The 144,179-nt window shown below is 36.2% G+C and overlaps 6 protein-coding genes across 9 annotated transcripts; 4 read left to right on the top strand and 2 right to left on the bottom strand.

Moving 5' to 3' along the window:
- Positions 1 to 16,550: 16,550 nt before the first annotated feature.
- Positions 16,551 to 24,578, bottom strand: gmppab (GDP-mannose pyrophosphorylase Ab). The gene is made up of 12 exons (XM_051111492.1): positions 24,299 to 24,578; positions 23,964 to 24,061; positions 23,756 to 23,859; positions 23,034 to 23,226; positions 22,128 to 22,187; positions 21,858 to 21,988; positions 21,611 to 21,745; positions 21,433 to 21,530; positions 21,257 to 21,303; positions 18,257 to 18,349; positions 17,985 to 18,153; positions 16,551 to 17,313 (listed from the first exon to the last, which is right to left on the bottom strand). Exons 1-12 carry the CDS (start codon positions 24,336 to 24,338, stop codon positions 17,213 to 17,215), a joined length of 1,269 nt encoding a protein of 422 aa, XP_050967449.1. The 5' UTR covers positions 24,339 to 24,578; the 3' UTR covers positions 16,551 to 17,212.
- Positions 24,579 to 27,891: 3,313 nt separating this feature from the next.
- On the top strand, positions 27,892 to 46,503 carry mylkb (myosin light chain kinase b). The gene is made up of 17 exons (XM_051112950.1): positions 27,892 to 28,789; positions 30,141 to 30,257; positions 30,430 to 30,495; positions 33,580 to 33,621; positions 33,826 to 33,953; positions 34,595 to 34,751; positions 36,637 to 36,942; positions 38,391 to 38,435; positions 38,539 to 38,629; positions 38,746 to 38,949; positions 39,463 to 39,680; positions 39,760 to 39,883; positions 41,720 to 41,872; positions 42,126 to 42,249; positions 42,374 to 42,464; positions 42,565 to 42,699; positions 45,163 to 46,503. Exons 1-17 carry the CDS (start codon positions 28,129 to 28,131, stop codon positions 45,387 to 45,389), a joined length of 2,889 nt encoding a protein of 962 aa, XP_050968907.1. The 5' UTR covers positions 27,892 to 28,128; the 3' UTR covers positions 45,390 to 46,503.
- A 1,897-nt stretch (positions 46,504 to 48,400) lies between these two features.
- Positions 48,401 to 84,742, top strand: fmnl2b (formin-like 2b). Of its 4 annotated transcripts, XM_051112969.1 has the most exons (28): positions 48,401 to 49,016; positions 51,545 to 51,628; positions 56,587 to 56,667; positions 57,955 to 58,031; positions 58,158 to 58,241; positions 62,678 to 62,827; positions 62,911 to 63,019; positions 63,117 to 63,193; positions 63,756 to 63,849; positions 65,479 to 65,553; positions 65,666 to 65,776; positions 65,874 to 66,023; positions 66,720 to 66,821; positions 70,093 to 70,447; positions 73,699 to 73,905; positions 74,128 to 74,148; positions 74,304 to 74,428; positions 75,293 to 75,495; positions 77,686 to 77,920; positions 78,044 to 78,112; positions 78,206 to 78,286; positions 78,415 to 78,544; positions 78,868 to 79,031; positions 79,158 to 79,259; positions 79,338 to 79,439; positions 81,467 to 81,590; positions 81,835 to 81,950; positions 83,844 to 84,742. In XM_051112969.1, the coding sequence occupies exons 1-27, from the start codon at positions 48,897 to 48,899 to the stop codon at positions 81,924 to 81,926; spliced, it is 3,324 nt and encodes a 1,107-aa protein (XP_050968926.1). In that variant the 5' UTR covers positions 48,401 to 48,896; the 3' UTR covers positions 81,927 to 81,950; positions 83,844 to 84,742. The 4 variants fall into 4 exon arrangements, with proteins under 4 accessions (XP_050968926.1, XP_050968928.1, XP_050968924.1 ...); XM_051112971.1 differs by lacking the exon at positions 74,128 to 74,148; XM_051112967.1 differs by lacking the exon at positions 81,835 to 81,950.
- A 3,293-nt stretch (positions 84,743 to 88,035) lies between these two features.
- On the top strand, positions 88,036 to 102,521 carry arl6ip6 (ADP-ribosylation factor-like 6 interacting protein 6). Its single transcript, XM_051113368.1, has 4 exons — positions 88,036 to 88,624; positions 88,747 to 88,800; positions 88,874 to 89,006; positions 101,193 to 102,521. Exons 1-4 carry the CDS (start codon positions 88,336 to 88,338, stop codon positions 101,284 to 101,286), a joined length of 570 nt encoding a protein of 189 aa, XP_050969325.1. The 5' UTR covers positions 88,036 to 88,335; the 3' UTR covers positions 101,287 to 102,521.
- Positions 102,522 to 106,889: 4,368 nt separating this feature from the next.
- On the bottom strand, positions 106,890 to 108,193 carry rprmb (reprimo, TP53 dependent G2 arrest mediator candidate b). The gene has a single exon (XM_051112934.1). It carries the CDS (start codon positions 107,857 to 107,859, stop codon positions 107,542 to 107,544), a length of 318 nt encoding a protein of 105 aa, XP_050968891.1. The 5' UTR covers positions 107,860 to 108,193; the 3' UTR covers positions 106,890 to 107,541.
- A 10,685-nt stretch (positions 108,194 to 118,878) lies between these two features.
- On the top strand, positions 118,879 to 134,944 carry kcnj3b (potassium inwardly rectifying channel subfamily J member 3b). The gene is made up of 3 exons (XM_051112777.1): positions 118,879 to 120,909; positions 121,415 to 121,631; positions 130,548 to 134,944. Exons 1-3 carry the CDS (start codon positions 120,232 to 120,234, stop codon positions 131,270 to 131,272), a joined length of 1,620 nt encoding a protein of 539 aa, XP_050968734.1. The 5' UTR covers positions 118,879 to 120,231; the 3' UTR covers positions 131,273 to 134,944.
- Positions 134,945 to 144,179: the final 9,235 nt, after the last annotated feature.

Below are 144,179 nucleotides of genomic sequence, written 5' to 3'. Positions count from 1 at the left end.
AACTGTCCACATACTTTGACACAAACCCACAAATATAAAGTATTATTGCCTGATATTGAGATACACTCTTAAAAATAAAAGGTTCCAAAAGAGTGTTTTTGCAGTGATGCCACAGAAGAACCATTTTTGGTTTCCCAAAGAACCTTTCAATGAACAGTTCCTAAAAGAACAATTTTGAAAAAAAAAATCTAAAGAACCTTTTTTTGACTATAAAGAACCTTTTCTGCATTTGAAAGGTTCTATGGTTCTATGGATTCTAAGGTTCTTCATAGAACCATTGATGCCAATAAAGAACCTTTTTAAGAATGTACAGACAACCTCCTTTTCATAGAACAAAGGATTAATGCCATTAAAAATAAATAATATTGAATGCACAGAGTAAGCATGATCACACAATGAATCATACTGAGGTTAAAGGTCAGGTCTCATGAGGAACTAGAAGACAAGCTGAAGGTAGATTGGGAGCATCTGCGTGTGGCCTGGAGTAGAAGCTGCACAAATTATACTAAAGGTCAGAAGGATCCCAGGGTAGATTGTGTCCAGTCAGGGCAAGTAGCAATGGTAGGTCTGGTAAATGAGATACTGTAATAGTCTCTGGAGCTTTGAAAGGGAGGACAATTAGTATAAGATATTGGTTAGGTAATGATGAGGGAAATTCTGTATTCTCCCAGACCAACATGGCAGCATAATCAAGGGATAAATTGCAAAGAAAGACACCATAAGTGGTGTAAGCAAGATACAGTGCCATGAGAACATGACTTGCAAGCAAAACACAGCCAATCAGTGAGAAGATGACAGGACAAACCAGTATGATTCTGATACTGGCCCCATTCCAAGATAAAAACAAGTCTTAAAGTTCTAGCATGGCTAAAATGATCAACTCTAAGCTCTTGGCTCAGTGTGAATATCAGACATTAGACAGTAAATTGTTCCACAAGAAGGCAGCACAATGGCAAAGTGATTTAGTATGTATTGAGGATTTGACCCTTGTAAGAAGGAGAGCATTTACTTTCTCAGTAAGGGGCTGGCAAAGGACGATAGAAAGCAATAGTGTCTGACATAAGAAGCAGAGTTTTTAAATTAATCTGAGATTTAAGACATAGCCAGTGAGACACTACAGTGGGAGAAATCTATTCATGTTCCCTGCGTTCTGGTATAGCACTGATTATAACATGTACACCCAAGGCTCATTGGAAATACCTGCCTTCGGCAACATTTCTGCAAAATGATGTCCAGTAGGTTGCACTGCAAGCGCATTCAGTTGAAACGGATGACTGTAAACGGCAACATCTTATTACGTTGTTTATTGTACATTTCACAGCAGTTCAGAAATGAATCATGGCAGTTCTCACATCTGAAAATAACAAACCCTAAAGCCCTGCCCTAAAGCTAACCGATGCTGATAAAAACGGATTTTCTTAAGAAACCGCGTGTTGTGACTCGTGATTCATATAACACATACTCTTGAGCACTCAGCATTGCATGTAAAGCTGTACCAGGTGGGCTATCAAGCAAGTTTACAACTTCAGAAAAGCCATACAAATGGACCTGGCTATGTGATGCAAGCATCAAAATGTACTAGTTTATAAATTATTTTCTGACGTCATAATATAAGAATTACCATACAAGGAACCATGCAAAAATAAGTCTTTATTAATGAAAATCTGTCAAAATTTTATTGTTCATATCAGCTACAGTGAATTGTATGTATAAGCACGTTTTTGGAGATTGGAGTGCATGATTTTGAAGTGCATGTAGGCGCAATTTTCCAATAAGTCTGATGACTTTGTATGATGCATATGACCATTCATTTTCGATTGATTACCAAATTTTGAAAGAGTTATTTATTCATTTTTTCTGAACATCAGCATTTGTGAGATGTATTCCATCTGAAAAAAGCTGAAAATTTTAGTGTTCAGTGGACCACTTCTGAAAGACACAGAGCTCGTTTTGGAAAGCTGCATTGTTCTGTACTTTCTGTGAACTGACGTCACAGGCAGCAGATGGATAAAAGTTATAACTAACAAAACTGATGTAAAGTTTTATTTTCACATCCATATGTTTTAATCTAAGCTAAAAGCAGGCACTTCCTCCACAAATCTGTCAGCAGACTTGTGTCTGTTAAAAGCATTTGGTTTGTTTAAAAGCTCAGAGCGTACAGAGACAGGTGAGGCATGAAAAAACAGATTGTATGAATTTCAATCTAAGAGGATTAATTAAACACCCCGACCTGTTCTCCCAGATCTTAAGAGAAGACATTTGTTCTTATTCCACCAGCTTTCCACATGCATGCTCATTTTTGAAAAATTTGATTAGGGATGTAAATTTGTTTATTTTACATAATATCCTGCTTGCATCTATCCCATCTTCATCTCTCTCACCAACAAAGGAACATATGACGAGGGCTGCAAACCTCTCAGAACACTGGCTGTGCTCAAAATTTAATTTACCAACAGGTTTTTCAAAGGAAAAAAGCTCTCGCTTAAAAGGTTTTCTGATGGGCAAGATCGCATGATTAGCAGAGAGACCGTCTTTAAATAAGAGTAGATGTTTCAGAATTTCAAAAATTATTCCTCTGCTCCTCAATAATGCTTTAAGTGTACATTAAGAGGATTTTAGTGTGGTGGTGGAAAAGAACTTCAGGGCAGAAGATTATGCTGAAGACGCCAAGTCTGTGGAGTACGTTGTTAAAATGCATTCAGAGTACAGATTCTTGGGGTTTCTCACTAACGCGGATTGCCGTTGAGTCTGACTGCAACAGTCAGATAAGTCTATAACGCAAGATATGTCTAGAGGCTAATTGCTTGATATGTGTGCATGAATACGAAGCATCGCACCAATCTTTCACATTACGCTAATTTACATCCATTGCTCATTCAAATGGAAAAAATGTGATGCTCTCGCTGGGTATATTTAGTACTAATGAGTGTATTATTGATAGGTTAGCTTTTTAAATTGGGAGATTATTTAATATTTCATAAACCAAAGGCATAGGTTTAAAAAAAAGTAGAGCGAATGTCACTAATTTGCAGATCTCTGTTATGCAAGTTATTAGATGAGCCAGTTTAACCTACGGCGGTCCTGCCTGCTGTAGAAATGCAGACAATGCTGTGTAAGTTAGGCCCTTACGCATCACTGCTCACTCACTCTCTCCGTCTCTCTCTTTAAGTGCTGTCACCACTTTAAAAACACATTATTTTCTCGTCAGCAGACAGACGGACACAATTTATATTTCGCCATCTACCTCCAACTGAGCCATTAGGAAGGCCAGTGAGTGGGCGAGGCAGGAACTACAGTTAATGCTCCATTTTAAATCTTTTAAAGCTTGTGTTATGAAACAGTCAAGACAAGCCCTTTGTTCTTACCTCCCGCTAGTTTCCTAAGGGTTGCTGCTGAAGTACTTTATTAGATGCTTTAATTCCTCTAATGAAGAGTTAAACACAAAAGTTATGGCTGAAGATTTGTCTCTAGGGCACGTGTGTACTGTTACATTCATTGACTGCAGAGTTACGATGCATGCATACATGCACATTTAAATGCATGCATGTGTGTGTGTGCAATGCTTAGGGAAATCAGGCAAAGAAGTGCCAAAAGTGTTATAGCATGGCTCATTAGATTCAATTACAGCGGTATTTTAACCAATTAAATCCCACTGACTCATCACAATAGCATAAAAAAATTGTAGGTTAGCGATCAGAGTGTAAGACTACAAAGCAAATGATGCCTGTGACCCAAATCAAAATGCTACTCCAGACAGGGGAATGGGTATGATGTTTCTGCTAATTCTACAATGAACCACTGAATATAGGATTAGAGCTGATGGATAAACAAACCGCCAGTGGGACAATATAAAAGCCTCACTAATGTGTTCACTGTTGCAGAAATGTCCTCAGATAACACAATGTCTTATTAACATAAAACTCCAATTACTGAGGGAATATGTCCAAAACAGTTTCTTATCACATATTTGAAAAACTGACGTTTTTCTTTCTTTAAATACAAATCATAGCAAAGATAATGTATACGGGTTGATGTGACAGGAGTTTTGTTTGTTTATTGTGTAACAAATCACAAAATCCGTCTTACACACTGATCAGCGACAACATTAAAACCACTGGCAGCATAACACTGATTTTATCATTACAATGGCACCTGTCAAAGGTTGGGATATATAATATATTAGGCAGCAAGTGAACAGTCACTTCTTAAATTTAATGTGTTGGAAGTAGGAAAAATGGGCAAGCAAAATGATCTTAGACAAACTGTGACAGCTATTAGTCAGAGCATCTCCAAAACGTCAAGTCTTGCATCATCTGTTTCCGTTATGTTAGAGTTAATATCTACCAAAAGTGGTGCAAGAAAGAACAACTGGTGAACCGACGTCAGGTAATGAGTGCCCAAGGCTCACTAATGCGCAAGGGAAGCGAAGGCTATTCCATCTGGTCTGATCACACAGAAGAGCTGTTGTAGCTTGAATTGCTGAAAAACTTCCATACTGGTCATTATAGAAAGCTGCCAGCATGCATTACGGCTTGCTGAGTATGTGGATGCATAGCAGCAGACCAGTCAGTGTGCCAGTGATGACCCCTGTCCGCTAGTGAAAGTGTGTATGATGAGCATGTAAGCGTCAGAACTCGCAATTGGAGCAATGGAAGAAGTTTGCCTGGTCTAATGAATTTGTCTTGGTGAGTGTGCGTCATTTACCAGGGGATAAGATGGAAGCAAGATGCATTAAAAAGGTAGGCCAGTGGAAGTAGTGTTATGCACTGGACAATGTTTCAGTGGGAAACCTTGGAACATTGTGCTGGCATTCATATGGATGATTCTTTGACACATACCTCCTACCTAAAGATTGTTGCGGAATATGTTAAACCCCTTCATGGCAGTGGCCTCTTTCAGCAGGATAATGCATCCAGCCACACCACAAAAACATGTTCAGGAATGGTTTGAGGAACATGATAAGAAGTTCAGGGTCCTGCCTCCAAATTCCCTAGATTTTAATCCAATAGAGCAGGGGTGGTGAACTCCGGTCCTCAGCTCCAACCCTTATAAAAAAACACACCTGCCTGTAGCTTCCTAGTAACCCTTCAGACCTTGATTAGCTTTTCTGGTGTGTTTGATTAGGGTTAAAGCAAAACTCTGCAGGGCTACAGCTCTCCAGGACCGATGTTCACCACCCCTAAATAGAGCATCTATTGCAGGGGTGGCAAACGTCGGTCCTGGAGAGCCACAGCCCTGCATAATTATGCTTCAGCCCTAATCAAACCCTGAACAAGCTAATCAAGGTCTGAAGGGTTACTAGAAAGCAACAGGCAGGTGAGTTTTAATTAGGGTTGGAGCTGAACTCTGCAGGGCTGCGGCTCTCCAGGACCGGAGTTCGCTACCTCTGATCTATTGGATGTGCTGGACCCAAAAATCCAATCCATGTAGGCCCCACCGCATTACTTGCAGAACTTAAAGGATCTACTGCAATGTCTTGGTGTAAGATACCACAGGACATGTTCAGAGGTCTTATGGAATCCATGCTTTGATATTCCAGAATTGTTTTGGCAGCACAAGGGTTTTCATGTTGTTGCTGATCAGTGTGAATGTTTATATTGCTGCTCAAATTTATTTTAGTACTGTATACAATGTTTCAGCAAGTGCTTAAACTGTTAATGATATTTTTGTATTTTGTTTTAATATACACTATATTGCCAAAATATGCATACTCATACACCACACCCATGTGTGCTTGTGAATTTTTTTTTCATTTCAATACCACAGGCATTAAAAGATCACCTCACTTCCAGAATAAAATTTTCTTGATAATTACTCACCCTCATGTCATCCAAGATGTTCATGTCTTTCTTTCTTCAGTCGCAAAGAAATTAAGTTGAAACATTCCAGGATTTTTTCTCCACATACACTCTTAAAAATAAAGGTTACAAAAGGGTGTTTTTGCAATGATGCCATAGAAGAACCATTTTTGGTTCCCCACAGAACCTTTCCGTGAACAGTTCCCAAAGGAACCATTTTGAAGAACATTTTAAAAATCTAAAGAATCTTTTCTGCATTTGAAAGGCTCCATGGATGTTCAAGTTGATGTCAATTAAAAGTGTAGTGGACTTCTATGTTTGCCAACGGTTTGAACTTTAAATTGCAGTTTCAATGCAGCTTTAAAGGCTCTACATAATCCCAGCCGAGGAATAAGGGTCTTATCTAGTGAAACAATTGGTCATTTTCTTAAAAAAAGAAAATTCAATATATATACTTTTTAACCACAAATGCTCATCTTGCGCTAGCTCTGTGATGCACGTCTTCATGCATTGCGTAATTATGTTGGAAAAGTCACGCGTGGTTAGTTCTTCGTCTGTGTACTTCGGTTCAAAAGTAGGGTAGGGAGAAAATCTCCATCTCATTTTTTTCCTCCAACTTCAAAGTCATCCAACAGGGCTGTTTCACCTTATTTTGTAAAGGTGGCTTGACCTACTTTGCACATTCGCTTTGTAAGCACTAGGTCAGTACTTCCGCCTATGTCATGCATGCTTGAAGTTACTGCAAGACAAGCATTTGTGGTTAAAAAATATATAAATGTGTATTTTTCTTAGAAAACAACAGATCATTTCACTCATTCCTCGGCTGGAATCGTGTACAGCCCTTTGAAGCTGCATTGAAACTGCAGTTTGGAAGTTCAAACCATTGGGAACCATAGAAATCCACTATATGGATCCACTATATATATAAAATCCTGGAAAGTTTTTCTCAAAAAACGTTATTTCTTTGCGACTAAAGAAAGGTAGACATGAACATCTTGGATAACATGGGGGTAAGTAAATTATCAAAATTTTTTATTCTGTAAGTGAAGTAATCCTTTTAATAGTGAGTTGGTTCTCTATTTGGCACAGCTTCCATTCTTCTGGCAAGGCTTTCAAATATATTTTTGCTTTTCTTGCGTCCTTTCAGACTCAAGACCATCAGTGAGGCTTTGTTTACAAAGGAATGAAAGTCATACAGGTTTAGAATAATGTAATTTTTTTTTTTTTTTTTGGTTTTCTATACTTTAAAAGTATTGGGACACCTGACCATTACACCAACAGGGACTTCGCAGCTATAACAGCTTCCATTTCTCTGGAAAGGCTTTCCACAAGATTTTGGATTGTTTCTATGAGAATTATTGCCTATTCATCCAGCAGAGCATTTCTAAGGTCAGACACTGATGTTGGACAAGAAGTCCTGTTCCAGTTCATCCCATAGGTGTTCGATGGAGTTGAGGTCAGAGCTCTTTGTGAGCCTGTCAGGTTCTTCCAAACTCACCCAACTATGTTTTTATGGACCTTGCTTTGTGCACTGGGGCACAGTCATGCAAGAATCAAAAAAGACATTTCCCAAACTGTTCTCACAAAGTTGACAGCATAGCATTGTCCAAAATGTCTTGGTATGCTGATGCATTAAAATTTAATGCCTAAGCCCAATCCCTGAAAAACAGCCCTATGCAATTCAGTTCTTACCCTCACCAAACTTTACAGTTGGCACAATGCAGTCAGGAAGGTAATGTTTTTTGGCATCTGCCAAACCCACACTCAGCCAGACTGCCAAAGAGAGAAGCGTGATTCAAGTCCACCATTCTATCCAATGCTTGCCAATGTACTTGGAAATGTGAGGCTTCCATGCAGCCGTGGAAACCCATTCCATAAAGCTGCTGCCACACATTTTGTGCTGATATCAATGCCAGTTTGAAACTCTTCAGCTGTGGAATCAGCAGAGCGTTGTCAACTTTTACGCACCATGCTCCTCAGCACTCGATGACCCCTCTCTGTGACTTTACGTGTTCTTCTGCTTCACGGCTGAGTTGCTTCTGTTTCTAAACACTTAAACTTTCTAATAATACCACTTACAGTTGACTGTGGAAAGTCTAGAAGGGATGAATTTTCACAAACTGACTTATCGCAAAGGTTGTGTCCTATCACAGTACCACAGATGAATTCACTGAGCTGTTCAGAACAACCCACTTTTTCACAAATGTTTGTACAGTAAATGCATACTTCATGGTACTTGATTTTATACATCTGTAGCAGTGGGTCTGACTGAAACAGCTGAATTCAATAAAAAAAGAGTTGTGTCCCAATAGTTTTGTCCATGTAATGTATATACTACTATCGTCTGTAAGATTTTGTATATAGAAAATGTTTTTGAAAGATGTAATATAAGAGCATAATACTGTTATGCTCACCATGGCTGTATTTTATTTTATTTTTCAAGCAAAACTGCTTTCTCTTTTAATATATTTTTAATATATATAATACTGTATACTTTCGTATATATACTGTTAGATGGCATGGCCACCCAACAACCTCTTACATTCTTTTTCAAGCCTTATTCATTTCACTTACATCCTCTCATGGCGGATTTACTTTCTATTATCAGAACATAAGTAGATGAATAGAACTCGCCATAAGAAGTACAAAGCTGGGAGACTCTAATTAAAATTCAGACTGAGCCATGGAAACTAAAATCCGTACAACTCGGAACTTTGACAGGGACCACTGACGGAACTGGAGGGGTGCGTTTAAGCACTGAAGACTAAAGTTATTTACCCTGAAAAGAAGATAATCACGCCTGACACCTTCAGATCTCTAATCAAAGAGAAAGAGATTGTAAATATCCTGATAAGGAGAGGTTCTCCTCCCGACTTCACACACCCTGAAGCTGTCAGATTAAGTGAGTATGTGGAGAAATGTGCTTAAAGAACGGGAGAAAAGGCTATCTCATCAAAAGAGGACAGTGAACCCAAATGAGGACCACTGTACTAAGCTAAATGCTAATACATTCACAGGATTAGTTTATGTGGGGAAAAAAAAGATGATGAAGAGTGCTGATACACCAAAACTTAACTGGATTGCAGATCATTTTTGGTTCCAAGGGAAGAATGTTAATGTTACATACAGTATTCAAGCTCACAGATACATATTGTGCATTCCAAGCTCACCAAGGTTCAAATCAGTAATTTAAAAGGTTTAAGATCAAGATCTTTTGTATGATGCATAATGACGTTGATTAGTTATTCCTTTTGTTAACATCTGCCTGATATGATACAACTGAGTTCAGAAGTTTACTTCTCCCTTTTCAGAATCATTAAAAATTTTAATTATTTTACCAAAATAAGAGGGATCATACAAAATGCATGTTACTGTTTATTTAGAGCTGACCTAAATAAAATATTTCACATAAAAGATGTTTACATATAGACCACAAGATGAATGTATAAAAATTACCCTGTTCAAAAGTTTATATCCCCTTAATTCTTAATACTGTGTTGTTACCTGAATGATCCACAGCTGTTTTTTTGTTTAGTGATAGTTGTTTATGAGTCCCTTGTTTGTCCTGAACAGTTAAACTGCCCGCTGTTCTTTAGGAAAAACCTTCAGGTCCCACAAATTCTTTAGTTTTCCAGCATTTCTGTGTATCTGAACCCTTTCCAACAATGACTGTATGATTCTGAGATCTATCTTTTCACACTGAGGACAGCTGAGGGACTCATATGCAACTATTACAGAAGGTTCAAATGCTCAATGATGCTCCAGAAGGGAACGCAATGCATTAAGAGCCGGGGAGTGAAAGGTTTTTGAATTTGAATATTAGGGTAAATTTAACTTATTTTGTCTTCTGGGAAACATGTAACTATCCTCTGTAGCCTCTGAAGGGTACTAAATGAAAAAAATATGATATTTAGGCAAAATAAGAAAAATTGGCATATCTCCATTCTATTCAAAAGTTTTCATCCCCCAGTTCTCAATACATGGTTTTTCCTTCTGGAGCATCAGTGAGCATTTTAACCTTCTGTAATTGTTGCATATGAGTGCCTTAGTTGTCTTCAGTGTGAAAAGATGGATCTCAAAATCATACAGTCATTGTTGAAAAGGGTTTGAATGCACAAAAATGCTGGAAAACCAAAGAATTTGTGGGACCTGAAGGATTTTTATGAAGAAAAGCAGGCAGTTTAACTCTTCAGAATAAACAAGGGACTCACGAACAACTATCACTAATGAAAAAAACATAGCTGTGGATCATTCAGATAACAGCACAGTATTAAGAATCAAGGGGATGTAAACTTTTGAACTGGGTCATTTTTATAAATTCAACTATTTTTTTTTTGTGAAAAATCTTATTCAGGTCAGTACTAAATAAACAATGACATGCATTTTGTATGCTCCCTCTTATTTTGGTAAAACAATTAACATTTTTAATGATTCTGAAAGGGGGGTGTAAACTTTTGACCTCAACTGTATGATATAGAAATTTAGGACATCATATTACATGCCATCACAAAGATTCTTTCAAATGCATGTATCATCTTCAAATATGTTTCAAATATGTGTGTTTTTAATGCATTTTTGTTGGACTTTTTTTAATGTTTCAGCAGTTGTTTTTGTTTTGGTCATGAGCACAGACTGCAAAGTTTTCACCCAGCACTATTTTTCCTCATAAACAAACAGTCAATAATATAAGGTAGAGTAGAAAACAAGACCTCCTCTAAGAGTTATAAACATTTCTTATCTGAAATTCTCTTCAGCTTCAGGCACTTTTTTTCAGTCTCACATTCATGCTTCACACCTTTGAAAATCCATGGTTCCTGTTCCCTTTTTCAGAAGATAAAACCTAATTTCCAGACTTGTTGGTGATGAACATCTACATTTCATTTTATGTAGTTAGCATTCAACACAAGTTTGCTTGACTAGCTGACTAAGTTAACTTGACTGAAAGTTCTGTCATTAATTACTCACCCTCACGTCGTTCCAAACCCGTAAGATCTTTGTTCATCTTCGGAACACAGATGAAAATATTATTGATGAAAGCCGAGAGCTTTCTGACCCTGCAACTGACTCTTATTATTTGTAAGAGCATGTAAGAGATATCTGTAAGCACAGTAAAAAAAAGATCATTCAAGATATGTGGAAATACATTTTGACACAATTTTGTGTTATCTATAATTTCCATTTGCTAGTCAAAATTATATTTTCAGATAATAGAAGTGTTTCTGCTTGTGGTCAAATCATAGATTTGTTTGTTATCGATTAGTTCATTGTATTCAATACCCTCCGCACATGCATGATTCACCCTGGTTCGATTTGGCTGTGTAACATACTCAAGGGTTTAAGTGATTATGCACTTAAAGCCACTCTCTCTTTTGCCCATGTTTTTCTCTCAACAAACATGGTACCACCACTAGGCTATTATTTTTTTTATAATCTGACATGAAAAGGCTTTGAAAAAGAACACAGAACTCTATTTCCAAACTGGAATTATGTCCTGCGTCTGAGGAGAGTGAGAGTAAAGATAAAGCTGCAAGAATCCACTCACAAAGGAGCCATTAAACCTCTTCTGACCCGATCCACTCTGTGAATAATCAACATGTTTACGGAGGAAGGAGGAGGCTGTCACCTTTCTGAATTACATATTATCTGTATAGCAAAAAAGCATTATTTCAAATTTATAAGGTACTCTGTGGTTTATTCTAAAAGAAGAAAAACGCAGAATCCAATCTTCTGTCAGAGCTAATGCAAGCCTACGTACAAGGCATTGGTCTTCTGTTGTATTAGGTTATTTCCATGTATGCCGACTGTAAGGGCAAGTTAGACATATTCTGGTGCAGAATTTAAAAAAAAAAAAAAAAAAAAAAAAAAGATCTACCTAAAGAACTTCATATCATGTCCCATTTCCATTAATCTTATTGGCAGCTGCTCGGCTGATGGAAAATCTGCACAAGGGCGATGTGTTTTTTAAGCTGCATGGGACATAAAATTAAAACTAGGGGCTTAAAAACTAGTTACTTTGTAGCTCTATATCTAATTTGGTTGAGCTATTTGTTCACAAAGCAAGATTCATCAAGTAGGTTGTGATTCCTGGTTGCATAATATGATCTTCGCCTTTTTTCATCCAATAATCTCCAAATTTGTATGTAAATAAGAAATATTCCAGAACTGCTTCTAAAATTAGTCAAGGGAAATAACTGTATTACAACAAACTTAAGGAATGTACAATTACTTACTTTAAGTGTCTTTGTGTTACACTGGCATGGAAGTGACAAGAGGTGACAAGGTAAAGGGCACACTGCAATTAAGATAGCTTCATGCTAATTAAACTAATAAATAATTTATGCACATAATTTGCTCTCCTTAAAAGTACACAAGTGTACATTTTAACATCATGTACAGTGGGTACGGAAAGTATTCAGACCCCCTTAAATTTTTCACTCTTTGTTATATTGCAGCCATTTGCTAAAATCATTTAAGTTCATTTTTTTTTTCCTCATTAATGTACACACAGCACCCCATATTGACAGAAAAACACAGAATTGTTGACATTTTTGCAGATTTATTAAAAAAGAAAAACTGAAATATCACATGGTCCTAAGTATTCAGACCCTTTGCTCAGTATTTAGTAGAAGCACCCTTTTGATCTAATACAGCCATGAGTCTTTTTGGGAAAGATGCAACAAGTTTTTCACACCTGGATTTGGGGATCCTCTGCCATTCCTCCTTGCAGATCCTCTCCAGTTCTGTCAGGTTGGATGATAAACGTTGGTGCACAGCCATTTTTAGGTCTCTCCAGAGATGCTCAACTGGGTTTAAGTCAGGGCTCTGGCTGGGCCATTCAAGAACATTCACAGAGTTGTTGTGAAGCCACTCCTTCATTAATTTAGCTGTGTGCTTAGGGTCATTGTCTTGTTGGAAGGTAAACCTTCAGCCCAGTCTGAGGTCCTGAGCACTCTGGAGAAGGTTTTCGTCCAGGATATCCCTGTACTTGGCCACATTCATCTTTCCCTCGATTGCAACCAGTCGTCCTGTCCCTGCAGCTGAAAAACACCCCCACAGCATGATGCTGCCACCACCATGCAGAGAATCTTATTTCTCACCATCTTGGAGTCCAATGCGGGCTTTCATGTGTCTTGCACTGAGGAGAGGCTTCCGTCAGGCCACTCTGCCATAAAGCCCCGACTGGTGGAGGGCTGCAGTGATGGTTGACTTTCTACAACTTTCTCCCATCTCCCGACTGCATCTCTGGAGCTCAGCCACAGTGATCTTTGGGTTCTTCTTTACCTCTCTCACCAAGGCTCTTCTCCCCCAATAGCTCAGTTTGGCCGGACGGCCAGCTCTAGGAAGGGTTCTGGTCGTCCCAAACGTCTACCATTTAAGGATTATGGAGGCCACTGTGCTCTTAGGAACCTTAAGTGCAGCAGAAATTTTTTTGTAACCTTGGCCAGATCTGTGCCTTGCCACAATTCTGTCTCTGAGCTCTTCAGGCAGTTCCTTTGACCTCATGATTCTCATTTGCTCTGACATGCACTGTGAGCTGCAAGGTCTTATATAGACAGGTGTGTGGCTTTCCTAATCAAGTCCAGTCAGTATAATCAAACACAGCTGGACTCAAATGAAGGTGTAGAACCATCTCAAGGATGATCAGAAGAAATGGACAGCACCTGAGTTAAATATATGAGTGTCACAGCAAAGGGTCTGAATACTTAGGACCATGTGATATTTCAGTTTTTCTTTTTTAATAAATCTGCAAAAATGTCAACAATTCTGTGTTTTTCTGTCAATATGGGGTGCTGTGTGTACATTAATGAGGAAAAAAAATGAACTTAAATGATTTTAGCAAATGGCTGCAATATAACAAAGAGTGAAAAATTTAAGGGGGTCTGAATACTTTCCGTACCCACTGTCACGAATCTGGTCGGTGTCCCGCTGTCCGCTCACCACCAGATGTCACTCTCACCTTACCTACACACTCTGACTGTTGCACCACACTCCGGACTACATCTCCTGTCAGGCCTCACGCTGATTGCGTCAACTCAGGTGACCAATCAGCGGCTCTATAAAAGCCCCGGTCTTTCCCTATGCAAGTCACGGATTGTTGTATTGTTGTATTTCTATCGTTAGCGTTTCCTAGTTTCCTTGTTCCCAGTGTTTAGTTCCCTCGCCTGGCCCACCCCGTTTTCGACCGTACGCCGCCTGCCTTTTCGGACTCTCGCTCTTGTTTATTGGATTATTCTCTACGATTGCCTGTTATATTCCTGTCTGCTCCTGTTTTTGACCCTGCCTGTACGACCATGTCTTTGTCACGTCCTATAAATAAAAGTTCGCGTATGGATCCGCTCGCCTCTCGCCTCTCACTCGATGTTACACCCACAGTATGTCTAAAAGATTAAAGACGTTGTCATATTTAGTAATACATACAGTAAATGATACACTGAAAACTTTTTTAATATATTTTTTATGTGTTCTTTATGTGTACAATTTTTTGTATTCAGTTTATAGGTGACATCGTCAATAACTGTCCTTCTACTGAATAATTAAAAATTGTTTTTAAAAAAGAATTGTGACCTTTCATCTCATAATTCTGAATTTTTTTTCTCGCAAATTTTTAAATTTACATCTTGCAATTCTGACTTTTTTAGAATTGTGTGATACTTGCAATTCAACATTGTGAGATATAAGCTCACATTTGCGAGTAAAACAGTTAGAATTGTAAGATATAAATGCGCAATTTTGAGAAATTAAGTTAGAATTGTGAGATATGAATAGGCAATTCTGACATGTAAACTCACAATTTCAAGTTATAGAGATATGAGATATAAAGTCAGAATTGCAGGATATAAACTCACAGTTCTGACTTTTTTCCTCAGAAATGCACAATAAAACTCCCAATTACGACTTAAAGTTGGAATTGCAAGATATAAAGACAAAGATTTTTTCAGAATTGTAAAATATTAAGTCAGCAATAAAACTCGCACTTGCGTCTTATAAAGTCGAAATTGCAAGATATAAAGATTTTTTCAGAATAGCACTTTGTAAACTCATAATTGCAAGTTATAAAGTCAGGATTGCGAGATATAAAGTCAGAATTGCAGGATGTAAACTCGGAATTGTGAGGAAAAAAGTGTAGAATTGTGAGATATAAACTTGCAATTGTGACTTTTTTCCAAAAAATGGTGTGATAAAAAAAAATAGCAATTGCGACTTATAAAGTCTGAGTTACAAGATCTAAAATTTTTTTCAGAATTGTGCGATATAAAGTCAGGATTGCGAGATACAAAGTCCGAATTGCAGGATGTAAACTCGGAATTGTAAGAAAAAAAATTTGAATTGCAAGAAATAAACTCACAATTCTGACTTTTTTTGCTCAGAATTGTGTGATAAAACTCACTATTGTGAGTTATAAAGTCAGAATTGCAGGATATATACTCACAATAGCAACCCCAAAAAAAATTCTCAGAATTGCTTGTTTGTATCTTGCAATTATGACTTTTTTTTTCTTGCAATTCTGTTTATATTTTGCAATTCTGACTTTGTAACTCACAATTGCGAGTTTATATCATGCAATTCTGCGGGGGAAAAAAGTCAGAATTACGAGTTTGTATCACGCAATTCTTAAAAAATCTTTCGCAACTACGAGAAAACAAGTCAGAATTGTGAGACAAAAAGTCAGAATTGCCTTTTTTATTTATTATGGCGGGAATGGGCTTTCATAGTAACAGGCTTCCTAGGGCTTGATATGCATAATACGGGGCTTTTAGTAGTTTTTGCGGAGAACCTTTCCATGTGAACGAGCATCATTTTGACAACATTATAGTCTGTATATAAAACTTTTCAAAAACACAAAGAAAAAACTTTTCCATTTTTAGCAGGTCTTTGTCATGTAATTGCACACCCAGGCCAGAAATTAACTTAACACAATTACACAATATTCTGATCAAAGATACTTGCCTTTGGTTTTCAGCTTCTAGCTGGGCCTTCTGATAGATTCTATTCCGCTGCCGTGTACAATATTGTGTTGCGAAGTAAGTTGGCCAACCGCAGAGTGCATTAATGCTCAACCATTTTTTCAGTGTTTTTGTTCTTCATTTTTCCTATCAAGATTTTGCTAGAAACTTCGTTAAATAATTATAAGACCAAAACCTTCCAGCTTTGCGGTGAACCACAACATTACAAACTTTTATATAAAGCAAACAGCAATTTTTCCGTTGTATTTTTCTGCAGGATCATGGGTAGTGTAGTTCTTCACTAAGAATTGCACTGTTAAACTTTATTTATTTATTTTTTGACAATATGATGCAAACCGGTGCAGGCTTATTAGAACTATATATCTTTGATAAACAACTTAACAGCTCCTGGTAGATCTGTCTTTAAAGGCTTATAAGTTACAGTTAGAACTCATTTAAATTAATAGATTTTTAATTATGGTGTTACCAACAATTGTTTCCCCCCAGAAAATCAGGTCTCCTTATGCAATAACTTTGAGAATGTTGTCTCTCCAGAAACATTTTTTTAAGGCAAAATGTGCATTTACCAATTTTATGTTGAACTTATTTTTTTCTTTAACAATATTTGTTTGCCATTGCTTTCCCACTGTGATACTCTGCAGACGCACGCTAACTCAATTAAGATGACATTATTATAATTGGTAACACAAATATTGTATGATAACATTGTAGTAATACTTTATTAATATAATACTTATATAGAATATATCCTGTCAAGTTATTTTTGCTTCTTCAAAGTTGCCATTTTGCCAGAGAGATTCATCCAAGAAATGTAAAGTGATAAGATCTTTTCTAAATCAAATAAAATATAAAAGCAATTCAGTTTGTGCTCAAAGGGGACTCATCAATTTGTCATAATAAAACTCCACATGTTGTAAAATCTGGTGATTTTAATACATGATTGCAACAGAAAAGAGGAATAATGAAAAACCCCTAACCTTTTTTGTTAAAAAACTAAACCTTATCACCATCCTTTTCCACTCCTGCCAAAAATATGTCTTCAAATCTGTCAGTTTCTAAAAAAAAATACTTGTTTGCTTACTCCTTAATTTAATGAAAAGGCAATACAGGTATGTGTGATTTGTAATTAAGAAATATAAGTAAAATAACACTAAAATCTAGTGTTGTGTTACTGTGTGTATGTAAGGCATACATAGGATGAGCCATTAAATACAAAATTCCCATCCCTAAAATAATCAGGAAAATACCTCAATGAACCATATTATTACTGCAATACATTTTAACCACACAAGTGGATTCCTTTTCTCAGAACTGTAACTATCAAATACATACACAATGATAAACATTAAATAATAATAAACAATACTATGTGCAATCTTTAGGCTATTTACTTTCTATATGACCTATTTTACAGTGTTTATTCAGAAATGCATTAAAGGAAAGTGTCTTCTATAGGATAATCTGGTTTTGGAAGCTCCTGTTGAGATCTTTATGAGGCAAGACGATAGAGTTTCGAATGATGACCTCTGATGGAATATTCACATTGCAGCCTAGAAGAAAAATATAGAGTATAGATGGTCAGACAAACTTCCTGTTGTAGAAAAACTGTGCCTACATGCATGCAATATTAACTTCTTAAACAACAGCTCCACCTTCTGGAGTAAACAAACCAGTGCATCCTATTTTCTTTTTCAAGAAATTAGTACTCAAAAAGGATGTATTAATCTGATCAAAAGTGACAGTGAAGACATTTGTATTGTTAGAGATTTTAAATACTGTATTTTTGTCAATTCACCAAACAATTTTGAAAAAATATACCACTGTTTACACAAAAAATAAAAAGCAGCATAACAGTTTTCAACATTGATAATATAAAAAAATTCCTTGAGCACTAAATGAGCATATTAGAATAATTTCTGAATGATCACGACACTGAAGACTGAAGTAATGGCTGCTGAAAATTCAGCTTTGCCATCAAATGAATAACTTTAATTTTAAATACATATTAAAACAAAAAAAACTGTTATTTTAAATTGTAATAATATTTCCCAATATTACTGTTTTTTCTGTATTTTTATCAAATAAATGCAATGTTGTTGTGCATTCTTTCAAAAACATTACAAATCTTTTAAATAGTTATATTATATTATATTATATTATATTATATTATATAAGTTATCTATGTTGCCACTAGATTGCAATAGAGGCAAGATCTTCCTACCAAGGATGGTGATGGATGGGGTAAGACCTCCATCTCTGAACAGAGTCTCGCTGTCAATCTTGGCATACGGGTCGTTGGGATTGGGGTCACTTGGAGTTCCTTCCACTCTTGCCCATTTCCCCACTGTACTGTCCCACCCAACAATACTGTTCAACACACAACAGTGATCCTGAAACAGAGACCCATATATTTAATAATGATCAGTTTCACTTTTCTTTCTAAAAGCAGTTTGCAGTTGTTGCAAATGTGAACAAAATAGTGACCCACTTCACCTGTAACACAGCTCCATGTAAAACAATGGACTCCCTCACTCTTACGCCTCCTCCAATGGTCACCCCTTTGCCAATGGAAACATTAGGACCCAACTAAACAGAAAGAAAGAAAATGAGTACAATACAGAAACATATACTTATATAAAGTGCTGCTTAAAAGTTTGTGAACCTTTTAGAAATGTCTATATTTCTGCCAGTGTTCATTTTGTCAATGAAGACGACAACAAAAAATATTCGATAACTAACATTTTTTCTGTGACGAAGACAAGATGTTGATGAGCTAAAACTAATATCCGATGATAAAAAGTATGACAGAATTTATGCCGCCTCTTCGATAACAAGACGAGACGGGACGAGAATGTTATTTGAGGACTAAAGGACATTGAAAATACATCCTATAGGCTTACCGTCCTCTTTCAAAATGTGCGTCTCTGTCATTAGATTGCAACTGGATAAGGGGCGTTTGCATGTCTAGTCTCAGTATGGCAGCCGCAATGGAAAGAAAAGCAAACTTGCGATCTGAAACAATGGCTGCAGCACCTGAAGGGCTAGGGATAGAGTCAACAGATGTCCCGTTTTCCCCGGTAGTCACAATCTGTTGTCGATTAACTTGTCGATTAACTTGTCGATTAAAGTTAGTGAAGGCAGGATCGCGGAAACGCGCTGATAGACAAACACCAGAAGTGCTCTCTCTTGCGCAGGCTCCACTTCTTCTGTTCTCTGATAGCGCGCTATCAGTCCTCAGTGCTCAGATGCACACACAGTAGTTCAAATGTCTATTATGTTGAGTATCTCATGTAAATTGTGTAAGTTATGATTTAAGTGAACATAAACAGGTGGGTAAAAACTGAATGTCCCAATATTACATGCGTGCCTTCCGTCTTAAATGGACAGCATTCCTAATTAAATACCTATCTGTGATTAATGTTAACCAACAAAAAATGTTAAATAAATGTATAGCCTACATGTTAATTAAACTTACTGTATCTGAAAAATTAGTTTAATTTGTATCTCTAGCATATTTGTCTTATTGTGCCTCTTTTTCAAAAAACATAAATTCTATATATATATATATAAATTAACAACTATAATTATAATAATTATATAATAAAGTACAAGTATAATAATAAGTACTCCTTTTTCCATACTGTTAAAGGGATAGTTCACCCAAAAATGAAAATTGTCATAATTTATTCAAGTTTTCCCAAATTCAATCCTTGATTCAAATTTATCATAAGCTTTGAGTGTTGTTTAAAGAATTCATGATTATTTTTGTTTGAAGACTAAAATAGCTACCACAATAAATGCTGGAAACTTCAGTTTGACTAAAAGTAATGATTAAAAGTTGACAAAAATGCAATGACTTTTCGTCGACTAAAACTATGAAAGACTCAAATGACTAAAATGTGACTAAGACTATTAAGCATTTTAGTCTCAAGATAAAGACTAAGACTAAGACTAAATCAAAAATGCCTGTCAAAATTAACATTGATTTCTGCATAAATATAGCGCAAAACATCATCAGATTTTCAAGTCCCTAAAGTTGACAAAGAGAATCCAATCAAACAAACAAGACAAAAATATATACTTTGTCATTTAGTTATTAAGAAAAAAGATCCAGTGTTAAATATTTGCGAAAAAATGTGAATCTGTGCTTTCAGTATCTGTTGTGACCCCTTTTTGAAGCAATAACTGCAAGTATCGGTTTTTGTAACTACTGATCAGTGCTGCACTACAACTTGTAGGAATTTTAGCCCATTCCTTAGTAAGAAACTCTTGAACCCTGTGATGTTGATGTTTCCTCCTAAGAACTGCTTGCTTCAGGTCCTTCCACAACATTTAATTAGATTAAGGTCCAGACATCGACTCTGCCATTCAAAAACATTACCTTTGTTCTTGTTTAACCATTTTTTGGTAGAATGATTTTTGCGCTTGGGGTCGTTGTCCTGCTGCATGACCCACTTTCTCTTTAGATTTTAGTTCATGGACAGATGTCCTGACATTTTCCTTTAGAATTTGCTGGTGTAATTCAGAATTTATTGTTCCATTAATGATGGCAAGTTGTCCTGGCCCAAATGCAGCAAAACAGGCCCAAACCATGATACCACCACCATGTTTCACAGATGGGATAAGGTTCTTCTTATGCTTTTTGTTTAAACCAAATATTATATTTTGGTCTCATCTATCCACAAAACATTTCTCCAATAGCCTTCTGACTTGTCCACATGATCTTTATCAAACTGCAGACAGGCAGCGGTGTTTTTCAGAGAGTTGCGGTTTTCTCCTTGCAACCGTGCCATGGTTGTTCATTGTTCTCCTGATGATGAACTCATGAACTTCAACATTAACCAATGTGAGAAAAGTCTTTAGTTGCCTAGAAATTATCCTGGGGTTCTTTGCAACCTGAGAAACTATTATAAATCTTGCTTTGGAGTGATCTTTGTTGGTCGACCACTTCTGGAGAGGGTAACTGTGGTCTAAAATTTCCTCCATTTGTTCACAATCTGTCTGACTGTGGATTTGTCCAAACTCTTTAGAGGTTTTGTAACCTTTTCCAACCTGATGAGCAACACCAACTCTTTTTCTGAGGTCCTCAGAGATCTCCTTTGTTTGTGCCATGATTCACTTTCACAAACATGATCAGACTTTAATAGATCCATGTTCTTTAAAGAAATCAGGGCATAAACTGACACCTAATTGTCATTCTATTGACTAAAAACACGTCTGAACAGAAAGACCCTAATTTCACCTTCAAATTACCTGCTAATCCTAGAGATTCACATACTTTTGCAACTCAAAAATATTTAAGAATTAATTAATTTAATAATTAATAAATGACAAAGTATATATTTTCATCTTCTTTGTTTAATTGGGTTCTCTTTGTCAATTTTCAAATTTGTGTGATAATCCGATGAACTTTTTGGTCATATTTATGCAGAAATATAGAAAATTCTAAAGGGTTCACAAACTTTCAAGCAGTACTGTAAATACAGTACTTACCACAGCAGAGGGATCAATGTTTGAGGTAGGGTGGATATAAACATCCCCTGAAGGTGGAAAACAAATTTTCAGTGATCTTTTAGCTTTATGTAATTATATAATACAGCTATTGAGTTATATATTTACATAGGTAAAGTGTAAAATCACATCTTAAAAGAGCTAAACATGCACCATACCAATAATTTTGGGGGTTCCATCTTGGTTTGTAGCCAGTCGCTCAGGATGTGTCTTATGATACTGCTTGAGGTACAAACGACTCGCATATATTGCTGACCTGTATTACATTATATAACATCATGTGTAAGAAACAGTGGCAGAAAGGGGAGATAAAAATTGAGAGAAAGGCAGATTTACCCTGCAGACTTTATCTGACTCCAGAAATGCTGTGTTTTGTAGACAAAGAGTTTTTTCTGTCCCGCTAGGGTTGTAAAGATGTCCTGTTCTAGCCGAATCACCTCTGGCATCTGCTTGCCATTAGTGAGCTCTTCCCTGTGGAAAGACGTAACTCATTTCAGTACAAACAGGTCAGACTGACCTATTATTATACACGTAAATCTGTCCGGTGAAGTGGTTTAGAGGCTGAATTATCAGTGACACTCACTGGATCCTCTCTTGCTGGTTCCTCTGGAAAATGTTCCCAATATGACCAAAAATATCTGGTGTGAACAAATAGATGCCACAGCTGATAATGTCACTTACAAAAGTACTGGGTTTCTCCACAAAATGGAGCACCTGAAAGAGAATTAGTGATATTCTGTGAATAAGTAAGCAAAAGTTTGTAATGGCTTTTATGAATTACAGAATGTTTGTCCTTCAGATCATATAAATTAGTGAACAAGGAAGCAATCTCGTACATCTTCATTTATAGTACCTCATTTGTCTCATGGTTTTCCACAATGCAGCCGTAGTTCAGAGACTGTGTTCTATTGGCCTGCAATGACAGAAAAAACAGAAAGAATTCTGAAACAATTTACCACTGTTTCCACAAAAATAATAATCAGCACAACTGTTTTTAGCATTGACTTAAAAAAAAAAGTTTCTTAAGGCCCCAAATCAGTATATTAGAATGATTTTTGAAGGATTGTGTGACACTGAAGGCTGAAGTAATGGATGCTGAAAATTCAATTTCATTTTAAAATATTTAAAAAAGAATGTTATTTTTAAAATTTTAACAATCCATAATACAACTTTTACAGTATTTTGATTCAAAAAAACCTTTTGCAAAGACATTAAAAAACAATTTAAACTTTTGAACAGTACTTTATATTATATGTGACTCTGTCCAAGTCATAAACTGCACAGGTATATTTGTAGCAATAGCCAACAATATGGGTCAAAATTATCATTAGGATAATAAGAAAAGATCATGTTTCATTAAGATATTTTGTAAATTTCCTACCGTAAACATATCAAAGCTTAATTTTTGATTAGTAATAATGCATTGCTAGGAAACTTAATTTGGACAACTTTAAAGGCAATTTTCTCAGTATTTTGCACCCTTAGATTCCAGATTTTCAAATAGTTGTATCCCGGCCAAATATTGTCCTATCCTAACAAACCATACATCAGTTTCAAAAGCTTATGTACTCAGCTTGTATAAATCTAAATTTTAAAAAATTGACCTTTATGGCTGGTTGGTGGTCCAGGATCACATTTATTATATTATATTATATTATATTATATTATATTATATTATATTATAGTAGTAAGATATTGGATTAAATTCCCAAGATAAGATCATATTATCCGCTTTCTCATGTACTAAACTTAAACCTACTGTAGTTCCCAGTAAGACTCCGCAATGATTCTCGCCATGTTGACGGTGGAACCGGAGCATTTCCTGCAAGGGGAACTCGGAGCATACATCAGCATTCATTAGGAAAAATGCAGCCGGACCCCCAGACAGGATCTGGTCACGAAAGTGATAGATCCCACCACCTGTACCCAGGGCAGCAAACTCCTGCAGGTACCTTCAAATTCAAAAAGAAAGAAAAAAGTGTGTTTAAGTCTACGTGTCTGACTAGTTTTTAAATTACAGCACTATCAGATCTATGAGACAACATATATAATAAATAGGGCTGGGAAACGATTAATCGCGATTAATCGCATACAAAATAAAAGTTCGAGTTTGTCTAATAATGTGTGTGTACTGTGTGTAATTATTACGTGTATATATAAATACACATAAATTAATGTATATATTTAAGAGAAATATGTTATTTATGTACAAAATATTTTTATTTATATATAATATGAATTATATATAAATTATAATAAATGCATATACTTGTAAATATTTCTTAAATATATACATGAATGTGTTTGTATTTATATACACTTAATAATTACACACAGTACACACACATATATTAGGCAAACTCAAACTTTTATTTTGCATGCGATTAATCACGATTAATCGTTTCACAGCCCTAAATGAGACAAAAACAGTTTCAATTTATCCTTATTTAAAAATATCTACTGATCTGAACTCGTTTCTACCTTATTTGGATTTTAAACTCCTGCTGGGCAGAAGAAATGAAGCGGTTTAGCTCATCATTGGGTTGAAAAAACCCTGTGAGTATTATCTCCTTCATATCAGGAACCTGTAAGAGAATAAAACATGGTTTCAAAACATATATTGATGACTGTGAATGATGTCCTATTTTAATGCTTCACATATGATCTAAACATAATCAAAGTGTCTTACTTGAGCACAGGCTTCTATGTGATGCTGCAGCATGGGAACCCCTGCCACGGGGAACAGTGGTTTGGGCACCTCGAATGACAGGGGGCGGAACCTGGTACCTAAAGGGCACATTAATGAAATGCGTTTTCTATAAAGTTTTAATATTCATATTTCACCGTATTCGCCTCTTATATATTAAGGACAGATTAATTTTGTACAACTAATCTGAGTCTATCGGACGCTGTCACGTAGCTACGTCCTTTGCGCCACGTCATCGTATGTGATAATGTTGTTAGGGTGTCATTCATCTTTCATTCATGACATTCGCACAGTTAAAACAATAAGACATGTCTCACCTTTTTGAGGACCCCCAATTAGGATAACCGCTTTTAACATCTTTCAGTTATGAGGCAGAAACTCTTCAAGATGACTGAATACTGATTTATACGCTGATAATATCACGTCCAGTTATAAATTTACTTCATGTAAATCTGTTTATTAAAAATGAATGGTTGCAAGTTTTGTTTACGTAATAAAAAAGCTGCTTCTGAGGCAAGTTTTTTCTAGAAACGCGAAACTGAGTCCGAAACTGAACTTAACCGACCAGTTTCATTAAATCCGTTCAGTACAGTAATGCGGAAGTGTGTGTACAGTAACCACGCCCACTGTGACGTATCTGCTACACTTACCAGATGCAAGGTCAACTTCTGTACAGAATGGTCCAGTTGTTCATATTTAGGTCAGACGAGCATTAAATAAGACTTAATAAAAACTACAATTCCGTCCTCGTGATTCTCTTATATTATAAACAGATTATAGATGGATAACAGACAACATTTTTTTAACGTTTCACATAAGGACAGTTGGGTCTAAATTATCTACCACAAGATGGCAGACCTAGTCTTTTTTCCACATTCTAGTCTTATTTACAACTATCATAGACTGCTTGGGTCAGTAACATATTAACGATGTTTGAGATCATAAAAAATAATGAATATAAAAAAGAAACTGTAGTTTAAAACATATTTACGAAGTTGTTTGTTATATATATTTTTAAAATGTTGTTTTATAACCTACATTTATGTGCATTTCACCAACATTTAACATTTATAACAATTTTCTAATGACTCTAAAATGTAAAATGCTTGACTATCACAAACTAAGTATTAAAATACTTTCCTTGGCTCTTGAATAGCCTACTAGTGAGTGCATAACTTTATCATTTTATTAAAAAAATTATATATATATAATTAAAAACAATGTTTGAAGTGTGAATTACAAATTAAATGTATTTTTAAATAACTTTGTCAGTATACCAAAGCCATATTAATAGAGGTTTATATATTAATAGCAACTAAGTTTAGCTGTAACAAGTGCCATGAATCATGAACTGATGATATAACTAACATGCACAAACAGCTTTCCAGTCTGAAACATTATATATTACCCGAAAGCATTCTCTAAAAAAAAGAACCATTGAACAGTATGCAGAAGCCCTGAATCATAACTGGTATGAGAAGTGCTGATTGATCTGGAGGTTCAAGTCTTTATGGACATATAAGGTTCTGATCTCAGAAGAAGAAAGACCACACAGGCTGTTCTGTAAACAGTGTCCCCTTGCTTGTCTACCCCTGATGGGAGCCTTTCCATTCTCAGAAACAAAGCATATAGTAGTGTTCCTTTCACACCACTCTGGGCATGGTCGTTAAGGGATGCCCTCGCTATTCTGTCACACCCACTGTCGTTTCACTATTTCAGAATGTGCTATGGTATCGTCATAATTCAAATGCAAGGAGGAGATGAGAGTCTCTTACTGGTCTAAGAAATGTATCACTTATGTACTCCCATTTTGACTTGTTTATTGCTATACTGCATGTAGTCCCAGGCGTCACTGAGACTAGCTATGTTGTTAACCCTTGAGAGAAAAGCAGTTTCTATAGTATGTTACAGTATGTCCACTCTTAAGGCTTTATTACTTTAACTGAGATTCTGGTTTTGATCATAGAATTTGGCAAATTTCTACATTTTTAAATCAATATGAAGGGTAAATTCAGATCAAATGTTTATTTGTGCATCAAATATAAAGTATATTTTGCAAGCAATAAGAATTGTTTTGGCCTAAGATTACTGTAAATACATACTTGTATTCTTATATAAACTCCTGTTATCATATCTAAAATGTAAAGCGTATCCACCCAGCTCTTAATTCTAAAACATTCCTGCTATTTTTTTCTCTGGTCAGTTATTTTCCTCCAATTATTCCTCAGACGCAATAACTGCCTGGAACATCTAAAACAGTTCAAAAAAGAATTTTCTCAGAGTTGTTTATTCCCTTCAGGCATCTTCTTTAGCCTGTTAGGTCTTTTTATCTTGATAAAAAAATTGAATGAAGTCATGTATCATTAATTTGGATATTCTTTAAGGAAAGAGCAATGGCTTTTTGCATGCTTTTGAATAAATAATTACCGTTGGACTGTTTCTGTTTTTGTATGTTTAGCAAAACTAATTACAATAAACGCTGCCTGTAGAACGTCACAGTTTACCAGTTTGTGGTCTGTGCAAATAAATACTGGCAAGGTATGTGTGAAATGTTGACTATTAACTTACGTAAAGTTTAATAAAAGCGATGTTATTTTGCACAACTAATGCCTTCTTTAAAAAGCAATTGTATACTGTAATTGTCTTCTCCATGGCATACACTTAATTAAAAATGTTCAAAAATGTAATGAAATAAAATAAGTGAGCTTAGATTCCAAGACAAGAGAGATTTTTATAGCAGAGTAAAGCTGTGGAAATGCATGAGGATAGTGTGTAAATGGGTGGAAGTTAAAAGAGATTCTCACTTTTTCTGTTTGTTCCTAATAAGTCTGGTTAATGTTCCTGCACCAAAGCCGAAGATAAACTCCCAGAAAGAAGCAGCGAGGGTCTTTTCATGACGTAGGCTTTAACCATTGTTTTATTGCTAACAGTAGAATATGGAATTTTGCTGACCAGAGTTTAAACCCCACACAATAGTAATGTGTTTTTTCTAAACAAAATGAGACTTTGTTTTTAAATGTAATATTTAAAAGTATTTCTAATCATCACAGATGATCAGATGCAGACCTGTCCCTTATGACCTGTCATGACATCCCATCTCATCATTATGGTTATCTTTAGGACCTCTATGACTGCAAAATATAAGGGAGATTAATTTAAAGATGTGAGTTTGACTGTTTAATACCAGCAGCAATGGAAAATTCACTCACCAATTCACCTTGTGGTGAAGCAAAACAGCACAGGAAGCTATTTTATCTAGGAGACATTCCCATGATGAGTCCATCTTCCACACACACGCACGAGTAGAAGAGTAACAGAGAGGTTCATAGCCATATAAGGCTGCCCATGTAACATTTTAATATAAACTGTTGCAGACATGCAACTCAACTCTGATTGGTGAAATGCGTCTTCAGAATGGCCCAATGAGGGCCCCCCATTTATAGAGAGGTCAAAAAGTTAGGAGCATCCAAAGAAACACCCACAGAATAATCAGAACACTTCTTTTCTGGTTTCTGTCCAAGCACCAAGGGAACAGGGAAATTATTTTCCTTTTCTCATTGTTAAAAATGTCTTGCTTTTCAATGAAAGTAATTGAAAATCAGGCAGGATTTTATTTTGCATTTGTGTCCGTAACATACAAATAACAAATCTGATTCTGATGCTATCTTGCCATCTGTTTACCTCCCAGCGCTGTTCCGCTGTGTTGATGCCCATGCACTGGAAGTGTTTTCCTAATAAGGCAATGGTGCTCCCCCCTTTGATGCCACACAGATATGAAATGTGTTCCTGTCTCCAATTAACCTATTATAGAATGGACTCTAAGCTTTTAAACAATCCAGTTCCACTCCCCACCCTCCTCTCTATTCCCATTTCTCCCCTCCCTTTTTCATTCTGGTCCAGAGGGGTTGTCCCAAGAGTGGGGAGAACAGAGAGTTGCACAGTGACTGGAAGCCGCAGACAGAGCAGGACCTCCACAAAGTCACTGGATCAGTGGGATCGTGAAGGAACGTTCATACAGCTGGACATCCGTATCCTTTTACAGCTTGAGGAACCGCAAGAACCTCCTTCCATAGAAGCTGAGCGGGACTGACAAAAGGAAATTTTCTATATTTGGTTTTAATTTGTAGAGGTTAGCAAAGAAAGCCAGATGACAGACTTTAGGGCAGCTTTAAAGTCCCGTTCGGGGCCTAAGCCAGGGTCTGAGATCAAGACAAGCACCCCAGCAAAGGTTGATTTTAGATCGTTGCTCAACAAGAAAGATGGTTCACCTAAAGCACCTGCTGCTGCCACACCACCTCCAAGCAGTGCACCTTCAGACTTCAGGTCTCTCCTGAACAAGAAGCAAGCACCCGAACCAGAGAAGACGAATGAACAGAAAACAGAACAGAATTCATCAAAAGTAGCACCCAAGACACCCCTTAAGGAAAAGCAAAGCGGCGTCAATGGCGTAAATGGTGGTGCAATTGATAAAAAGGTTAACGTAAAGGAAAACGCAACACCAGAGAAAAAACCCAGCAGCCCTGATGCAGGAACAACTGAAAAAAAGGAGAAAGCCACCCCAGAGAAGAAGACCAATGATGGAAAGGTATCAGAGACAAATGACAAAAAGGCCAAAGTTGTGAACGGAGGAGAGAAGGATGCAGGAAAGCTGCCCGTTTTCAAACAGCCCCTCAGTGACATCACTGTGGTGGATGGAGAGAGGCTGAGGTTAGAGTGTCAGGTGGCCTCTGACCCCAAAGCTGTCATCACCTGGATTCTTGATGGGAAAATTGTGAAGGCATCCAAGTTCATTGTCTTATCACAGGAAGGTATGAAAGTAGATACGTTGATCACAATTTCACAATTACAATGCGAAACACTATTGATCTTTTGATTAACAGACATTTAAATCTGACAGACAATTCGAATGAAATGTGATAACCTTGGATCTGCAGAGTTATTTAATGACGAGGACAGGTTTAAAACCTCTCTTCCTAAACTCCCTACTACTTTAGTGTTCTGAGCTATGTTGTAAATCACATGCTGAGAGGAATGATCTTAAAGCTGAGGCTGATTTATTGCCAACTGCAGCGCTCAGTGAGTGTTATCTTTGTTCTTTGTGCTCATTCACGTTAGGTTATTTGATCTGAGGGTTTAGAGTCTCTCTAACCCTTTCCACTGACATGAGAGAGAATGATGATCTGGGTTGCATTTGGAAAGTTCTGAAATAGCAGTAGAGGATTCCCTCCCAGTCTAAATCAAACAGGGATGTGATGGGTGTCCCCTACATTATCCAGTGCTTTAGGCTCTTGTTTGTTCTGGTGGATTTTATGTTTAGAAAGCAGGGGACGGATTCATCAAAATCTTTTTAAGTTTGTAAGAAATTCGTAATATCTGAGTTTCCAACTAGTTTTTTAAAAACATCTTATTTTTTTGTAACACTTTAGATTAGGGAGCACATATTCACTATTAAGAGTTCTCCCTCAGTAAACTCCTAGTTTGCTGTTTAATGGTAGTAAGTGAGGTAGTTGTTGTAGTAGTTAGATACTTGGTAGGGTTAGGCATCTAAAAAAAAATAGGGGCATGCAGAATAAGGCATTATATATATATGTGCTTTATAAGTATTAATAAACAGCCAATATGGAAGCAATATGCATGCTTATAAGCAACTAGTTAATAGTGAATAGTGTTCCTTATAATCTAAAGTGTTACCATTTTTTTCTTAAGAAGAAAATGACAAGCCTAATATTTGAAACAATCCAATAAATTCATTAAACATCACCTTTTAAGACTATTTGAAAGTTATGCTAACTTTAAGAGAATATTTACAAATCCTTTTTATCTCTAGAACAATCTAAAACTAAATAATTAGTGGTAGTCGAATCATTTGCTTAAAATTGCTTGTATATTTATGAAACTTTGGATCATATATTCCTCTTTAAATTTCAGCTTTTGAATTTATGCTTGGACATCAAGTATCCATTTTATAAGAGTAAAGCTACAATAGCTTTTTATGGTTTCATAATAGCTGGCATAAGAGATTTAGTCTTTGCAATGCATAAGCCCAGCATTTAGTTTTCAGTAACTACTAAGATTGACTACAAAACTTATTCTAAAACAATTCTGCTATGTAACGGATGATACACACTTATCATTCAGTGCCTTCTTGTTTCACATCAGGTGAAAAGTGTTCACTTACAGTCGACAAGGCTCTACCAGAGGATGAAGGACGTTACACATGTAGGGCGGAGAATGCACATGGTAAAACAGAATGTTCCTGTATGGTCACTGTGGATGGTAAGTGTCCTGTCTCCTAGGCCTCTTCTTATCCATATCATTGGAAACATAATATTTAGTGAGGGTGCAGAACCAATAACAATACTAACAGTGGAAAATTCCTCCCAGAGCTCATGTTTAAAACAAAAAGGGGAAAAATATTGTTATAATTATTTTTATTGCATTCCTCTAGATCCTTCAGACCCATCAGCAGATAAGAAGAACAGGAAGAGTTCTTCTACAACTCCCACTACAGAAAGTGAGTAAGAACACATGTTGTATGATATTTACTTGAGCTTTTAGTTTATTTTTAAGGATAAAAAATTGTTAATCTGTTACTCAACCTCATGTAATTTCCAAAATGTGTTCATCAACGTGTCTTCCATTTGTGGAACATAAAAAGAGACGCTTTGAAGAATATTCATGCTGCTCTCTTCCATATAATTAAAGTGTATGGAGACCAAGCTCCACAAATTATACATAGAAGTAGTTCACAAAATTCATGGGGCCAGATTTACTAAACAGGGCAAATTAGCATTAGAGCGCAATTCCATAAAAGCACCAATGGGACGGGGAAATCCTGTGTGTGATTTATTGACAATGCACACATTAAAGAACATAGATGGAGCCCGATCATTTTCACAATGACCAGCGCAATCTACCAAGAGCAGCGCAAATTAACGCCCGCTTTAAGACATGCTTTTTTGGCACATTTCATTTTAATACTCTCCTCCCATAAATTTTGCGTCTGACAGGGAAACTCCTACAAACGCATATTCAATAAGGTCAGGCACAAAAATAACTGTGTCCACGCCTTTACAGAGGTAATTTTTCATTGCGCGTCTTTAGTAAATCCTGACAGTATTATTTTAACGTCAAAATACGGTTTGCGCTGCCGCAAGCTGTTAGTAAATCTGTCCCATGGACTATATTCCAAGTCTTCATGATCAGCATAGACATTAAGAGTATGAAAAGAGTATGTTGAACATAAAAGAAGATATTTTAAAGAATGCTAGTAATCAAATAGTTGATGGTCCCCATTTACTTCCATAGTATTGCTTCCTTACTATGGAAGCCAATGGGGACCAACAACTGTTTGGTTCTTTAAAATCCTTCAAAATATCTTCTTTTGTGTTCAACACGAAAAACTTATACAGGTTTGGAATGACATGAGGGTGAATAAAATATGAATTAAAATTTTTGGGTGAACTATTCCTTTAAAGGAAAGTCAAGTAAAGTCAGGTCATATAGTCGCATTTATCAAATTAGAGTGATAATACACTTCAAATTTTGTGATGATACAACCAGTTGAGATATTCAGTTTAGTATATATTGGCCTATACTTATATGTATGTGGATAAATGTGAATATACATGCAGACAAATTTGGACATATACTTCCAACTTTATATAAAGAGCTGGTTGATAAAATAGAATAAATAAACATTTATTTATATATAGGAATCCATTGTTCATATTCAAAATTTTGTCTACAGCTAACATTTACAACAAATATTCAGTCTTGGCATGTTGTAAATAGGCCATGTGTTTGCTTTACCCCTCTTTGAAGCAGTGAATATTTTAGCAACTTCAATAATACACAATTAATGTCCATTTTCTCCTTGTTTTTGTCCTTAATCATCTGGGACAGCTGGCAAAAACATTTAGTCCTTAATTCTGCTGCTTAACATTTAATCCTAATTTCCTTTCAAAAATATTTGTTATGTGAGACCTGACAGATAGGAACAATGGTCATCACGCGCACTCTATATAGAGGATTTCCATCCCACGGTATCTGATGGCAGATTGTATCTATAGTGCTCAAATGGTTTGCCTCTTTGTTTTTGTTCCAGCTTTTAACACAATGGTCACACTAGATCCAACATTTTAATCCGTGTGATCACGATAGAGTAGAAAATAAACTCAGCCGATAGTGTTTTGGAAGAATAGACAACCAGTTGTACTGCTGCATTTGTTCTTCTAGTATTTCATAAGCATAGCAGCCTCTAGGACAGCTAAGTGGCTCACTTTTACATTGCAGTTATGTTCTTAACAAACACTGTCAAAGTGATTTACAATTTACTGCACGAAAAGCACGTTCCTGGCAAATACCAAAAGAGAGAACATTGTATTCCCACAGTGCTTGTGGAAAATGTTCAGGTGTGTCCAAGCACAGGAGAGAAAATGAAAGATAGTAAAGAAGCAATTGAAGACGAAGAGAAGGCCTAAAATGGTAGACTTCTGTGAGCTGAAACACATAAAGATCTGTCTGTCCTCTCTGTTTTCCTCACCCCTGTTCTCCCCCCTTTCTCAGTCTCTCTGTTTGGACTATGCTGGAGTATTAGTAGGGTTTACATGTTGCATTGTTTCTTGACGGCGATCAAACCTTAAATAAATAGTGGGGAGAGAGAGACACTGCTTCCTGGATGTTGGAGACCCTATATTTAGCATGCCCATATAAGGGGAATTCCAGCAAGACACATTGTCCACACAGACACTCGCTCCCTGGATGCTGATCAGGAGCGGCAGTTTCCTAAGAACTTCTGTCAGTTCTCAGATGTGGCCATCAATTAAAACTGACTAGTCCTTTCCTATGACATTGTGCAAAATGAATCTTAATGATGTCAGCAGAGCTGATTAGTGAATTGTTTAACAATGTGGAATAGAGAGTATATTATTTATCAATTTAAAATGGGAGGAATAAAAAATGTACACTACCAGGTAAAGGTTTTCAGACAGTAAGATTTCTAATGTTTTTTTTTTTTTTTTTTTAATTATAGGAATTAATACTTTGGCAGTGATGCTAAAGACATTTATAATGTACAAAAGATTTTTCAGATAAATGCTGTTCTTCTGAACTTTCTATTCATACAAAAACTTAATGTTTTCAACATAATAATAATAATAATAATAATAATATATGTTTTTGAGCGGCAAATCAGAATATTAGAATGATTTCTGAAGGATCGTGTGACTAGTAATGATGTTAAAAAATCAGCTTTGAAATCACAGAAATAAATTACATTTTAAAATATGTTAAAATATAAATTTAAAATATGTTCAAAGTAGTTATTTTACATAGTAAAAATATTTAAAATTTTACTGTTTTTGCTGTACTTTGGATCAAATAAATGCAGGCTTGGTGAGCAGAAGAGACTTCTGTAGAAAACATTAAAAATCTTACTGTTTAAAAACTTTTGACTGTAAATGACATAATTTTCATCTTTTGCTAAACGGTCTCTTTTAATGAAATGTTTATTTTAATAAATACACAAATGTGTCTCTCTAAAGATACAGTAGATGCTATATATTTTACATCAATACATTTTCTATATCTTCTGCAGATGAAGCCAGAATAAAGAAGAAACCAGCTCCTGCAAAACAGAGTAAGATTACCCTCCCATCTTTTACATAACCATACAAGGTCTAAGGAATATTTGACCTGGAGGCCATGTGCAGAGACATGTTTTTGTGTGATAAGCTATCTTGCACAATTCTGATGGTACACAGCCAGAAAGAGAAAATATGGAATAATTATTTTCCATGAGAGTGTTGAATATGAACCCATGTTTGTTTGTGATGCCATGCAGGTTCTCCGCCTCAGTTTCTGCAGTTCCCTGGAGATCAGAAGATCAGGGCAGGAGAGAAAGTGGAGCTGTTGGGGAACTTTGGAGGGGCGGCACCAATAACTTGCTCCTGGCTCAAATTTAAAAAGCCGGTAGGATAAGAACAGAGAGTTTGTAAAATCGTAAAAAGAGGCCATTGGTTTCCAAACCTTTTGAAATAAAGGCAGTTATTTACAGTGTGAGCACAGAGCTTCCACAGAGCACAAATACTTATTATAATACTTAATATAATTAATATAAATACTTGTATAAAACATATGCAAACTGAACATCTGCTACTGTTAATGTAGATTGACAATTATTTAATAAAGAAGTTTGCATTATACCCCACTTGTTAACTTTAACTCACTTCCGATGGAGACTTGCCCCTCTCACGCTGTGAGCAGACTCGCATTGTTTGTGTCATTAGCATGTGATTGATTTATGTGATTCATCAAGTTCAGAGACCACTGATTGATGCATTGCTGATTAATTGGAGCATCCATAGTACAAAACACTTCAACTGATACGTTAATGTTTAAAATGAAGCAGAGATTATGCGGAACTTAGTTTGGGAACCAATGTTGGATTATATGTGATTATATATGGTGAAACAAGAGTGTGAAGGTGATGTGGCTGTTGCCATCTGTGGTTTTTACATGTTGCTTCCTAGAAATTAGGAAGACAAAAAAAAAAAATTTACTGGATAATTCTATATTATATACTTAGATACACTGTATACTCTTCTGTTTAGATCCAGCCAGGAAATGGGGGCATTTCCATTGAGACCACAGAGAACAGCAGTAAGCTGACAATCGCAGCAAGTGACCAGGATCACTGTGGTTGCTACACTCTCGAACTGCAGAATAAATTTGGTACCAAGCAGGCCTCACTCAACCTCACCATTGTAGGTATGGGAATAAGCAAAGAGAGGAAGTGACAAACAGTGAGAAGCAGAGAGGAGAAAGATGGGCTTATGAGAGATTTTTTTTATGAGATTATTTTTTTGTTGTTGTTGCTTTTTTTTTTTTTTTTTAATTTTGGGTTTGGTCACTTATTTCTACACAGTCCCACTAAAAATGATGTTAGGCTGTCTCCAATTAAAGGGATAGTTCACCCAACAGTGCAAACTCTGTCCCTCATGTAGTTCCAAACCTGAATGCGCTTCTTTTTCTACCGAACACAAAAGAGAAGAAAGCTGGTAGCCAAACAATTTCAATTCCCATTGAATTCTATTGTATTTTTGTCCATATGTAAATGGAAACTGTATGGTTACCAAAATATCTTCTTTTACATTCCACAGAAGAAGAAAAAAATCATACAACGTTGTAAATTATAACAAAACCTGGGTGGACTATCCCTTAAATGTCAGCAGTAAGAAAAAATGTCAGCCCTTGTGAAAAAAACAGCATATGCTGGTAGGTATTTTTTGATGCTAGGATGCTAGTTAGGTATGTTTTGATGCTGGTTTATGCTGGTCCTTAGCTGGTCATGTTGCTGGGCAAGGACCAGCATAAACCAGCAATGGACCAGCTTAAACCAGCATCAAGACATACCTAACCAGCATTCCAGCATCAAAAAATATGCTACAAGCTAAGGACCAGCTTAAACCAGCATAAACCAGCTAAGAACCAGCTTAAACCAGCTTTAAAACATACCTAACCAGCATCCCAGCATTAAAATATACGTACCAGCATATGCTGGTTTTTATATCAGGGAGGGGTCACCAGACTGGAAGTTTTAAGTATACCTAACAAGACTTTGATTGGCTAGTTCAGGTGTATTTGATTAGGGATGGAGCTAATAAAACGGAGACTAGCGGTAGGTGCTGTGCAGGTAAACCTCACTCCCCTGATCTCAAGAGGTGCTGATGCTAGAGGCTGCAGTCTTTAGCTTCCTTGTTAGTGGAGACCCGCTTGTAGCGGTGTGTGAGTAGGACCCAGGGAGAGGGGTTGCACTAAACTCCGCAGGACACCAGCCATCCAGGACCAAGTTTGGTGACCACTGAGATATGTGTTTATTAGCATTTTAGCATTTTGATAAAACATTTTAAAGGTGACCCATTTTTGCAATGTGCAGTATAAGTCTCAGGTGTCACCAGAATGTGTCTGTGAAGTTTCTGTGAAATACTGCACAGATCATTTATTCCATCATTTTGAAAAAGCCTATTTTGAGTGGAAGCAGAAACACAGTTTTCGTGCATGTCTTTTTAAATACAAATGAGCTCCCCGTCCCCTTTTCCAGCTGGTAAATCAGATACTCTGCCAAAACTTTTTTTAAGACTTATACTATTTTCTAACTAAACTAAGTTCTCTTTCATGTTTTATTGCACTTGAACTGTCAAGTACAAACAGGTTTATGTTAAAACACACAGGAGTTACAAAAATGTCTGTGAAGGTAAACAGCTGGGAAAGAAATCGCTTGTTTATATTAGATCTATGTGGCAGCAGAGTAAGTTAATATACACAGTAAATAAATCAATAAATCCACTGCTCTCTTGTCTCCTCTGTGGCTGGGACTATGCTATGGGGGAGCAAAATCTGAGCTGCTCGTTTTTTTACATGCTTGCAGAGAAAGGCTTACCAAAACAAAGTTACTGGGTTGTACTTTTTCACCTATTCTGTGTTGATAGATGCACCAGGAGCATGTTTATAGCACTTAAACAAGAGAAAAGTCAGCTTTTCATGATATGTCCTCTCTAACAAAAAGCATTTTTACTAGTAGTCTACCTATTTTTCGATGCATCGCTTTCTATAAAACTACTGCTGACCTGTCCAATGTAAATCTGTGTCCCAGATAAGCCAGATCCCCCAGCTGGCATCCCTGCTGCTTCTGACATCCGCAAGTCTTCACTCACCCTCTCCTGGTATGGCCCCACTTACGATGGAGGCAGCATCGTCCAGTCCTACAACCTGGAGATCTGGAACTCAGTCGACGACACATGGGCTGACCTCACCTCCTGTAACAGCACCTCATACCACGTTCAGAACCTTCTCACCGACCGTCAGTATAAGTTCCGCGTTCGAGCTGTTAATGTGTATGGAGTTGGAGAGCCCAGTGCAGAATCTGAGCCCATTCAAGTGGGAGTGGAGGAGGTAACAGGTAAGAAAGAACATCGATTTAATACTGAGATACATTCAAAGCAAATTACAAATTAGGAGCAATCAAAACCAACAACAGAGCAATAATATGTATCTAATATGTATAGTAATATGCAGTACACATAGCAAGTTTTTTTTATATAGTAAATGAAAAGAAAACAAGTAGATAGAATACAAAAAGAATAGAGAAGGCTAGTGTTAAAGGGTCGTTTTTATAATAAATAAAAAGAAAACAAGTAGACAGAATAGAAAAAGAACAGAAAACTGGTGTTAGATGGTCAGTTTTTGTTATTATTTTTTTTAAGTAAAAAGAAACAAGTAGTTAGAATAGAAATAAAATAGAGTGGAAGTGTTAGTGGGTCAAGTTTTTAAAATAAAAAGAAAACAAGTAGATTAAATAGAAATAGAACAGAGAGTGATATGAGAGTGATATTCTGATTCTGTTGATTGAGAAAGTCAGAGGGGTCCAAAAGTCTGAAGCCACTTGTGAAAATGCCTATATTGCATTATTTTATGAAAAAAATACAAACATTTTCATGACAAACTATGTTATCATCATTAGAGTTTTAATGAAAAGTTAAAAAAGTACACAGAATTTTCAGAATATCTCCTGACTTTCTGGCAACTTCCCTCAAACTGGTATAAACTCTACAAGTTTTAGAATATGATATGCAAAAATTAATATTATCGATATTATACAATATTTTATTGAATGTAATGTATCAAATATATTCATTTTCAATCAAATTTCTTAGATTATTTTAGATATATGTTACATCAACATTATTATCTATATTATATGATCAATAATATACAAAATAAGGTATCAAATGCATTGTATTGTATATTATATCAATATTATATGAAATGTAATGTATGAAATATATAAATGCATTTTATACCTCACATTTCACATATTATGAGATCATTATAATATATACAGGGAATTATAGATAAGTACATACACACACATACAAAATTGAAATTAAAATTAAAATCAAATTAAATATATATACACATATATATAGTTTTTTCAGTCAAGATTTTTAATGTTTTTTAAAGAAGTAATGATGCTGAAAATGTATCTTTGATCACAAGAATAAATTACATTTTAAAATATATTTAAATAGAAAGCAGTTTTTTAAATACTTAAAATATTTTTCAACTTAAACTTTTGCTGTATTTTGTATCAGATAAACGCAGGCTTTAAAAAACATCAAAACTCTTACTGTTAAAAAACTTACTGTTAGTTGCCAGTTTTTGTTCAGGTTTATTTAAATGTGTGTGTGTATATATATATATATATATATATATTTATATATATATATATATATATATATATATATTTACTGTGGCCTCAGACTACTGAACTCCAAAAAGTATAAATGTAATGAGCTGATGCACTACTTAAAATCTAAGCCTTTTAAAAACATACATATTTTTCTCCAGTGAAAAAGGAAGAGGAGGAAGTTGGAGCCGCTGTGTCCGATGATGGTATGAAGTTCAAAGCAATTAGCCCACTATTCCATCCCTCCTGAGAGTTTGCTAGCATGACTCCCACAGTGTCAATCTGATACATATCCTCTTCATTTCACAGATGAGGAGAAGGAGCCAGAATATAGAGATGTGGTCGTTAAGAAAGACTGTAGCGTTAAGGATTACTATGATATAGAGGACCGCTTAGGAACGTAAGAGATGCATGCGTTATATCCATCATCAACATGATCAATATAACGTACCATTTTGGATTAACTGCACCAGATGTTTCTTCCAATTCTGATTGTCTTTCTCCTATCTCAACAAGGGGGAAATTTGGTCAGGTCTTCAAACTCGTAGAAAAGTCCACCAAGAAGGTATGGGCAGGGAAGTTCATCAAGGCATTCTCACAGAAGGAAAAAGACAACGTGAGGCAGGAGATTGGCATTATGAATAGCCTCCACCACCCCAAACTGGTCCAGTGTGTGGATGCCTTTGAGGGAAAATCGGACATGGTCATGGTAATGGAAATGTGAGTCTCTGTCTTCTGTCCTCCAAGCAGAAGACTAACATGATGTAGATGCTAGAAAGAAAAGTTCGAGTTTGTGAGCGATGATCACATTAGGTCACTTTGGTGAACCAATCTTGTGTTCCCTGAACAGCCTGTTGTGTTTGTTAGTTTTTTTTTTTAACAGCTTTAAATCATTCCACCAGTTTAGCTTTTTATGGTTAGAGTGGAATGTAAAATCAAGCACCCTATGATGGGAGAAGTGCGTGTCACATGTCCTTATATAGTGAGATGGAGAAACAGGGAGGTGGGGAGAAGAAAGCATGGATGCTGTCTGCTTCAGCTTGGCAGCCATGATGGAAAATAGCCCAGAATTAAATCTCCCCTGACTGTAAGAGAATTGTTTAGCACTCCAGGCACAGACACTGTTCATATGCTTGTAAACCATAACAGCATAAACAGCTCTAATGCATTGAGATTGCAGTCTGACAGTGATTGGTTAGCGTCGCTTAACGATAACGTCACTGTGGTCCCCAGGATTTCTGGCGGTGAGCTGTTTGAGCGAATCGTCGATGAGGATTTCGAGCTGACTGAGCGAGAGGTGATTAAGTACATGCTGCAGATCATCGATGGAGTGCAGTTTATCCACAAGCAGGGAATTGTCCACTTGGATCTCAAACCTGAGAACATCATGTGCATCAACAAGACGGGAAGCAAGATCAAGCTCATTGACTTCGGACTTGCTCGAAGGCTAGGTAAACAAGTGTAAACAACTGAAAATACAAACTGAGTCTGTTTTCTTGCCTCTGAGTTCTAATTTTTCAAGTTTTTTAGAGGATTCTGGCTCTCTGAAGGTTCTGTTTGGAACTCCTGAGTTTGTAGCTCCTGAGGTGATCAACTACGAGGCCATCAGCTACCCAACAGACATGTGGAGTATTGGCGTCATCTGTTACATTCTGTGAGTGATAAATCAGCATCTCAGCTACGTCAGTATCACTCCTCCAACAGTCGCTAACATCCGTGGCACGTAAAGACAAAGTAATCAATGCTGAGGAGTGAAAACATTTCCTTTTAAGGCCATATTTGTTTTCAGACAACTCGCTTTCCAAGCTTGCTTTTTCAATTTATCATATAAACACATTTTTGATTCCTTGGAGGTAGAGTATAAATATTTAACTGACCTGTGTCAGTTACTTTTATCTATAGGTTAAAAGAGGCTAATAGGCCCCTGTGGTAAAAAGACGATTTTGATTTGATCTTTTTTGCAAAACAGCAGTTAAAAAAAATACTTACCTAAACATCTTTTTGTTGCATTGCAGTCCAAAACTGTACTGATCAAACTTGATTTATCCCTAAACTAGATATTTAGCAGTTATTTTTTACAAAATACACACTTAATTGAATATGTTACACCATAATCAATAAATATGAGTATATACAGAATATATACACTACCATTCCAAAGTTTGGTATTATTAATATTTTTAAAGAAGTCTTTAAATATATATATATATATTTGATCAAAAGTACAGTTAAAAATGTAATACTGTGAAACATTACTGACATCTCCACTTATTCTTCAACGCGGAAGTAAGGTTATGGACAAGACTTACGGTTCATTAACCGCTATAGGGAAATAGCGAGAAGAATAACAATGTGCAGTAAATGGTAAAACTGTTTGCACTACAAACCCGTGTGTTCATAATTAAGATAATACATTATATGCTAACACACCAATTTGCAATTTCAGGCAGAAAAATTTGCTGTTTTTTACAGCTAAAAATAGCTGGACACAGATAAGCCAGACCCATAAAATTTACAAATGGCCGATATATCAGCAAATAGCTGATTTCTATTTTTTAAATGTAATTTATTCCTGTGAAAAAAATGAATTTGCAGCAGCTCCAGTCTTAAGTATTAGATGATCCTTCAGAAACCATTCTAATATGCTGATTTGGTGCTTAAGTAATATTCCATTTATTTAATTATTTATTTATGCATTGCTACATAATTATTTGTGGAAACTGATATTTTTTAAATGATTCTTTGACAAATATATATATATATATATAAAACAGCATTCATTTGAAATAGATTTAAAAATCTTGGTCAATTTAGTGCATCCTTGCTGAATTATTATTTTTTAAATAAATTAATATTCATATTAATTTATTTAAAAAATCTTATTGACCCCAAATTTTTGTATGACAGTCTATTTTTTAATCTCATATGTGACCCTGGACCACAAAACCAGTCTTAAATAGCATGGGTATGTTTGTAACGATCGCCAAAAATACATTGTATGGGTCAGAGTTATCTATTTTTTCTTTTATGCCAAAAATCATTAGGATATTAAGTAAGAGTTGTTCCATAAAGATCTTTTGTAAATTTCCTACTGTAAATATATCAAAACTTAATTTTTGATTAGTAATATGCTTTGCTCAGAACTTCATTTGGACAAATTTAAAGGTGATTTTCTCAATATTTTGATTTTTTTGCACCCTCAGATACCAGATTTTTAAAAAGCTGTATCTCAGCCAACTATTGTCTTATCCTAACAAACTATACATCAATGGAAATATTATTTATTTAACTTTCAGATTATGTATTAATCTCAATTTCAGGAAATTAACCCTTATGACTGGTTTTGTGGTCTAGAGTCACATATGTCTTAGGACCAGAAACTGAAATATATATATATATATCTGCTTTAACCAATGTTTGAATTTTGGTTGAATGTGCAGTAACAAAATCAAAATTATTGGCTAATACCCTTCCTTTTGTTTATCCTCAGTGTCAGTGGTCTTTCTCCATTCATGGGAGATAATGACAATGAAACCCTTTCCAATGTCACCTCAGCCACCTGGGATTTTGAGGATGAGGCGTTTGATGAGATTTCAGATCAGGCCAAAGACTTCATCAGCAGTCTCCTAAAAAAGGACATGAAGTAAGATGAAAGCATATCAGAAACTTTAGCATTTTTATGGAAATACCAACATTGTTCCAAGTACTCCAATCACATACCTTTGTAGAGCACTCTTTAGATGCACAGGAAGCGCATTTCTTGAACAGCACATCTTGAGTTCTTGGCAATTGTAAAAGGAGGGTGTAATTAGCAAAGTAAATTATCGCTTAGTTCATTCTTAATGTTGAGAAGAGGATTTTAAGCCTGTTTTGACCCTATAAATGCCATGCTGTAGGGCCAGACTGACCTGCGCTCAGTGTTTAGAGCACTCTTGGCTCAAACAGGACACCAAAAATATGGAGGCTAAACAACTGTCCAAAGAGAGGATGAAGAAGTACATCCTGAGACGCCGCTGGCAGGTGAGAGCACTGGCATTTATTTTAATTTATTTGTTAGGCAAAGAATTAATTTATGAGTTGCATGAGAAACTTTCTTGGTGGAAGGGGCAGAGCTTAGTATTCACGTTTGTGAGTATCTATGCAGAAAACAGGGAATGCGGTGCGAGCCATCTCTAGGTTCAGCTCTATGGGAATGTTAGGAGGAGTCGGCCCAAAGAAAAGTTCTCCAACTGATGGTAATAAGACCATTTATTAATACTGATCATGAACATTGCATATTAAATATCATATATATTAAAATACTGATTGCATATAAATGAATGTGTGTGTTTTTAGAAGAGCCTCCTGCACCGTTCCTTGAGAGTATGGAGGATGAAACCCGCACCCCTGTGGCCCCCAGCTTCTCCTCTGTCATACAGGATGTAGAAGTGGTGGAAGGCAGTGCTGCCCGCTTTGACTGCAAGATTGAGGGTAATGACCTTTGACCTTGGAGGCTTTTATACTTATAGGGACAGATTTACTTAACAGGGCAAATTAGCGCGAGAGTGTAATCCCATAAAAGCGCAGATGGGAGTGGAAAGTTCCGCAGATGATCTAATGACAATGTGCAAAATAGGCCTTGGACACACTAGATGATTTTCAAATCTTTGGCCTTATAATACTCTGAATGCACACACCCGATTGTTTGGGGGTGCAAATCGGGCTTAAAGAGGTCATACAATTGATTTTTTAAATTATTTTAATATGTTCCTTGGGGTTTACTTTTCTAAAGTTTTCTAAAGTTTTTTTTCAACTCTCATTCTGACCCTACCTGTTTTAAGGGGCTGGTCCTTAAAAGGGGCTGGTCCTTGAAAGCTTGTCAGAAAGCTGTTATGATTGGCTAAGGTCATTTTATAGGAAAACTATACTATTGTATACTATTGTATAGTATCAATGATAAACATGCTAAAAACAAAGAAGACAGACAAAGATTTATAAAACAATTTACTTACAGTTTGCGATGCAGCTGCAGTCAGATCTAGTATCGCTTCATCTTTCCTTGCGAACTCTGCATGACACTGTACCCCATTTACAAAACAAAATGCTCTGATCAATCCTCACACATGATCTGGGATGCCATTAAAAATAAACGATCCACTTGCTCCTTACGCTGGGATCCTCACACATGGTAGTACTCACACCGCTCAGTACAATGTGACCAAGGCTCACCCTAATCAGTCTGACGGGGGCGCTACAGCGAATAAAAGTACAAAATTGCTCATAACTCCTAAACGTCAGTCGCAGGCTCAAGTGTCTTATGCAGTTGGAACCCTTGGCTCACGCCGGACAAAATGCATGCCTCAGATTTGATCATTTTTTTTAAAATCCTACTTTTGCGAACTAGTTCTAGGTTTTTTGCCCAATCGAACCAAACCAGTGCAGAAAGGTTCTATGGAGAGTGAATATCAATAATTATATTAAAAAAGTTGACTTTCAATTTTCAAATGCCTATAAATCCTGAACGGAATGACATATCTCCTACGCATATGTAAGAGCTGAATCTGAGGTCCAAAGGAAAAAATTGCGGAGCTTGGCCACTTGCTGGCACTATAAGGAAAAAAACATAAAAATGGCTATAACTGCGCAACCTTTTGTCCTATCAACATGAAAATTGGTGTGCGCAGTTTTGGTGCCATAAGTGTCTACAAGGACATTTGCGTATCTCAAAACTCATGGCCGCCACTAGCTGACAAAGTTTGAACAGCTGTTAGACAAGGTTAACAGAGGCCGATCGTAATGAAACTCGGTGGGCCTGTTCCGACTCACGGCTCCGAAGGTATGAGAGAAATTTGAAAGAAATCGGCCACTAGGGGGTATATTACATTTTTCAAGGTAACGATTGTATGATATTCATATCATATGATTGAACTCCTCAATCCAGACAACTTTGACTCTAGAACCACCGCTGTCAGTCAAATTGTGCGTTAAATGATTGAGAAAATGTAAAAAACCTACTTTTGCATACTAGTCTTAGGCTTTCTGGAATCTGGAAAAAAAACACTGCAGTACAATTCTCTAGACTCTCTAGGCCAATAATTATAAAAAAAATGTTGAAATTTACCCTTTGGGAAGCTATAACGGGATTATTTAGAAAAGAGGCCTGTCCAAATTTACCCCGAACCCTATAAAGTCAAAGGAAAACTCAAAACTTCACGAAACCTGCCGAGCACATGCAACAGGTGATTCTAAACAAGTATGCAAAGTTTTAAGGGGATCAGACCACAGCTGCCACTATAACAGTCATAAATGTTAAAAAAAAACTTACCATATTTCTATGGTAAATTACCTGGATTTGCCAAATATGATTTTTTAATCATTGATTTAGGTTGTTACAGGCTTGCTAAATAATATGTATATAATAATATGTCTTTTTCCTAATACGCTTAATCGCTGCTTGCAGCTATATTTTCTATTTGCATTTGAAGCGACGTGACATTTGCATTCAGCTTGTCAGCTTTTAAGCAACGCCAGTGGGTGGGGCCTATGGTGAGAAGATGACTACTCGTTGATGCCTTGCTCTGGAGGCGGTGTTTATGCAAATGCTTGTGCCTGGATGATGTCATCTTGCACCTCCGATCCAAACAAGCCACTTTTGGAGCTTGATTAAATAAATACTTTGTTTATAGTGAGGAGGACGTTTTGAGCTATGAAACGTGCAGGATGTTTTAATGTTACAAAGACCTCTTATATGCCAAAAGATCAAGGCAAATTTGATTTCTCATTTCATGACCTTTTTGACATCGGCCTTAAAATCTTCAAGTGTTAATCATTGGTTAATCATTGGTATACCAAAGGTAAATGACTGTTGTTGTGTGGTCCACTTGCATTTGCATTAAATTTTTAACAGTGTTTTTTGATTTATGACCGATTTATTGTGTTTTTCTGAACACAAAGGCTACCCAGACCCTGACATTGTGTGGTACAAGGACGACCAGCCTATTAAGGAGACACGACACTTCCAGATTGACTATGAAGAGGATGGCCACTGTAGCCTGGTGATCTCAGAGGTTTGTCCTGATGATGATGCCAAGTACACCTGCAAAGCCGTCAACAGCCTGGGAGAAGCCACCTGTACCGCTGAACTGATGGTGGAGTTTATGCAGGAGGAGGAAGGAGGGTGAAGCTGAAGCTGAAGCTGAAGCTGAAGGAGAGGAAGAGGATTAAATAATGTTGGAAACACAAGTGAAGGACGATGTGAGATAGAGGAGGAGAGCGAATAAATACCACAGGAACTATGAATATCTTAAAGATTTTACACAATTTCAATTCTTCTTTTTTACACCATCTGCATATTTCTTCTTACTGCCTAGAATAGTTTGGAAAGAGCACCTGTTTTGGGTAAAACTGCTTGCCAAGATAAAAGACATTCCAGCTTGTGCTGTTCTGTCCAGACAATTATCCCAACTGGTTTACCAAAAGGGACTACAAAACTAAATGTGACAGCCTGTATAGCAACCCACTGATGCAATGAAAAAATCCACCACTTGTTTTATGATACTGATAAGTCAGTATACATTTGTGTGCACATTTGAAATTTTAGCTTTGCACTGCAGTGCAATCTAGTGGTACAAACACGACAGTGCTTCTTCAAATAACACTAGTCCAGTCTAATATAGTGTCAGAATCAATTTAAATACTGTTGGAGACCTTACTGTATGAAGATATTAACTTTTTTTGTTTTATGAACTATTTTTCTGCATTTTTAAAATCTAATGATTATATTATTGTTTTATTTAATAGTTATAAGAATTTTTGTTGCTAAATGATTGAATGTAGTTAATTCAGTCATTTAGAAACTGTAGCTGATAGAAGAAAGTGCCCAGCATTAGACTCCTGAAATATGAAGAACTGTCTGTGCTGTTTGCCCTTTTTGAGTTAATTCACTTGCATGACAAAGCAATGAGGTGAACTTTGTGCAGCAACCTGCAATACAACCCCTCATATGATATTTATAAACCCCGTACAGGCTTCTGCTGCTGTTGAGTGTCTGCACTATTCTCTGAGAATGAATTAGTCATAGAATTAAAACTCAGAGCTGTTTTGTCTTATCTTTTGATTTTTCACTTAACATATAATGCTTTAAATTTCCCATCACATAAGAAGTAGAGTATTAAAACTTATAACAGAAATCAACAAATCTAAGTGACCCTGTATGTTAGTTTGTTTGTTTTTTTTCAGCATAATTGGCAGTGATTTTCTGAACAATGGACATATAAATAAAGTGTTTCCCTTCTGTGCCTTTGTGATATTTATGTTGTTTGTTTGTCAAAATTACAGTTATTTAGATATGCAGATTTTCATCATATTGGCATGCAATACCGCTATTTCCTTGCAAGCAGTTCAAAGCACAGCATGACCCTTGTGAGAAAGAAGTGTGCTTAATTATACTGAATGTGCACTTTAAATCCTGAAAGGATATTAAAAAAAAAATGTACTTGCATATATTTTAGCATTAATCAAATAAAAGGCCACCTAAGCGTGCTTAAAGAAAGTACATTTTCATGACTGTTCATGTAACCCTATGTTTGTGCTATATAGGTACATATCCATTGTATGACATTTACAATTTGGGTTGTCAACAACTTTAGTTGTCTTCGCTACAATTATTGAAATAATTAACCACATGCTTTTGGTCTACACTACCAGTCTAAGGTTTTTGAAAAGGAAGATTTTTAATGTTTTTAAAGCATTCACTTCTGCTCACCAAGCCTGTGTTTATTTGATCCACAATACAGCAAAAGCAGTAACATTGTGAAATATTTTTTCTATTTAAAATATTTAAAACCTATTTATTAACTTTTTTTTTTTTTTTAATTTAGCATGGATGCTTTAAATTGATCAAAAGTGATAATAAAGACATTTATAATGTTACAAAAGATTTCTATTTCAGATAAATTCTATTTTTCTGAACTTTCTATTTATCTAAGAAACTTTAAAAAATCTTTTAACATCATAATAACAACAACAACAACAATAATACATTTTTTTAGCAGCAAATCAGATTATTAGAATGATTTCTGAAGGATCATGTGACTGGAGTAATGATGCTAAAAATTCAGCTTTGAAATCACAGGAATAAATTACATTTTAAAATATATTCAAATAGAAAATTTTTTTAAATAGTAAAAGTGTTTCAAAAATGTGACTATTTTGCTGTACGTTGGATTAAATGAACACAGGCTTGGTGAGCAGAAGAGACTTCTTTAAAAACATCTTAAAATCTTTTGACTGATATGTATCAGTATATATATATATATATATATATATTTTTTTTTTTTTTTTTTTTTTAATTATTGAAGAGAATTCAGGACTTTTTCAGGTCTTTAGTGAAAAATACCTACGACCACAGAAGCAATTTACTAAATTCAACAACAACTAATGTAACATAATAATAATCACACAAGTGATACAATGGAAGGTCATATAAATGACCACATTTAAATAAACATTTAAATTTTTCAATTAAGTACATATTATAAGTTATAGCCAAGAAAAGGCATAATTGCTGTGTTAAACATAACATATTAGGCTACAAGCATAATATTATTTCGGTTACACTTTAGAATAGTGAACACTTATTCACTATTACCTACAAATTTTCCCTCAATAAATTCCTAATTTGCTGCTTATTAATATTAGTTAGTTGTTGAATTTAGGTATTGGGTAGGATTAGGGATGTAGAATAAGGTCATGTAGAATAAAGCATTAATATGTGCTTAATTAGTAGTAATAAATGGCTAATATTCTAGTAATATGCATGCTAATAAGCAACTAGTTAAGAAACCGTAAAATAAAGTGTTACCATTATTTTCTCTGTAATTCTTTTTCATTCCTTTCCGTTAAAAATTCTACTAAGTTCCAGCGTCTGCAAAGCTTTTATGAAGGCAAAATGGTGGCTATTTTGTAGAATCTAAGATAAATGAATAAATAAAAAAGAAAATGAAGAAAATAACGCACAGCGTTATAACATAATAAAACACAGTGATTTCTACTCAAAACCGAACTAAATGTAGCCTACTTTCTAAGTCGGGCTTTTAGAAGGTTACAATAAATCTATAATGTCGCGCAGCTGTTGTGTCCAAACTACAAATACCAGCATGCAACAGAACAAAACATTGCCTCCCCCTCGACTCCTCAGCATGGCTTTTTGGCACTCCCCAGCGGGGGATTGGTGCTGAAAGGCTTCATTGTGTCGGGGATTGAATGGGGGAGTTTGCGTTTTGTCGAAGTCCGTCTGTTATCATCCACACAACGCGGATTAACTGGCCTGCCCGAGTCCGAGCCATGCGCGTTATCATGCCGCAAACCTCCAGCGGTGCATTTATTGTGCATGATACAGATAAATGCGCCCAGCTTCAGACCCGCTGCCGTTGAGTGAACGATGCTCAACAGCTCCGAGAAATGAACGGAGGGCCCGACAGATACGGATTAACAATGTAGGGATGCTATTGTCGAAGTCTCGCATCTAATACAGAGCTCTGCGGGTTTGCATCGATGGAGAGGGTGCTTGGTCACTTATGAAAAGCCTGCACTATCTTTTTTGATTGCCTTTTGCCTCTTGATTACATTTTGGTGCTGAATACGGTTTTTCCAAAGCGTTTACCGTCGCTGGGCATCAGACAAAAAACATGGGGAACGCAGAAAGTATGGATGCTCAGCTCACAGATTTCAGGGCGAGGGGCAGCAAACCCCCTAAACTGCCCATGCCGGACCCGGCCGAACTGGAGGAGAGATTTGCAATCGCACTGGTAATTTTCACTTATGTCTTGAAAAGCCATATCGATGTAATTGTATCATGTGCACAACTAGTATGGAAGCTGGCAGCCCACGCCAGCACACACGCCTCTATTGTGTGCGGTTGGCAGTGTGCATTGCTTTGATGCTGTTTGCGCCTGCATGATAGCTACTAATTGCAGGCGCGCGGCACCTTTATTATGGAATCCTTTGGGTTTTTGATCTGGGTTTTTAGCCTCAAGAGCTGGACGCATGCTTTCTTATTGCGGCGGTTGTGCTTTCATGTATGATATAAGCAGTCTGTCCCTAATCCAGTCATCGCAACGTGCTCTGTAGGCCACTGTTTTCTCTGCATTTGGTTTTAAATAGGATTCTTTATAGGTGTTGGACTTAGCATGACCAGTAACCCGTGTGGTATGAAAAGGACCTGCACTTATTTAGACACAGACAGAGCTACAGTGCCAGTATGGTCTTGATGGGTTGATATTCCAGCCATTGGCACAACCTGTCTGATTGTTGTCTGTGATGGGGTCTGAAATGCCTCAGTTTGTCTTGTCTTAAGGGACATACATGATATCTACCCTGTGATTTAATTCTCGCATCAGAATCCAGCTTGCAGTCTATTAATATTACATTTGGAGTGGTGCAAATTTCCCCCCAGAGATCCTAAATTTCCCCTCGGAGATCAATGAAGTATAACTGTGTAATCTGTCTGTGTGTTGTACCACTGGCTTTGATCACACCTGTTTTCTTATTAATTTTAGCTGGTCATGTTCAAGTCTGTAATCATAGTGCGTTGATTAATGTGACAGATTCAAAACCGCCTTTGGTTTTTGACAGGCTTTACATGTGAAGTTCTCAAGGGTCTTTAATCAATGCACTTAGAATAGGTCATCTGTTACTCATCTCCCTGATTTGATTTTCAGGGTGTCCTCCAAACAGACACACATCATTTGCTTACATTAGAGACCTGCCCTCAGAACAGTAAAGATCTAATCAGTGCAATGAGAATCAAAAGTCTGCAAATCAGCATAACCGCTTCATGCCATGTGTGCGTTGTGCATGTGTGTGGGCATGTCTGTCTGTTTGTGTCTGTGTTTGTGCCGGAGAGAGGAGAAACGGAGCGGGGGGGAGTGAATGCAAATCGGTTAATGCTGCCTCGTTTTCTCAGATTTGCATCACAAATTCTGTCCCAGTAGACTTGGCTTTTGCAGCCCTAGTCTCTTCACCCTCTTCCACATGTTGGGCACTGATGCTGTGTTTTCATTTGATGCTCAGACTGTTTGATTTCCAGTGCTTTTCTCTCATTAATCATTTAATCAACTTGGGCTTGGCTTATTATGCCCAAATAGAAGAACAGAAGGTTTCCAGAAGCTTAAGGAACTAACAGTATGTTTGTTATCTTTGATAGATTCTTTTAAATTAATTTAAATCATTTTTGAATTCATGCAGTTAATTAAATTGATTCTGTCTATCCACTATAATACTTAATATTTATACAGATGAACTAAAATGGACCATGTGTGTAACGCATAGGTAATAACCACAATGTAAAGGATGAAAGGTTCCATACTGGGGTTCTGTCATTACATATGCAAGTCTATATGAAATATTTTCCCAAAAATGGGAATTTTATTCATTTGAACTGATTTGAAGCAATTTGGCATTGCTTTTGATAAAGTACAGAAAAAAAAGTTGATGATAACATCACAATAATCCACAAGTTATCCTTACAGTCTATCAGTTGATGTTCTGGAAAGTGAAAAAGAGAAATATGCACCAAAAACAGTTCTAAACAAAATATTGGTGAATTTTAGTGTGAGAGAACAACAGCATTTTTTTACTGGAGGAAGCATTGTTATGGATTATGGACTGGTATATTTTGAGTGACATTTTACAGGAACACATTAATATTGGTTTTGTTTCATAATGAACACAGTGAAGTTTTTACTTCACAAGATGTTAATTGATGGACTAGAGTCGGAGACTAGATACTTGTGGATCACTGTGATGCGTTTGAACGTTAATTTTGACAGCACCTATTCACTACAGAGGATCTATTGGTGAGCAAGTGATGTAGTGTTATATTTCTGCAAATATCTTCTGATTAAGAAACAAACATCATCTTGGATTTTCAGCAAATTTCCATTTTTTGAGTGAACTATACTTTTAGGGAGGCATTGTCATGAAAGTTTAAATTCATAGTTTTCTAAATGCTGCTGCTGATGTTCTGTATGAAATTGCAGATGTTTATATTCTGCAGATGAGAGTGTGGCTGTTCTTAAGATATTTAGTCTGTTCAGACTGAAACCAGATTTGAACTTTGATCAGAAATGGGACAAAATAGTAAACTGGATATACACTGCTGATGACGTCTGTTTTTCAACAACTTTTGCAAGAAAAATCCCTGGTGTCTCAGGAATTTCAAAGACTAGCTATTTAGCTTTTCATCACCTGTGTTTTTGATGAACATGTTATGTGCAGAATGCCTTCAAACGTATGAGAAAAAAGAATGTTAACACTCTCTCTCTGTGTTTCTCAGAACTCTATGAACCTTCCTCCGGATAAAGTGAGGCTCCTCAGACAGTATGACAATGAAAAAAAATGGGAGCTGATTTGTGATCAGGTGAGAGAGTCTGTTTATATGCATTCTGCATAATAAGTCTCAGATAAGACAGAAAGCAATTTTACAGAACTGTTATATAACCATATCTTAGTCAGAGGTTGTTACAACTGTCTTTAGCTCTATAAATCCTACTGTAGCATACTTGATGAGCAAGTTTCATGGCCTCTAAATTATGAACATGTTCAAAACTTTGCTGGAAAACCTGTTGTACAAAATCTACTACATGCCTTTTGCCATTTGTCTGATTGATAGGTTATTTATTTTTTTTTAGCAAGTAAAAGGCCTTTTAGTAAAATTCAAAAAAAAAAAAAGTCCTCCATCAGGTTGTGTTACTTGTCTTTTGTTGCGAACTGTAATGATTTTTATGAAATTTATATTCTTTGTAATATTTTAAGGTGAACACTTACTAGACTGAAGCAACTTGATTATTAATGCTTTTTAAAACAAAAAATTAATTAAAAGGTAGAAAAATCATATTAATATGTGAGCATTAAATATGATACATCAGGCTATTGAGGAAATTGTACGTTCCTCAGTCATCTTTGTGCTGCATTACAGTAAATGTTTTGCCTCTGAGAATAAAAACTACAAAGCTTCAATCATAAAGTATAATACCATCATACCACTGGGAGATAGAGAGTGTGCATTTTATCTAATTAGTCTGCTATAATGTTATAAAGATCTTATTGATTTACATTACAAGCTATCAGAATTTCATCCTCACCTTTTGGCCATGTAAATATCAACAACTGAACCAAATTTCATATTTTTCCTCAGTTTATGGCTCTAAATAAAACTTTTTTTTTTTGTTATGTTGTCTGTTCCTGTTCTATTTTAATTTAACAATTTGACCATTATTTTCTAAGTCAGGCTTTACAGGGTAATACTTCTTTAAAATGTAAAAAAGACAACCCATGTCCATGACACCCTAAACCCCCTTTGACTTACAAAAAATATAAAATGTCAAAAACAAAATCCAGTTACAATGTGTATACAGTGTTCAACATAGTATTGTAATGTTTGATATTTTTGTGACATTGATATCACAAGAACCTATGAGAGGCCGTTTAAGACCTATGTAACCCTGGATCACAAAACCAGTCATAAGGGTCATTTTTTTCTAAATTGAGATTTATACATCATATGAAAGCTGAATAAATAAGCTTTCCATTGATGTATGGTTTGTTAGGACAGGGCAATATTTGGTCAAAATACAACTATTTAAAAATCAGGAATCTGAGGGTGCAAAAAATCAAAATACTGAGAAAACCGCCTTTAAAGTTCTTCAAATAATGTTCTTAAAAATGTATATGACTAATCAAAAATTAAGTTTTCATACATTTACAGTAGGAATTTTACAAAATATCTTTATGGAACCATAAAAGAAAAATCAATAATTTTGACCCATACAATGTATTTTTGGCTATTGCTACAAATAAACCCCAGCGACTTAAGACTGGTTTTGTGGTCCAGGGTCACATATATTTTAACCTTTATTCGTGCACACACAAAGCATTCACACACAACATCAAACTCTCTCCCATACACTACAAACTCTCTCCCATACACTGCACTATCAAACTGTCTCTCAAACACACATTCACACAGCATAAAGCTTTCAAACTCATGCACTATCAAACTCTTTCTCGCACAGTACGTTTGGAATGTTTGTTTTTCAATTTGAAATGAAATAAGAAACGAGAAAATGGCTCCTTTTCGTTTTTCTGTTTGGTCAGAAAAACTTTTCTGTTCAATTTTTTTTTTTTTTTTTTTTTAGTTCACGGGTGGAAAACGGATAAACGACTTTCTTTTCATCATTAGCTGTTCCTCTGTTCCCTTTCAACAAAACAATAGTCCTTTATTTATTTATTTATTTTCATTTTTTAATTTTTATTGCACATTAATTAGAACAATGAACATACAAGGGCAATAAAATAAATGACATCAAAATAAAATAAACAAAGAAAAAGATAAAATAGGTAAAGCAGAAAGAAAATCACATCATTATTCAAACAAGTTTGAATAAAATAACAATTTTGAGAGGGAGTTTAGTTTTTTTTTAACAGAATGATAGTCCTCTGACTGGGCTTTCTTCTGTACAACCTAACGCGTTTCATGGAAATATTTATTTCAGAAATATTAATCTGCACCCAATCTGTTTTATTTTGCTGTATGGATTTAAATCTAAAAGTGATGAAGCTGCGCTACCCACTAGACAGCGCAAAGAAGCAAAGATTAATGTTCAGTCAAGTCATAACTTTTCTTTTAGACATTATGCTCAGTTTTGTACAAGCGATGGTCAGTGCAGATACTGTAATGCAAATCGGCTGAAGGTACAGAGGATAGAGAATTTAATTTTTACTGTACTGCATTATAGCCACGGGAACGTTTCATTTTGCCAGGATTTAGTGTGCACAACCTAAAGTCTAGACCCTTAAGTAAATTGTTGATAAATAGCTAGATAATAAATAACGCTTAGACTTGTGAAAAGTTGGTGTTTCACTGTGTTCACGTTTTTTTCCCTGGTGGGCCCAAGGAAAAAAAAATATTAGCATTTAAAATAAATAATGTTTAAACAAAAAACTGCCATTTCATGCTGTATTATATATTTACACTAGATTACCAACTAAGTACAGTTTGTAATCTACAATTTAAAAAAAAATTGACTTGACTCTCCAACCAAATGTAATGGAAGAAGCCAATAACATTATGTGCTCAACAGTTAACCTGTAACACTGTCAGCATCAGTGATATTTTGATCTTTAATGTTTAATTTTCATATCTTCCCCCACAGTTTGATCTGTTATTATTAACATTATTTATTATTAACCGAACAAATAAGACATCATGATCTGCATTGTAACACAAATAGCCTAATTGAAAGACCTTTGGATTTTCCCCTTACTTTTAAATGAATAGCCAAAACTTTTTTTGTTTTTCTGAACAAACAAAAATGATTAAATGAGCCATTTTCTTGTTTTTTCTTATTTCATTTTAAATTGAAAAACAAACGATCAAAACATACTGTGCGAGAGAGAGTTTGATCGCGCATGTGTGAGTGAGTTTGGTAGTTTGCGAAAGAGAGTTTGATAGAGAGTTGTGCGTGTGAAAGTTTTGCTAGTGTGTGAGAGACAGTATAGTAGTGTATGGGAGAGAGTTTGATCGTGTGTGTGAATGCTTTGATTGTGTGTGCTCGCGAATAAAGTTCGAAATATGTCTTAAATGGCCTTTCATAAGAACCTCTGTGACAGGAGCTCTTTTAGTCCTACCAGGTGCTCTGTTGTGGTTTCTTTAGTTTTTATTCAGTGGAAAAAAGACAACAGGGACTTGTGCTCTGGTCAAATGATTAAATAACAAATGGAATACACTTAAGACCTCTCATTTCTATCCATGCCTCTACAGGTCTTTTTTTTGCGTGGTCCCATTAAAACTTCATCGGCTTTGTTTTAAAGGATTAGTTCACTTTAAGAATGAAATTCCAGAATTTACTCACCCCCATGTCATCCAAGATATTCATGTCTTTCTTTTTTCAGTCGAAAAGAAATTAAGGTTTTTGAGGAAAACGTTTCAGGTTTTTTCTCTATATAGTGGACTTCAATGGTGATCAGTGGGTTGAAAGTTCAAATTGCAGTTTCATTGCAGCTTCAAAGGGCTCTGCACGATCTCAGCCAAGGAATAAGAGTCTTATCTCATGAAACGTTAGGTAATTTTCTAAGAAAAATACAAATTTATATACTTTTTTAACCACAAATGGTCATTTTGCACTAGGTCAACCTCACGCATTACGTAATCACGCATGTGTGTCTTAGGCGCAAGTACCGACCGAGTGTTTACAAAGCGAACGTTCAAATAAAGTCAGTCGTAAAAGGTAAAACAATGATATTTCAGAGTTGCAGGTTGAAGAACTAACCGCATGTGACTTTTCCAACGTGATTACGTAATGCATGAAGACCCGCATGTGTATTGCAGAGTTAGTGCAAGATGAGCATTTGTGGTTAATAAGTATATAAATTGTTATTTTTTTTAAGAAAATGACTGATCATTTCGCTAGATAAGACCCTTATTTCTCGGGTGGAATTGTGTAGAGCGCTTTAAATCTGCATTGAAACTGCAATTTGAACCTTCAACCCATTGGCTCCCATTGAAGTCCACTATATGGAGAAAAATCCTGGAATGTTTTCCTCAAAAACCTTCATTTCTTTGCATCTAAAGAAGAAAGACATAAACATGAATGACATGGGTGAGTAAATTATAAGGAAATTTTCATTCTAAAAGTGAACTTCTCCTTTAATTCCTGTTAGAGTCCTTTAGTTTAAGAATGATTCCAATAAAGCAGTTTAACTGAGTTATCTTTTATTATCTTTCACAATGACAGAAAGGATATTTAATTATCCATTAAGTTTTTTAAAGTTGGTTAAATGACGCAACCTCTGACCTCTATTCTGTTGTATTTCCTGTAAACCTTTAGAACTTTTTAAATTGATCCGAGTTTAAAATGAGTACAGCTATATAATCGCCCTAATACGTATTCACAGAGGAAAGTTCCATTATCATAACAGCACCACGTAAACACATTCTTTATTAATACATTCTCTCTACATCCACCCTATCATGTCACCATGGCTACACTGACGTAAGAGAAGGAGAACATGGCTGACTGTGGAAATGTTTGTTGAGGTGAAAGAGTGTGAAATGCCTGCTGTCTAAATAATGGATGATCATATCTCAGTGATTGCCATGATGCTTTCAAGGCTGAAATGTGGTTCAGAAGTGATTTGGTAAAAGTGAGACTCTGCGAGGAGTTGAATGATTGGGAATTAGATCAGAGGATAACCGGACAGAAAAGAAGGTTTGCTTAGTTAATGTTTTATGTTGAAGTTGGGGAGGGGATTGAACTTGCTTCAAGAGGAGTGTTAAATATGAATAATAGAAATATAGCATCATTTGCGTGTCTACAGGAACGATTCCAAGTGAAGAATCCTCCCCATACGTACATCCAGAAGCTCAGAAGCTTTCTCGACCCTGCCGTCACCAGGAAGGTGAGTTTCCTGTCTATGCAGATTGTCTCAATGGCTTTTTGTCTTCTATATTAATAGACCACAATGTTTAAAGATTTAGGTTGTACATTCAAACTCTGCAAGGGGTGATCATCATTGTGCCCTTAAGCAAGGCACTTGCAGTAAGTATTTAGTAGATAGTATGTACATGTACAGTTGAGGTCAAAATTCACTCATATGCAGCTATTACGGAAGGTTCAAATGCTCACTGATGGTTCAGAAGGAAGTGCATTAAGAGCCTGGGGGTGAAAACTATTTGAATTTGAAGATCAGGATAAATTTAACTTGTCTCCTGGGAAACATGTATCGTCTGTAGCTTCTGAAGGACAGTACTAAATGAAACAATTATGATATTTAGGCAAAATAAGAAAAATGTACACATCTTTATTCTGTTCAAAAGTTTACACCCCTGGCTCTTAATGCATCGTTTTTCGTTCTGGAGCATCAGTGAGCATTTGAACCTTCTGTAATAGTTGCATATTAGTTCCTCAGTTGTCCTCAGTGTGAAAAGACGAATCTCAAAGTAATACAGTCCTTTTTGGAAAAGGTTCAAATACACAAAAATACTGAAAAACCAATGAATTTGTGGGACCTGAAGGATTTTTCTGAAGAACAGTGGGCACTTTAACTGTTCAGGACCAACAAGGGACTCATGAACAACTATCACAAAAAAAAAGAATAAAAAAACAGCTGTGGATCATTGAAGTAACAACAATTAAGAATCAAGTGTATGTATGAACTTTTGAACAGGGTCATTTTTATAAATGAAACTATTGTTTTCTCTTGTGAAGTAATAAAAGAAACACCAACCTCTGATTTTTAATAGCCTATCCAGAAATCCTTATTGAATGTACAGTATATCCATATAGTCATATAACACTTATATTAAAACAATTAGAATACAATTCCTCGAATGTAGGGGCTTTTAAACTGCAGTTGTAGAGGGCAACAAGAGGATGCTAGGAAGTCTGGTGTGTGTAAATGTGAAATATTAATAATGCTAAATTCATAAATGTAAATAAATAAGGTTTTCTAAAAATTGGATGTTGATAGTTTCCTTCAAGGTTGGAATTGTAATAGCACTCTTGTGATGGGGAAAAAAGATGTGAAAAAATAAAACTTCTAAAAGAAGTTGACAACTTATTAGCAAGTAAATATTTCACACTCACTTATCATCAAAAAGTTGATGATAAAAGATTGGCATTTGCTACTTTCCAACCAAATCAAGTACATACTCAGAAGTGGACATCTCTTCCTCTTTCTTCACAGAAATTTAGAAGGCGAGTTCAAGAGTCAACTCAGGTGCTCAGAGAGCTGGAGATATCTCTTAGGACCAATCACATCGGGTGAGTCACATGTCCAATGAATCAACCTCACAGTAACATGAATGAAGTTCATTATAAAACTGTGAAAGGTTTCTTTTGACGTATTCAGTTGGCGAAAGGCTATTAAATGTTTTGTTCTTCACTCAGGTGGGTGAGAGAGTTTCTCAATGAGGATAACAAAGGGCTTGATGTTCTGGTGGAGTACCTGTCTTTTGCACAGTATGCTGTCACGTAAGTAGCTCTTTTGCTTGTCAATCTTCATTTTTGTCTTTCCTGCTGTCTTTTGCTTTCGCTTACCACCTCAGAACGCTTTGAAATTGGTAGGGGTTGTCACAACATTTGACTGTTGTTGCTAAAATCGTGTCACCCCCATACTGCTAGGTTGTTTTTGACAAATGAAAGAAGGGTGATGAATTAAATAAGTGCCTCGTTTAGCGTTGACAGAAGGTTTGATGAATGGAAATGTGCAGGGTTTATATTTGAGGTCAGCACAAAAGCAATACAATTAATTTGATTACAGAAAACTGAAAACAGTGTTTCAGCATCTTGTGATATGATCACCATTTTAGCTTAAAGGGATAGTTCACTCAAATATAAAAATTGTCATTAATTATGTAGTTCCAGACTTGTAAGACATTTGTTCATCTTCAGAACACAAATTGAAATTCAAGAGCTTTCTGACAAAGTGTAATTACAGCAGTGTAATTACCACATTCAAGGCCCAGAAAGGTAGTAAGGACATTACTAAAATAGTATCTGTAGTTCAACTTTTTAAGCTACAAGAATACTTTTGTACGCACTAAACAAAAATAATGACTTGTTAATGAGTTATGTTTGTTTTCTTTGTGCACAAAAAGTATTTTCGTAGCTTCAGAAAAATACAGTTGAACCACTCATGTCACGTGGACCATTTTAACGATATCCTTACTACCTTTCTGGACCTTGAACGTGGTAGTTGCATTGCTGTCTATGCAGGGCCAGAAAGCTCTCAGATGTCTTCATAAATATCTTAATTTGTGCTCTAATGATAAATGAAGGTTAAATAAAATACTGCAAAAGTTCAAGTGTGGATTGATGCTGAGCCTGGGTATTGGGCATGACAGGGTCTAATGAAACTCGGCATGGGTGTACTAAGGTATAGGCAAAGAAAAGAAATGAGAGTAATGTTTGTGCTTCTAATAAAGAAGGGATCAATAGTTGCCAGCCTACTGAATAAGTGTAGCAGGATTAGAAGCCGACTAAAGGGATTTAACTATATGCCTGGCTAAACAGACGAGTTAAAAGTCCAGACTTAAATAGAGTTTGTCTAAGTTCTGAACGGTGTTAGGGATGTCATTCCAAAGGCTAAGAAAGAGCCATGTAGGGAAATGCTCATCTTCTTTCTTTTTCATCTTGATTTACTTTTTCTTTGGGTTTGGGTTCTTAAAGGCAAAGGTCCCCAACCACTGGGTCGCGACCCACTACCGGGCCATGGAAGAATTTCTACCGGGTCACGAGAACGTTCTGGGGGAAATTTATATAGATATGATGCTCTGTTATTTATTGTGTGTAAATGATTGCTGTAATTATTCTGTACTTTCGTTGTATGCGATTGATATGGAGTAACATTTTGATGATTTCATGTTAAATTAGTAAATAAAATATTGCTCTGATCTGTCATATAATCTAATAGGGCTTAAACGGATCGCAGTTCATCCGTGATAGTACGAACCAGGTCCAGACCCCACCGTTCGGCATGTGATTTGCAGATTAGTTTACATGTTCAAGCTATTTAAAACCAAGAAGAAGAAACGAAACAGAACTCAATTTGTTACTTAACGCTCTGTTCTTGCACACACCCGAAGAGTGCACAAGCCACTGTTGTTTCAGACAGCACGGTATACCGAGTTGATTCCTCTTTCATGTCTCCCCGCATTTAAGATACACGTGCATGGGGGTTTGAGGTTACGTCGCAATATTTCTGTTTTAAACCACAAAGGCAAGTCAATGGATATCACACAAGAAATGTGAAAACTGCGCATTAGTTATGCACCAGCAAAACATCTTAACTATACAGAAAGCGAAAGTAAAAAAACTGACAAAATTTTCTAATGTTGCATTAACGGTGCGTATTCTCTCAGAGATAAGACAAGAGACGAATCTACTTCAACATATGCCGATAGCAGTGTATAACTGCACCCTCTCCCTAAGTGATAACGGCCTCATGTCATTTAACCATGCAAAGCCACATGTCCTATACATCATGTTTATGTTTTTGTCTGCTTGACAGGACCATACAAAGGTGTGTATCTTGTATTAGAGCAGTTAAAATTTGGTGCTTTGAGTACAGTTCTCTCATACTGACCACTGGATGTTCAACAAGGCACCTCATGGCAAAGAAGATTTGAGAATTAGATTTGTTGCTCTCCACAAAGATGGCCTAGGCTATAAGGGGTTCAGTAACAACCTGAAACTGAGTTACAGTACTGTGGCCAGGGTCATGCAGAGGTTTTCCAAGACAGGTTCCATTCGGAATAGGCCTTGCAAGTGTCGATCAAGAAGTTGAGTACTTGTTCTGTGCGTCAGGTGCAGAACCTGGCTTCAAAAATCAGATGCATAAGTGCTGTCAGCATTGCATTAGAAGTTGCAGAAGTAGAAGGTCGGCTTGCTAGTGCTCAGACCGTACGCTGCACACTGCAACAAGTCGGTTTGCATTGGCGTCATCCGAGAAGGAAGCCTCTTCTGAAGCTGGCTTACAAGAAACCCCGCAAACAGTTTGCTGAAGACAAACCTGTCCAAGAGCATGAATTACTGGAAGCATGTCCTATGGTCTGATGATATTAAGATAAACTTGTTTGGCTTAGATGGTTTCCAGCATGTGTGGTGATGCCCTGGTGAGGAGTACCAAGAAAATTGTGTCTCTCCTACAGTCAAGCATGGTGGTGGTAGCATCATGGTCTGGGGCTGCATGAGTGCTGCTGGTACTGGGTAGCTGTGGTTCATTCAGGGAAACATGGATTCCATTATGTACAGTAACTTTTCTGAAGCAACATGATGCCTTCCCTTCAGAACCTGGGCCAAACTGAAGTTTTGCAACATGATAATGACCCCAAACACACAACAAAGATGACAATTGCCTTGCTGAGGAAGGTGCAGGTGAAGGTGATCTGACCTGAACCCTATTAAGCACCTATGGGGCATCCTCAAACGGAAGGTGGAGAAGCACCGTGTGTCTAACATCCAGCAGCTAATTGATGTCATTATAGAGGATTTGAAGGGGATCCCAGCAACAACCTGTGCAGCTCTGGTGAATTCCATGCACAGAATGATTAAGGCAGTGCTAGATAACAGTGGTTTGACACAAAACATTGACACTTTGGACACAGTTTTGACAAGTTCACTTAGGGTGTACTTACTTTTGTTGTCAGCTGTTGACAATAATGGCTGAATGTTGAGTTATTTTTAGGGGACAGTAAATGCACTAGGCGGTTAGCGAATCAGAACTCACTGGGCCAGCTAACCAATCTGATCCCATTGCAAATTTCTGAGGGAAGAACTTGAAGGTAACCGACCATTTTATAGGAGAACAGAAAAGCAGTGTAGAATAAAAATAATGTGTTTTTTTTTTGTTTTTTTAAATTATTATTAATTTATTTTAATGAAGCATGAACACGTTACAGTGCACCCGTTTAAATTAGTCCATGTGACATCAGTGGTTCAACCTTGATTTTATGAAGCTGCGAGAATACTTTTTGTGTGCAAAGAAAACAAAAACAATGACTTTAATATGTTGAATAAAGTTATTTTTGTTTTCTTTGCACACAAAAAGTATTCCCGTAGCTTTTTTTCAGCTGGTATGTCTGAAAAAAAAATAGCCTATAATAAATTAATTCTTTATCAAATCAAATTATCCTTTATAAATTCATTAGACATGCTTTTGATTATTAAAATGTAATGAAACGATTAAAATAGAATCCAGAAAATGAATGGAAAACAGAGATTCACAAACAAAACTGAATTTGAGAAAATAAGGCCTTAAAAACATGTCATTTCTGTTAAACTTTTAATAAATTGCTGGTAAATTCTGCAAGTTTCATGATTTCAATTAATTAGACATGCTTTTTAATTTTTTTTTAATGTAACCTTTAAAATAGTATCAGTTCAGTAGTAGTATTGTGATATTTTAGTCAAGTATGGTATCGAAGTCGAAATTTTGGTATCGTGACAACACTAGACGGAAGCATATACAAGGAAAACAACACTGGGCCTAAAACAGAACCTTGTGGCATACCATATTTTACATTGTTTGGATGGTTGTTCTTTTATGTACACTCACACACACATACAATGGGTATCAATCTGACAGACAGGAGCTAAACCGGAGCTAAACCAGACTGGTCCATAAATGTCAACAGGATTCTTAAACCTGAGTGTTCTATAATATCAAAAGCCAGCCGTATGAGCATTAGCAGTGAAATATAACCAAATTTAGAAGACAAAAGTCATTTGTTGCTTTAACAGGTAACAAATAACACTATTAAGTGTGATTGAGCCCAAAATGTGACTGAAATACACTTTCTCAGCAAGGAGGTGTTGGGAGCACAAGGTGTTTTGTAGTATTTTTAACATAATACACAATCTATACATCATTTATTGTTTATGCTTTAAACACCCTTATTCCCTCCTAGGTTTGATGGAGATGTAACAGAGAGTACCACAGGTGAGACTTCTGTAGAGACCCCTTGGAGCAGGTCAATAGAAGATCTCCATGGCGACAGTAATCTTCCATCACCGGTCAGCGGCAGCAGCATACCACGATCCACACGGCACTCCATAAGGTAGACGCACACAAACAGACACAAGCATGTTTGTTATCAATGCTGAAAATTGAACCGCCCGTAACATTATGATGCTTTCTCAGGTCTAACACTTTGCCCAGTCGCAGAACTCTGAAGAATTCACGTCTTGTGTGTAAAAAAGATGATGTTCATGTCTGCATCATGTGTCTCAGAGCTATTATGAACTATCAGGTAAGCGATTATGAAATGTGATTTTTAAGAACACCTGAATTCAAAAACAAAATTTTAATCTCAATCATTTTCCTTTTTCTATATCACTTGTCTGAAGTATGGCTTCAACATGGTTATGTCCCATCCCCATGCTGTCAATGAAATTGCTCTGAGCCTTAACAACAAAAATCCCAGGTAACTACACACAGTATATACTGGTTTCTCTTAACCAGCATATATGTGAAAACATTAATCATTGCCCTGAAACGTTTCTCCAGTTTCTGTGTTTAAACCTCTCGGATGGTTGATGAGAACTCTCTCTTATCTGTCAAGGCTTTCATCCAAACCCTTAAGCTATTACATTTGATCAAAGACCTTTTTTAGAAGGGCTGTTCTTTGGAAACTTTAGCTATAAATAGATGAATTGTCTGTCAGTTGTGCTGATTAAGGTCAATAGAAGATAACGGTTTGTAACTAAGACTGTTCCCTGAAACCACGATACAGAATCTTTCAAAGCCGTTAAACAAAACTCTTATGAATAGCTGCTTGTATAGGGTGGGATAATTCCTCTGTAATTTGCCAACCGTAAAACCAATAGGACCGTTTGACCTGCCCCTTGGAGATTTCTTGATTGGTTAAGGGTTGTATCTGGAATTCTTAATTTTTCCTTGGAATGTTTTATCGGTGGTTGTAGCACTAAGTATTTTGTGCAGGTTTGGTTTCTTGATATAAGTGTGCTTTTGTTTGCATTGTGCAGGACCAAAGCCCTGGTTTTGGAGCTGTTGGCCGCTGTGTGTTTGGTCAGAGGAGGACACGAGATCATCCTTGCTGCTTTTGACCATTTCAAAGAGGTAAGAGAGGATATTCCGTTTTCCGTCATTTTTGCATTCAGTTTATTTCACTCTGATGTGGGAATACATGATATTGAAAAACGATATTTCATTTTGTACTATATATTGTGATATCAAAATATAAAGAATTTTCACCAAATAACTATTTAAAATGTAGGCAATTGATTTTGTTAGGTAGTCCATCTGCGTAAAAACAAAAAAAACAATTTACTCTGAAAATATTTTTAGAGTATGAAATTCCTTCAGGGCTGCAAGAATTAGGGGGAAAAACAGTTACAAATGTTGATGTTCATAATTGGGTTTATTTATTTATTTATTACAAAAAAAAAATATTCATCCATTTTGAGTCATAGGCCTTATATGACTGTAAAATAATTATTGTCATGATTGTATGATGATTATTGATTGAGGTTATTGTGATCTTATCAGAAAACTATTAAACAAAATTAAGAAATAATGTAATGCTGTTAAATAAATACTGTAAAACAAAAATCAAATAATACAAAATTATTTTATTTTAGTGTAAAATGTCAGTACTTATTTTCATCATAATTTCTTCTTTTTCAAATGGTAAACTGTTAAGCTTTTATTTTAAGGAGTTGCTGGCAAATAAAAATACGTGCTGCCAGTTTCAGAGAGACAAGTTTTTCTAAGATTCTTAAACACTTTATCATGAATTATACTTGAGTAAATGGGAGCTTGAAATATAAATTTAATTTCTATGTATCGTGCAACACTACTGTGTGAATACAATTATTTTTTTTTTTAAATGAAAAATTATATTTTTATGTGTAGTAATACTGATATTGCATGAAATTATTATTACATCTCAAAACTGTCTCAGGCTTAAACAAAATAATGTGTTTAAGTAATATATGTGTGAGTACTGTGTATATTTATGTATACATAAATACTCTCACTTGCATGTAGATATATTTAAATATTTTACACATACACATAAATTATATAAACACAACTTTTATTTTGCATGCAATTTGTTGCGATTAATCGCTTGACAGCCCTAATACTTAATAAAACTAATACTTTTTACATAGTTAATACATTCTGTTTCTTTTCATGTAAACAAAACAAAATATGTTGAATTATTGGGTTCGACCAATTCGATCCCACAGTAAAAATCGCATTGTGGGGGCTAAAATACAAGTTATTTTTGGTGGGGTTCCCCTGGTAAAATTTGCATTCCAGGGGCTAAATATCATGTTATTGGGGTTGCAAAAACCCTGCAGCAACAGTGTTAACATAGCCCGGTTTTACTGGAAAACCATGGACTTGGCAACACTGCATGCATAGTGGAATACGTGTATACATACACTATACAAAGCTAAATTGATGCAGCAGTAGTTACAAATAGATTTACAAACTGCAAAGGACATGCAATAATGTGCAGTAATAATGCAAAAATATTTGCATTTCAAAATAAAAACAAACCGACTATTTGTAAAGGAAAAAAAAGAAAAGAAAAAAAACAAACAAATAATAGATAATTATATGCATTAACAGAAACTTTCACAAAACTACTAAAAACAAAAGCAAAATTACAAATGAACCAAAAAGTGTTGTTTTTCTGTGGATTATTAAAATATAACTTATGTCTTTTATGTTCCTCAGGTCTGCTCAGAATCCCAAAGGTTTGAGAAATTGATGGAACACTTCAAAAATGAAGACAACAATATTGATTTCATGGTGGGTCTATATTACAGAGTCTTTCCTCTTTTCTCCGGAGTGCCTTTTAAACCGACAAGCTCTCACCACTACTGATGCCATATCTCATCATCACTCCCTGTTCGTGACTCAGGTGGCGTGCATGCAGTTCATTAATATTGTGGTGCACTCAGTCGAGGACATGAACTTCAGAGTTCATCTCCAGTATGACTTCACTAAGCTCGCTTTGGATGACTATCTGGAGGTATGAAAATTGCTCAAAGTGCTTAAGTATCTTCTCTTTACACTCACTCAGAAACTCACTGTTGTTTACTGTCACTGGGGTGTATTTTTGTACACAGAGGCTAAAGCACACTGAAAGTGATAAACTCAAAGTGCAGATCCAGGCGTACTTGGATAACTTGTTTGACGTGGGGACACTTCTAGAGGACGCAGAGACTAAAAACGCTGCCCTGGAACGTGTGGAGGAACTTGAGGAGAGTCTCTCACATGTGAGCAAAAACACAGACACAACTTTTACAAGAAAATATCTTTTTAACTAAGTAACGCAATTTACTTTGTTTCCTCATTTATTCACTAACACCACTCCCGTCATTAATTTTCAGCCAGTGGGACCAGAATTGTTTATACCCATTTTTATTAGATTGTATTGGTTTTAACCCTTTGAGAGACCCTTTTGAAGAGATTTTTTAATAGTTAAGCCAAATACAGTTTTACTTGATATAATTTAGCCATTACTTTTTCTCGCCATGAAAATAGCCACAGAAACTGGTATAGCGTTAAACACAAACAAACACCTCTCCTGTCTCCATGTCAAGAGAAATTGGGAGTGAGGTGCACTGGCACTTCGTTAAGGCTGAGGCTTATTTCACTTTAGGTGTAAAAGGGCCTTTACACCTGCCAAAAATAACTTTTGGGTTTTTTGTTATTAAAAATAAATTAGTAAGCCCAGCTCATGTGATAAAAAGTACACAAAAGTAACACATAATGCATTACTTTCTATAAAAAGTAACTAAGGAATGAAATTAGTTACTTTTCTTATAGAGTAACGGAATATTGTAATGCATGACTTTCAAAGGTAACTTTTTTTCAACACTGAATATATATATACATAATTAATAATACAACTGTTATCTGAATTCTGTAGCATCTTTCAATTTCATTCTGACTATTTCTTATCTTGGCAGATGACCGACAAACTCTTAGAAACTGAGAATGAGGCCATGTCTAAAATCGTGGAACTTGAGAAGCAGTTGATGCAGAAGAACAAAGAGTTGGATGCCGTCCGGGTCAGTATCACACCACCTGACATAGAACCCAAAGTGTTTAATAATGTTTTGAATTGCACTACCAAATTTCAGTTTTCATTTAAAGTAATCTCATGTACATTTTTTTTATATTTCTATTTAACTTTCAAGCCAACATGTCTGTTCATAGAATATAAGTATGTTTTGTTAATATTAATTAACAAAAACGTTTGTAATAGTTTTAGTTAAGAACAATACTGGTGAAATTATATTCACTATGTGAATTTTGAGTTTTAAAGGAGTAGTTTGTTTCCAGAACAAACATTTACAGATAATGTACTCACCTCCTTGTCATCCAAGATGTGCATGTCTTTCTTCAGTCATAAAGAAATTATGTTTTTTGAGGAAAACATTTCAGGAATGTTCTCCATATAGTGGACTTCTATGGTGCCCCAGAGTTTGAACTTCCAAAATGTAGTTTAAATGCAGCTTCAAAAGGCTCTAAATGGTCCCAGCCAAGGAAGAAGGGTCTTATCTAGTGAAACGATATACTTTTTAACCTCAAACACTTGTCTAGCTCTGCGTCAGTGTTAATTTTGACAGCAAATTCTGATTTAGTCTTAATCTTAGTCTTTGGAATAATACACCATTTAGTTTTAGTCCTATTTTAGTCATCTGAAATCTTTTAGTCTTAGTCTAGTTTAGTTGACTAAATATCATAAGAGTTTTAGTCTTAGTTTAGTCTTAAGTCTTTTAGTCTTAGTCTAGTTTTAGTAGACCAAATATTAGCATATTTTTCTCCATAATTCACGTAATTGTAAGTATATTACAATATATGGAAGCATATAGAGAATACAGGCACATATCTAATTGTTGTAATAAAAAACATTTATTTTATTAAATGTCAAAAACATTAGCCTTTTTCACAAAAATAACCATAAGACCTGCTCTCCCTGAACAATATACATGCTCCCTGAAAAAGATATGCATTGTCCCTGAATTATATGAAACGCATATGACATCCTAGACCAAGCTCTGACATTTCTGTCTGTCTGTCTGTTCATGAGACATACCGCTGCCCTCGGACCGCGTGCACAAAACGTTAGAGTGTTGCTAACGAGAAAAGTCAACTTAAATTAACCAAAGCTTTGTAACCAAGACTGTGCATCCAAGTATAATGTATAACTAAATATAATGTATAACAAACGTCCTCATAACTTGAAAACCGCGGCTTTTGAAAATGGCTTTGCCAAGATCAACCTGCCCTCAAAAGATTCGCTCTGATTGGATTTCCTCACAAAAGGGTAGTTCTTATTGGATCTCTTCTCCATTCGTCCCGCCCCAGCATTTTCCTCTCGTTTTTATTCGTTGACTAAAGTGTCAGTTAAATTTCGTCATCGTCTTCGTCATCATATCGGACTTTTTATTTCGTTTTTATTTAGTTTTCGTCTGTGAAAAATGTTCGTTGACGAATATTTTTCGTCATAGTCTTCGTCAACGAAATTAACACTGCTCTGCGTGAACTCTTGTGTATTCCGGTTCATGACAGTTGTTTAAGGTTTTATTTATTATTATTATTTTTTTTAAGAAAATAACTGATCCTTTCGCTAGATAAGACCCTTCTTTCCCGGCTGGGATCATTTAGAGCCCCTTGGAGCTGCATTTAAACTGCATTTTGGAAGTTCAAACTTGGGGGCACCATAGAAGTCCATTACATGGAGAGAAATCCTGTTGTCCTCAAAAAACATAATTTCTTCACGACTGAAGAAAGAAAGACATGAACATCTTAGATGACAAGGAGGTGAGTACATTATCTGTAAATTTTTGTGAACTACTCTTTTACATTTGAGGTCTATTGCAACGCAGCAGTTGTCAAATCAGCACAGCAAATCATCCATGCTGTATAGACCAACAATTTTAAAAATTGCTAAAATTTTGATATATTTAGTATCATTAATGAATAATTTGATCAATAAGGGTATATGCTGAATGTCACCTAAGCAAACCATAAAAACAGGTCTCGCATCTGCTTGTCAGAGAACTTGTTAACAGCAGTCTGAAATGATGGTGAAATCGATTTACTAGCTAACTATGTCTTATGTATCAGCTAACCTAACTAGTTATTTTATTCAGTTTTAATATCCAAATGTTAGTAAGAAGAAATGCTTTTAGATATTAGTCTTTATATGTGATGGACATCAGTAGGGCTGCACCGATTCCTCGATTCTGTTTGAGTAAACCTACGCAAACACAAAAATCCATCTTTCTCAATATGCTAAATGTTCATTGCGATTTCAAAATAAAACTTTAAACCCTCACTCTGAGTTTGCACATATTCAAGAAATTACAGTGGCTGTAGTTTTTCTATCATAAAAAATGGCCAAATATTTAAGATTAAGTGGACATTTGGATTTGATCACACAGTAAAGTGTTAAAACAATTGTCAGGCCGTTGGCGCCCTCTGCAGGCATGTGTTAAAATGCGTAAAGTACATTAGCTCTATTGTTTATAATACATTATTTTAACAGTTTTGTTCAATAAAACCATAAGATTACTTGCTTTTGATACTTTATTTGAACTAATTATTATTGTCTCATTGCTATTATATATGTATTTTAAGTCATTTTAAAGGCTATTGTTCACTTAAGTTTGTTTTTATTACTACAAAAAATGTAATTATCCGATTACTCGAATAATCATCAGAATAATCGACAGATTACTCAATTACCAAAATAATCTTTAGTGACAGAACTAGATATCTGTTATGATTATCTTTGGTATCTTGTTTGAAAGCATCTTGAGTAAAATGGTTCTGAATTTAACTAGGGGTCAACCAATTGTCTGCGCAGATATTAAGCATTTTTAAGGTTATCGGTATTAGTCATTCTCAAAACCGATAAAATAATTTAAAAGCATTTAAAATGTTTTTGTCAGAGCCCTTGTTATTCTTAATTTTGACATTAATTTTAATTTTTACACCAGACACAGTATATGTTGGTTCAAAATATCAGTTATCCGTCTACTGATCTGTAATAATCAGTATCGGCGTCGGGCCTGAAAAGCACATGTCGCTCAACCTCTAAATTCAACAAAGCACATAGAAAAAGACCTGAACTAAAAGCAATGCGACCTGTTTTACAGAAGTTTGTTGTACATAAACCCATTGCCAGTCATTTGATTTTAATGTTTAATTGATTGACAAGTTTTTTTTTTCCTTAAAGAACGTTTAGAAAAAATAAAAGCATGCTAACTTGATTTAGTGCATTTATTGTTAAATGCTTAATTACTATTTGTGTGCACACATGCAATCCAGTCTGTGTATCGGGACGCCAGCTCGCAAGTTCACACGCTTCGCCGGATAGTTCGTGAGAAGGATGAGACCATTCAAAGGCAGTCCACTCTGGAGAAGAAAATCCATGAGTTGGAGCGCCGAGGCAGTCTACAGATCCAGGTGAGAGGTGAGGGAGATGGGGAAGGAGATGTGTCTCCGCTGCCGTCACCTCCTCAGCCCATGGCTCTTTCTCCCTGCCCTGATGCCATGGCCCTGGCCGGAGCCTGCGCTAGTGCATCATACAGCTCTGGCAGCACATCTCAGACTGGCACTCTTCGAGCAATGGCCACACCTCCTCCGCCTCCCCCTCCACCACCTCCAATGGCAAGTTCCTCTGGTGAGTAATGATTTCAACAAATCTGATGGTTCAGCGCACAGTTAATGAGGGTATAATGAAATGGTTACTTTCTACAGCTAAAGATGATTAATGTTATGGGCTTTACCCAGTGTGACTGCCATAATTTTATTTAATTGGGGTGGAGTAGCCTAATAATCTTGGGTTCAAACAGTGCCGTTACTTAAATTTACAGAGCCTGAGAACTAAATGTTTATAGGTGGGCCTCCTTCCCACAGGCCCAATGAAAAATCACAGAGGCTCTTAATGGGCCCACTTTGTCACAATTCTTAGACAACGGTACGCTGAAAATACCCGTTGCAAATCCTACAAGGGCTGATCCGTGAACTATGATGATTATCCATTTAACTTCATGTTGCTTTAGGTGGATTGTTCCTGTATTGCTTGTAAAAACAATGGTTGACTAAAAAATTAGTAAACAGAGATTTAGGTGTCAGATAACTGATACGCAGAACCAATATTTAAAGGGTTAGTTCAGTACTGTAATTCTGTCTTTAATCACTCACCCTGTCATTCCAAACCCGTAATTTTAATCAGTAATCAAAAAATCTGATCAAAAATTAGCCTTCCCATTACGAGGTGATATTTGAGGTGATTTACAGGGGAATTTTGTTTTTACATTTTGAAATGGCATTTTTCTAACTTTATTAAAAGTATGTCATCTTTTATGTGAATTTTTTTTAATTATATTTTATAAGCTTTTTAAAATTTCTAATTAAAACAACAGAATTAGAACAAGTTACCAATCAAATGAAATCAGTATTAACAATTAAAGGAGAAGTCCACTTCCAAATCAGTTATTCACATATAATGTACTCACCCCCTTGTCATCCAAGATGTTCATGTCTTTCTTTCGTCAGTATGTTTTTTGAGGAAAATATTTCAGCATTTTTCTCCATATAATGGACTTCTATGGTGCCCCGATTTTGAACTTCCAAAATACAGTTTAAATGCGGCTTCAAACAATCCCAAATGCGGCTCTTATCTAGTGTAATGAACATAAAAATAATAGAGTTTATGTACTTTTTATTGTCAAACACTCGTCTTGTCTGAAACTCTTTTTTTACGGTTCATGACAGTTAGGGTGTGTCGAAAAACTCCCATCTCATGTTCTCCCTCAACTTCAAAATCGTCCTATATCGCTGTTTGACCTTTTTTGTTAAGGGTGTTTGATCATCTTTGCATGTTCACTTTGCAAAGACTGGGTCAGTACTTCTGCAGCGATGTAGGATGATTTTGAAATGATTTTGAAATGATTTTTGAAGTTGAGGGAGAAAATACGAGTTTTTCGACATACCCTAACTGTCTTGAGACAGAATACACAGAGTTCAGGCAGAGCAAGACAAGATGAGCGTTTGACATTAAAAATTATTTGAATTGTATTTGGTTAATGTAAATAACTGATCTTTTCGCTAGATAAGACCCTTTTTCCTCGGCTGGGATTGTTTACAACCGCATTTGGGATCGTTTGAAACCGCATTTAAACTGCATTTTGTAAGTTCAGAATCAGGGCACCACATCAGTTCATAATATATATTTGAACTAATTATTATTGTCTCATTGCTATTATATATGTATTTTAAGTCATTTTAAAGGCTATTGTTCACTTAAGTTTGTTTTTATTACTACAAAAAATGTAATTATCCGATTACTCGAATAATCATCAGAATAATCGACAGATTACTCAATTACCAAAATAATCTTTAGTGACAGAACTAGATATCTGTTATGATTATCTTTGGTATCTTGTTTGAAAGCATCTTGAGTAAAATGGTTCTGAATTTAACTAGGGGTCAACCGATTGTCTGCGCAGATATTAAGCATTTTTAAGGTTATCGGTATCAGTCATTCTCAAAACCGATAAAATAATTTAAAAGCATTTGAAACGTTTTTGTCAGAGCCCTTGTTATTCTTAATTTTTACATTAATTTTGATTTTTACACCAGACACAGTATATGTTGGTTCAAAATATCAGTTATCCGTCTACTGATCTGTAATAATCAGTATCGTCGTCGGGCCTGAAAAGCACATGTCGCTCAACCTCTAAATTCAACAAAGCACATAGAAAAAGACCTGAACTAAAAGCAATGCGACCTGTTTTACAGAAGTTTGTTATACATAAACCCATTGCCAGTCATTTGATTTTAATGTTTAATTGATTGACAAGTTTTTTTTTTTTCTTAAAGAACGTTTAGAAAAAATAAAAGCATGCTAACTTGATTTAGTGCATTTATTGTTAAATGCTTAATTACTATTTGTGTGCACACATGCAATCCAGTCTGTGTCAGTTCATAATATATATTTTGTGTGAATCTTCGTTTTGGAAGTGGACTTCTCCTTTAATTTGTACAACAGAGGTGGCACAGTAGAACACAAAGGTGGCTTGTAGGTGTTTTTTCATATGTTTAATGAGGCTTAGGTTGGCATGCGTGCAATCAAATTCATAAATTCATGTTTTAAATATAAAATGTTGAATATAGAAATATTAAATGATTTAAATAACTGAAAGGATACTTTAAGCATGAAACTAAAACTGCCAGTAGGTGGCGGAAGTCACTGATTTAATTACTGAATCATTAATTCATTTGATTCATTCGAACAGCCCATTCAGGAATAAAGCAAGTGACTGTCTCTATAAATAGGTCATTGAATCTTTGACTCACTAGATTTGTTTAAAAACGCACGTTCATTCATAAACGATGGAAATGCGCAGCGGCTCAGTTGTGAGTTGTTTCAAACTATTTTTGAGGATCAAATGGGGCAAAATCAGGAAATAGTGTTATAGTCAGGCAATATAAGTCACTTAATATAAACTTCTTGTTTATTTAACTGTTGTATTAAATCAATATCTCATTTACAAACTCCCTTAAAAATCATTAAAAGCTGTCACTTATCTTATCATGAGTTCATCATGATCTCACAAAGTTTCATTATAATCAACAAAGCTCTCTACACTGCACAATGAATCACTTATTTACACTCTCTCTACACTTTATGAAAGGATTTGTGTGATGCATTACTCAACGTTGCAAAAACACATCGAAACCTTTGAAGCAAATGCGACTGAAATGATCGCACAGTAGGGTTCTGCAAGTTAAGCTATTTTTGATGAAATCTGAGAGCTTTCTGACCATGCATAGACAGCAACTCCTATCTTCAGCGTTGAACATGCTTGATCGTCTATCTCTTCTAATCAGTTATTCCGCCAACATGTTCGCTCTCTTCTCCTGTAGTTCCTAATGGGCCATCAGCAGCTCTCGCACCTCCACCACCACCGCCGCCTCCTCCACCTCCTCCACCACCTCCTCCTCCTCCCCCACCTCCACCTCCTGGGCATTCTATTGAGATATCTGCTCCTTTACCGCCGCCTCCCCCTCCTTGTGCTCCTCCTCTCCCAGGAAGTGGCACACCAACTGTCATATTCAACTCTGGCTTGACAGGTATGAATGTGTACATGACGGTTTTAGTGTGAATGTCTCATTGAAAATGTATTTTTTTTATTGTCTGTTTTGATTCATATTATTTTTCCCTGAAATAATTTCCTAAGCTTTTGTAGATTTTTGTTCAGCACTTCTTAGAAGCATTTCCTGCTTTCTCTTTCTAGATATTTGTGCTTTATAACTCATTTGTTTTTATCTACTCTTTTTTTCCTGCTCTCAAAGATGGACCAATCAAGCTCTTCTGTAGGTTTCCTGATATTTGTCATAGCCACCGTTTACTGTCATAATCTAGTCATATTGTGTGTTGTGTGTCTTTGCTTAACACATTATCATGTATTCTTGTGATTAGTTGTGAGTTGTTGTTTTGGTAGTCACAGGATTCTTTTCTTTCTTGGCAGCGGTGAAAATTAAAAAGCCAATCAAAACCAAGTTCCGCATGCCAGTGTTCAATTGGGTGGCTCTGAAGCCAAATCAGATCAACGGCACTGTCTTCAATGAAATCGATGACGAGAGGATCCTAGAGGTATTTGTCTGCAGCACCTCACATAGTGTGAAATGTGTGATCTCTATCAGCTCTGCATGTTCTACTTGATTATCACATTCCTGTTTGAGTTACTGCTACATATTAGGACGCTGCCAGATGGTGTTTACTGCTCAGTTTAGTTTCAGCTCATTTTTTTAAGTACATTTGTAACTGCTGATACTAAAATTGCAAGCAACGACACACTGCCAAATGCAAGTGACCTTGGCTGGCTCATTGTACTTTAAAAATGTGTAAAAAAAGTGAAAAAAAAAAAAAAATTATAGGACTTGAAAGACTGGAGTCCTAGTGTGCTTGATTCTTTTTTAAGGGTGCAGCGATAAATGGATGCATCACGATCATGCATCACGCGTATCGATTCTGAGATTTTTTTTTAATGCATTGCGATTTTCTTTGGAATCGATTCTGAGTTTAGCTTTAATCTAGTTTTTATCCGCAGTCAAATGCTCATTAAGAAGAGCGGTAAAGAGCGCTTGTGCTTTCAGCTCAGAATGCTTTAATGATGCAAGATTAATGAAAACACAGTCCACTGTGAACACCCTTGTAATACGCTTCAACTTATAATTAAAATTAAAATTTATGAATGATTATGTTAAGTTCAAGTGTGTATAAGGAATTGGAAGCAAGCCGAGTACATCTGTTTCTAAAACATGCATTGCCATCTGGTGTTAAAAACTAAGCTCAGAGAATTACAATGCATTCAGAAAATCTCAGAATTCATGTAGAATCATTTATCAATTTGCGATGTGATTTATTTTCCTTATTATCGATGTATTTTCCTTAATTCATTTGTGCCATTGGTGTTGTATTTATTCCATGTTGACTTTCATGAGTTTTGGTTTGCAGGATTTGAACGTGGATGAGTTTGAGGAAATGTTCAAGACCAAAGCCCAGGGCCCTGCCGTCGACATGACGATGCAGAAACAGAAGGCTCCTCAGAAGGGCCCCAATAAAGTATCACTACTGGAGGCCAACAGGGCCAAAAACCTCGCCATCACGCTCCGCAAGGCAGGGAAGAGCCCAGAAGAGATCTGCAAAGCAATCCAGACGTAAGTTCTTCTGCCTTTAACCTCAAGGTAAAGATGAACCATTCTCTGTGAAATTATGTTTGCAACTGTGGGATTGCTCCTGTTCATTTGTTTATTACAACATCAGTCTGTTCCGGTTCTGTTCCTTCCACAGTTCAGCTCCTGTATCATTTACATCTGCTGGTTTTGTTTTGTTTTTTTTGGTTAGTTTTGGTTTTGTTTGGTTTGGTTTTTGTTTTGTTTAGTTTTGGTTTAATTTTGTTTGGGTTGGTTAGTTTTGATTTGGTTTGATAGTTTTGGTTTAGTAAGTTTAGGTTCTGTTAGTTTTGGTTGGTTTAATTTTGTTTGGGTTGGTTAGTTTTGGTTTTGGTTGGTTTAGTTTGGTTTAGATTTAGTTTTGATTTGGTTAGGTTAGTTTTGTTTTGGTTAGTCTTTGTTGGTTAGTTTTGGTTTTGTTTGGTTTGGTTAGTTTTGTTTTGGTTTGATAGTTTTGGTTTGTTTTTAGTTTGGCTTTGTTTGGTGTGTATAGTTTTGGTTTTGTTTGGTTTGGTTTTGTTTGATTTGTTTTGGTTTGGTTTTGTTGTTTGGTTCGTTTTGGTTTGGTTTTGTTTGGTTTGGTTAGTTTTGGTTTGGTTTGGGTTAGTTATGGTTCGGTTTTGTTTGGTTAATTTTGTTTTAGTTTTATAGTTTTGGTTTGGTTTTTTGTCTTGATTTGTTTTGGTTAGTTTTCATTTCATTCATTTCATTTCATTTATTTATTCTCTTTTCATGGTAATGCAACACAAAATACCACAACAACCCAGCAACACAACAAAAAATACAATCCATGACAAAAAGAACAGGAGTAGGATGAAGATAAAATCTTATAAACTCCTACCCCATTCTAGTATTATAAAATTTACAAATTAAATTAGATGACCTCACAGACATGAAGAGAAAAGGAAAAATCCTTCCAATATTATTAATTAACTTACACAGCATTAAACAAACAAAAACAACAATTTTACAATGATAATAATTCTGACAACAAAGAAAAAAAAATGAAAAGAAAAGAAAAACAACGACAAAAACATCATTAACCCTCATCTCTATACAACTGAAGTATCTTCTGTTTATAAAGTTTACTACACTTTATTTTCATTCATCCCAACTAATAATTGCTCCAACTTATTATTAAATACAGTAATACTAGACCCTGAGATTCTATATATACATGTGACAAAAATATTCCTCTGTTTCTTCATTTCAATCTCAACAGTTAAACATTCCATTAAATCTACTATTGCAGTGGTCATACACTCAATTATTTTACATTTCAGATCACTACTAACATATAGAGCAACCCCCCCTCCTCTCTTATAAATCTGATTAACATAAAACAATTCATAACCTTCAAAATGAAATTCCACACCTTTCTCATCCGTTAACCAAGTCTCAGACAACGCTATAACAGTAAATTTGTTTTGGTTCGGTTTGATTTGATAGTTTTGGTTTGGCTTTGTTTGGTGTGTATAGTTTTGGTTTTGTTTGGTTTTTCTTTGGTTGGTTTAGTTTGGTTTGGTTTGTTTTGGTTTAATAGTTTTGGTTTGTTTTTGTTTGGTTTAGTTTTGGTTTGGTTTAGCGTTGGTTTGGCTTTGTTTGGTGTGTATAGTTTTGTTTAGTTTTGTTTGGTTTAATAGTTTTGGTTTGGTTTTGTTTGGTTTGGTTAGTTTTGGTTTAATAGTTTTGGTTTGTTTTTGTTTTTGTTTGGTTTAGTTTTGGTTTGGTTTAGCTTTGGTTTGGCTTTGTTTGGTGTTTATAGTTTTGTTTAGTTTTGTTTGGTTTAATAGTTTTGGTTTGGTTTTGTTTGGTTAAGTTTTGGTTTTGTTTGGTTTGGTTTTGTTTGATTTTAGTTTTGGTTTAGTTTGGTTTGGGTTAATTATGGTTTGGTTTTGTTTGGTTTGTTTTGTTTTAGTTTGATAGTTTTGTTTTGTTTTTTTGTTTTTTTGTTTTGATTTGTTTGGTTTGGTTAGATTTGTTTTGTTTTGATAGGTTTGGTTTGGATTTGTTTTGGTTTTGTTTGGTTAGTTTTGGTTCGGTTTTGGTTGGTCTGCTTGGTTTTGTTTCTTTTTTTTGGGTTTTTGTGTTGCTTTAGTTTTTTGTTAAAGTTGTTTTTTGAGGTTTGTATTTTTTTTTTATTAGCACTCTGAACAGTTTCTCTTACCCCCTCAGGTTTGACCTACGTACAGTGCCTGTGGATTTCGCGGAGTGTTTGATGCGATTCATGCCCACTGAAAGCGAGGTTAAGGTGCTCCGCCAGTATGAGCGGGAACGACGGCCAATGGATGGGCTCACTGATGAAGACCGGTTCATGATGCTTTTCAGCAAGATTGAAAGGCTGCCACAGCGGATGACCATCATGGCCTTCATGGGCAACTTTAGCGATAGCCTGCAGATGCTCACACCGGTAAGAAAAAGAGGAACAAAAATGGTGAAATTGAATAACACTGTTTTAATATCAACAAAGATCAATCTGAAATGCGTTTATACATTTTTCTGTTTTCTGTGGCTATTTTTCCTATTTTTCTAGCAACTGCACGCTATCATAGCAGCATCTGTATCCATAAAATCATCACAGAAGTTAAAGAAAATCCTTGAGGTAAGCCAATATAACTTTAATGTCTTAGAGTTTCTTGCTGTTTTACAGTATTACCAGTCTTACAATCTATTTATGTGATATTTCTCATTTTAGATAATTTTGGCCTTGGGGAACTACATGAACAGTAGTAAGAGAGGAGCTGTTTATGGCTTCAAACTTCAGAGCTTGGATTTGGTAACTTATGACATTTTATAACTCCTTGCAAAGCTACAAAACAATCCACTTGTTTTTTTTTTTTTGTTCTGTTTTTTTTTTCTGAAACACTAATTTAATTATAATACTGTAATGTTTCCTGCCTTTAGCTTTTGGAGACCAAATCCACAGACAGGAAGCAGACACTTTTGCACTACATAGCCAATGTGGTGAAGGAGAAATATCCAGTTGTAAGCATTTTTTACAATGAGCTGCACTATATTGAGAAAGCTGCTGCAGGTAAGTCTCCATCAACCCTGGAAATACAACCTTAGAAATAGTAATTTTATTTCTATATGAGAGTGCTGTTAATAACTAAGTCTAAAACTTTTTCTTGATTAAAATAAACTAAAATATAAATATTAGATGAAACGAACTGAAATATGTTTAGGATGAAGTACAAAATTTACTAAAACTGAAATCGAATTAAAACTAGATAGAAATATTCAAAATTGCTCACATTAACAGAATAAAATGCAAAAAATATTGTCTTCTAATATGCTGATCTGATGAGGCTACAGTAAGTTTGGTTTTACCAGTGTATCTCATTATTCCTGTTACAGTCTCACTGGAAAATGTTCTCCTGGATGTGAAGGAGCTGCAGAGAGGTATGGATCTGACCAGAAGAGAGTACAGCATGCATGGCCATAACTCCCTACTCAAAGACTTCATCCATCATAATGAGGCTAGACTAAAGAAGCTCTTGGATGATGCTAGGATTGCACAGGTATAAAAAAGAAGGGAATAGGGTGTTGTGCAGTGGTTAAAAATCTGGGCTTGTAATGATAAAGCTGTAAATTTTAATCCCACAAGTGATGATCCCCATGATCACGTGGCTTGCATTTAATTACAGGATGCCTTTGACGAGGCTGTTAAATTCTTTGGGGAGAGCCCCAAGACCATGCCACCCTCTGTGTTCTTCCCTGTGTTTGTTCGCTTCATCAAGTCATATAGGGTGAGTTTGTATGCTATCAGTGCATCAACTTCCTCCTGATTCACACAAGGCCCAGATCTAATTTGCCGCTGTTTTCAGCATGCGGATGAAGAGAACGAGCAGAGGAAGAGACAAGAGCAGCTAATGATGGAGAAACTGCTGGAACAGGAGGCCATGATGGAGGAACAAGAAAATCAACGGGTATGATGAGATAAGAGTCTTAGTAGAGCACGCTAGGGCTGGGTTGAAAATATCCATTTTTCAATACTTTTTCATTTTTTATCAATTTTGGGGAACCTGTAATGATTAAATCCCAAACATTTATATTTTATTTTATGCTGTCTTCAGTTGATGTGTAAACAAAACTTCACTACACATTATTTTATAGCATGCCTTCAATCCAGTAAATTGCAATAAGCTTTGTTACTATTGATTTAAAACAAAGTGTCAGCTTTCAAATTCTGTCAGTTTAGTACAAAATTCAAACTAAAACTATTAAATGTATCATGCGGATATAAAAATGAACTTTAGAGTGCATTTTGCTTAATATATGTATTACTACTGTTACTACATATTCATTATATTTTACTTAACCCGTTCTATGTTTGACAGCCACCATTTAAATATTTCTATTTTAAATAGTTTTTATAATGTAATTACTATTTAAAGGGGTCATCGGATGCAAAGTTCACTTTTACATGTTGTTTGAACATTAATGTGTGTTGGCAGTGTATGTACAAATCTACCCTATAATGATAAAAATCCATGCAGTGGTTTTTAATTAATCTGTAAAAATAATATCCCCTTTTTCAAATCGAGCCATTCTCAGATGCCTGTCAGTGTGGTGTCACACAGACAGAGGGCGCTCCCACGATAGTTGATTGACATGAGCGTCTTACCTCAGACCCGCCCAAATCAGCTGTAACAGTCCGACCTCCATTGTTTCGATGCCAGAGCAGGGATGTAAATTAGACAAGAATATCTCCGACTGAGCGATTTGAGGTGTTGTGTTGTTGGATGTAATAATGAACGTAATGGTCGTCATTTACTCCCGACATCTGAGCCGCTGAAGATGCAGTGGATTATGTTTGTTTGTGAAGGGAATGCACCCCACAATCTACATAAATGTGTCTATGTTCGCGTAATCATTCGTGATCCAGCTTCACCTACAGCAGAAGTGAGTATAAGGGTTTTTTATATGAATCTCTGCAATCAGCTTTCCTAATAACACGCTAGTTCGCAAGTTTCGCCATTAAACATGCTAAATGCGGCTAAAGTAAACAGGCTTGTCACTCAACAGAGAGAAGAGAGGGGCAGGGCGAGCAGAGCTCATATGCATTTAAAGGAACAGCCCCTTAGAATGGGTTGATTTTTGCAGAGGTAAAAAGGGTGTTGTTTTACACAACCATTGAGAATTTTTAACCAATGTATATTATAGACTTTTCATTAAGACCCTAAAGAATCATATCAACTTGTGGAAAATGGGCATCCGATGACCCCTTTATGTGCAATTTAAATGTTTGTATACAAATCAGTTAATTTTAACCCTTAATGTTTTAGTAATGTACCAACTGACAGAATTTCCTGTATAGTTTAAAGCATTAGTTTAGAGAATTTTGTCCTTAAAGGGATAGTTCACCTAATAATGAAAATTCTGTCATTAATTACTTACCCTCATGTCGTCCAAACAAGACCTTTGTTCATCTTCAGAACACAAATTAAGATATTTTTGATGAAATCCAAGAATTGTCTGAACCTGCATAGACAGCAATGTAATTACCACGTTCAAGGCCCAGAAAGGGAGTAAGGACATTGATAAAATAGTCCATGTGACATCAGTGGTTCAACCTTTATTTTGAAGCTACGAGAATACGTTTTGTGCCCAAAGAACAATATAGCTTCATAAAATAATGGTTGAACCACTGATATCACATAGACTACTTACGGGTGAGTAACTAACCACAAAATTTTCATTTTGGGGTGAACTATCCCTTTAAACTGACATGAACTGTACCTGAATCGTACTTGAATAACGAATTAAATTGAGATCATAATGGAGTCGAATTGTAAGCTTGTGAATCAAAATCAAATCAAATCAAATTTGTGTCAAAACCCAGCCTTGGAGCACACTACAATGTATATTAAAGAAATATTAAGTGTTAAGGTTACAGCAAAACTGTGTGCACTAACTGGATATTCTATCCTTTATTAATTTACACAAACACCAGTCACCATCTCACAAGGGCAAGCGGCAGCAGCAGGAGCTGATCGCGGAGTTAAGGAAGAGGCAAGGCAAAGATAGCCGCCATGTCTACGAAGGCAAAGATGGAGCCCTCGAGGACATCATTACGGGTAAGAACGCTGCTGGTCGTAAGCCCGGACAGATTCATTTGATTGTACGTACGTCAAATGAATCTGTTTTCTTAAGTGTGTACTGGTCTTGATAGTAACAGTAGACGTACAGTAGCAGTAGACGCCATGCTGTTTAGCCTTACTGGAGTTTAGAGGCTTGAAGTTTCTGTCTGATTCTGTGCTTTTTCTAGAGCTTCTAGCTTTTGGTGTTTCTGTGTTGTGATTGGCTATTATTTTGCTGCAGTGCTGAAGACCGTCCCCTTTACCGCACGATCAGCCAAACGTGGCTCGCGGTTCTTCTGTGACCCCGCCCTCTCCGAGGACTTCCATTACTAAACTAAATTCTGTCCCCTCAGAAAGGTGCCTTTAAGTCCGTCTCTTCTTCACTCATCTCCCAGTCATTCCCTCCATCCTTCTCTCTCTGTTTCTTCATTTGTTTATAATTCATCTGGGTAAGGGCATTAAATACAGGATGGAAACGTGAATTCTCTGCATAAAAATGCATGCCTGCTTTCAATAATTTCTCTGTTATGCATTTTGTTTTCTGCACATTATTTAAATCTAGTCGCAGATTTAAAAATCTGTCTTCCATTGAGCAGTTTTAAGCAAAAATTGTCTCTTGGGTAACCACTTTCCAACATACCATGACTTACCAGAAAGATCTGAATTGTAGGGATGCACTGGTATTGCAATCCTGGTTGATATCATAAGCTGATAATATTTATTATATTAAAAAATAGTCTATTCCAGTTGGTCTAATTAGATAAGGAGTAAAACGTCAAAAACTAAAATCAGTCATTTAAAATGATCCATTTATATGATTTTAGGCATCATAGCATTATAATATACTGTGTGAAGAATGAATATTCATTTACATTTTTTCATTTTATAAAGGTTACAAAAGTGTTAAAATATTACTGTTTTGTAGAGATTAGTTTCATAATTGATATTTTTTGATGCTTTATGTCAGTGTAAAAACTACAAAAAAATGAGTGCACTGTTAAACGTTCAATAATAAACTGATACAAATAAGTGGCAGAGACAGATAAATGGCCAATATTAAAATATTCTATTCCATATAAATGTAAAAATAATCAGAAAAACTAAGATACTAATATACGGTATAAGGAATACATATGTTTTTTGTTTTTTAATGATCAATGTGAATTTAGTCATTACAACATTATTATGCACAGAATGTTGTTGTAATTGTATGAATGAATTTTTTTTTTTATTTGCTAAAAATTATATGCCCAGTTAAATGTTCAATATCAGCCTTTAATACCAGTAAATGGTAGAAAGAGATAAATGGCCGATATAAAGTATTCTATTCTATTTTGCCAATTAAATACATTTAAAAACAAGTCATTTCAAATACTTCAAGTAAATTTAATATCACAACATGTTTACAGTTGAGGTCAAAAGTTTATATACACCTTGCAGAATCTGCAAAATGTTAATTATTTTACCAAAATAAGAGGGATCATACAAAATGCATGTTATTTTTTATTTAGTACTGGCCTGAAAAAGAGATTTCACATAAAAGGTGTTTACATATAGTCCACAAGAGAAAAAAATTGCTGAATTTATAAAAATGACCCAGTTAAACAGTTTACATAAACTTGATTCTTAATGCTGTTGCTACCTGAATGATGCACAGCTGTTTGTTTGTTTAGTGATAGTTGTTCATGAGTCCCTTGTTTGTTCTGAACAGTTAAACTGCCTGCTGTTCTTCAGAAAAATCCTTCAGGTCCCACAAATTCTTTGGTTTTTTAGCATTTTTGTGTATTTGAACCCTTTCCAACAATGACTATATGATTTTAAGATGCATCTTTTCACATTGAGGAAAATAAGGGACTCATATGCAACTATTACAGAAGGTTCAAACGCTCACTGATGATTCAGAAGGAAACACAATGCATTAAGAGAAGGGGGTGTAAACTTTTGAACAAAAATGAAGATGTGTACATATTTATTATTTTGCCTAAATATCATATTTTTATTTGGTACTTACATACTTACATGTTTCTCAGAAGACAAAATAAGTCACATGAATTTAAGAAAATCTCTAATATCAAAAAATAACCAACATGGTACTGGAATATTGTGCATCCCTACTAAATTGATCTAAACTAACCAAACATCCACATACCTGCCTGTTTTGTACTCATCTTTGGCCCTGTCTCATCCGTATCCGCAGGCCCAGTCTGTAGTTGTGTTCATTGTGTAACGGTTTACTTGTTTGTTCTTCAGACCTGCGCAGTCAACCCTTCCGACGGGCCGATGCCCTGAGGAGGAGTGGGAGAAGGAACTTGGAGGTACAGCACCTTCAGTTACGCAACATGGAGATCACCACCTGCTAGCCAAGCTTGTTCATCTTTTGAGGACAAAGGGTAGGCTAATGACACTACTGAAAAAATGAACAAAAAATAGCACACTTTAAACAATGGAAGGGTGGATAAATGTGACATTGAACAATTCTGCTTACCTGGGATCTGGAATCTCGATTTAATGGACTGTTTTAAAGAAAGTAAGATGAAGAAAACATGAAGTATAGAGTGTTGGATGAAATATGTTGACCTATACAGTCAGGATGGATTCTACAAATGGACATTGTGAAGGAAGATTGTGGTGTTGTGTATTATGTACAAGACAGAGCAGAAATGCCAAAGGAAGTCCTTGGATTGGCCCACTTTTCATTTTCATTTTTTACCTCTTGTTCTGAAACTCCAAGCTGAGCAGCTTTTTCTGAAGGGAAGATTTACAAGATGCACTTTTATTTTTATTTTTAACTTTGGACTTTGATCATCTTAAAACTGAACTTTTGATTTTAAAAAAATACAACAACACACATGGATGAAGTGCGAGAGGGAGATCGGATCTTAAGCTGGACTTGATACTGTAATGCTATTGAGGATTGCTCCTCTTTGCGGACTGAAACAACCCATGAAATGTTGAGAAAATGTTTACTACCAAGCATTCACAACCAGTGTGACATTGTATGTACAACACATCTCATTTTAATCAGACTTGCTCTCCTACTGGTTTTATCTCATGTGACATTTGTGAGCTGTGGAAAAAAGAGTTTGCTGTTTTTTTAAAAACCAAGACATTTCATTGGACAAAAAAAAAAAAACTTTTTTTTAAATGTACAGATATTTTGCTACAAAATTGAGCCTCTTATTTTTTACATTGTTCATCCATTGTGGTGCTGTACATATTGTTGAAACAAACCAACTTGTCCTGCAATATCACTGGAATGTTATTAACTTTTATGTTGTTTAGTATGACAGTATTATTTAATCTGATGGTGAAGACAGTGAATCAACTTACTCTGTGACCTAAATTGCTCTCTCATCACTATTGTTGCATATGGTAAATGTCTGTGGTTGCACGTAACACTTGAAAGCTTGAACAGACACTAGTGGCACATATAACTTTTTTTCTACTTTGATCTCTTTAACTGGAATCAGTGGTTGTGTGCAAATAAAGCAATGACACCAGCACCATTAAAAACAGTGACTCTTTTATATGCTCGATGCGAGAATTCAGAGATTGTTCGACTGAAAATCTGAAATGACACACACGGATGCGCAGTGATGTGGTGATGGAGCTGATTAAAAATAAATGTGATTTGGGCAGTAGTAACCTAAAGCTGCCACACGGTGGTAGCAACCCCTTGTGTCCAAGGATCTCAACCCCTCTTCTTTTGGCACCAGGTCCACAGAACAGGCATTTGTACTATTAAACATGGTGAGATTACAACTACTAGTTTATTTAAACAAGACCCCATCATTTATATTACAATTAAAATTAATTTTACACTTATGTGGAATAAATTTGGGTTTTCTATTTTAAAAAACAAATCTAAGAAAAATGGTTTTCTATTAACATAAATATTTTTTTCTATTAAAAACATTTTCAAGGGATTTTTTTATTAAAGACATACTACACCCAAAAATGAAAATTTTACTCACCCTCATGTCATTTTTATACCTGTATGAATTTCTTTCTTTTGGTGAACATATAGTTTTGGTTCCCATTGACAATTGCATTTTCTGTCAAAACAATAGAAGTCAATGGGCACCAAAACTTTTGGCTATCAATATTCTATAAAATATCTTCTTTTGTGTTCAGAAAAAGAATGTCATACAGGTTTGGAATGACAAACAAGTCATGAGTAAATGATGATAACTTTTCATTTTTGGGTTAACTATCCTTTTAATAAAATAACCAACACTTTTGCTGTGATCTGCAATACTACGAATGAATTGCAACTAATACACAGAATGACAGCCAATATTTTGTTATGTTTTTAAAGCTGTAAAAGACACAGTGAGGTGAAATTATACAATAATATGCTTCAAACCATTTTAACACTGAAACAGTGACTCATTTTTCATACACTTCCAGTCAAAAGTTTTTGAGCAGTAAGATTTTTAATGTTTTTTAGTCTCTTTTAGGCTCACCAAGACTGCTTTTATTTGCTCCAAAGTACGGCAAAAACTGTAAAATTGAAAATATTTGAAATAATTTAATACATTTTTAAACGTAATCTATTCCTGTGATTTCTAAGCTGAATTTTTATTATTATCATTATGTTGAAAACAGCCAAGTAGAATTTTTCCAAGTTTCTTTGATGAACAGAAAATTCAGAAGAACAGCATTTTTCTGAAATGTTTCTTCATCATCACTTTTGATGAATTTAAAGCATCCTTGATAAATAAAAGTATTAATTTCTATAGCTTCTTTCCTATAATAATAATAATAAATAAATTATACTGACTCTAAGCCTTTGAATGGTATAGTGTATAATGCTGCAAAAGCATTTTATTTCAAATAAATGCTGTTCAAAGAATTCTGAAAAAAATGTACTCAACTGTTTTAAATATAGATAATAATAATAAAATGTTTCTTGAACAGCAAATCAGCACATTAGAATTATTTCTGAAGGATCATGTTACACTGAAGACTGGAGTAATGATGCTGAAATTTTAGCTTCGATCACAGGAATAAATTACATTTTAAAATATATATAAATAGAAAGCAGTTATTTTAAATAGTGCAAAAAAATATTTCACTATATTACTGCTTTTGCTGTATTTTGGATCAAATGAGCATAAGAGACTTAAAAAACATTAAAAATGTTAATGTCCAAAAACTTTTGACTGGTTGTGTATATGTGATAAATAATGCTTTCCTTTCTGTTTTGAAAAATTAATGCATATAAAAAGTATTAAATAATGCAGTAGGTGAATCATCTAATTTTCAGCCACTTCAGTTCAACAGTTCCAGGTCACAGTGGGAAACTATATCCCGTCTGCTGGCTAATGGACATCACACAATATTGGGGACCAGTTCACAATGCAGAACTAAAGAGGAGAAAGATAAAAGCTGACAACTCCTCACGCTGTGGAGAACGTGGGCAGACCTCCCAACTGCCACTGTCAGAAGCTTTAGAAGTACTGAAGAAGTGTTCCATGAAAGAACTGTAAAAAAACAGAAATGAAAGAATACAATAGATAAGTGCTCAGAGACAGTGCTGAAATATGTCTAGATGACAGTTAACTTGCAATATGTGATCCTGGACCACAAAACCAGTCTTAAGTAGTACGGGTATATTTGTAGCAATAGCTAAAAGTGCATTGTATGGGTCAAAATGATTGATTTTTCTTTTATGCCAAAAATCATTAGGATATTAAGTAAAGATCGTGTTCCATTAAGATATTTTGCAAATTTCCTACCATAAATACACCTAAACTTATTTTTGATTAGTAATATGCATTACTAAGAACTTCATTTAATGGCGACTTTCTCAGTATTTTTAATTTTATTTATTTATTTATTTATTTTGCACCCTCAGATTCCAGATTTTCACATAGGCTAGTTGTATCTCTTGTATTTCAGGTGATGTATAAATCTCAGTTTCAAAAAATTGACCCTTATGACTGGTTTTGTGGTCCAGGGTCACATTTGAGTAGTTGTTTTGCACAAGCAAATCAGCTAAAATGTTATGTATTCACGTGAGTAATGTTTCTGTAATTTAAGTTTTCTTCCACATCATCTTGTTCCTTCAGACGTAGTGGGATTAGCGTGTTCAATCTTCGGGCTATTGCATTTTGACATCAATGACAAACTCAATTCAGTTTGGTGTCAGTCTTCATCAAATTAAACTTTTTTTGCCAAATATCACCCGACATTGGAGCCCGAAAACAATAAGGTAAGAGTTTTGTCGTTTGGTACATGTAATTAAATATAGTCAAACAGGCGTATCATTAGCACCTACCAGTCTAAATTAAAATTGTTTTGCGTGACAACGATTTACAATGCGTATGAAGAGTTGTTTTGTTTAATGACGTTTATCGCATCCAATCATATAGTCGTATTGCATGGGCCACCAATTACGATTGGACAACACGATAATGTAGGCGGTGCTTCACAAATAAGGAAGCACAAACCGCGATGTTTTGAAACTGTTCACAGTTTGACAATTTTCAGATGAATACACACTGTGTTCAGCGAAATCCGTATTAAATTAGTTTTATTTCTTGTTTAACTGTATAAGAAGTATCTAACATTCATTGTACAAACCGACTGTAATTAATTATTTGAAAAGCGAGATTAACTAGTGAGCTAACTAACTAGCTAGCCAGTTGTCTGGGAAACGGAAACGCGCAAACTAAAGACGCAGGATGTGACTCATGAGCCAACAATTTCAACTTTAGAAACTTTTATCTTGGTGACCATGCTGCGGTCTGCCAGAGATAAAGACGGCCAGTCTTTAGACATTTATTCTGATGATGAAGACAGTGCTGCATTAGCAGGAGGAAAAAACATGTCGGGTGAAATAAATACAGCTTCACGTGAGAGCAGCGAGATCCGCAGGGCAACGCCTGGGCGGCAACCCGAACGGCGGCAGCGATACTGGAAAGACACACACCTGTGGCCCGCTCGTATAGCCTCTGTGCTATGCAGCGTAGTCATCGTATCATTTATCGCTGTGCTAATCTCTTTCTTGTACATCGTATTAAAAGGTAAAATAAATTCATGTTTGTTTCTTGGAATCTTTCTCCTGAAGTTTCAGAATGTGCAATACCTAATAATATATGCATTATGCATATATGCCTTATTTGTTTAATAAGTCTTTGATTTATAGATCTAAGAGTAGAGAGAATAACCACTGAAGATGGATCAGAAGTGAGACTTCTGGGTAGGTCCAAATTACACCTAGAGTAACATGAGTTTTTTCCATGCATGTTGAAAAACAGTACTTTTTTCTGCAGGTTTTTGGAGTATTTTGGTCCTGTCTTCTGTAGCTGGAGTTCTTTGTTGCAGCTTCTCCTGGACCCTAACCTACTTTGACTCTTTTGAGCCAGGAATGTTTCCCCCAACTCCTCTTTCTTCAGCCAGACTCAAGTGAGACAATTTTTAACTCTTTGCACAATTAAATCACCAAACCATATTCTCTGAAGCACAAAAATGTTACACACTGTCATTTGTCTGCTCATAAGTTTGCATACCCCTTGCAGAAAATGCAAGATGTTAATAATTTTAGCATAATAAGAGGGAATAAAAATTGCATGTTATTTATTTTGTCCCAAATAAACTGTTTAACTGGCACACTGTATTAAGATCCGAAGGGTATGTAACGTTCACTGATGCTCAAGGTGGCAACTGATGCTTTGTGATCCATGAGGTAGAAAATTTTTGAATTAAATGATCGGGTAAATTGTAGTTATTTTGTCTTATTAGAAACTTGTGTCACTTCTGAAGGGTGTTACTAAATGAAAAAAATGCTTTAAATAAAATGTAAAAAAAGAGAAAGTTACAAATCATCATCCTGTTAAAAAAAGTTTACACCCACACCCAATGCTTCATGTTGCCTTCTTGATCATCAGTATATAGAAGGTTAGCACTTGCGTCACGATTTGGTCAATTACCCAAATGCACAGCCATATTGGCGATACTTGGATGTAAACAACAGCGTGGATTACATGTTTAATGTACTACTGTATATGTTGTTCTGCTAATTTATGTTGTCTAAACCACAGAAAAAAAATGTGCGGAAGCTGTTAATCATATAGAGAAGGACTTAGTAAGCAGGAAATGGCGCAATATTTTGACAAACTAAGGTTAATAGGTGATAAAGATATATACAGGCAGTATTAATTAAGATATTAGCCTAATTTTTCACATTGTCAAGATTCTTGCCCGGGAAATCATAGTTCAGGTTGGCCAACCATAAACGCCTTTTGTTCCAATTTTTTGCACTCTTCTCCTTGATTTGTTATAACTTTTGGCAGTCTATCTTACTCCAAATGTTTTTCCTGGTCCGGCCAATTAGTACAACCCAAAACATGAAAATAATTGACCATTTTCAGCAGCAGTAGTCAGCAAAATATGCAAGTTTCGTTCGGTCCAGTGGCGTTGTTTACATTCAGTGCCACAAATTTAGCCAATTGATGACATGTTGTGAAAACACTCTGTGGCTCTCGGTGTGAAAAGATAGATCTCAAAATCATACAGTTACTGTTGGTGAGAGTTAAAATGTGTTGAAGATGCTACCAAAGAAACAAAAGAATGTGCAGGATCTGGATATTTTTTTCTGAAGAGCAGTGGGCAGTTAACTGCTCAAGGTAAACAATGAATATGACAAAACACAAAAACAGTTTTTGATCATCCTGGTAGCAACATACAGTATTAGTGTATGAATATCAACTTTTGAACTGGTTCATTTGTGTGAATTCAGTCATTATTTTGTCTGTGTAAGTGTCTGTTTTGTGAAACTGCATATTGAGGACACTACTAAATAATAAAAGGTAACATGCAATTTTTATGATCCTCCTTATTTTGTTAAAATATTATGCATACATTATATTATGCAAGAGCTATGTAAACATATGAGCAGAACTGTATGAATAGATAATACCATGTTCATAATATTTTTTTTAAAGGTCACGATTAAATTAAATAAATTAGTATTATTGTAAGACAATATGTGCTACATTTTAGGTGCTGTAAGTAGTCACCATCTCTTTTTGTTCTCTATTTTCAAAGCAAATTATTTTCAATTAATATTAGACTTGTTAGACAAGTAGGTTAAAACAGTTTTAAATTAAATATAGCCCTAGTCTACACCACAGGAAACCACTGTAAGTATCATTGTATTGAAAAGACTGGTCAAACAAACAAAAAAAAACTCTGTCTGAAACATGAAAAAGGTTAGGAAGTGACCAGAGGTAGGAATGCATTAAGGCACTTCTGATGTTTGAGTTGTTTCCTGTCTGAGATCAACCATCTGGTTGATTTTTGATGGCACCATATATGTTTCCCATAGTTTGCATCTGATGGACCGATAGTAGTCATTAAATATTTGTTTGGGTATCTGTAAAGCTCACTTGAATTTGTTCTAGATCATTAGATGTGGCCTTATGGTGCTTTGGAAGCTGGTCTGAAACCAGTAGGAGGGCCCTTTATGCAAAAATAATGTTTGTTTAGTCACTATCCCTCTGGGTTGCAAACTTTCAGTTTCAAGAAACACATCATTTCCTTTTTCCAAGTACCTCAAACTGATCTTTTGTAATTGCTGTAGTAGATGTACTAGTATTTGTTGCTGTGCGTAAGTAAACAAAAGAATTCATAAGCCCATAACAAAGAAACATTTTTAGAAATTACGTAAAATTTCACATTCGTCTGCAGTAGAGACTATTCAGAGAATAGTGATTATCCAATCACTTCACTCCACTCTCACTCATTATTATGCTAGTGAGATAATTTACTGCTGCAGCACATTGTGACAGTCATCCAACTGATCCTGTGAGCGCTATACATTTATTTTAATGCTTGATGCCTGATTGTCTCTACAAGTAGCTGTTTTTTCCATAGCCAGTTCTGCTCAGCAGTGTAATACCCTGAGAGAGTACAAGAGTTATAGGAACATGTTATCAAGGCTGTTCCTCTGGTCTGAGGTTATTCACCCATTTTTCCTATTTTGTTTTTAGCTGTCAGTGCCTTAGAAGCTTGTCAGCTGGTAAAATAGAAAATTGTTCCTATCTCTTTGTGCTGGTTCGACTCGCCCGGGCGAGAGCACAGACTCGGAGGAGAACAGAAAAGCAATTTTCCTGTAATTGCTTTTCATCTTCAGACCTGAATACTTGCACCAAGCGGAACATTCAAAAACTGTCCCAGAATTGGTCCTTGGGGATTTCGTGTGGCTCCAAGCCCCATGAAATATGTCTAAATGTCCTTTACCCCAACTGCTAATGCTCTTGCAGAAGAGAGCGAAGAGGGGAATTTGCCTGAACTTTTTAGTATTGCTCTTTCCAAATTCATTGACTTTCATTTAGCTGGCTTTTTTTATTAGTTCACCCAAAAATGAATTCTGTCATCATTCCTGACCCTTGCATCCTTGGAAACACAAATAAAAATATTTTTAATGAAACCAGAGAGATTTCTCTGTCCATTGAAAGTCCACACTACCAAAACTTTGACATTATAAGAGAAGACATGATGGCTTTATATGATGAGTAGATTTAAGTTGGACATGCGGAAAGCTCCTCAAATATGTGACCCTGGACCACAAAACCAGTCATAAAGGTCCATTTTTTAAAATTGAGATTTATACATAATATGAAAGCTGAAAAACAAGCTTTTCATTGATGTATGGTTTGTTAGAATAGGCCAATGTTTGGCTGAGATACAACTATTTGAAAATCTGGAATCTGAGGGTGCAAAAAATAGGGGTGTAAGAAAATATCTATACACGTGTGTATCGTGATATTTTGTTTGGCAATACTGTTTCGATTCTCAAAAACGGAATATCGATAATTAAAATAAATAGTCATACAAGATTCATGACAGTTGCTTCGTTTTGAGCTTATATCCTGAACGCTAGATTGCAGTCTTCTTATCTCTGAATGTAAACAGTGAGAAGAAATACTAGCATACAGGCACACCGCTAATGTTAGCGTTAATGGAGGATGAAAGAGTAGTTCCTGCTCCCGCCTTGGTGTAAAGTGTGGCATCATTCCGGCTTTTGATGTAACGTTCGCTCCAAGACGCAGCAAGCAGCAGAAAAGACGCGCGGCCGCCACCCGCCTTGCAGCGTCCTGTGAGAGGGCCTTCGCGCCTCTGGCTGCCTGCTGCTTTCTCTCGTGGTGGGGCTGTTTTGTGCAGTTGAGGCGGTGCTCACGTCACGATCTCAGCGATTCCACGCAGAGCATAATTACAAACTGAAAAACTTGCAAAATCCAAAACTTGCAAAATTCTCAGAACAAAAAGGTTCTTAGAATGTCCAATATCTGTATTTATTTTATTGTTTTACAGTTCTTTTGTTTTCTTTAGGAATCCTGTAAGCACTTTGTTTTGCATTGATATTAAGCAGATGTAATTCTCAAGTTCAAAATGATCTCACATGGTTACAGTTGTAAACTTAAATTGTTAAAGCAGGGTCTAAAATATATATGGTCTGTTTATAAAAGCTTACATTTTATACATTTAATAACTAAAGAATCTTGCAAGGACTTTATTTTCCCCCCTCTTGTACTACACAAAAAGTGATTCAGTAACATTGAATGGTTTGCATGTGGTGATGTTTTTAATTACAGCTTTCCTAAAATTATGTCCCGTTCATAAAATAAGAAATATCCCAGTATATCGCCTTGTTTACAATATCGCAATGTATCGCAACATATCGTACCGCAACCCCTGTATCGTGATTGCGTATCGTATCGCCAGATTCTTGGCAATACACAGCCCTAGCAAAAAATCACAATATTGAGAAAATCGCCTTTAAAGTTGTCCAAATGAAATTCTTAGCAATGCAAATTACTAATTAAAAAAGTTTTGATATATTTACAATAAGAAATTTACAAAATATCTTTGTGGAACATGATCTTTATTTAATATCCTAATGATTTTTGGCATAAAAGAATCATTTGTTTGATTATTTGAATAGTACTGTTGGCAATTGCTACCCGTGCTACTTGCAACTGGTTTTGTGGTCATGGGAAGCTCAGATGCACTCATCTGTAACATAAGAACCAATGAGGTTTGTACTCGCGTGTCACGCAAGCATGTTTGAGCCTCCACAAGAACCAGTAAGGTTTGTTCTTGCACGTTAAGCAAGTACAGTTTAGATTTCGAAGTATCTCTTCAGAAGACTTATAAACTGCTCGTTTTATGTGGATTCTATTACAAACTCTCTATTAACGTTCTGAAGTGTTTAAGTTTTGGTAAAATGGACTTTCCAGTTGTGTTTTGGAAATTTTAACAATTCAAATTTCTATGAATGGTAAGGGCAAACCTTCGTGACTGTGTCCTCTTTTGCTACATTTGCCTGAGCTGTTAACAGGAAGCGTTAACCACAATGAATCCCACAACCAACTCAGTAAGACCTGCATATCACAAGGTGGTGCTGGTGAAACCCTAGAAACTGTCTCGTCTCCATGGTTAGTAAGTAAACTCACTGACACTGATGAAAAATAATGAACGTAGGTGCAGATATAAAGCATTAGTCACTCTCTCAGTGGTTTACCCCCTGCATAAATGAGGAAGTGTTTTGGAAGGTGTGATAAATTGCTGTTAGCCCATCCGACTGTGAATTCTGTTGTATTTCCAGTGACCTTAGTCCTTCTGACATTTATTTCCAGGAGCTTTGTGTACACAAGGTAGGAGGCACGTGGATGGCGAGGGATGCCGTGACAAGCTGTTGCCATTCGCAGATTTAATACCTCTGTTTAGATTTAATGATCCAGTCAAGCTTTGAAAGACTTCAGAGGACACTCAAATGATAGCGTCCTCTAATGAATATTGAACGGTGGCCTAAAACTGAACTACAAATGATGCAGCCTAACATATTCTGGAGTTTGTAGCAGAGCTCTTTAAAGTTGTTTTTCAACTCTAATTAATTCATGCTGGATTGCACCCCGTGAACTTCTCATTCATATGAGATGGGGGAAAAGACAGGGAGCCCCATTTGAAGCCAGCTGAAACGTGTCTCCTCTGCTGACTTTGAGTTTGCAGATGAGTTTAAGACTGCACTCCAATTTATGAATCTGTAAGCTAGCTTCTGATTGGCTGTTTGAGGGGAACATTATTGATTGTGTCTGGAGGCTTGGCGATAAAACCCAGGGTCAGTTCATCGCCAAGCGAGTTGGTTATCTAATCACACAGCGGTGCTGTGACGATGTCTGTCCTAAACCCAACATACACAGTCGGCTCTGAACGCAAACAGCCTATCGACCAGCTAGCAGCCGGATGGGGTGGTATTGACTGACCCCCATGGAACTGTGACTGGGTCTGCTTGTTCCTTCACGCTTGCATAGCTCCAGTTCACCACTGCAAAACAGCGGTGGTCAACACACACACACTGTCCTGTTGGCATTCTCCGTGCCAGTTTTCACTGTATGTCTGGCAATTAGCCTCTTGCATTATCCTCAGATGACTTGCATGCTAATAGAAGCTTTCCTCTTTTGTTTCCAGATATGCACACGTGTATTAGTATAATGCACCCATCACTTTGTTTCCATAGAAACCCAACCTTTCAATCATTGGGTGCCTATGGTCACAGTCAGTTGTTTGTGGCTCTGTCTCCAGCAGATAAGCTTTACATTATCTGCTTCCGTTGTAGGTGAGGTTCAGGGAGTTCAAGCCACAACAATTGATTCGCTGAATTAACTGGCTAATAGAAATTAGTTTAGTCTCTTTCAGTGCTTTGGGTTTTTAGTCAAGAGGTTCCCTGATTAGATCTCACATCCGTAACTTATCTGAATGGATGGCCTTAATTATAATCGGTTCCCAAACTGTTTTTCCACTTTGATATGTTGGGAAATGCCTCCCTAATGTTCCATGTCAAGGTTGCTGTCTGTTTAAAGTGTCATTAAGATTGTTGTTTCTTTGGGATAGATGAACCTTAGTGTTGCCTGGCTTTAAAAAAGGTTTAACAGATCCTAGCTGATAGAGCCGTATCTAGGCATGTTTTGTTGAGACTTATCATTGAAAATTAGCCCTAATATGTCATTGTCAAGTCCAGCTGACTTAATTTAGAAATCTGCTTGTTAAATTTTAACACCATGCACCATGTGTCCGAATGCTGTGTCAGATCCTAAAAGCAAACAACAAAGAGCGCTTATATGGGCCATTTTATGGAACTGGTCCAAACTGCTGTCCCACAACCAAAAAACACATTTAATAAGCATTTAATTATTCAAATCATAGATGTTTACTAAGATCTCTCTATTATGAAACAATAGTATTTTAAAAATTAATATGCTTTTTTTTTTAGGGTGCTTTCAACTGGGAAGTGGGTGTCCTGAACCCTAACCCCTAAATTTCAACTTATGAAAATAAAAAAAAAAAATTTCTAAAAGTATCTTTTTGACCACTTTAAAATGGTTAAGTTAAATATAAAATAATATAAATATATATATATATATATATATATATATATATATATATATATATATATATATATATATATATATATATATATATACTTTTTTTTTTTTTTTTTTTTTTGGTAAATTATGAAATGTTGTGTAAAACTTTGTCCTGCATTTTCATGTCACTACCGAAACGGTGTATGTTTTAGTCCATTGGCTAAAACAGGTAAATGTCTGTGAAAGTCTGAAAAATCTGTTTAACTTTAAGGAACATCACTACCGAACACCTTTTTTCTGCAATTAAGCACACGTTTTATAAGAGTTGTTCCATAACATTTAGTTATTATGTTTGTACGACTGGGGGTGTTATTCCATAAATTTGTCAGTACCAAAACAGTCATGACCAAAACATGTCATCATAATTTGGGGGAAATAAACAAAATTTTAGTGCAGTTATGCAGTTTTTTTTTTGTTTGTTTGTTTTTTGTTTTTTGTTTTTGTTTTTGTATTTTAGTTTAGTACTGTTTTAGTATGCAAGCTCTAAAATTCTGTAATGTGATGTGGTCGCTACCAAAACATTACTGTCACTACCGAAAATGTGCTGTTCCTACCGAAACATAGGATGTTTTGTTAAAAATAAAGTATAATGAATTATCAATTATCAAGATGTTATGTTAGTTTTTGGCTCAGTGTATATTCAAACTAATGAATCCTTAACTTTGAAATCAGTATGATCAACGTTTTGCCTTTTACAAAGAAAAACTGGATTCAAAATGCAACAAATGTCATAAATAAGACTTGAAATATGGTTAAAAATGTAATTGCTCTTGATTTACCTCAGAATGTTTTTTATCAAATAGCAAAAAAATATATTTACAATGTAGATGTATGCCAAATCTTAATAGGTCAATATAACAATTCTAATTAAATTATATATTACTGTGTTTTGGTAGTGACAGTTCTGAGGACAAATATTCCAAAACTTTCTGAAAATTCAATATGAGAACTGCACAATTACTGGAAATGTATACCTTGGATATTATACAGTTTGCATACATACAAATTATTTTGGAAAAAGACATTTTTTTTCAAGATGTTTCCAACTCTGACTTTGGAATTCTGTAGAATGGCCCTTATACACTGGGCAGTCATGGCCTAATGGTTAGAAAGTCTGACAGACCAAAGGTTGCGGGTTTGAGTCTCAGTACTGTCAGGAGGAGGGAGTGAGTGTGTTGTGTGAGTGTGTGTGTGTGTGTGTGTGTGTGTGTGTGTGTGTGTGTTCACTACTCACTGCTGTCTGTGTGCACTTGGATGGGTTAAATGCAGAGCTCAAATTCCCAGTGCCATACTTGGCCTCAAATCAGTTTCACTCACAGTGTGCTGTAATACTACCAAAAAATCATGATACTAACCTTTCCGTGAATAAAATCTGAGAATTCTTGCCAAGACGGGTATATTGAAAAGAATTTTGTGTGTTTGTGTTCATTCAAGCTCAAAGGGACGCAAGAGTAATCAATTCTGTGTTCTTGCACTGTCTGAAATGCCACTCTGTATGTACGCACTTTGAGTGTACTGAGAAAACAGTGCACAAGTTTGAATTAAATTCTCTTTTGCCTTTTCTTGCACTTCAGTGGTTTATAACGCTTGAATGTTTAAATGTGCAAATGTCAACTTCAATCCATTTTGCCCCTACAAGTGTGTGAACAACATAAATCAAGTAAGGAATTTTGTATCACTGTTCAAGATAGCCCGCTGGGCAGGGCAGTGATACAGTTTTGTAGTCCAGCTGGAAGATACAGTAGTCCCAGGAAAATGTATGCTTTGCATTTTTAATGTTCTTGAATAGATTGACGAAACAAAAAATCAACGATTTGTCACATTGGTGCAGATCTGCGCTCCTTAACCTGCTACTCTAAAAGCATGTTCAAATTAGCCATTAAAGAGGACTCATAGGAGTGGATAACATGGGACATCTGGATGCCTCATAATGGGATTTTTATGGGCCTCTGCACTCACTAGAGTAGAGTAATGGCCAGCTGATATGATCAATGCACTTGTCTACGTTCCAAGCACAGTCCTCAGTTTTGTTTGTTCCGTGTGCTTTTAAACTTCCGGCATTAGAGTCCGACACCTCTAGAGAGTAACAACCTGATTGAGTGGTAACATAAAAAGTGGTAGTACATCATGCAGCTGTACAATTAATCAGATAAATAATTTAGATTATTATTACAGCTGTTACGATTACAAGTGTATTGATTACTTTACCTCATACAGTACTTTGGTTGCATCAGAGGTTTCTGCGTACATAGTGCTTTTTGCAGCAGTTGAGCATTATAACAATTCACAGTTGTGCACAAAAATTGCCTGGTCCAACCCCAAGCTTAATTGCTGCCCCCGCTGGTCTATTCATATTGTGTTTTTGTTTTGTTTTTTTAGTTCCGAACCACGGTACAATTGTGTGATCAGAGTGCCAGCTATTTACTCGCTTCATTTTGTACTTAATATTTTGAACATTTTTTTTTTCATTTCCAAAGTGGCAACACAGAATGGCTTGTGTCTAATTGTCATGACTGTAATACAGAGGTTTAAAAAAAGCACAGTCCATTTTTGCAAGCAAAACAATTAGATATATATGCAGCATGTCAGTCACGCTTATCAGGAAAGCGATTAAGTAAATGCATATATGCACAGTTTGACCAAATAATACATCGTTTATAGCGGTTCACTTCCGTGATTTCATATGATTGCATTCACATCAGAAGCAAAGTGTACCAAAGTTGTACCTCAGATCACCCTTTTTAGGTGGACTTAAATGAATTACTTTAGAACCGAAGTGAAAAGCATTATGTTGGATTCACAACAAACCATTAGCACTCCCATTGTGATCAACTACACACAGGCACAGTGTAAATAAGGTTCTTCACAGTGTAAACTGCTTTGTTAATTATACTGAAGAATTCGTGGGAGTCCAGACCTCAGTATTAGGTCTCAACAAAAAGCTGGAATACACTACACAACTTTTGCCCAGATTTGCAGTCTAGAGGAGTCGACTTTGGTTGCCAGAAGCCAGAGCCAGTCTGCAGAGTTTTGGCAGTTGACAGTTTGTCAGAGAAAAAAAGTGAGGTGTATGATAGGCTTCAGACTATGATTCATTCAGCTGGAGGATATCAGACATGTTTGATATTTTAAGACAATGTTAGAACACACTGTTTTCAAAAATACTTCTAGCAACAAGCCGGTTGTTTTTGAGTTTCTTGTTCAGAATGACTTGAAAGTCTGGTAGTGTGTGATATTCAGTCATTTAATGCATGATGTACCCCAGGGGTGCTCAACCCTGTTCCTGAAGATCTACCTCCTACAGAGTTCAGCTCCAACCCTGATCAAACACACCTGAACCAACTAATTAGGATCTAAAAGACCACTTGATAATTACAGACAGGTGTGTTTGATTAGGGATGGAGCTAAACTCTGCAGGAAGGTAGATCTCCAAGAACATGGTGGGGCACCCCTGATGTACTCTGTAACTATTTACAAATTAGGCAGTTGTATTATGCCTTTTTTTTTTTTTTTTTTTTTTTTTTTTTTTAATATGTTCAGACTTTAAAAGTCTCAAGTATACCTGCCTTAAAGGATCAAAAAGTTTTTTTTTTTTTCAAAAGTTGTTTCTCAATTTCTAAGTATAAATTATTCTGAATTTTTATGTCTTTTTTTTTTTTTTCAGGCTGCTAAGCAGGCCAGTGTGAAATCGAATGTTTAGACCCTTGATTTTCTGATGTAATTCAGTAACACAGCTTTAGTCATCTAGGCTAAATAAGGAATACAGTTGAAGTCAAAAGTTTACATACACCTTGCAGAATCTGCAAAATGTTAATTATTTAACCAAAATAAGAGGAATCATACAAAATGCATGTTATTTTTTTTTTTTTGTTTTTTTTTGTTTTTTTTAGTACTAACCTGAATAAGATTTCACATAAAAGATGTTTACATATAGTCCACAGGAGAATATAATATAAAAATGAATTTATAAAAATGACCCCATTCAAGAGTTTGCATATGCTTGATTCTTAATACTGTGTTGTTACCTGAATGATCCGCAGCTGTGTTTTTTTTTTTTTTTTTTTTTGTTTTGTTTTTTTTTGTTTTTGTTTTTGTTTTTTGTTTTGTTTAGTGATAGTTGTTCATGAGTCCCTTGTTTGTCCTGAACAATTAAACTGCCTGCTATTCTTCAGAAAAATCCTTCAGGTCCCACAAATTCTTTGGTTTTCCAGCATATTTTGTGTATTTGAACCCTTTTCAGCAGTGACTGATTCTGAGATCCATTTTTTTGCATACTGAGGACAACTGAGGGATTCATATGCAACTATTACAGAACGTTCAAATGCTCACGGATGCTTCAGAAGGAAACACAATGCATTGAATTTGAATGTCAGGGTAAATGTAACTTTTGTCTTCTGGGAAACATGTAAGTTTTTTTCTTCTGTAGCTTCTGAAGGGCAGTACTAAATGAAAAATAAATGATTTAGGCAAAATAAGAAAAATGTACACACCTTCATTCTGTTCAAAAGTTTAAATGCCTGGCTGTTAATGCATTTTTCCTTTTGGAGCATCAGTGAGCATTTGAACCTTCTGTAATAGTTGCATATGAGTCTCTCAGTTGTCCTCAGTGTGAAAAGATGGATCTCATATAGTCACTTCTGGAAAGGCTCAAATACACAAAAATAATGAAAAACCAAAGAATTTGTGGGGCCTGAAGGATTTTCCTGAAGAACAGCAGACAGTTTAACTGTTCAGGACAAACAAGGGACTCACAAACAGCTATCACGAAACAAAAAACACAGCTGTGGATCATTTAGGTAACAACACAGTATTGAGTATCAAGCATATGTAAACTTTAGAACGGGGTCATTTTTATAAATTCAACTATTATTCTCTCTTGTGGACTATATGTAAACGTCTTTTATGTGAAATGTCTTATTCATGTCAGTACTACATAAAAAAATAACATGCATTTTGTACGATCTCTTATTTTAGTTAAATAATTAACATTTTGCAGATTCTGCAAGGTGTATGTAAACTTTTGACCTCAACTGTATGTCATGCACTTGTCCAACACAAAATAACAATAACAATATAAAAAAAAAAGACAATAATCAACAATTATATTTGTTGTAATCACACTGTGGACTAATGCCATTTGGATGTTTGTGTTTTTGTTTTACAGAAGAATGACCGGACACTCCTTCCACATGGGCTACAGTATGGCTATACTCAACGGCATAGTGGCTGCGCTCACTCTTATATGGTACCTCACCTAATGCGACTCGACTACCGCCCATCTGTGGACACCTCAACTGTCATTTAACTTGCAATTACCAGGAGGCAATTCCAAGTTTAAATAGTTAACCCCAAAATGAAAATTTGCTCACCCTCAGAGTAGATTTGGAGAAACTTGCTTACCAGTGGATCCTCTGCTGTGAATAAGTGGTGTCATTTTCACTTTTGAGTGAACTGTTGCTGCAATGGCAGGAAGAGCTGTCATTATGTTAATATAACTACAGATAAAACTTTTTAACAAAAAATAAGCACAAAAACAAACAAAAAAGTTACTAGTTACAAATTAATTGCATTACATTTTCTCATACACTGAATAACAAGTTATACAATAAGGACAGTGTTTTATTTTTTAGAGGATTTCTCATATTTACATATATGCTAATTTGACAAATTCAATAGACAATGCACAACGCACAATGACTTTTTCTTAATGGACTACATTTCAGAATATTTAACATTAGTGAAGTCAGGTTCTTTTTGTTACTCAGTTATTATGTCATATAAAAGGCTTTTATTACAGAATCCTGTGCCCAAACAGCTTTTTACCATTATAATAGTAGTGCATTGAATCTGCTTTTTGCCCTTTTGATGTCATTAATTGTCAGTGTGGCAACACATAGATGCTGTTTAAGTCTTTCTCAATAAATTGGATTTGCATTTTAGGACCTCCACTCGCAAAGACTACAGTCCCTTTGCAGTCGTGCTTTATTAAAGCTGGAAGTTGCTGCTCTATTGAGCGTTTTAATGGGGGAAATCATTAATACAATAGCTGTTTTGGGGTTGATGGAGAGTGACCGTGTTAAAGCTTTGTTGAGAGCCTGGGAGAAGGTCAGAGAGTGTAGAAGTGTGGATTTAATTTATGACTTTAATTATTTGATGCAGACTCTGCCAGGCCATGATTACTTTTTTTCTTCTTCATTAGATTAGCAGGCCCTGTAGCGACTCATTTCAGCTAGCGCTAATGCACTGGTCTGTCTCGTATATATGGAGTATTAATGTACTACCGGCCACCTCGTATGTGTGTTCTTTTTGTATCTGTGGCAACGGGCTCCTATAATTTGTTTTCCTTTACAGGACATTTCCATCTCCATTTTTAGTGAACGTTAATTCTGGTTTGTTGAGATTTTGCTATTTGCAAAAGTAGTTTACCCATCTCAAAACCTGTTGCTCTTAGATTTAGATAGTTGAAGGTAAAAGCGAGTTTTTTTTTTTTTTTGATTGCATGCGTGATCACGCTCTCGGTGCTTTTGTGTTCTTTAGCTTTATAAAAAAACATGTTCTTGCATGACTTGGTGACAAAGTGTCTCTCTTAATACCGTTTCTGTTAAGGTGAAGGTCTGTCTGAGGTAAACCTCATCTCACTTGCCTTGAATCGTGCAGTGCAACTGTCATAAACAATATCCTGTCTTGAAACCACCTGATTTGGAGGTTGAGTGGTTTGCTTGCTTGTTTTCTTGCCATTTAAATAATCAGGGATGAAAAACAACACTGGAATATTCATTGCTTACACAGGAGGTGGGATATTGTGTCAAATAACGCTAGCAGAAATGATTTTGTAAAAATGTATTTATGCAAAAAGCAATAAATTTGCAATTTAAATAAACAAAAAAAAATCAGGTTTTGTTTTATTTTTCATTCTTTTATATTTCACTGCTTATGTGCACTTGCTTTTCCTTTTTTGTAAAATGCAAAAAACCCTCCACATAAAATCCTAATGTGCTGCAATTTGCAAAGACATAAAAAGTAATAGAAACGTCTGTTTTGCAGTTTGTGGGTGAGCGCTTCTAAAGATCTCCGTTAAGGCCTACGGGCACTGCAGTTCAGAATACACAGCGCAGACGTGAACGCGAGTGGCAGTCGATATGAAAGCATTTGCTATGATGCCTTTTTACTTGTCACCCCAAGGCTAGTTTTCATGAAAGGGCAGCGAGACATGTAATTATTTCACAGAATAAAAAAATTACACCCACGGCTCACTGTGTGTCTGACAAAATTGACTGTTAATCTGTCTGATATGCACCAAATGAAAAAAAAAAAATGTAAACTGCAGTATACAAACTAATAACAGAGCCACAATTCACGAAGGTGTAATGAAGTTACAGCCCTTGGCTTGAATTAATGGAACTGCAAGCATGCTGTCATAACCATATCTGTCATTGATGATTATTATTGATATGGTTATGTATAATGACAAAAGTCTCTGATGTGAGCATGCAAGTTTTTGTTTACACATTTGAATTTGTATGCAAGGCAGTAGGAAATATTCAGGGTTACAGTATTAAACACTTGAGGAGATAAGATTTTTTTATAATATTTTTTAAAAATAACAGCTTTTTTTCCCTACTGTAAAAAGGACTGAAAGATGTTTTTAATTTTTAAAAATTTAAAAATAAATAAATAAAAATATAGACCAGTAGTGCTGGTGAAGTGTTACAAAGAAACTGCAAGAAAGATATTAAGTGTGAAAGTAGGTCTTTTTTGTAAACCATACTCCAGTAATCTTTTGTTTACAACTTTGAAAAATCATTTTTGTCAGTTTGACTTTCTTTGTATAAGGTGACAAATCCATGGAACAAATTAAACCAGCAGATGCTCTTGGAAGTTTTAGTGTGCAAATCCATCAAGGCAGTTAATGGGCCAGCTCAGTGTTTGGCCTTTTCCCCCTCACTTAGTGCTTTCCATCTGTCTTTCTTTACCCGCTGATCTGGCGATGACATTAGACCTGACTTCTTTGATGCAGTCATCTCAGTCATCTCTTGCTTTGCGTCATGAACTCCAAACCAAACCAAACAGAGAGAGAGGGAGCACAGTTTTTCAATCAACAATAGCCTAGAATCTGCCTTGTTTTGGCTTTGTGTTGGATATGGAGTTGGACAAGCTGAATGAAAACAGAGATAATGTGTGTTGCTTAGATACTGGCTAGAATGAGATAAAAATATCTGATGTTGGCCTTGGTCTGGTTCCACATGAAGAGCTCCATGGAACAGAGGCATTTTAATATCACTGATAAGCTATTATAGTTTTGGGTAATATTTAGAATTTAAACTTTACTTCTTTTATTTGTTTTTATTTTTAAATGTCTTTATAGTTTTTATTCATTTTAGTTGCTACCTGATCTCTTGATGAAAACGTACCTGTGAGAACGTTTTCGCAAGACGCGAAATACGTACCAATAGTTGCAACAGAAATGTCCACTAGAGGTGGTAAAACAGCGAGCACTTATAATCATAACTGTACAAAAATGATTACATGTTTCGCTTTCCGGATATAACAAGCTTGCTCGGCAGCTCAGTTGGCATGGAAATGGACTGACGCTCTTAAAAAATAAAGGTTCTTTATTGGCATCAGTGGTTCTATGAAGAACCTGGAACATCCGTGAAAACTTCCATATGCAGAAAAGGTTCTTTATACTCAAAAAGGGTTCTTTAGATTTTTTCAGCATTTTTCACAATGCTGAAAACGCGAACGGTGGAATCCAGTCATAAAAATGCAATTTACTGAATAACGCGGAATGTCACAGAATATGTCAAAGTTTGAATGAATTAATCAAAAGTAGGTCATTACACTTAAATCAAACCACAATATGGACTAGCATCTGTAAATATTACGCCACAAAAATACAATTTAAATGCGAATCCTGCATGTTCTGTGTCTCTGTTGTAATGAATGGAGCAGACGAGCGGTCCTAAACATGTCATTTTTGTTAAACCTTTATTAAATTGATGTAAAAAATTGTATAAGCTTCATGATTTTAATTAATTAGACATGCTCTTTGATTACTAAAATTTAAATTAACCATTAAAAAGGAGTTGAGAAAATTAAGACGGAAAAAACGGAATTTGGGAAAAAATAAAACAGATTTCATAGGGCCCTAGTATGAATCCTGTGAAAAACATGACTCACGATGAAAGAGCTGAAAGATCCAAAAAACAAGCTTGCAATTTGCGTTTTTGTCACATTTACTTTTGTTCATACTGTCTAGTAGGTTTAGGTGTAGTCAGGGTTGCCAGGTTTTTACAACAAATCTCACCCAAATGCTACTCAAAACTAGCCCAAAAGTAGCATAATGGTGTTTCGAAGGTGGTCTCGCTGTAAAAATCGCATTACAGGGGTAAAAAAACGGGTTTTTTTTGTTTTGTTTTTTGTTTTGTTTTTCAGGGTTCCTCTGGTAAAATTTGCATTCCAGGGAATAAATATCACATTATTGGGTTTGCTTTGAAACATGAACTTGGCAACACTGGGTTTAGTGCAGATGATACGTTATTTTAAAACGTCACGTACAAAACCAACATCACATAAAATGCATCATATGTGCGTTCATCAGTTTTTGTTATTTTTAGTTCATTTGAGTATTTCAAGTTAATCTAAATGGAAAAAAAAATTATATATGTATTTGTAAAAAAAAATCTTGATTTTGCCTATTGTTTTTATTAAAAAGAAAAAAAAAAGTAGATTTTTGATGATGACTGAAAATTCATTCCTAGCATTCTATCCTAGGTTTTTTCACAGTGATATCATAGATGAACCATTTTGGGTTCCTTAGAGATCCTTTTTCCACACTTTTGTGAAACTTATGGCTTGTCATGGAACCATAGATGGCAATAAAAATGTCGTTTTTAATAGTTAAATACTTGGACAGTCTTGAAACTAAAGTGCAGAAACACAGACACAGAGACAAGGTGTTTTGTCAACTCAAGAGCCCCTGGACATTGCAGAGTGCAGTTAATGTGATATGTGAGTTCTGTTAAGTTAAACTCAAGAGCTGACCCATTTCATGACGCTTTTTGCGTTCCGGTGTTTATCATTTGCACAGCTGTTTGGCACACTGATGTGTGTAGCAGAGTGAAAATATGTCTAAGGTATACAAACTCTGAACATACAAGTTTAAGGTAATGGGGTGATACGTACTGGTTAATAGATGTGTGCTGTGGAAGTAAACTGAATGTCATCTTAGTTTAAGTGAAGTAAATTATTTGGTCATGCGGTTGCTGTATGATCGTTCACATGCATTCTTTAGGTTTGTTTTTCTCTCATGTTACTAAACTATTTGAAAGCACATGGGGTCTTGCTATCATGCAAGTTCACTGATGTGTGGTCTGAATTTATAGGGACCAAAAGTCAGAAAACATTACAGCAGCAGGATGAAAAATCTCATTTTAACCTTGAAATTAAAAGCTGTAGGTCTTTGGTGTAAAATTAATATGATTCATTAACTAAGATTACTATTTCTAATTCACTTTTTCACTCATTTTTTTGCTGATAGTATACCTTGTAATGGAAAATTTGTTACAAGAGTAAAAAAAAAAAATTGGAAGCATTTTCAGTAGTGCGCAGACCTTTGGACCCAATTATTCCATACAGGTGGGTTGAACCGCTGATGATCTCAATTTGTTCTTTTGTGCAAACAGTCCTTCCCGAGGTGATTATTTGCCAAAGGCTAGGAAACATAACTATATTAATCCATATTTCCCTTTCCATCTGATAATGACATGCATGCACACACACACTCATATGCAGTGTTATCTGCTTTTTGCGAGAAACAAGACAACAGTATAATAATGATTCAGTTATTTGCACTGGCCTTTTATATAATTAGAAAAAAAAGTTTTGAGGTTGCAGACATCCATTACATTTATCATTTTCGATTTACCTCACTGTAACAAATCCTTGATACATAATTCATCCATTAACATGCAAATTACAATAAGTGCAAACCACAGTTTTTCTGGACAACTTATAAAACTTCCCACATGTAATTTAACAGTAAATTAGTTGGAGAACATACTGTAGCAGAACAAAGACATCAGTCACTGAATGTTGCACAAAATACATAAATATCCAGCTTTAAGAAGTGCTTTAGTTGCACATACAGTATAAAATGATTCCTTCATTAAACTCCAAATGCATTACTCAAAATGTACGCAGTGTTTACCCACATAAATCTCAGTTTGTGCCACAAGCATTAATCTCATGAACATTAATCTTTCGTGGTCCACAGACTTGGGAAAAACAGTCCGTGTCCAATTGTTTCCTCTTCTATATTTTACACAGCAGTCACTTTCACCTTCTCATAAACTGCGCTTTTCCCCAGTGGAAAGGGTAAACAATGAATCATAAATGTAATGTGCCAGTTTCTTCTACCGTCTTAAAACATCTCTTTGTTTCTGGAGGGCAATACGGATAGTTTCAAACATTACCAATGCGCGCTTCCCATCTGACCGTGAAACTTTTACGCATTAGTACGATCCCACGATGACGGCTTCGACATCCTTTGACGGTCTTCTATCCGTGACAAGAAAGTTGATCATGCCCTCGGACTTAATGAGCAAGTTACAGCCTAAAAAGAAGATGCCGAAGACCACGGTGAGCGCCAGCACGCACATCACCGCGATCTGCACCGTGCGCATGATGAACACGCTGCGCTCGTCCAGCGCCGCGGACGCAAACCCGCTGTCCGTCACCACTGAGGACAAATTACAGCAGGACAGAAAGCTCTCGCTGCTTCTGTTGGAAAACAAAGCAATGTCTGTGTCGTTAAAAAGTGTTGAGTTCATTCTGAACTACTCTCCGGGGTCCTCTGGAAGAGAGGAGCAGGTGCGTACAAAACAGCGGCTGAAGTTTCCTTCAGTACTTTAGAGTCACAAGAGCAAAGAAGAGCTTGACGGAATTTATGGGCCGACATGCAGTAAAGAGGATGGTTCTTCTCGGATCTGTTGTTTAGGTAATTAGGGGCTCTGGTCTGCAGGACAGGGGTCTGACTCCTGAGAACTCACTCAATCAAAGCTGAGCTCATCCCCTGCGACTAGAGTTCAGCGTTTACTGAGGTATTCGTTCATATTGCGCCCCCTTTGACATAAACTGAAAACGATAGAAGCCGATATAAACGTAGACTCGTTAAAACACAAATTTAACTGTTACAACCAAATGGCAAGTTACATAACATTTATTAGAATCTAACTAGTAGACGAACTGGAACCTACTAATTTTATAGTAGAATAGAGCAGTTTATTAGAAACTAGTCCTCGTGCCAACAGAGAGGAGTTTGTATTCAGTTAATTATCAGTACTTAAAAAACCTTATGTATTCCAGTTGTAACTAGTACATGACCAGTCATGATGTACTAGTCTTGAATTAAACTAGTAGATGAACTGGTATCTACTTGTTTGCATACTATTATGCTACCTTTTTTTAACAGTCAGTAGTGACTGTTTTATTAGAAACTAGTACTTGTTCCAACAGAGAGGAGTGTACATTCAGTTAATTACTAGTACTTAAAAAAAGTTATGTATTCCAGTTGTAACTAGTACATAACCAGTCATGATGTACTTATTCTTGAATCTAACTAGATGAACTGGTATCTACTTATTTGTATACTATTATGCTACCTTTTTTTAATAGTCAGTAGTGACTGTTTTATTAGAAAGTAGTACTCATTCCAACAGAGAGGAGTGTACATTCAGTTAATTACTAGTACTTAAGTTATGTATTCCAGTTGTAACTAGTACATATTCCAGTTGTAACTGTAACTAGTACATGACCAGTCATGACCAGTCATAGTAGATGAACTGGTATCTACTTATATTCTTGAATCTAACTAGTAGACAGACTGGTATCTACTTATATGTATGCTATTAGAATAAGCTACCTATTTTTCAGTAGTCAGTAGTGACCGTTTTACTAGAAACTAGTACTCGTTCCAACAGAGGGGAGTGTGTATTCAGTTAATTATTAGTACTTAAAAAGCCTAATGTATTCCAGTTGTAACTAGTACATGACCAGTCATGATGGAGTGTGTATTCAGAACTGGTATTATTAGTACTTAAAAAGTCAGTAGTGACTGTTTTATTAGAAATGTATTCCAGTTGTATTACTAGTACATAACCAGTCATGATGTCTTATTCTTGAATCTAACTAGATGAACTGGTATCTATTATTTGTACACTATTCAGTAGTGACTGTTTTATTAGAAACTAGCTACCTATTTTTTTAAAAAAGTCAGTAGTGACTGTTTAATTAGAAACTAGTACTCGTTCCAACAGAAAGGAGTGTATATTCAGTTAATTACTAGTACTTAAAAAAAAGTTATGTATTCCAGTTGTAGCTATACATAACCAGTCATGATGTATTACTTAGTCTTGAATCTAACTAGATGAACTGGTATCTACTTATTTTTATACTTTTATGCTACCTATTTTTTAGTAGTCAGTAGTGACTGTTTTATTAGAAACTATTACTCATTCCAACAGAGAGAAGTGTATATTCAGTTAATTACTAGTACTTAAAAAAAGTAATGTATTCCAGTTGTAACTAGTACGTAACAAGTCATGATATACTACTAATTCTTGAATCTAACTGGTAGACAGACTGGTATCTACTTGTGTGCTATTAGTGACTGTTTTATTAGAAACTAGTACTTGTTCCAACAGAGAGGAGTGTATATTCAGTTAATTACTAGTACTTAAAAAAATTGGTATTCCATTTGTAACTAGTACATAACCAGACATGATGTGCTACTTAGTCTTGAATCTAGTAGACAAACTGTTATCTACTTAATTGTATGCTATTATAGTTTGTAACTAGTACATAACCAGTCATGATGTACTACTTAGTCTTGAATCTAGTAGACAAACTGTTATCTACTTAATTGTATCCTACCATAATTGTATATAAGCTACCTTTTTTAATAGTCAGTTTTGACTGTTTTATTAGAACTATTCATTCTAATCAAGAGTGTTTATTTAGTTAACCAGTCACAATGTTCTACTTTTTCTTGAATTACATGCAACTTTTCAAAAAAAAAAAAAACAAGTATTTATTTATTAGACACAAGTGTGTATTACATTTTGAGTAATATTTCTAATGTTTAACTGATCTATTGAACTATAAAGTAACCAAGTCTGACTAGTCTACATATAACAAGTAAAAAAGCAACTGTTAAGACATGTTTCTAGTTAGAATTAGGATTTAAGTTTTGTAATGCCATCTCTGAAATAGATATAATAGTACTAGTACAGTACTAGTAAAGCTGGAATAGATACTACTAGTTACTAATAAGTGACCCAACTAACAGGGCAAAATTTGGCTAATGATCTAGCAAGGATCTACACTATTTTTTTTTTTTATTTTTTTTTTTTTGTTTTCAAAGTAGCATATAAGTTACATCAAACAAGAAAAAGTATCAAACCGTTATTACCCCCCACAACCTCCCTCCAACCCTCTCCCCACCCACCACACTTCAGGAATTTGGGAAAAAAAAAAAAACTTTAAAATTACTAAAGATGGTTTAAATGTCCAAAATCTCTCTGACTGAACAGATACAGTTCTTCCACATAGATAAAATGCTGGGTTTAGCATGATTGGTCCGTGCTGAAGACAGTACCAAATATAATATCTCAAGTAAAGAATGTAACCAATGCTTAATAGAAAGGTCATGTGAAGGTTTCCATCGCTGAACTAAAAGTTTTTTTTGCAGCAGTCGAGGCAGCTAACCAAAATTTCCAGTCCTTCTCCTTTAGAGGAAACTGAGAGTTGTCATTCAACAATAACAGAACAGGGTCTTTGGGAAAACAAATTCCAGTGATCTTGTACAGAACATCAGGCACCATATCCCAGGTAACCTGGCCCACAAAAATTACAATAAGGGTGTGGTGATAAACCCATAACATGTCTTGTGCGCATGGTTAAATAAGCCCTGTGAATAATTTTAAAGTGGATAAACTGATGATTGGGGTTTGTGGATGCATGAAATGTATTATCCCATACTTTTTTCCCATTCAATTTTACTATTTTTAGGAATCAATTCAGATAACCATGCTCTTGTTTTTGGAAGGATCTACACTATTTATTAATCTTTGTTAATGTTAGTTAATAAAAATACAGCTGTTCATTGTTAGTTCATGTTAGTTCACAGTGCATTAATGTTAACAAACACAACTTGTGATTTTAATAATGCATTAGTAAATGCTGAAATTAATGTAAAATTAATACATTCTGTAGAACCATTGTTGTTAACTAATGCAGTTAACTGATGTTAACTAATGAACCTTATTGTGAAGTGTTACCTATTGATAGAATGTTTGTTAAAAGATATCTGGTATTTAATAATGTTCTCAAAACGTTAGAACAGAAACATTATTTTTACATCATTTCTGGAATGTTTTTTCCTAAAACAGTTCAGTTGGACGTTTGTTTTTTAAATGTTACTATTTAATTCAGAACATTTAAAGGACATGCAAAAGTAAAATTCCCATAATGTTTGCAAAATTATAAAATGGAATGTTCCTTTATTCGTATAACCAAGAAAAAAATGTTTGTAAAACATTTTTTGGAAAAAAAAAAAAAAAAGCATTTTGAACATTCAGCAATAATGTTTTTATAGCTTAATAGGAATGTTAGCAAAACATTCTTAGAACATATTTTTGTTAACTGAACCCAATAAATAGTTGCTAGTAAAACTGGAATAGTTACCAGAATCAGTGGAATAGTGTTGGGATAGTGATCTGCACCATGATCACCTTTTAACTATGTATCAGTACTAGTGAAATAAAAAATAAATAAATAAATTCTAGCCAGTAATGGATTACATACTAATAATTAAAGTAAGCACCAGTGGCATTAAATAGATACTAGAAAGGTTTAAGAATCAAATGTTACAATGGCTCGCAAAAGTTTGGAAAACGAATTGCACATTAATCTTATTGCATTAGTTAGATTAAATAGGCCGTTTTATGTGGCTTTGAAGTATTAGATATTATGTTCATTATTTATAAATGTGTGTTTTGTACTAAAAGCAAATCAGCTGAAACGTGAATTGAGTATCATTTGTGATGAGGTGGTCTGCAGCCACATATGCAGCAGAGGGCAGAGTTGCTCCTAAAATGTGTCTAAATGAATTCTGTGTTCTTTACCGTCATATGGACATATGTAGAAAATAGTGTTTTAATTACAGCCACGTATATTATACAAGATCCCGTGTACAGATTTTAATCAAACAATCAACCTAAACAAACCAATGTGGTCAAAGTTGAAGCACACACTGAGTCACCGTGCTGTGACTCACAGTTGGGTTTAACTTGAAGATGGAAATCCATAATTAATGAAACCATATAAACCCTCAGGAATGAGCGGTGTCCTTGTAAACATATGGAAAGGGAACAGCAGGATTACCATGGAAATATAAAGGCGCAATATTTCCATTAGAAGCCAATGAGAGGTTGTGCAACGTGGCAGTTATAGATAATCTTTTTAATATGCTTCTGTTTACACAGTCTCAGGTGAAAAATCTGCGCGCCCCTATAGCAATTGACTGTGCTTGCACAATATATCATCCATGTGCTCCTTTAACTACCGGTTGGAGTATTTATATTGCTTTTGAAATCACATCTTAGTCATCTTTTATTTTATGCTCTTTCAGGGTTAAATGTGTCTTGAACAAGCACTTAACAGCATCAAAGCTCTTAGATATCAGGCATATAATAAGTCCTAAAAGCCCCTTTTGTGAAGCATTCAGCAGTGGGAGGAAGAATCGATCATGAAGGGTGCTTAGATCCTCTCAAACCTGGCCTTTTAATCAACAGCCCGGTAAACAGGATCTGCGCAATGTAAACACATCCCACAATGCGCCTCCTGGAGCGAGTCCATCGACAAGGGTCTTTAGAGCAGCACTGGGGATTCTCTCTCATGAAGCCTGTTTTACATGTCCTCTCTGTCCCGTATCACCCTCTCTATGTGTATATGAATCATCAGAACTATCCGGTAGAGAGAGAGAGATGTGCTCTCAGGACATAGTGCTATTCCTGTCTGGGTGTTTCTGTGCACATTGAAATGCGCTCTCTTCAAATGCTTTCACTGAACGCTTGCTTTTCTCCCTCAGTGGTGGAGGGCGGTGGAGGCAAAGAGGGAAAAGAGAGAGAGAGAGAGAGAGAGAGAGAGAGGAGGAAGAAGTGTGGGTGGTTATGGGTAGAACAGGCTACAGATGGAAGAGTACAGAAATTTGTCATATGGAGAGATTCAGGAGAGATAGAAACAAGGCAAAAGAGGCGACTGAAATGATTGTGGGGAGAAAATGGAAAAAAATGGGATGTATTTTAATAGAAACTGAACCTTATGATGATGTTGAAGGATCAGGTCGAAGTTAAAATCTGTTAAAATTACCTTTGATGCATGACTCCTCTGGCAATAACATTTATAATTGTGCATAAACGTAATGTAATCTCCTCATTTTATGAATAAAACTGCCTCCATTTTCTTAAAAGCTCATTAGAGAACAATTTTGGGTTCCCCAAAAATCCTTTTAGGTCTTAAAATAATCGTTTTTCTTTGTGTGAGGAACATTTTAATAATCTAAAGAACATTTTTCCACTGTAAATAATCTTTTGTGCAATAGGGATATTAAAGAATCTTTATGGACCATCAATGGCAATAAATAACTTTTTTAAGGCTATGTTTACACTATTGCCTTTTCATTTTAGAACACATAACTTTTGCTACGGTTACGCCTATCGTTTACACTACTCCGGCGTTTTTGACCCTCGAAAACAGAGACTTTCGAAAATGCTGCAGACTCCATTTCAGTTTGAAAACTCCAGGATTGCATTTCAGGCTATGTTTACACTATTGCGTTTTCATTTTAAAACGCATAACTTATGCTATGGTTGCGCCTATCGTTTACACTACTCTGCCGTTTTTGACCCTCAATACGGAGACTTTCGAAAACACTGTAGACCCCATTTTAGTTTTAAAACTCCAGGTTTGCATTTCAGGCTATGTTTACAATATTGCGTTTTCATTTTAAAACACGTAACTTTTGCTACGGTTACGCCTATCGTTTACACTACTCCATTTTTTGACCCTTGAAAACGGAGACTTTTGAAAACGCTGCAGACTCCGTTTTAGTTTGAAAACTGTGGGGTTGCATTTCAGGCTATGTTTACAATTTTGCTTTTTTATTTTAAAACAGACTCCAGCATTTTTTGAAAACTGAGACTTTCGAAAACACTGTAGACCCCGTTTTAGTTTGAAAACTCGGGGGTTGTGTCTCAGGCTACGTTTACACTATTGCATTTTCATTTTAAAACGCATAACTTTTGCTACGGTTACGCCTATTGTTTACACTACTCCAGGGTTTTTGACCCTCGAAAATTGAGACTTTCGAAAACACTGTAGACCCCGTTTTAGTTTGAAAACTGCAGGATTGCATTTCAGGCTATGTTTACAATATTGCCTTTTTATTTTAAAATGCATAACTTTTGCTACGGTTAAGCCTATCGTTTACACTACTCCAGCATTTTCGACCCTTGAAAACGGAGACTTTCGAAAACACTGTAGACCCCATTTTAGTTTGAAAACTCGAGGGTTGCATCTCAGGCTATGTTTATACTATTGCGTTTTCATTTTAAAATGCGTAACTTTTGCCACGGTTAAGCCTATCGTTTACACTACTCCGTTTTTGACCCTCGAAAACGGAGACTTTCGAAAATGCTGCAGACTCCGTTTTAGTTTGAAAACTCAGGGGTTGCGTCTCAGGCTACGTCTACATTATTGCCTTTTCATTTTAAAACGTGTAACTTTTACTACGGATACGGCTATCGTTTACAATACTCCGTTTTTGACCCTTGAAAACGGAGACTTTCGAAAAACGCTGCAGACTCCATTTTACTTTGAAAACTCGGGGGTTGCGTTTCAGGCTATGTTTACAATATTGCCTTTACATTTTAAAACTTGTAACTTTTGCTACGGTTACGCCTATTGTTTACACTACTCCGTACACCTTATCTTTACACTTCTCCAGCATTTTCGACCCTCGAAAACGGAGACTTTCAAAAATGCTGCAGACCCTGTTTTAGTTTGAAAACTCCAGGGTTGTTTCAGTGTAAACGGACCAAAACGGACACTTTTGAAAACGATGGTGTGGCTGCCCACATTCGCTCTGCGTATCCTTGACGACCGTGTAAACGATGCCATTATGGTCATTGTTGTACCCATAGAAATGTATAGGTAGATTCCCCGTTTGACCACTTCAAGCACGTAGACGTGTCTGCCATTTAAATAATAGGGCATCTACGTACACATATCTATGGTTGTAGCTGCATGAATGGTCATGTGGCATGCCTTTTCGGTTGTGTAGTGTAGACAGAGATTGTTTCTAAAACGCAGTAAAAATGGCAGTGTAGACGGCGATCATTTTCATTTTAAAAAGCCATTTTAAAATGAAAACGCACTAGTGTAAACAGGGCCTAAGAGTGTGTGTCTTGCATTTTAACTACATGATTATTAGGCAGGTCGTGTGTGTTTTCTGTATAAACATTTTTTTTGTCAAACAAGTCTGGGATATTTTGTAACATGATGTGTCTTTAGTTATGTAACAGAATGCATTTTGCTTACCAAATAGCAGAGAGCAGTTCTGCTAACACATGATCTAAAAGCAAAAAATGTGTGATATGGTTGGGATTTATTGGCTGGTTGATATTTATCTGTTGGTGGAGTCTTCACATTGCTTCTCTTTCTAAGCTCTGGGGACAGGAATGTTTAATGTCAGGGCTTTTAAAGGCATCACTCTGATGAACTCTGCCATCTAGTGATTATCACATGAGAGGAATAGCAGTTACTGATTGGACCTTCTCTCAACCTGTCATTAGCTTCCCACTGTGCCGATGAATCTATTTAGTAAACAAATAGGCAGACTTTCTTGTTGAGAGTCAGAAAGGGCGTTTTTAGTTACAGCGCCAGTGGTGGTAAAAGTCCTCTTGCATTATTCCAATCGTTATGTGTCATTCTCACCAGTGACATCATTAGAAGCTGTCTGGACACGTTTCATCACATTTCATTATGCTCGGTCGCTCCTCCTCCAGCGGTGTAATTATTTCTTCAGGTCATTAAGGCTTTCTGGAAAAGACGGGGCAAGTGTCTTGAGGAAAACCTCTGCTGGCATGAAGCAGTTGCACTATGCTAACAGTCACGATGTGCTTTTGCAGGACTCAGACAAGTGCATGTTGTGTCTGATGCTTGGTCTAGTAAGCATGCCGTCGGTGTTTCCATGTGTATGGGATTGTCCTTGGCGCAGACACCCTTAAGCCTATTCTACACTAACCCAATACTTCACTACAAACAGAGCATCCTAATGGTGTACTTGGATTTGAATGCTTCCAAAAACAACAACAAAATGGCCTAACCTAGTAGGTTAAAGAACTAAAAATAGCCACATCCTGTATTTGTTTTTCCTTCCAAAAGAGCTCACTGTGCATTTGGGATATGCAACCTACTGTATAATATGAATAGAAAGATCAGAACTGAGGTGGGGAAGTGAAGGAGAGAGATATACAGTGCTTTGCAAAAGTATTTATACCCCTTCATTTTTTTCACGTTTGTTATGTTGCTGCCTTAATCTACACTCCATGCACAACTTCAAAAATTCATTAAAAATAAAAAAAATTAAATACGTACATTGCATAAGTATTCATACCCTTAACTTAGTACTTAGCTGAAGCACCTTCACAGCCTTTTTAGGTTTGATGCAACAAGATTTGCACATCAACATTTGGCAATTATCTGCCATTCTCTGTCTCACCTTTCAAGCTCTGTCAGCTTGGATAGGGTCTGGCTGACATTTTCAGGTTTCTCCAGAAATGTTTTACTGAGTTTAAGCCAAGGCTCTGGCTGTGCCACTCAAGGACATTCACAGAGTTGTCTATAAGCCACTCCTGCTGTGTGCTTAGGGTCATTGTCCTGTTGTAAGGTGAACCTTCTGCCCAGTCTGAGGTTCTGATTGCTCTAGACTGGGTTTTCTTTGAGGCTATCTCAATATTTTGGTGCACTGAGCTTGACGGGTCTCTCAGTCCCTGCCACTGAAAAACAGCCCCACAGCATGAGGCTGCTACCAGTACACTTTACTGATGGGACGGTACTCTTAAGGACCAGTGCCTGGTTTCCTTCAAACATGATTCTTGGAATTGAGGTTCATGTGTCCCTTTCCAAATCATACCCATTCAATTGAATTTGCCACAGGTTAACTTCACTCGAAGTGTAGTAACATCTACAAGCAATATGAAGGCTCCTCAGCTAAATTTCAACCGTCCTAGATATGGGTATGAATACTTATGCAATGGAATCATTTATATTTTTATTTTTTAATACATTTGCAGAGATGTTAAAAACCTGTTTTTTGCTTTTCCATTCCATTAGATTGATGTGGGAAAAAAATTATTTACAGCAGTTTAACATAGGTCAGCAACATAACAAAATGTGAAAAAATGAAGGGGTATGAATACTGTCACAAGGCACTGTACACACTTTATCGACATCTATGGTTCCATGAGGAACCTTTTACATCCATGGAAACTTTCCATTTCCATTCAAAGGTGCCTTAAAGTTCACTGAAAGGTTCTTTAGAAAATCCAAAATGTTTCTTCTACCCTCTTTATCAGCATAAATGGTTTCCTGTAGAAACTTTCAAATCTATAAAACCTTCCCATTATGCAAAATGTTCTTCATAGTGGTGAAAGGTTCCCTAGATTTGTAAAATATTCTTCGCAATATGAAAAAAATTGTGCTTCTAAATACTGTTTACTACAAGGTTCTTTAGAGAACCAAAAATGGTTCTTCTATGGCATCGCTGTGAAAACCTCCTTTTGGAACCTTTATTTAAAAGCATATGGCATTGCTGTGAAAACCTCATTTTTATTTTTAAGCATGTACCTGATGACGTTCTGTCACAGTGTTCCAATGTGGATAGTGCTGACACTTCCAGAGCAGCAGAGTCAGTCCATTAAAGACTGAGAGTCATTTGCATGACTCCAAAATAACACACTAATTTTGTCCTTATCTTCCAGCACCCCGCCTGGCTTAAAATGGGAAGACATGGAAAATCTCAGAGTTGGAAAAGGACACAGATGTCAAATAAGGTTTCAGAAAGAGTGTTTTTCTTTAAGATACTGTCAGAACAATGACATGTTTGGCTGGGTCATAAATAAAGCATGGTCATAACAGTTTGCTTTAGAAGCTTTATCAAATGAAGAATGTGTTTTGTTAAGGAAAGCTTGTTCCTCTGCTCTATCTGACACTGATGTGACACTATATTCATCACCTGTATCTTCTTCATCTATCATTTTGACACATAAAGGGCCAAATATATTAAAGGCTGGACATAAATTATTTTATGATAAATTATTGGTGCGAAATATTAGATGACCTTCAGGATGGTTGACTGTTTACAGAAATTTCTGTCAGAATAAGGTCTATTACTTTAAAGTGTTGTTATTAGAAAACAGATTAAACCATAAAGCTAAATGTGACCCTGGACCATGAAACCAGTCATACGTAGCAACTGGTATATTTGTAGCAATAGCCAACGATACGTTGCATGAGTCAAAATAATCAATTTTTCTTTTATGCCTAAAACTCATTAGGATATTGAGTAAAGCTAATGTTCCATGAAGAATTTTTTTTTTTTTTTATTTCCTACCATAAATATATCAGAAGTTAATTTTTGATTAGTAATATGCATGGCTAAGAACTTCATTTCGTCAACTTTAAAGACGATTTTCTCAATATTTAGATTTTTTTGCACCCTCAGATTCCAGATTTTCAAACAGTTGTATCTCGACCAAATATTGTCCTATACTAACAAACCACACATCAATGGAAAGCTTATTTATTCAGATTTTATCTTATGTATAAATCTCAATTTCGAAAAATTGACCCTTATGACTGGTTTTGTGTTCCAGGGTCATAAATAATCTGTAAACTGCAATTACTATTTCTCAATGAATGTAAACACCTTTACCTGCTCTGACGCCACATTCAGAATGCGCATGTCCAAGTTTTCAAATCCAGGATTAACGTAGTTATTCTTAAATTGTCTTAAAAAATATAATCTGCCATCTTCAGCACGTTAACAAAGAACACTCTTCGAGACGTTCGAGACTATTTTTATGATATGTAAATTTGGCTGCACAAAAGTGCTCAAGCAGCTGCTGTTGCTATGGTTATTTCCTCACGCGAATGCAAATTGTGTTGCCAAACGTGTATTTAGTGACTAATTTGCAATCTAATTTAACATCTGAAAATTTCTACTGATATTTAGTAAGTTTTTATTTTGACTATCATTGTGGGTGCAGTAATTAATAAGCCTTAATTAGGAGGGTCAGACCCCCCCAAACTCTCCATCTAATTCTCATCCTTCATATTGGCTGTAAACGAACACATCTTGCCGAGCTGACGTTGAATGTGCAGCACTGTTCAGAGAAGCATATTACAAGCGCAGCAAAAAAGATGTATCCAACACAAGAACACGTGTTCATCCCTCCCCCACCTCCCATCTCCACCACCCTCTCAGAGAAGTTTCTCTTATTTGTCGGGGCTGGAGATGGAGTTGGAGAGCAGGAGGCGCGCAGTGCGCAGGAACCGAGAACAGTGAGAAGACGAACAGGATCAGATAACAAAGCGTGCCAGCTGCGAGGAACAGCAAAGGCGGTGAGTTAAAACTTGGACAGGATCCTTAGGGCGTCTACCAACTACCATCTTATCAAATTGGTGCGATACACCTGGGGAAACAGGAGGAGTGGATGAAGGTAGATGAGGAGGAGGGTACCAACGCACAAGTGCTAGACTGCGCCAAGCCAATCTGAGATTACAAATTACTCGCATCCATATTTCTCCACATTTCACAGCCTTGGCTGAGTGAGTCCTTTTTTTAGTTATGCGGATTTGGAAGAGACAAGGAGATCTGCATCGCTCCATCCCATGACCAACGCGCGGCTATTGACAAACTCCTGCGGTAAGCCCTAAAAATAACTTTTTTGAAATCATCCGCCCAGAAATGCGGGAGACTGGTGTACCTGAAGTGTGAAGAAAACCGAAAACATTCTGTCAGGAACAAGCACGCAAAGCGTTCTCGTAGCCTATATCTGGGACAACTTTAACCGGCAAGGATGTCAGCGTTGCGGAAAAAATTTGGGGATGATTATCAAGTGGTGACCACTTCGTCCAGCGGCGGCGGGTTCAACCAGGCGGCCCCCGAGAAGAAAAAGAAACGTCAGCGCTTTGTGGACAAGAACGGCCGCTGTAACGTCCAGCACGGGAACCTGGGAGGAGAAACCAGCCGGTACCTGTCGGACCTGTTCACCACGCTCGTAGACCTCAAATGGCGCTGGAATCTATTCATCTTCATCCTCACCTACACGGTGGCGTGGCTCTTCATGGCTTCTATGTGGTGGGTCATCGCCTTTATACGTGGAGACCTGAACCAGGCCCACGACGACAAGTACACACCGTGCGTGGCCAATGTGTACAACTTTCCCTCCGCTTTTCTCTTCTTCATCGAGACTGAGGCCACTATCGGATACGGTTACCGCTACATTACGGACAAGTGTCCGGAAGGCATCATTCTCTTCCTCTTCCAGTCCATCCTAGGCTCTATAGTGGACGCTTTTCTCATCGGCTGCATGTTCATCAAGATGTCCCAGCCGAAGAAACGCGCGGAGACGCTGATGTTCAGCGAGCATGCGGCTATTTCCATGCGTGACGGCAAACTGACCCTGATGTTCCGAGTGGGCAACCTGCGGAACAGCCATATGGTCTCCGCGCAAATACGCTGCAAACTACTCAAAGTGAGTTGGAAAGAAACTGAAACGTATAATACATTATATGCGGGTTACACATCAATGAATTTCAATCCCTGCTCGAAAAAAAAACAATAGAAACCATCACAGAATTTGTAATCGTTTTACTGGTTATAATGGGAATAGTATTGGTTTTAATGGAAACCTCACCTCACCACTACGTCTTAATGGAATATATCCCAAAACACACTACAGGAAACCACTTTGAATTATTTTAATGGTTAAAAGTTGATGGTTTTCTGTTGATTTCTATTGTTGTTGTTTTTTTTCATTCTTTAAGGTTCATTTTTTTACCTAATACTAGCATTACCTCAAACCCTAGATAAATGTGAAAGACCTGTAATTTGATTTGTTCATCCACAGTGGACAAAGTATTGATCTCCTCAGTGCAACTTGGATGCAAAAGTCCTCTTTGGATCACTGTAGATGGATTAAACTCCATCATCTCCCTGTTTTCTCCTAAGTGGTTCTCTTTGTCTACCTTTCCCCGCAGTCCCGCCAGACTCCCGAGGGCGAGTTTTTACCTCTGGATCAACTTGAGCTGGACGTTGGTTTTAGTACCGGAGCCGACCAGCTTTTCTTAGTGTCCCCTCTGACGATCTGCCATGTCATCGACTCCAAGAGCCCATTCTACGACCTCTCGCTCAGGTCCATGCAAACAGAGCAATTTGAGATTGTGGTTATCTTAGAAGGGATCGTGGAGACCACCGGTGAGTTTTAATAATGCACACAAAGGAGCAAATATGCTCAGATGTCAAAAAACTGACAGACACCCGTGTCTTAATTTTTACAGCAATGTTTTTGAGAACCAGAAAAAAATATTACACAACTGTTTCTTTTGATTGAGTCATACACATTATTTACAAAGCAGTGCTATGCAGCCAAGTTTCGAAATTCCTATATTCTCAGTGTTTTTCTTATGCGTGTAGCAGGGTGAATGTGTTTGGGTGATGTGGTTCAGTGTGTGTGTGTGTGAGTCAGTCTGCAGAAGCAAGTTTGCTGGTGCAAATCGGCTTTTTATGATATAAAAGAATGAATGTTGGTGTCTACTGCAGCAAAGATGGAAAAAGAGAGAGAGAGAGACGTGTTATGTAAGAGATGATATACAAAGTTAGTCTTTCATTTTGCTCTCTGCCTCATGGTTCCGTAGTCTGGCATGCTTAGAGATTAAGCCACCTGTCAATCAAATCTCAGCTCACCTTTACTTTGTCACCCTGCAGCGGCAAACACATCGATCCATACATACACAAGATAGCGCACACTTACAGTAAGAAACAGCATTCGGAAAGCGACAGCGGAAAATCTCTGCAGGATACATGTTGTGTGTACATATCCAATTAGATTCAGAATTGCATGCTTCCATGGTTTGATTTAATTAACATAATCAAGGAAATCATATATGCTGTCCGGTCTTCCTTATTGATGGAAAATCTGAATATTCCGCCTACAGAAAGTGAAGGGATTTGTGGGTAAAAAAAGAAAAGAAAAGAAAAAAAAGCAGAATTATGTACAGTTAGTCAGCACTCTGTTCTCCCCATTGTGAATCAGTTTCCATAGCAACTAAATCGGCCCCTTCTTAAGCGGCCTCCATACAGTAAAGTCTCACCGGCTGTTTGAAGTATGGAGACGAAACTTGTGTTTATCAGCCCCACAAATCAAATACTAATTACTACTTATCAAATAATTCATTAGACATTTTTAATTATGTCCTGTAATTATGGCTAGGTTTATGACATGTGCATGTGGGAATAGAAGCACAAATACGTCCTGCATGTGTGTATGTGTGTGGGTGTTCTTGTGTCCTTCACTTCTAATCTTCAGGATTAAAGTCTTTGTTTGGACACGTCTATTTATATGAAAGCTCATATTTCACGTAGCGGATTTCGGGGCTAGTTGTCACAAGGACTACATCTCAGTAAGCTAATTGTTTTTGTATGCTGGTTTCAAAACACTAGTTCTTAAAGGAATATTTTATCCAAAAATGAAAACCTTTAGGCAATCCAAGATGTAGATGAATTTGCTTCTTCATCAGAAAAATTCAGCATCACTTGCTCACCAATGGATCCTCTGCAGTGAATGGGTGCCGTCAGAATGAGAATCAAAAGCTTAAAAGATAAAAGCTGTTAAAATGCAAGTCCTCTATGCATAATATTGTTTTCTCCATTGAAATCATCTTGTCTGAATCTGGAGAGAAATATGCACAGATTAAGCACTGTTTATAAGTGGAAACAGTCCCAAACATGTTGGTGGATTTTATGTTTGGACTCTGATTCTGACAGCACCCATTCACTACAGAGGATTTATTGGTGAACAAGGGTTGGTACAGTAATTGTACCGTAATTGAACTTTTCCTTAAATTTGGAGTAATTTTTTGTGATTTCTGTCTTTCAAATTAAATTGACAGTATTTCACACAATATAAAACTACAGTGGCATAAATTAAAGGAGAAGATCACTTCCAGAACAAAAATTTACAGATAATGTAATCACCCCTTTGTCATCCAAGATGTTAATTTCTTTCTTTCTTCAGTCGTGAAGAAATTGTTTTTTGAGGAAAACATTTCAGGCTTTTTCTCCATGTTCTGGACTTCAATGGTGCGCCCAATTTTGAACGTCCAAAATGCAGTTTAAATGCAGCTTCAAATGGCTCTAAACAATCCCAGCCGAGGAAGAAGGGTCTTATCTAGCCAAACAATTGGTTATTTTCTAAAAGAAATTACAATTTATATACTTTTTAACCTCAAACGCTTGTCTTGTCTCGTCTGCCTGAACTATGTTTTTTCCGGTTCAAGACAGGGTCGTGAATGTCGAAAAACTCCATCTCATTTTCTCCTCCAACTTCAAAATCGTCCTGTATCGCTGTTTTACCTTTTTTTGTAAAGTGTGTTTGATCTTCTTTGCATGTTCACTTTGTAAAAACTGGGACGTTACTTCTGCAGCGATGTAGGATGATTTCGTTTCGCTAGATAATACCCTTCTTCCTCGGCTGGGATCATTTAGAGCCCTTTGAAGCTGTGTTTAAACTGCATTTTGGATGTTCAAAATCGGGGACACCACTAAGGTCCAGCATATGTAGAAAAATCCTGAAATGTTTTCCTCAAAAACATAATTTCTTCATGACTGAAGAAAGAAAGACATGAACATCTTGGATGACAAAGGGGTGAGTACATTATCTGTACATTACTGTTATGGAAGTGAACTTCTCCTTTAACGTAAAAGGTCAATTATACAAGACGTAAACTTAAAGTTTAATACTTTTTTTATAAGCATCAGGTTAGCTGTTTATCACATTTTTGTTGAGGCAAGTTGTCAATTATGCTGTATGTTTAAATATTTTCCAATTACAATTTAGCTGGCAAAAAAAATGGCTTGATAGTTTTAATGGTGTTACCCTTTATGTTTTTAACATTTCACGAATTGTTGTACTTTCTAAATTTAGCTGAAAGCAATTAAATAGCCAGTAATAAGCTTTTAAATGGCAGGGGACCCACTGTGATAACAGCCCACACTGTCAAGAAAATGTGCACAAATTGTACCTTAAAGGGATAGTTCACGCAAAAATTAAAATTCTGTAATTAGAAGAAACTGTAGAATAAAGTTGTTATTTTTGTTTTTCTTTGCACACAACATTTTCTCATAGCTTCATTAAATTAAGGTTGAACCACTGATGTCACATGGACTTTTAAACAATGTCCTTACTACCATTCTGGGCCTTAAACATGGTAGTTGCATTGCTGTCTATGCAGGATCACAAAGCTCTCGGATTTCATCAGAAATACCTTAATTTGTGTTTTGAAGATGAACGGTTTTTCAGGGTTTGGAATGACATGAGGGTGAGTAATTAATGACAGAATTTAAATTTTTGGGTAAACTTTCCCTTTAAGAGATACAAAAGCTTGTCACTGATGCAGTACCTTTAAAAGGACAACTTTATATCTACATAATAATAGGCAATAATATATGATTACATTACTACAATGAACCTTTTAGGGATGACAAGGTACAAAGATATGCCTTTGAGAGTACTCCCTCAGCGACAAGCTGTTATAGACCTGAAGGGACAATTTTAACACATTTTTGTACTTCTCCACTGCTATTATAGTATGTTGTCACTAAAGGTGTGTTCGGCGAACTGTATCTTTCTTCTTGGACAATGACGGGGGAAATTGCTTTTTTTGTAGTTGAAAATGTAAGGTGTGTTCCTATACAGAAATGGACTCTGGAGTAACAAGTGTGACAACTAATCCCAGCCTCCTCTATATGAATCTCACAATGTGGCAGGAGGAAGATTTAGACATTAATACATTAATTTCTTTCAAGCAGAGAGGCAGCAACTTCAAGGCCAAGGAGTCTCAGAGGAACAGCCCCGAGCCATCCATTGCCCTCAGAGATAAACATGACAGCTGTGCCAGCATTCACATCTGTCAAATTATTTACAGCTTTTCACATTACACTGCAAAAATGTGTCCCTTAAATATAGTAAAAATATTCCTGATACTAAGCAAAAACAAAATGTTAAGGTGGAAAAAATAGTTGAAACTAATATAAATCTAGCTACTAGAAATATTAATGGATTATGAATATTAAGACATTTAAGTGAAGACTGCATTAAAATTAGAGTGTTTGTCTTTTTGTGATCTTCAAAAGATGTAAATTCTTTAAGATATTTAACCTTAAATAACTAAACAAAAACATGCACTTTTGTCTCAACCTTGACATTTTTGTTCCTTTAATTAAAGACCAGTTAAACCTAACCAATCTAACCAATTAAAACTATATTTACTAATTCAACCTAAAATGCATTTATGAAATATATTTTATCTGTAGATTTGTTTCCAATGAATGAAACGTTTGACCTGCAGAAATGCTGGTAAAGACATGGTGAATTTAGACTATAATGTAAAATTAAAGCATTGTTTGATATGAGACCACAACACAAGACTGCATTTCAGAGGAGTGTATGCAATTTATTATTATTATTTTTTTTTTTACAAATTTCCTGAAACAAGAATGTTGCCTTATCTATAACTGTCACTTTTAGGAAAAACACTAATGTAAAACTTGAAAACAATTTAAATATCACTCATTAGTAGATCAGGGTTATTTATCTGGAAATATATTCAAAATACAATCCCTGGAGTCTGAATACCTTATGCAAATTTAAATTCTCAAATAAATGCATCTTTGTTTAAGGATATGTAAATATTCTGATGAATAAAAAAGACAAATAATAGATTATTTTGCAGTGTGGAGAGCTTCCAATCATTTCTCCCTGTCATGCAAATGACATCTTAAAATGTTCTTTCTACGTTTTTCAATTTCAAACTACATTGCTTTTCCTCAAACTAGTTTCCCAACATATCTACACACAAAAAAATAATATAAAAAATAATAAATAATGAGATTCAAGATTGATTTGATGTGTTTTGACAAAAGAGCATGAAACAAATTTGCCTGACGCTAAGACTGTGGTGTCAGACAATTTTGATTAAATGCAGTCTGTACACTTCTCTGAAAGCCTCTGTGACAGAACAGTTTGAACATTTAAATATGATGTAAATAAGATAAAACATCTCAAATATGTGCCTTTTGAATTATTTATTAAATGATTGTAGCATCTGTGACTGCTTTTTGTTACATTTTAGATCCCTAACAAGGCGGTTATTGTTACTAAATTGTCAAAAGGTCAAAATAATGACACCTGCCTACTGTTAAGTGGCCAAATTAGGGTTATTATATTTAAAACTAAAACCTGTTTTGTTCCTTCAAATAAAAGCAACATTAACTGAAATTAAATAAAAAAAAAAACTGTTTTATTTCAGCAAGTTGGCCAAGAAACTCATTTTCATTCAGTTTAAAGGTATAGTTCACCCAAAAATGAAAGTACATTATGATTTACTCACCCTCAAGCCATGCTAATTGTATATGACTTTCTTCTTTCATATGTATACAATCAGAGTTATATTAATAATTGTCCTGGCTCTTCCAAGCTTTACAATGGCAGTGAGTGGGTGTTTCTATTTAAAAGCCCAAAAGAAGTGCAATAAAGCACATCCATCCATAATAAAAAAAGTGGCTCACACGGCTCCAAGGGGTGAATAAAGGCCTCCTTTGGCGAATTGATGCGTTTTTGTAAGAAAAATATCCATATTGTAATAATCACTTTAATCTAGCTTGTGCTAACTGTCATACATGCAAGCCTTTCTGAGCAATGTTGTAGGGTGTATGCGTAGCGCATGCACCACTCATCTCGCGAAAACCAATGTTTGTTTACAGAAGCAAAGGAAGCAATGGGATGCGAAGGGGTCATGGGATGCAAAACTCACTTTTACATGTAGTTTGAACATGTAGTTGACACAGCCGTCTTACTGACCCGCCCTGAATGAGAAGAGAATTTTTATTTTTGAAGGAAATGTGCCCGGCACTCTACATGAATGCGTCTATGTTCGTGTGAATCATTTGTGATCTAGCTTCACTTACAGCAGAAGTGAGTGTAAGTTTTTTTTTATGTATTTTTGCAAATTGCCTTTCTTAATAATGTGCTAGTTAGCAAGTTTTGCGGCTAAATGCAGCTAAAGTAAACAGAATGGCTCATCAGCCCTCAGACGAGAGGGGCGGGGTAGCAAAGCTCATTAGAATTTAAAGGCAAATGCAACAAAATGGCTCGTTCTGAAAAGGGCTGATTTTTAAAAGAAAAAGGGTGTTTGTTTACACTACCACTCAGAAAATTTATGAATTTTATAATGTTAAGACCCTAACGAATCAGATTAACTTCGGCGATGACTCCTTTAAATATGGATATTTTTCTTACAAAAATGCATCAATTTGCTACAGGCGGCCTTTATTCACCCCCCAGAGCCATGTGAGGTACTTATTATTATAGATGGATGTGCTTTATTGGACTTCTTTTGGACTGTTGAACAGAAACAACTGCCCACTGCCTTTATAAAGCTTGAAAGAGCCAGGATCATTTTTAAAATAACTCCAACTGGATTTGTGTAAAAGCAGGAAGTCATATACACCTAGATTGCTTTGAGGGTGAGTAAATCGTGGGCTAATTTTCATTTTTGGGTGAACTAACCTTTCAAAAATATCCTGGCTCTTCCAAACTTCACAATGGCAGTGAATGGGTGTTAATATTTTGATGTTAAATAAAGTGCATCCATTCATCATAAAAAGTACTCCACATGATTCCAGGGGTTAATAAAGGCCTTCTGAAGTGAATAGATGTGTTTGTTTAAGAAAAATATCTTTATTTAAAACTTTATAAACCGTATCTCTAACTGTCGTACACGCGTTCATGAGACAGTGATGTAAGACGTAAGTGTAGCGTAAGCTCCGGTAATGCTAGCTAAGTACTTCTAATTCGTGACCGGTGTTTTGCTTTGCTCTCTCCACTGCATTTCCACTGCATTTCATTCACGTTCATTGTTTCACTTCAGAAGGCCTTTAATAACCCCCCCTGAGCTGTGTGGAGCCTTTAATACAGGTTATAAAGTTTTTTATGATATGATGGATGGATGCACTTTGGACTTCAAAATCTCAACACCCATTCACTGCCATTATAAAGCTTGAAAGATCCAGGACATTTTTTAATATAACTCTGATTGTATTCATCTGAAAGAAGAAAGTCATATACACCTTGGATGGCTTAAGGGTAAGTAAATCATGGGGTAATTTAAATTTTTGGGTGAACTATCACTTTAACTTTATATGCTAAAATAACTTACTATAACTATACAGACAGTCTATATAGTCTGTATAGACATAATAGTGTCTCAAACGCTGAGACAGATTCAGTTGTCTTTCTGAGTAGCACTGAATATAACCATTAATGCTTGGAAGAAAAATGTATTGGCATTATCCATTGACTTTTTATTTTTAGTGCTTGGCCTGTGGTTTGAGAGTTCCAGTTTTATTTCTTATGCTTTCAGCAGTGCGAGTAAACAGGGCAGCTCGGCGCAACCGTCCCAAGGGGCCTCAGCAAATCAAAAGGGAGGCACTGCTTCATCCCCTCAGGACCACACACTGTGTGTCAGCGAGATACAGGAGAGAATTGGGCCCAGCTGCATGGTCAATTACCGTTCAGAGCAGCCAGATAGTAGAGTTTACTGTTATCTCACACCACAGAGAGAGAGACAACAAGAGAGAACGGGAGAGTGTGAGATAGGGAGTCGTGATGATAATGATGGTTAGTGCTATAGGTGTGTTAGGAAGAGACACTAAAATGGACAGGAGGGAATGTGGAGCGAGTAGGGGAAAATGACGGAGAGGGAGCGAGCGAAAGAGAGAAAGACAGAGATGACAGAAACAGGTCAGGCAGAGCACCTCTGTGGCAATGGAACCGAACACTTGATGACGGTCACCATAGAAACAGATTATCCCTCTTGGAAATATAAATTGTTCTCATAACTGTCAGATGTTGGAGTGTAGCGGTACCTTTTTTTTTCTGGTGAAAGCTAATGTGCGCGAACGTTCCTCCCAAACGCAGAAATGAAATTTGTCGTAATGGAAGAATATGGAATGATTATGTAAGCCGAAATCGCGGCGAGCCAGACCGGATTTCAACTCCGGCAGAGACCTTACCTTCCCCTCTCCCAGCAAACAGCAGAAAGCCTGTTAAATATTTCATAAGATGAATAATATTATGTTATACTGCTAAGCCCAGGATTTGTCAGCTCGGAAAGCAGGGATTTTTTTTACTGTAGTAAGGGAGGATAACAGCGCCTGTGTTTGTGTGTATGAGAGTGTGTAGGTGTGCGATGGTCGTAGGTGGCAACGTGAGAAAAAAAAGAATATCTTTATTTTCGAAAATGTATAATGTATGTTTTGTCTTGCTTGAGGTTTATATTTAGGTCTGAGGTTTATTATAATGTGCACCCAGCAACGTCTCTTTTTTAGACCGCGTCTGCTTCCTTCTGTCAGGAGAACGGCACAGCGGTCCCAACGCTTTCTAAGCACCTTCATCCAGCTGCTCAAATCCCTGTACAGAACAAAGTCCTCAACAGTATCTCTCCTGCAAATATCTCAAATCTTCCTCTGGCCCCTACTGCACTGAGGCACAGAGGTAGACAAAGAACCACACTCCTACATGGAGACATGGAGATTCGGATGCTGTTTTTTTAGAGGACCGTTTTCTTGTGTCATCAAGAGTACTTGCTTGCTTTTCAGTCGGCAGTTTTCTTATCTTAGATTCCTTGCTATTGACTGATGTAGAACACTGTGTATCAAATCCATGGCTTGTTAGGGGGTTCATAAAATGAGCTCTTTATAGTGAAGGCTTTGCACGCTTTAATTAAGGAGGGATGTTCGCTGGTGTGGGTGATACACAGATCTAATGAATTTCCCACAGATAAAGCTCTTGTTTTCATGCAACCAAATGGACCGTGAACAGACGTTCCCGTGGGTGTTGCTCAACAGTAAATGCGCTCGTGTGTGTGTGTGTGTGTGTGTGTACGCGCACGCTGTCAGTAATGCATCTATTTGTTTTAGTCACCCAAGCATTGTTGCACAGTACACTCCGCTGAAACATATTTGTTGTTGCACAAAGCTTGACGTAGATTCTTATTAATAAGCTGCACCATCACCTCCGTTAATTAAATTCATTTGTTTCTTGTATTATCCTAGGTATGACATGCCAGGCTCGTACTTCGTACACCGAGGACGAGGTTCTGTGGGGTCACCGATTCTTCCCGGTTATTTCTCTGGAGGAGGGTTTCTTTAAGGTCGACTACTCGCAGTTTCATGGCACCTTTGAGGTTCCCACACCTCCGCACAGTGTTAAAGAACAAGAGGAGAGTTTGCTCCTGTCCTCGCCTCTGACGGCGCCCTCTCTGTGCCACAGCGCAGGTGGGGTGACGGAGGGCAGCGGCACTCTTGAAGGTCTGGAGCTTCAGAGCGATGCTGAAACTGGCTCCATTAATATAGCAACTCCCATGCCAACTACTAAACTGCCTGCCAAACTTCAGAAGCTTACGGGACGGGAGGCCCCCATCCGGGACGGAATGCCTCGGAAGCTTCTGCGTATGAGTTCAGAGATCACCTACAACCTGGGGGACCTGCCCGTCAAGCTCCAGCGAATCAGCTCAGCTCCGGGCGTGGCAGAAGAGAGGCTTCAGCCAATCAGCTCTGTGCTGAGCTCTAATGAGGACAGACTGGCTCCCAAGCTGGGCTTGGTGGGCGGGGCTGAACCCATCAGCCAATCAGTGACAGACCTGCCGCCGAAACTCCAAAGGTTGGCTGGAGGGGTCGGGGTGGGAGGAGTCGGAATCGGAGGACGCATGGATGGCCACCTGCCTCCCAAACTGAGAAAAATGAATTCGGAGAGGTTCACGGGCTTGAGTTTAAAATGAACTGACTTCTATATGTATACACACACTTTTTGCCCATTTACCTTCTCTGAAATCGAAATTGAGTAAAAGGGACAATCTATACTTATAGCAATTTATTATATATGGATAAAATATTAGATTAATGCTAATCCTCTGCACAATCTGGCATGTTTTTACCACAAACAGCATGAAAGGAGAACTCATTTTTTTAAAAAATGCAGATAATATAACAATATTCAACACTATTTAACAACTATTCAATATATCTTTTATATTAGCCTAATAGCCAAACTTGTTTTGAGGGCTTGCCTATATTATGTAAATCATCTTAAAATAGAATATCAATATAATTATCAGAATGCAATGATAACCCATGGTAACTAATGGTTCCAAAGAAGCCAATGGCTATAACCTGAGTTAGCCATTTGTTTGTTTAATCGGCGGATTGGTTATTGTGGTTCACAATAACACACTGAGAGATTAGTTACTGTGGTCTTTAGACTTCATGGGCGCTGTGCATTTATGGAAATGTAACAAATTTTCGGATGAACCGACTCAGGTTTTGTTCGTTTTTTAATCTATTGCATGATCTACTGTATCATTTCATAATCAAGCCAGATTATTTCACATCAAAGAATAAGCCTTAAATATAAGGAGCCAAATGTAAAATACCAGTATTAGTTTCTTAAAGCTTTTATGAGCTTTTTGAAGAATAAGTCTTTCTCCTACCTGATCTCATGACAAAAACATACCCGTGGGAACTTTTTGCAAGAAGTGAAATACATACCAATAACTACATATCATTGCAATTTCCAACAGAAATGAACATTAGAGGCGGCAAAACAGCGAGCACTCGTAATCGTGTTTGTACACAGTTATGATTACAGTTCCATATGTTTTGCTTTGCGGACGTAACAAGATTGCTTTGGTAGCTCAGCCGGCATGGACTTAGGATGCGGAATCCTTGGGAATCCTGTGAAAAATATGATTCGCGATGAAAGAGTTGAAAGATCGAAAAAGAAGCTAAACGGCATGCTTGTGATTGCATATTTATGCCACGTTCACTTTTGTTCATACTATCAAATAGGTTTAGGTGTAGTACAGATTAGGGATGCAACAATACAGTTAGTCCACGGTTCAATACGTACCTCGGTTTTTAACCACGGTTTCCGGTTCGGTTCTGTTAGCTTGCCACATCAGTGTGTTTTTTTTTTCATCTAATTAACAACAAAATACTCCTGTAAACCTCTGTACACTGGAAAAAGCGTGGATTATTATATCTCTGCTTAATATTTCTTTTGAGAGAGGTATTATTTTCCCGATTTTTACGCAAAATAGGATGGGTTTCATTCATACTGGATGCCGGAGGGCGCCCTTGTGCAGAAAATCCACATATGCCTCAAAGAAATAACACTGATGACATTCCAGCCAGGAAATCTCTAATATGGATAAAGGCATCGCTATTGCTTTAACTGAATAAAAACAAGATATAACGTTAAATGTTTTGAATGATGAAATGTAAGGACAATAAACACTCGTCTGCAATAATGTATGGTTTATCTGTGTTCTTCAAGCCATCTCGAGTACTTTCATAATGATTATGTATATTTGTAAGCCATTGCTAATCGACATACAGTATAGAATATATTGTCTGCCTCTTTCTATGATAAGAAGCCACATCAGATCACAAAAGTAAGTGATTTTAAACACTCGACGGATGCTGTGAAGTAAAAATAAGTTATAATGTTCTCTTTTGTTGGACAACAAGTTTAGAAAAGCTTATCATACAGCATATTACAAGAGAAATAAAACAAGGAAATTATTTAAATGCAAAACCGAAAATTCACAAGTGCGTATTGAACCGCGGATGTCGTACCGAAAGGTTCGATATTATATTGAGTATTGTGACATCCCTAGTGCAAATGATATGTTATTTTAAAACATCACGTGCCATTAGAGTTATAGCGCTAGTCAATGGTAATTTCAAGTCGTGCGTTCATCTGTTCTAGGGAAAAAAACGAACACTCTTTTGGCACCACTCAGTGGATATTTCACATCGAATATGTAACAAAACGTGCATGGCGGTACGTGTTTTGTGTCTTGCGAAAAAATTTCCCACAGAAACGTTTCCGTCATGAGATCAGGTTGCATTTCTCACAGTATTTCACATTTGGCTCTGACTTTATATATGATGTTTTGTCAATGATTGTTTCCTGCTGTTCTCCGTTTCGAAGTTTAAACTTAGTTGAAATGTTCAAATATTTTCCTGACCTGAATGACTTGAGTATTGCAATGGGTAAGCTGGATAAATGTGGGGGGAAAGCCATCAAAGCCAGAAAAGAGCACAATGGATGTGTATATCTGTTTTAATATTCTTTATAGATAAGACCTTGTCAACATTGTTATGGCTTTGTTTAACTCTTGTGTTTGAAAACCGAAGCAATAAGATTATAAATTGCAGTGGAACATCTGACTGGAACAATCTCGTACCTTATGTTATGTTAACGTTCAATGGTTTTACAGTTTTCAAATTGTGTTTCTCTCAATACATTTTATTCTACTTCTGACGAATATTAGAATGGCAGATGAATTGGTTTCTAATACTGTAATAAATGTGCTGTGATGTGTAACAAGTCTATTATGAAAGGAAGCTACTGAAGGATAAATCTCCACCTGATCCATCATCACAAAATAAGTCCAAAATGAATCAAAGCTGTGGGTGGACTTGCCCATGTTCGACGCATATAAGCTCATTGGTATTGGCAGAGGTCTTCCCCACAAATAAAGCAGTTTGATCTGGTTTGACCCAGCTGTGTGGATGACTGGCAGCTTGCTGCCCGATGCTGCTCTTTGGAGGTGTTAGATTGCTTCAAATGCCCTGAGAATTCTATTCTAGTTCTATGAAAGAACATCCACTTTCTGTGCAGAGAAAGCTAGAAAAAACAAGTCGGCTTGCTTTTAATCATCACTGCTGTTATGTAATAACAAGAAAGTTTACCACATGCTAAATAGCTGTTCAGATAATAACGGAATTTTAAAAAACCCACTTTTTAGGGCTGGGCGCTATATTGACTTTGTATGATATATCGATATTAGTGCTTTCACTGATATAATTGTGATTAATCGCAATCAAAATTAAAAGTTTGCGTTTACATAACGTGTATGTGCTGTGTACAGTATATGTATACATAAATATATACACATGCATGTATATATTTAAGAAATAAATGTAATCTACATTTACATTTCTATATAATATAAATCATTTATATAATGCATACACTGTAAACACAAACTTTTATTTTGGATGCAATTAATTGATTTGACAGCACTAATTGATATATTCCTGATAAGTGCTATGATATGATATCGTAGTTTGATACGAGCACATCTGAAAAATAGCAGAGGACATGGACTGAGCTGCTGTGGGACAAGTGTATAATCCAATTTGTCCTAAACAAGAGACATGCTTTACATTAAGGGCTTTCAAATAACGCCTAAGATATAGTTAACACGTAGGGTACAACGGGGCTAAAGGCACACCCTAAGAAAAAAAATGTGCTTTTTACTGCGCCCAAAGTGTATGATTGCAGAAATATATATATATATATGTTTGTATTGAATTTATTGTATTGAATTGAATATTTATGGATCAACAAATTTTGTGTGAAAATAAATCCTACAAGTGGTTTATTTTGTTTAAAAATCTTATAAATGTATACTGTGGCTTAGGGGTTAAACCAGCATGGGGTAAAAAAATGTTTTTTTAATCATGCCTAAGTTAATACTTGTCCAAAACAATCACTTTAGCAAAGTTTGTACTACTATTGCTTATTTTGATAAATAAAAGAATTCATTTTTGTTTAGTAAATATACTGTCAGTAAAATATGTTAATATAAAACATCTATTTACAAAAACAAAATCATTTTAAAATGTAAAGATTCTGAAAGCATTGAAGCGTAATTTAATATAGATTTACAGTAGTAACAACAAATGATATTTTATTATATAATATGATTAATAGCATGTTTTTAATGTTTTTATATCTAAGATAGACAACCAACATAAAATATGATATTTACCATCTGAATCTGACCATATCATGTCAACAAATGGAAAAGTTAGCCTTCTGTTAATTATCATGTTAATTATTGTGCCTTTTAGCCCCAACAGCAGGGGTGCTTTTTACCCCAAATATCATACTTTTACATATTCTTTTGTTATTTAAAAACTGTTACTTTAATTTTCTTAAACAAAACTTAAAATCATTAAGTAGACCTTTGTCTCAAAATGTATTGAATAATTTTAGCGCTTCTCATCTGCTACTTAAATCGACAACATTTTTAAAAACATCAAATATTAGATCAAGTAAGCACAGAATCGACTTTGCGCTGATGCCTGCGATCGTGTCAAGGATCAGAAAAATATGCATGTGTATTTTGAAAAGTGGATATTTTGGAAAGTGCTACACCATGTTTTTTTGTCATCTAGTGGTTTAGAGGAAAATAATATCAAAGGTGCCTTTAGCCCCGTTGTACCCTATAACGCTAGCTTAAAGCAGCTCGCCCCGTCAGATGCTCTGACCAAAAGGCTGCGTTTGCTGATAACAGCTACCTGCACTGTTTAATGCGTTTGAGATGTGCTGTTTTCCTCAGTGTATAACTTGCATTTAACAGGTGTATTCTCCATCTGTAAATGTTAGAAAGTCAAGGAAATATTTCCATTTTGGAGACAGCTTCTCCGATGCCCGTTCTCACAGTGAACGGGCATCAGCGTGCAAATGTGAATTTGCTTCCTGTCTCATCCACATCAACCTATTTTTAGCTGTACAAAACAGGTTTTTTTGCTGCTTGATAGTGCATACTGGTGTGTCTTACCATGTTTTAATGTGTTATTTTAATTGTGAACACACTGGTTTGTAATGCAAACAGTTTTACTGTACGTTGTTATTTTTCTCGTTATTTTCGACCGTTGTTTCCCCACAGCGGCTAATTAACCGACAAGTAAGTGTAATTTTATGATAGCACTAACTATAAATGAACGGGGGTAATCAAAATAGCCTATCTTAGATGCATCACAGAGACGTCTGCATTTACATCTGGAAGACATATTTTTTTAGAGTGTTTGCTCATGTTCAAGATCTCAAATAGACGTCTATTAGATGTCTTTAAGATGTTTATGATTTAGAATGTATGTAAAACTGACATCTTACAGACGTCTGTCAGATGTTTGTACACAGCAGATGCTTTCCAGATCAAGTGATCTTTAACAGACATCTTGCAGACGTACATGTGCTATCTGGGTTTGTTTTTATTTATTTAAATTTTCAAGTGAATTTAACTTCTGCTATAAAAAGCATTATTTTTGTTCTTATATGCAACATATATGTAATTTTACAGTGCTATAATGTAATGTGATTTTAACCTTTTTTTGCACATGGTTACATTCAGTTTGTTGTCAGACTCCTTTATTTGTACATTGTTTGCTGGACAACATTGGGCAGGATGCAAATTTATTTATTTATTATTTATTTTTAAATCCAAATAGAAAGCATAAAAAAACGAGATTTTTTTTTTGTCATAATGCCCAGCCCTAATTCACATTTAATGGAACAGACAAGTGGCACAAAAAACACAGACGTCTGCCTAGTAAAAGGTCACGTGAGCTTTCCTTTATTTATGATGATCTATTATTTATAACACTTATAATAAAGCTTTTTTCTGTAACAAATGGGCAGGTTTGTCCTTTCCATGCACCCCAGTGACTATGCAAAACAGTGTTCTTTGCACAGTACCGTAAAGCATTTCCAAAGCTATAACTGCAAAAGTCAGCTCGCATCTGATAAAGGCATTTATTTGCTTCGCCTTTTAGAACAAAATGAATTGGGGGTGTGAAGTGTGAAAGAGACAATGCGAAGTCTGCGTGAGAGTTGCGTTAGATATACAAGCTGCAGGGGCTCCACGCAGTTCAACGTTAAATGAATCCCTCGATACGACTTTCCTAAGAAACATTAACACATTACCTCTCCACAGGGGACCAATATCCTGAACTTCTATCAGCAGGAAGCTAATTATAAAAACGCGCGTGTCTGTGCGTGTTTGAAAGGGAGCTGGTGAAATACAGAGAGAATATTATCTTGTCACTAAATGTCAGATTCAGATGAAAAGAAGGGGTTTGTGAAGGTCAACCTGCACTGCTTAAAGAGCATTATTGCTGTGACCTGCTCATCTCTTCAGAGAGCTCTCAGAACCTGCCGTCCCTTTTAATTTATTTTCCCCTGCAGCCCGATGTCAAACGCTCCTTATTTCATCAGTTCCATACTTAGTGATCTAATCCCATCCTATATAAGATTAGCTAAGTTAATGTACTTTCAAATAACCATTAATGAGTTCCTAAATTGTTTCTGCTCTCCGATGGTGAAAATTAAATCATTCTCATTTAAAACTACTTTGATGATGGAGTAGATGGAGGAAGGCTCTTACTCATTAATTATAGATAAACAAAGGCAAATCCTTTGTTAACAACCACCCGATCAAATCTTTGCTGGTTTAAAGGTGCTTAGAATCTCCAGACGTCTGGGTCAACTGTACTTGTTTACTGCTTTGCATAGCAGAAATCTTATCCTTCCCAGTTTAATAGCAATTTAACTGTTTAATTTAATTCACACAGCACAAAAAGGGTCCTGTCCAGGGCCACTTTCCTCATATAACTCTCAAGGTTGGCACGGGATGGCATTTGCCACAGATAAATAATGGCTTAAGGGCTGGATGGACGTGAGGGCAGCATCAAATTGTAAGAACAGGATGCTCTATTCGTGTGGATGTTCCCTGCAGGGACAGGGACAATGTGCTGTCTGTTCCGAGGTGTGTTTCAGAGCAAGTGTGCCATTTACCAGCTTGCTGTATCTGGGTGATGCATTTGACACAGTTTGTGGCACATCATCCATTTAATTTAATACTTGATTGTTCTATAGAAGGAAAGAAAAGGCATGACATACAAACATGCCTGTTTAAAGATAATATTCAGTAAAAGACTAATAAAAAAAAATTACATAGCTAAGAGATGTCGAATTCCAGGTTTTGGAACCAATATTATTCCAAACTAATATTTTTTAATCAAAATTTTGTGTGACAGAGATATCATGTGTCATGATTAGGGAATGTTTTAAGCAATATTAGTCAGTAGTATCAAATGCAGAACATTAAATTGGCATTATTAAATTGAAACTGAACTGAAATTATAGAAAACAAAATTGTTTGTTTGTTCACCCTTAAAAATAAACATTCTTTATTAGCATCTATACAGTTTCATGAACAGTCTTCAAAGGGTTAATTCACCCAAAAATAAAATTTCTGTCATTAATTACTCACCCTCATGTCGTTCCAAATCCATAAGACCAGATCCACCAACAGCAGCACCTGCATCACATGTATGCGTCATGGTACTCTTGTGAATGTGCATTGAAAACTGACAAGAAAGAGAAGAAATTGTTGAATTTTTATTTTTTTTTACGCACAAAAAGTATTCTTGTAGCTTCATAAAATTCAGATTAAACCACTGATGTCATATGGAGTATTTTAACTATGTCCTTACAACCTTTCTGGACCTTCAACATGGCAATTGCATTGCTGTCTATGCAGGGTCAGAAAGCTCTTAATTTGCTCTTAATTTGTGTTTGCGAAAGATAAACTACAATAAAAAAAGGTCTTACAGATTTGGAACGACATTAGGATGAGTAATTAAAAACAGAATTTTCATTTTTGGGTGAATTACTCCTTTAACATCCATGGAACCTTTACATGCCACAAATAGTTCTTTGTAGTAGAAAAAGGTTCTTTAGATTACAAAAGTGTTCTTCACACTAAGAAAAAAATATGATATTGGTTCACCAAAATGGTTCTTTTATGGCATCACTGCAAAACCCCACTTTTGGTACCTTTATTTTGTGATCTCTTCCTTTATTGTTTATTTGTAACAAGTATATATATTTTTTTTTAGAAAAAGTAAAAAAAATAAATAAATAATCATTAAATGAATAGAAAATTATAATAACAAATTTACTAGAATACTAGTGCCAAAATCTGTCATATGTTATGCCATGATAATACCATAAATTAAGACAGGTTATGTTAAGATGCACTACACTGAGTTAAAGGAGAAGCCCACTTCCAGAACAAAAATTCACAGATAATTTACTCACCCCCTTGTCATCCAAGATGTTCATGTCTTTCTGTCTTCAGTCATAAAGAAATTATGATTTTAGAGGAAAACATTTTTCTTTATATAATGGACTTGATTGGTGCCCCGATTTTGAACTTCCAAAATGTAGTTTAAATGCGGCTTCAAAGGGCTCTAAACGATCCCAGCCGAGGAAAAGGGTCTTATCTAGCGAATTATCTGAGGGGATGGTTGTTCACGTACTACTGAATCATGTCGAAAGGTCATGCCGAACGTAGGCGGAACTACAGACCTAGTGTTTACAAAGCGAACGTGCAAAAACTAAGAAAGTGCAAGTAAGTCAAACGCTGTTTACAAACAAAAAGGTACAACGATGTTGGATGACAGACAATTAACTTAGACGTGATTCGTAGTAGTGATGGGAAGTTCGGATCATTTTACCGACTCTGACCTTTGAGTCTCGTTCAGCAAAATGAACGAATCTTTTTTCGAGTCATTTTGTTTATTTTAGCAAAATATAATTAAAATGTTACGTGTTACTTCCCTAACACATCTACTGCTTACACAAACGTTGATCACACTACAAACAAGACGAAACTATAATGCTGTAAGAAACAGAAAAGATTAATTCATTGTTTACCTGGGTCTTTAGTCTATGATTAGCTCATCTCACCTCTTATCTGACAAGTTTTCAGGTTTGAGTCGTTCGTTCATCACGTGACAGCCCCATGAGGTGAACGAACGAATCGAAAAACCCGAAGACTCGAAACAGGTGAACTAATTCCAGTACAAAACCTAACAGGATGTTGCACATGCGCGACTGAACGAATCACTCCCCGAGACATCTCGTTCTTCCCGAGTCACATTAAAGATTTGTTTAAAATGAACGAATCTTTCAAGAACGACCCGTCACTAATTCGTAGCATTGTGAATGCGCATCCCAGAGCCTGTGCTACATGAGCTTTTGTGCTTAAAAAAATATACAAATTTTTATTTTTCAAAAAAAAAAAAAAGACCAATCGTTTCGCTAGATAAGACCCTTCTTCCTCGGCTGGGATCATTTACAGCCCTTTGAAGCTGCATTTAAACTGCATTTTGGAAGTTCAAAATCAGGGCACCAGTCAAGTCCATTATATGAAGAAAAATCCTGAAATGTTTTCCTCAAAAACCATAACTTCTTTACGACTGAAGACAGAAAGACACGAACATCTTGGATGACAAGGGGGTGAGTAAATTACTTGTAAATTGTTGTTCTGGAAGTGGACTTCTCCTTTAACTGACTTACTAGGGTAAGATGTCTTGGTTATAAACTGATGAACAATTGATCTATGAATTGGCTTCATTTGGACAGCAAATTAGTTGAATATTAATGATAATGTTAAATAGAAAAAATCTTATGCCGAATCCTTTCGGAGTTAGCCCTCAATTTACATCAGAATCAAAAAATCAATTATTTTTGGAATCAGGTCCCAGCTGTAAATAGATCCATAGTTAATGCACAGAATACCTCTATTCAGTGCTCATAGTGTACTGGACACAATCTGTTGTGATCCATAACACTCACATATTTTAAAAGCAATTAATATCAATGTTTTAATAAGCTCTTAAAAAGAAAACATTTTTGGAATGTGTTCTTTTTGGTTACCAATAAAAAAACGGACATTTGTAAATTTAACGAGTCCAGTTGCTTCCAGTTATTTTTAGCTGTACAAAACTACAAAACTAGCTGTACAAAAAGTTTTGCTGCTTAATATTATAAACTGGTGTGTCTTACCATATTATTTTAATGTATTATCGTAATTACGAACACACTGGTTTGTAGTGCAAACGGTTTTACCGTTTACTGTACTGTGTTATTTTTCTCGTTATTTCAGTGGCTAATGAACCGGAAGTCTCGCACATTCACAGAAAACGCCTTACTTTCCTCTTGAAAAATAAGGTAGATAATGAATGTCAAGACTGTTTGGTTACTAGCATTTTTCTAAATATATTCTTTTACGTTCTACCGAAGAAAAAAAACATTCCGATTTGGAACATTACAGATTATACAACAGATTTTCATGGGTGTACTATCCCTTTAAATTCATTAAAAAGGGTACAGGTTTTTGAAAAGAGGTCTAATCAAAATAATAGCAACTCACAAGACACGAACCCACACACAGGCTCTAACAACGGCAACGAAGAGGCTGATGAACAGCTAAAAAAGCATTTGGTTATTGGACTGAAAGAACTGCGTGGGTGTTAAGGACGATCCATTTTCTGAGGCATTGTGAAATGTGTTCGCTCCACCAGTTTACCTCGGTGCCTGCGGGTCAAGAGGCCTTGACGCTAACAGATACGTGCGATGCACCATTGTGCACTGGACCACTTTGATACTTACACACGATTGCGCTTGTAGAAGCTGTTCATGTGGAATCACGGGGGCGTTAAACCTTGTCATGGCCTAACGGCAGCCCTGGCGTATCTGGAGCCATAATGATAAGATCTCATAACTGTGACAGTTTATGCAACTGCCATTTCCCTCTGCCAGTCTCTCCGTCCTCTCCCTCCCTCTTCAGCTGTGCTTGTTCCCCCTTACCAAAAGCGTGAGAGAAACCGCCGCTATCACATTTTCTCGGCACCTGCTTTAACAATTGTTATGTGGGAAACACGTCCGTGCGCGAGGTCGCAGTTGTCATGTCACTGGCCATAATAACATCCATTACATCAGACTCAATCAGCGCGTCCCCGGAGACGGCAGCCCATGATTAACTGGTCTGTCACCCATCATTTGACGCGCCATTTGTCAGTATCACTCTGCGGCACGTTGGGTAGGGTAGTGCTTCAAACTGAAACATTACCGCACAAGCCACATGCTAAGAGGACTGTGCTATGAATGTTTTAGCAGACGGCGACTGCAACGCTACAACAGAAATAGAAACAGCGCCAGAGTTGAAGGCAGCCAGGCACTTGGAGCGGGAGTACAGTATGGGAGCCGTTGCTAGGTAACGCCAGAGCCCCGGGCTCGCGCGGAGGAGCATCCTCGCGCCCCTCTTAGCGGTGCGATGAAGGAAACAGATTTGCATCAGCACTGTCATTATGAACAGTATCGCCGTCATCCTTAAACACTTGTTTCATGTTACATGTGCAGACTAATTTCGAGCGGTGGGAAAATACACTCAACACCTCGTTTTTTCGCTCTGTTATATCAGACAGATATGTTTCACTCCAACTTGTCATTTGCACTAGCAGCGTTTCGTTCGTGAACGAGTCCAAGAGCTTTTCCAGCCTAATAGCCTAACTTACTGCCCCCTGTCGGTCAAAAGTGTCGCCAAATATACTTTTTAAATACTTTTACACTGATAGCTCACATACATCCCGGAGACGTCTTTTTGATGTCTTCATTTACATTTGCAAGACGTGTTTTTTAGAGTGTTTGCTCATCTGCAATACGTCTATAGGACTTTCTTATCAGATATCTATTAGATGTCTTTAAAATGATTATAATTATGAAAACTCACGTCTTACAGATGTCTGTCAGATGTTTATACACAGCAGATGCTTTCCAGATCAAGGGATCTTTAACAGACATCTTGCAGACGTACGTGTGCTATATCTGGGAACCCAATATCACAGAAACTCTGGGATAACAATTATGATTAAAGAGCCCAGATGGCACACATATGTCTGCAAGACGTCTTTTAAAGATTGCTTGATCTGGAAAGCATTTCCTGTGTACAAACATCTGACAGACGTCTGTAAGATGTCAGTTTTACATACATTCTAAATCATAAACATCTTAAAAACACCTAATAGACGTCTATTTGACATTTGATAGGAAATGTCCTATAGACGTATTGCAGATGAGCAAACACTCTAAAAAACACGTCTTGCAGATGTAAATGCAGACATCAAAAAGATGTCTCCAAGATGTATGTGTGCTATCAGGGTAAAAGTATATTTGGCGACACTTATTGACTGACAGGGGGAAGTAAGTTAGGCTATTACACTGGAAAAGCTCTTAGAAGACATCTAATAGACGTCTATTTGACATCTGATAGGAAACGTCCTATAGACGTATTGCAGATGAGCAAACACTCTGCGTCTTCCAGATGTAAATGCAGACGTCAAATAGACGTCTAAATGACATGTTTGCTATCAGGGATAGTGGTTTTTTTTCGTTTTCGTGTGAGAAACCGTTGCAAATGATTATGTGAGTGAACTATCTGAATGAATCAAAGTGAATGGCGAATGTTAGGCGAAAGGAATCACGATGTCTATCAGCCAATGTCTATCAGCCCTAAATTTAATTGCCTAAAATAATCAGTGTTTGGCTGTTTGCGCTGCACAGATTGATCGTTGTATGACATCTAAGTACCATGAGAGCTATAGAAAGCAGAGAAAACAGCTCTACAAATTAATTTTTACTAGTCATGTCTCCACTGACGTCCATTCATTTTTAATTACAGAGCTCTACAATTTAACTTTTACTATTAAGAATGACAATTAGAAAGCTCTACAAGCTCTCTAATTCAGTTTTTACTAGTAAGAATGCAGTTGCAGAGCTCTCTAATTTTAAAGGAGAAGTCCACTTCCAGGACAACAACTTACAGATAATGTACTCACCCCCTTGACATCCAAGATGTTCATGTCTTTCTTTCTTCAGTAGTAAAGAAATTATGTTTTTTGAGGAAAACATTTCTCCATATAATGGACTGATATGGTGCCCCAATTTTGAACTTCCAAAAAGCAGTTTAAATGCGGCTTTAA

This window comes from Labeo rohita, chromosome 6 (genome assembly GCF_022985175.1).
Source record: "Labeo rohita strain BAU-BD-2019 chromosome 6, IGBB_LRoh.1.0, whole genome shotgun sequence".
Classification (NCBI taxonomy): Eukaryota; Metazoa; Chordata; class Actinopteri; order Cypriniformes; family Cyprinidae; genus Labeo; species Labeo rohita.
The sequence above is the reverse complement of the archived record's forward strand: the minus strand, read 5'-3'. Positions and strand labels throughout refer to the sequence as shown.

Bases quoted from the DNA above. Each gene is read 5' to 3' on its own strand.
- kcnj3b (XM_051112777.1), top strand. From the start codon at position 120,232: ATGTCAGCGTTGCGGAAAAAATTTGGGGATGATTATCAAGTGGTGACC. The intron at 120,910-121,414 runs GTGAGTTGGAAA...CTTTCCCCGCAG, and splicing joins TACGCTGCAAACTACTCAAA to TCCCGCCAGACTCCCGAGGG. The intron at 121,632-130,547 runs GTGAGTTTTAAT...GTATTATCCTAG, and splicing joins AGGGATCGTGGAGACCACCG to GTATGACATGCCAGGCTCGT.
- rprmb (XM_051112934.1), bottom strand. From the start codon at position 107,859: ATGAACTCAACACTTTTTAACGACACAGACATTGCTTTGTTTTCCAAC.
- mylkb (XM_051112950.1), top strand. From the start codon at position 28,129: ATGACAGACTTTAGGGCAGCTTTAAAGTCCCGTTCGGGGCCTAAGCCA. The intron at 28,790-30,140 runs GTATGAAAGTAG...GTTTCACATCAG, and splicing joins CATTGTCTTATCACAGGAAG to GTGAAAAGTGTTCACTTACA. The intron at 33,622-33,825 runs GTAAGATTACCC...GATGCCATGCAG, and splicing joins ACCAGCTCCTGCAAAACAGA to GTTCTCCGCCTCAGTTTCTG.
- arl6ip6 (XM_051113368.1), top strand. From the start codon at position 88,336: ATGCTGCGGTCTGCCAGAGATAAAGACGGCCAGTCTTTAGACATTTAT. The intron at 88,625-88,746 runs GTAAAATAAATT...TTTGATTTATAG, and splicing joins CTTGTACATCGTATTAAAAG to ATCTAAGAGTAGAGAGAATA. The intron at 88,801-88,873 runs GTAGGTCCAAAT...TTTTTTCTGCAG, and splicing joins ATCAGAAGTGAGACTTCTGG to GTTTTTGGAGTATTTTGGTC.
- gmppab (XM_051111492.1), bottom strand. From the start codon at position 24,338: ATGTTAAAAGCGGTTATCCTAATTGGGGGTCCTCAAAAAG. The intron at 18,154-18,256 runs GTGAAGTGGGTC...TCTCTGTTTCAG, and splicing joins TACATGGAGCTGTGTTACAG to GATCACTGTTGTGTGTTGAA. The intron at 17,314-17,984 runs GTAGGAAGATCT...TTTTTCTTCTAG, and splicing joins CCCATCCATCACCATCCTTG to GCTGCAATGTGAATATTCCA.
- fmnl2b (XM_051112967.1), top strand. From the start codon at position 48,897: ATGGGGAACGCAGAAAGTATGGATGCTCAGCTCACAGATTTCAGGGCG. The intron at 65,777-65,873 runs GTATGAAAATTG...TTTTGTACACAG, and splicing joins CTTTGGATGACTATCTGGAG to AGGCTAAAGCACACTGAAAG. The intron at 74,149-74,303 runs GTAGGTTTCCTG...CTTTCTTGGCAG, and splicing joins TGGACCAATCAAGCTCTTCT to CGGTGAAAATTAAAAAGCCA.